General features: G+C 42.6%; 1 protein-coding gene across 2 annotated transcripts; it reads right to left on the bottom strand.

Annotated features, from left to right (window-relative positions):
- Window positions 1–67,574: 67,574 nt before the first annotated feature.
- Window positions 67,575–138,673, bottom strand: PLOD2 (procollagen-lysine,2-oxoglutarate 5-dioxygenase 2). 2 transcript variants are annotated; one of them, XM_035133113.2, is made up of 20 exons: window positions 138,168–138,673; window positions 119,378–119,469; window positions 116,505–116,641; window positions 103,083–103,246; window positions 101,214–101,326; window positions 100,057–100,120; window positions 99,251–99,348; window positions 98,877–98,978; window positions 97,226–97,351; window positions 93,439–93,560; window positions 91,014–91,118; window positions 88,816–88,941; window positions 85,981–86,122; window positions 84,783–84,845; window positions 74,738–74,851; window positions 74,303–74,368; window positions 73,058–73,162; window positions 71,860–72,006; window positions 70,919–71,044; window positions 67,576–69,448 (listed from the first exon to the last, which is right to left on the bottom strand). In XM_035133113.2, the coding sequence occupies exons 1-20, from the start codon at window positions 138,283–138,285 to the stop codon at window positions 69,293–69,295; spliced, it is 2,286 nt and encodes a 761-aa protein (XP_034989004.2). In that variant the 5' UTR covers window positions 138,286–138,673; the 3' UTR covers window positions 67,576–69,292. The 2 variants fall into 2 exon arrangements, with proteins under 2 accessions (XP_034989005.2, XP_034989004.2); XM_035133114.2 differs by lacking the exon at window positions 84,783–84,845 and having other exon boundaries at window positions 67,575–69,448.
- Window positions 138,674–144,179: the final 5,506 nt, after the last annotated feature.

The following is a 144,179-nucleotide window of genomic DNA, read 5'->3' as shown; positions in this document are numbered from 1 at the left end:
GAAGCAGTCCTTCAATGAATAAAAATGTGCAAAAAATACTATTAGGGTAAAGCATAAAATAATTTTGCTGTTTTGTTCTTTTTTTGTAAAGTGCTTTGAGGTTTTCTACAATCAAGCGGTATATTTTTTTTTATGAAATAAAACAATCAACTGCACATTCCCTCATTCCATACACAGATGTAGAAACTTTCTCCAATCCCTTTTATGCATGTGTGAATGCAGCGCTCCCTAGACCTCACTGCTGTTCACTCTCTTGCATGGACTTGCACTACTGGTCAGAAGTCCTGGGCAGGGGTTGACTGACACTGGTGGACAGCAGCTAGCTCAAAACTGGATGGAAATGGAAGGCAGCTTTCATTTTCATCACCTGGGAGACCTACAGTATTCTGAGGTACATCAAATTCTGAGTTTCCATTTCCATGCATCTCCCACGGTAAATCAGCATGCTGATCTCATTGAAAATGGCTGTTCATCTCACTGCAAATGCATTTCCCTTCAGAACTCGAATGCTAGGCTCTCTTGAATTCAAATGCATCACTAAGCAGTGATAAAAGGCTATTGCAAGGGGTGTCCCTTAAAAAAACAGTCCAGAAACTGCAGCTGGTTAAAAATAGGAGTGCAAAATGGTTAACTGGGACCAAGCATTTTGATCATATTGTGCCAGTGCTTCGCCAGATGAGCTGGCCCTCTGACAATATCCGGGCCAAACTTAAAATACTGTTTTTAGCCCATAAACCATTTTGAGACCAGACTACCTGAAAGATTGGTTATTCCCATATATTCCTCCCAGGACCTTAAGATTCTATTCTGTTCTGGGTGTCCCCACCAAGTGGAAAAAGGCATGAGAGGGCCTTTCCAGTCACTGCACCCCAACTTTAGAAGAACCTCCCCACAGAGACTAAACCAGAGTCTCCCTGGGAGAGGTTCACCTGGCACTTTCTTAATGGGCTTTTTGATATTTGCAGTTCTCCAACCAGACAATGTGCTCAAAGATGTGTATATTAGAGGAAAGAGTGCATACAAATGCATGTGTTAGTGCAGTGGTCCTCAACCTTGGGCCTCCAGGTGTTTTTGGCCTACAACTCCCATGATCCCTAGCTAGCAGGACCAGTGGTCAGGGATGATGGGAATTGTAGTCTCAAAACATCTGGAGGCCCAAGGTTGAGGACCACTGTGTTAGTGAAAAGGACATGCATATTTGCATACAAAAAAATGTGCATATTGGGTGAATTTTGCACCAAATTGCCAATGAATTTTCATGAAGACTTTAAAATAATAATAATAATAATAATAATAATAATAATAATAATAATTGCAAACTGATGCAGAACTATGGAGAATGGAACTTATGACTGGAAAAATGAGAAACTAAAAGGGACTGATTTATCCAACACTTCTCATAGCTCTATCCAAGTTACTATCCTCTGGAAATCACTTAGCACTGCCCCAGCCTAACAGATACAGATCTCTAATCATTTGTTCTTTATGTTTTGTTCTGCCAAGAAATTTACAGGAACAGAGTGCTCCTTGAGTTTTCCCTGAAGCTAAGCAGAAGAACTGAAGACAAGGAAGTAGGGAGCAATGACCCCAGGTCTATAGCCAGAAATGATGATAACTGCTTTTAAATTTGAGCCTGCTCCTGCTGAGATCACTACCAGCATGTCATAAGGATTCCAGTATCTCGCTCATAGATCTTTCCGGCAAAGTCTGCATGGATTTTCCATTCCAACGAAACCTTTTCCATATGTATTCCTCTGCAGGAATCGTTCCAAACCGCTTTCATTAGAGGGGAATATATTGTGTTAAAACAGCCCTTGTGTCAGTTTCCCCTGAAGCAGGATAGGCATTTGAGCCTCTTATATTGAGCCCACATCACAGGAATGTGGGACATACCACAAGCATCTCACATTGGCTACAGCAAGCTTTCTCCAGAGCTGCAGTAGGTGAATTGCAACAGTTGTGAACAGCGCCATTTTTTAAGCTTTCTGTTTTGTATCACCTACAACACATGACCACCTTTTAATCAATGCTTGGAGAACAAGTAATATGCTGCCAAGTAAAATCTTTTGTAAATTTTGCTTGAGAGGCAAATTGTAAAAACGTGAGCACTGCAAATTCCACATTTTACTCTTTTTTGTGGGGGTGGGGCCAGAAGGGTTTCCCCTGAGAGCCAGTGTGGTGTAATGGTTAAGAGTGGTGGACTCGTAATCTGGGAAACCGTGTTCGCTTCCCCGGTTTTCCACATGCAGCTGCTGGGTGACCTTGGGCTAGTCACACTTCTCTGAAGTCTCTCAGCCCCACCCACCTCACAGTGTGTTTGTTGTGGGGAAGGAAGGGAAAGGAGATTGTTAGCCGCTTTGAGACTCCTTCGGGTAGTGATAAAGCGGGGTATCAAATCCAAACTACTCTTCTTCTTCTTCTTCTTCTTCTTCTTCTTCTTCTTCTTCTTCTTCTTCTTCTTCTTCTTCTTCACAAACATCATGCACTCCACCAGCTCTTCTCTTGATAGACCACACATTAAATGCAGATGTCAGAAAGGGGAAATCTATATGCATAGAATGGCCCTGTGTGGAGATTTACATGGGATTGAGAAACCTATGTCATTGGGCTGCCCAATTGCATGGAAGCCTATGTATTATATAAGAGCTTTGCTGGATCAGGCCAAAGGCCCATCATAGGCCAGCATCCTGTTCTCACAGAGGCCAACCAGATGCCTATGGGGAGCCGACAAACAGAACTGAAGAATAGCAGCATTCTCCTCGCTTGCCATTCTCAGCAACTGGGACACAAAGATATACAGCCTTTGGCTGCGGCGGAGAATATAGTGATCCTTCATGCTGAAAAATCTCCATTTAGAGTGCACAGTTGGGTGTACCCTTGCTGGTTACATAAACCAGCCTCGCTAGTTGCATAAACCAAGGCAATGCATATAGACCTTAACCACATGTTGAATATTCTCAAAGGGGTTGAGCAAAAGGATGTCAAAACATGCAAAGTTACATACATGTCTGTTTATTACTGCCATCCTCTTTTCAATGTCAAACAATTATTTCATGCCACTCCATTCTACAAGGTTAATACCTCTTTTCCATGAAAATGCATTTGAGGGGGGGAAACAACAACAACCCACAAGGTAGACCGAAACACGGCCTCCCATTAATAAAGTGTGGTCTAGCTAGCAACTAACATAGCTTTGTATGCATAATTCTATATTACCATCTCTTACTATAGATCAAAGGAAGCTGTAATGCTTGGTTTCAAAGCAGTAGCCAATATGCTGAGGGCCACCCACTGTTTCCAATTAACTGATGAGAGACCTTAAGAGGAAACTGCCTCAGGGATGACCATATAATTTGCTGCTGGTGGTACCTTTTTGGATGAGCATACACATTATGCTTCTCCCCAAACTGAAATGTGATTAGGTTTATGTTACATCTGCCAAGGCTCAGTGATAAGAAGAGCTACTGTCAAACTGTGGCCTTTCATTTGTAGTCCTTTTCCTTTTAAAAATAAATGTAACATCAACTGTGCAAGATGTGTGAACGTACAAAGCAGAATAAGTTTACATCATCTTAGTGCTTGGTTATATACATATGTATACATGCAGGAGCTTTCTACATTTCTAGTGAGGGGCCTCTGTGAAACACAACCTTACACACTGAAGCAATAAAACCATCTGTTCAAGACTCCAAACTGATGAAGCTCTGGCCATATGGCTTGCTATGCCAGTACAATGTGGGCCAGGGTGTGGTACACCAGGGGGTACTAGGTTTGCCAGACTCAAGAGAGGACAGGACTTCTGTGCCTTTAATTGCCCTGCTCTCTTTTGAGTCTGGAAAGCTTAAAGAGAAACCAGCAGACCCTTTGCTTGGAAATTAAACAAAGGGTCTGCCGGTTTCTCTTTAAGCTTTCCAGACTCAAAAGAGAGCAGGGCAATTAAAGGCACAGAAGTCCTGTCCTCTATTGAGTCTGGCAACCCTAGGGGTACAGGTTTACAATGATGGAACATTCTAGATGTATGCTAACATGAATGATTCCAGTATCCTCAGCCTTACTATACCTAAAGTTTCATGTCTTTTAAATATTATTTTCTAGTTGTGCCCAACATTTCCCCTACAGCTGTGATACTGCTATCCACATCTGGCCAGTTTGTGCAAAAAAATTATCTCTAGGCATGCAGTTCTGATAATGCGGGTTCACCATCATGGTGAGCACGATTTGCGGTGGGGGCTTAACAAACCACTCCTGAGTTACAAAGGTGGGGGCATGAGTGGTCACTGTGGAATAGGTCCCTGGCTGTTGTTGGGCAAATCTGTATGTTGCAATGTTGATGGGTCAGCCCCTTGAGTATAAAAGCCAAGGAGAAAGGTTTCTCTTTCTCTTTGGCTGCGTTTTCGGATCCCCACCCTCCCTCCGCTGTTTTTAGGCCTCTGTGTTGACATTGCTGTGCCTCTCATGGCGTCGCCAGGCTGCTTTTTGTAGATTTCAGCTCGGCATTCAATACCATTCTACCGCGACGTCTGATAACTAAATTGGGAAATCTGGGGCTCCCGCTATCACTCTGTGGGTGGATACTGGACTTTCTCTCAGATCGCTCCCAGAGGGTCCGGTTGGGCCCTTATATGTCTAACATGCTTAGGACTAACACAGGAACACCACAAGGATGCGTGCTTAGTCCGCTCCTTTATTCTCTTTATACGTATGATTGTGTCGCTGCCCACCCTAGAAATAGGGTCGTCAAATTTGCAGATGACACAACCGTGATCGGGCTCATCTCTGATAAGGAGGGTGAAACTGAGTATAGAGATGAGGTGGAGCGGCTGACAGAGTGGTGCAGAGTCAACAACTTGCTCATAAATACAAAGAAAACTAAGGAGCTTGTGGTGGACTTTAGGAGACAGAAGAACGAGGTCCAGCCACTTTTGATTGATGGAATTTGTGTGGAGAGGGTAACAACGTTTAGATTTCTAGGCATTGAGTTACAGGAAGATCTGTCCTGGTGTGTTAATACAAGGGGGCTTGTGAAGAAGGCACAGCAGAGACTGTATTTTTTGAGAATTTTAAGGAAAAACCATCTTCCACAAAAGCTGCTGCTTGCCTTCTATCACTGTGCCATACAGAGCATGCTCACGTACGGTTTATGTGTGTGGTACGGAAGCTGTACTTCCCAGGACAGAGCAGGGCTGTGTAGAATTATTAAAACAGCAGAGAGCATTATTGGCTGCTCACTCACCACCTTAGAACAAATTTACACCACCAGGTGCCATAGAAAAGCACTAGATATATCAAGAGATCCAACGCACCCTGGTCACCATTTCTTTCAACTCCTGCCATCGGGACAGAGATATAGAACAATGCAGGCAAGAACGAGCCGTCTCAAGAACAGTTTCCTCTCTAGAGCGATTTTGGACTTAAATGGAAAGCCTGGACTTTGAAGTCATCTTATTTTACTTGTTATTTTGTATTATATTTACTGTTTTTAATTAGGTTTTTGTAATTTTGGATTATGCGGAATGCTTTATCGGAGTGGATGTAGCAACCGAGTAATTTCGTTGTTCCCGCAAGGGGACAATGACAATAAAGATATCTTATCTTATCTTATTCAGGGGCCTGGTGGAATTTTTCCATTTGGCTGATTGGCTGGTGCCATCTGGTTTTTGCCTGTTGTTGTTTAGTCGTTTAGTCGTGTCCGACTCTTTGTGACCCGATGGACCATAGCACGCCAGGCACTCCTGTCTTGCACTGCCTCCCGCAGTTTGGTCAAACTCATGTTCGTAGCTTTCGGAACACTGTCAAACCATCTCGTCCTCTGTCGTCCCCTTCTCCTAGTGCCCTCAATCTTTCCCAACATCAGAGTCTTTTCCAGGAAGTCTTCTCTTCTCATGAGGTGGCCAAAGTATTGGAGCCTCAGCTTGACGATCTGTCCTTCCAGTGAGCACTGAGGGCTGATTTCCTTCAGAATGGATAGGTTTGATCTTCTTGCAAACCATGGGACTCTCAAGAGTCTCCTCCAGCACCATAATTCAAAAGCGTCAATTCTTCGGCGATCAGCCTTCTTCATGGTCCAGCTCTCACTTCCATACATCACTACTGGGAAAACCATAGCTTTAACTATACGGACCTTTGTCAGCAAGGTGATGTCTCTGTTTTTTAAGATGCTGTCTAGGTTTGTCATTGCTTTTCTCCCAAGAAGCAGGCGTCTTTTAATTTCGTGACTGCTGTCACCATCTGCAGTGATCAAGGAGCCCAAGAAAGTAAAATCTCTCACTGCCTCCATTTCTTCCCCTTCTATTTGCCAGGAGGTGATGGGACCAGTGGCCATGATCTTGCTTTTTTGATGTTGAGCTTCAGACCACATTTTGCGCTCTCCTCTTTCACCCTCATTAAAAGGTTCTTTAATTCCTCCTCGCTTTCTGCCATCAAGGTTGTGTCATCTGCATATCTGAGGTTGTTGATATTTCTTCCGGCAATTCATGGATCAATGCCTTGTCATGGCGAAGGGGCTTGAATAACTCAGAGAAGCTATGAGCTATGCCATGCATTGCCACCCAAGGTGGACAGGTCATAGTGGAGACTTTTGACTAAACGGGATCCACCTGGAGAACTGGCAAGCCACTCCAGTATCCCTGCCAAGAAAACTCCATGGACAAAGACAACAGGCATATAAAAGTTATGACGCTGGTTTTTGCCTACTGCATAGCAAATAGTCACAACTTGTAAGGTTGGCGGTTAGGCATTGGTTATTGTGGTTGTATTAGGGGTCTTGTTGACTGTGTTGGCCCCAAAAGTTAATGCCTGAGTTGGGGAAATTCCAGTCAGGAATTCAGGGGCTCGATGCAAGTCTGTAATGCCCACGGGCAGGGGCCAGGGCCGCGCGAGAGCCCCTGTGAACCTGAGGGGAGAGGGGAGGGCTTATGAACTCAGCTCCCTGTCTCTCCCTGTAGGGTTTCCCCTGTTGACAAGGCTAGTTTAGTTCTGTCCTTAGGGGACAGCTGGAGAATCAATACCTGAGTTAGGGGAGATTCTGGTCAGGAATACAGGGGCTCTATGCAGTGTCCATAAGCCTGGTCGGGGGCCAGCAACACGCATGAGCCCCTGGAAGCCTGAGGGGAGAGCCTATTGCACCTGACTCCCTGTCTCTCCCTGTAGGGTTTCCCCTTGTTGACAAGGCGAGTTTATTTCTGTCCTTAGGTGACAGTTGGAGAACCAATGCCTACGCAACCACTCATTTATTTTATATTTGTATTTCAATAAAAGTTGTGGCCAAATTCATGCCAAAAACCATTAAACAAAAATTCTGTCTATGGTGTGAGTTATTTGAGGGGTGGTTTTGGGGACCTCCACACGCAATCCCAAGCGTGCCTTTTGATGGATACAATGTAATATGAATCAGGCAACAATAAATATATATTGGACTACTATCCTATGGTCCCAGTGGGTTGGAGATATGATTTTCTGAATCTCAGCCTCTCTCAGGGTGAAGAGAGGTGTCCAAACTTGCAAGCCTCTTCTCTGATTCCACAGAAGGGGCCATGGTCAGTGTTTCTAGCATTGAAGCTTCAATGTTGGAGAGGGCAGAAAAGAGATTTTCAGCAGTGCATTGGGTGAAGCTGTGAAACCACAGGATCGAAAACTCTCCTATTCCAAAATGCCCCCCGTAACTGAGGACAAGTTATGGAGCTGGTGTAGCTTATTGATGAATCAATGTCAGCGAAATTGTTTTTTTTATATATATATAAATAAAAGCTCCCAGATTAGGGCTTTCCACCCTGCTGGGTTTTAATAGCGTGGTTCCTCAACTTTCATCTCTTTCTTTCCCTTCCCCACAAAATAAAGCACCTTAAAGACCAACTAAGTTTTTATTTTGGTATGAGCTTTCGTGTGTATGCACACTTCATCAGATACACTGAAACAGAAGCCACCAGACCCTTATGTATATTCAGAGGGTGGGGGTGGGGGTGATGGGAATGGGTGATGGGCTGATAGGAGTGGTAAACCTGTTGATGACTGTTAACGACAGTTAATGACTGCAATTGGTCTTGCGGGGGGGGGGGAAGCAAGGGCTGAGATGCTAAGGAAAGCTTGATCATGTATAATGAGATAAGAATCCTATGTCTTTGTTCATTCCAGGTGGCTCCATGGTTTTAAGCTTGCTAATGAGTTGCAATTCAGCAACTTCTCTTTCCAGTCTGTTTCTGAATTTTTTCTATAATACAACAGCTGCTTTGAGATCTTGTATAGAATGTCCTGGGAGATTGAAGTGTTCTCCTACTGGTTTCTCTGTCTTGTGGTTCCTTTCCCCAGTAAATTGCCACTGAAGTCAGTCCATATTCCTCCTTGCTAAAGCTCTTTTTCTGAAAACACTATATTTGTCCAAATGAGCCCCAAAATAGTTAGGACAATTTGAGTGTATGAGTGCATGTGTTTATATCACCTTTAAAAGCTGGACTAAATCAGATAGCCCTATAACATTTATTGCTAGCCTATCTATGGTTAAATGTTATCCAAAGAGCATTATTTTAAGTACCCATAGAGGCACACCCCATCTGATGCTAACTGTTCCAGCTGATCAAATGTGTCAAAATCAGATGTGACAATTTTTTTTTCATCTTTCCACCTAGAAAATTAATTGGGCTGTGTGTCATCTATCACAGTCTCCACTAAGCTATGATACTTTGATCAACAGTCACGTGGTTCATTAGTGGAGAGAAGTCTAGATTGACTTGCTGTCATGGTTTTTTTATTTAAGGTACACATAATAAGGGGCTATTCTCGTAACAAAACTGCATTGAAGTCAGGAAAGCAGTTCAGCTTAGCCTTAGAAAATTGCTTATTAGCTCTCTCTAATTGGAATAACTCACAGCCTGAGAAGATTTATCTTTCTGGCCTACATTTCATCTTCGATGTGTGCATTTTATTATTTTATCAATCTTCATAAATTTATAATAGCCTGGTTAAAAGAAAAGTTTTCTAAACTAAACCCATTTCACTGACAACTCTTCAAAGACTTGTTCAGGTGTCATGAATGTGCTCCAGCTTTTTCTTTCTTAAAGCTAGCAAAATCTATATGAAACAGAGAAAATGTTTATATTTAAATTAATTATGCCTCCTCAGTCATATTATCACATTGGGGGAGGGGTTAATAACATTTTGTCATTACTGAATTTGAAGCAGTAATGGCTGGCAGGGCAGGCTGTGTTACTAATCTGCCTTCCCACCCAATGCCCATAGCTGCCAGGTACCCCATTTTCCCGGGAAAACCCCTTTTTTACTTACCTTTTCCCGGTGGTCCCCCGTATCACTTCATCTCCCGTTTTTCTCCGTTATTTTCTCCTGTCGGCGGCCATTTTTTTCTTTCCGATTTGCCCTTCTATGGGCACCCAAAATGGCCGCTGCCAGCTTCAAAAGTTGCATCTACGCATGTCCGGAAGTGCATAGACGCGACTTCCAGTGTTGGCGGCGGCCATTTTTGGTGCCCATAGATGGGCGGAGCGACACCGGCAGTTGCGTTGGCATACTTCCTGACATGCGTACAAGCGACTTTCGAAGCTGCTGGCGGCCATTTTTGGTGCCCATAGAAGGGCAAAGCGACACCGGAAGTTACGTTGACGCAACTTCTGGTGTCAAATGGCTGCCGGTCCCGGATTCTGCAGTCCGGAACTTGGAAGGTAAGCCAATGCCTTGCATCACTGCTTGCTTACCATGAGGAAGAGGAGAAGAGGAAAGGGGCTATGAACTGGGTGTGGAAGGAAGACTGATGCTAGCCAGTCATCTGAACTCGAGAAAAATGCAAGGAAAACAGCACTGAGGTAGACAGCCTGAGCTAGAATGCGGAGGGGATTCAATCACATATCAACAAATTTCTGTGCAATTAAAGTGCAAACAAATCAAGATGAATACTCAATAAATGCTCATCTAGAAGTGTTCAGGTATCACCGCCCAGTAGGGAAATTATGCAATTAAATATTTTTCTTTCCTTCCTCTTCCCCCTTCTCCTCCTTTGGTTTGTGAACCAAATTTCAGAATATGAAAGAGAGCTATTACAGAATAAGGAAAAACTGCTGTCTAAAATGTATAAATTATTACTGGAATGGGAAACAAAGGATGAGCTGGTTAAAGCTTCAATGAACCACTGGGCAATGGACATAGGGAATAATATAGAACTACACATCTGAGAGAAACTTTGGAAGAACGATTTGAAATTTACTGCTTTCTACACATTGAAAAAGAAACACATGGAAATCATTCATAGGTGGAACTTAACCATGAGAAGATTGGCTAAGATGTATAAAGTAGAATCAGATTTGTGTTGGAAATGTAAAGAAATGGAAGGAACATTTTTCATATGCGGTGGGCATGTAAAAAAGTTAAAGAATATCGGGAAATGATATATAATGAGATGAAAAAATGTTTAAAACAACCTTCTAAAAAAACCTGAGGCATTTTTGTTAGGAATTGTTCAGACAGAGGTCCCCAGGGGTCAGAAAAACATATTTATGTATGCAACAATGGCAGCTCAGATTTTGTTAGCCCAAAAATGGAAAGTGAGAGAGGTCCTAGGTATGGAGGATTGGCAATTTAAGATGATAGAATATGCGGAGTTACCTGGTCTAACAAATAGAATAAGAGAGCAAGAAGAACAGGTATTTAAAGAGTAGAGGAATTTCTTCGCTGAGTATATGGGAAATAATTGTGTACAGCTGAAAATGCTGGCAGTATTAAGGTGAATTCAACAGTATAATAAATATTGGAGTGATGTAAGAGAGGAGAACAAAACATGCAGAAATGGTAGATAAACTAAATGAACCATGGAAGGGGAAGGCGGGAAATCATTGAATGGTATATCGAATGATGTTTAATTTGAGATGTAAAACTGAAAACTTAATAACTTTATATCACACACACACACACACACACACACACACACACACACACACGAATTTTCCTTCATTCAGCTTGGCTCAGTTTATGAGTCGTAGCATTAAAAACAAAATTCTCTAGGTGACATATACTGTAAAACAGAGAAATTAAAACATACAATGCAACTCAATAAAGCCATAAATCAATAAAACCCCATTCAGCAGCAATAAAATCAGCCATAAAATCCAACAGACAGACACAAATCAAAACATCAGCCACCAATCCAACAAAACACAGCCCATCTACAAAAGCTATTAAAAAAAACACTGCCCAAATTGCCATTATGCTACAGATAATAAAATAGTAGCAATAATATTAAAGAAGTAGTAGAGAAGTTAAAAGACTAGGATGGCGGAGTCATCATCTGGTGCACAAACACACAAAACTCCTCAAAACATTAAAGTCTCTCTAGGAGAATGGGATGCTGAGATGAGAAATGTTGGTAGGTAATTTACAAAATGCAAGACTTGGGGGGGGGGGTGATAGCCAGGGTGACATGGTAGTGAATCCAGAGCTTGCTACATCATTAACAACTAGCTGTTATTGTTGCATTTTTATCGTTATGATGTACACTGCTTAGAACACATCGTTATATTAAGTAGTAAAAATTTAATAAATAAATGGCTTTTATACTTCTACAGGTAAGGTATAAAATTATTTAGAGAGAAAGATCTAGTACTAGGGAAAATCCCAAGTTAAGGTGGAAAAGCTGTGAGGAGTAACAAGTAACCAGCGCCGGGCGATAAGTAGTGGCTCCTAATTGAGTCATAAACAACTCAACGGAGCCCTATACCCGTCACAAAAGCCTTGGCTTAATGTAACTGCATTTCATTCTTCTCAACCATATGGTTCAGAAGGACCATAGCTCAATGGGCTCAATGGTAGAGCCTTGCATGGGGAAGGTCCAAACTTCAACCTCTGGTGCTGCCAGGTAAGGCTGGGAAAAGTTCCTGCATGACACTTTGGACAGCTGCTGACAGTCATAGAATCATAGCGTTGGAAGGGACTCTTGAGGATCATCTAGTCCAGCGTTTCCCAAACTTGGGTCTCCAGCTGTAGTTTTGGACTACAACTCCCATCATCCCTGACCCATTGGTCCTGCTAGCTAGTGATGATGGGAGTTTTAGTTCACAAATAGCTGGAGATCCAAGTTTGGGAAACACTGATCTAGTCCAACCCCCTACAATGAAGGAATACGCAGCTGTTCCTTATGGGGAGTGAACCTGCAACCTTGGCGTTATCAGCACCAGCTGAGCTATGCAGAGTAGGCAAAACTGAACTAGATGGACCAGTAAGAAAATAAGAAAAGGGTACTGGATAAGGCCAAAGATCTATCTAAACCAGCACTCTGTTCTCACAGTGGTCAAGTAGATTCCCGTGGAAGGTCCCATTGAGTTCAGTGGTGTTTACTCCTAGGTAAGTGGATAAAGGACTCCAGGTTTAAATGAACCCTTACATCTGATCTAGCTGTAAATGGCTAGATTATGTTTTTGTATTATGTGGAATACCTAGTATGGCCTCTTTTAGTTTAGTTTAGTTTAGTTTAGTTTTACTTTGAACTCACATTCCTATTTCTAAATCTTGAATGACAATTTGATATCCAAGAAGCATAAGGACATGAAACAAGCTCTGGTGCATCAGAACAAAGGTCCAACTTGTCCAGGATCCTATTCTCACCATGACTGACAAGGTGTCTGTAGGAAATCATAGGCAGGACCTGAGTGTTCCAGTCTTCGCCCTTCCCATGATCCCTAGCAAATGGTATTCAGAGACAAACTCTCCATATACAATTTTGAGACATGCTTCATTGCTTCACCATCATTAAGTGTAGCAGGGGTGATTCCTCATAATGAATATATTTCCAGATCTGAGTAGGACTGTAAATGCCTCGTTAAATAATAAAAATTATTTCTCTTCTAGTTCCAAATCTATGTTAATTTGAATCTTCATCTTATGTAGCCGTATTGCCTTCATTATTCTTCTTAGAAAGGAGAAATGGGAGTTGCAGTGGAATCTGATTCAGTCAGATTTGGTCACATGCATAATCCCCTGAGCTTGGTATGGATAAAGAAGTTGGGTAGGGGGAGAAGTTCACCTCCTTAAATTCTTCCTTTAACTTTGAAGCTATGCATAGCTGCCAAGTTTTCCCTTTTCTCGCGAGGAAGCCTATTCAGCATAAGGGAAAATCCCTGTAAAAAAGGGATAACTTGGCAGCTATGGCTATGCTTAGCCTTGAGAGCTTGTGTTTTGGCATTAAGACTAATAACCTTATATGGTAGAATGCAATTGGCTGGTACTTTACACATTTTTGGCAAGGTTAGCTGTTTTCCCTAAGCAAAGATTAGATCATTTATACTTACATCAGATCATTCTGAAATGTTGGATTTCAGAAGCATCAAGTGGGAAACATAGACCAGTTAGAGGGTTGACAGATGACATTCTTTAACCTCCCCTTGAGTGAAGTAAAAATACGTGTAGCCCATCAGTTTCCATGGTGCTCTTCCAGCTTAGGTACTGTAGGTAAAATGAGGGTCGAGCAGTTAAATTGGGAAACTTATCTTGAGAGCAGCTAAGGCCACAAGTTTCATTATAAACAGAAGGTTTGCTAGTCCCAAAGTCATTATCAAGTAACAACAAACATGCTATTCAACTGAGTTCCATATCTTCTCATTCTATTGCCAGAAGAAACACTCTCTCTAAAACTCCAGTATGAGCTCTCCCTCCCTCCCCCCTCTCTCTCACACACAGTGCAGTCTCACACATGTCTACTTAGAAGTGGACATGGGATGCGGGTGGCGCTGTGGTCTAAACCACTGAGCCTCTTGGGCTTGCTGATCAGAAGGTTGGTGGTTCGAATCCCCATGACGGGGTGAGCTCCCGTTGCTCTGTCCCAGCTCCTGCCAACCTAACAGTTTGAAAGCATGCCAGTGCAAGTAGATAAATAGGTACCGCTGCAGCGGGAAGGTAAATGGCATTTCTGTGCGCTCTGGCACTCATCACAGTGTTCCATTGCACCAGTGGCAATGTAGTCATGCTGGCCACATGGCCCGGAAAGCTGTCTGCGGACAAACACTGGTTCCCTTGGCCTGAAAGCGAGTTGAGCGCCACAACCCCACAGTCGCCTTTGAGTGGACTTAACCATCCAGGGGTCCTTTACCTTTACCTTTTTTACCTTAGAAGTAAATTTCATTGACCTCAGTGTGCAGCTCCTTCCTTAAATGAAGCTCATACTCTTTCAATTCTTTCAACTCATCTTAACATACACTTAAATGTGTGAGTTGAACACTGAATCATTAAGAACATAGGAAGAACCTAGTGGACCAGTTCAAATGACTCATTGAATCCAGCATCATGTTCTCACATTGGCCAAGTAAATGACTACAGGTAGACCACAAACCATAGCTGCCAAGTCTCCCGTTTTCCCTGGGAAATCCCTGTTTTTACTTACCTTTTCCCGGTGGTCCCCCATATCACTTCGTCTCCCGTTTTTCTCCGTTATTTTCTCCTGCCGGCGGCCATTTTTTCTGATTTGCCCTTCTATGGGCACAAAAATGGCCGCCGCCGGCTTCAAAAGTCGCATCTACGCATGACCGGAAGTTCGTAGATGCGACTTCCGGTGTCGGCGTTGGCCATTTTGGTGCCCATAGATGGGCGCGGCGACACCGGAAGTTGCGTCGACGCACTTCCGGTCATGCGTAGAAGCTACTTTTGAAGCCAGCAGTGGCCATTTTTGGTGCCTATAGAAGGGCAAAGCGACACCGGAAGTTACGTCGACACAACTTCCGGTGTTACACGGCTGCCGGTCCCGGATTCTGCAGTCCGGGACTTGGAAGGTAAGCCGCAGACATGGCCTGAGTGTAACAGCCCTCTCCTCATCTTGTGATTCCCAGCAACAGGCATTCAGAGGCAGACTGTCTCTGACAGTGGAGGCAGAGAATAGTCATCCCTGCTAGTAGTCACTGATACCCTTATCTTCCATGAACTTGTCTAATCCTTTTTTAAAGCCAGCCAAATGTGGACAATACATATTGCACACTGTAATATCTGAGCCAGCCCAGCTGTCCTTTCTCACTGAAAGCCCTGATGTTGTGATGTTGAGTTTGAAAGCATGAACTATTCATCTGAAATGGAAACGTCTTCTGCACTCTGGACAAAGATGGCATTTTGGGTGGAACAAGTTGCCACATACACATTTGTGGATCAAACGCTGCTGGAAGTCAGTAATCAGTGGGTGCCGCTTTTTGGATTGTACACTGACCTCAGAATTATTTCCTCTCTGGGTGAGTCACAAAATGTCATAGCTGAGGTAAGTTTTCTGACCAAGCTGAACACATCATGGAGTGCCCTCTGAATTATCTGTACTTAACTTACCAGCTACTGCCTCCAATCTTTTTATTTTCCTTCCAAATTGATATTCCGTCATATCCAAAAAAATGAACATAAGAAGGGCTTCCATGCCTCAAATGCATTCAAATGTAGAAAGGACAGCAAGATCTTCAGATCACTGGGTGACACGTGGTGGATATTGGTCCTTACAACCTTGTAGTAGAAGACTCTTAGCCTCCATAAGGTCTCACAGACTCACTTGTTCCCATACCACCAGAATATAATTTAAGAGTGTGGGAACATCAGCTTATATGAACAGAATTTGTGTGATGTGATTTGAAAAGGATATACTGCAATAAACTGAAGTGTCCAAACCTTTTGAAAAGATTCTCCTTAGAATCAAGTTATAATAGGTAGGGTTTTTTTTAAAAAAATAATAATCTCAGAAACCTTCCTCCTTGGACTAGATGATCCTCGTGGCCCTTCCCAGCTCAGCAATTCTAGGATGGAAAAGCAAGTTAGAAATAGACCTAAGGTGAGTCTAGAAATAGAACCAAAATAGGCTATTCTGTGGATTAGTAGATGCTCACTTGAAGTTCAGTCCTTAAATATAATGGCAGTATCAACTAGAACAGAAGAGTCCCGTGGCACCTTAAAGACTAACAAATTTATTATAGTATGAGCATTTATTGATTGCCTTCCCCTTCACCAGATGCATGAATCATTATCCTGAATTACCAGTATATACTGTACTGGTGAGCTTATTGACACTTGCAGTGTGTGGATAGAGATAGGTAGGTAGGTAGGTAGGTAGGTAGTTCAGATAACAGGAGATAGAACTGAACATACTGGTGAATTCTAATTCAGCTGTTTCCTGTGGCAGTCTCAATAAGTGTCAATAAATGCCATCCTCAAAGCAAAAGGGAAGAGATGGGATATTTCATATCTGCATGCAGTGGCTCTTTATAGTATATTTTCAGCTTAGTTGTTGCCCTACCGCTACTAAAACTTTATCCTGGAGAGACTGGGACAGAAAGAAAGATTGCAGAGATAAAGCAATAATATAACATGCCTATTTTTTCCATACTCCTGTATCTTGTAGCATGAGTTTGATCACTGACTGCAGATTTAGTCTCTTTTGTGCCAAAACAGCATGTTTGAAATCCTCTGGAGAAGCCCCAGGCGCCCGACTGCTGCATGATTGATCAAATTAGCCTTCTGATAAATAGCAAAGGGGAGGCCTGCCAATAGCTTTAGACATTCCATTGCCCACAAAATATGCTGCTACAGCTCTGTGCATCTTTATTTATGCTCTTGTAGCAATGGATGCAAGCCAAAATAGATAAGCGATGGGTAGAGAGAATATTTTTTCGGCTGTGTGGATCCAAATCAAAGTTCGCCTTATGCACATATTCTAAATACAGTGGTATCTTGGTAGTCAAATGGCTTAGTTGTTGAACAAATTGGCTCCTGGATGTTGCAAACCTGGAAGTGAGTGTTCTGGTTTGTGAACATTTTTTGGAAGCCCAACGTACGAAGTGGCTTCCGATTGAGTGCAGGAAGCTCTTGCAGCCAATCAGAAGCCATGCCTTGGTTTTTGAACTGTTCCGGGAGTCAAGCGAACTCCCAGTATGGATTAAATTCGAGAACCAAGGCACCACTGTACTACAAAATGGTCATCATTGCCTGATGAACAGAAAGTCTCTCTCCCCTCACAGTTCTTCCTCTGGAGCAGCTCTCTTATGAAGCCTCCCATGTCTCTGTGCAGGTTTTTGCAACACCAGCCCATCATGGTTAGAGGAGGGTCCATAAGGCAAGTGGTAGAGCACATTCCTTGCATGTAGAAAGGCATCTCCCGTCCAGCTTGAAAAGACCCCTGTCTGAAGCTTGGAGAGTCACTGCCAGTGTATGCAATATGAGCCAGATGAACCATTGTTCTGGGTATAATGCTTTCCCATCAGTGTTTTATGGGAAAGGTGATATATATTTTTTCTAACAGAGAAGAAGTTACAAGATATAATAATGCAAGAAGGTGGGGAAAGGAGCTGCAAGTTATTTCAACAGCCTCTGTGTTTAGTGGGTATATATCAACATATGGTGACATTTCCCATGATCAAAATGTAACCCTCAAAACCATCCAATACTTTTATACCTTTGACTAGCACACTTTTTGATCAATTCATCAAAGGGACTAAAATGATATTTGCACCTCTTTAAAGAATCACATAGCTCTCCATATGTCCGATCTCTACAGTTCTAACATGGTTGCAGATGAGCACCATAAGCGCTTTGCAAAAGGCTCTGTTCCACTACAAGTCCTTCAAATATGGCCTGTGCAGTAAAAGATTCAGGATTTCAAAGGTGCTAACGTATACAATACAATTTTTAGAAAAATAAAACCAGACAATAAACTTGTTAACATGAAACTCGCTTGATATATTGTCAAGCTCAAGGCTTTTCTAACAAAAGCTGTTAGGAAAGCAAAACAAAGGGAAAGAGCACCATAAATCCTCTATTTATAAAACTGTTTAGTGAAAGTGAATGGGACTCCAGTGATTTTGCAACAATGCCATCAGACACAACAACATCTTCTTTTATATTCAGCTGCACACTTTTTTTTCAATGGCATAAAAGTCACGTAGTTTGTTTAGAAGATGTGAGATGCCATTATACCTGTGCATTGGGGAGAATATCACCACTCTGGTTTATATAATTAAGAATTCCTTGTATTTGGATTAATTTATATAATTTCTCAAGGTATTGCTTGGCTTGTGGGTGGAAGATTGCTTCCGTAATGGTTTGTCTCATGGGTTATTTCAGTAATTCCACACATCCAAGCTGATGGACGGGTGATGTTTGCAACCACAAGCTCATGCTTCACCTGAAATATTGTCCCAGGTTCTCAAACGTAGTGATAGGCACAAATTCAGGAATGTCAGCATGTGAGGTCTTCCAGTTTGAAAAGCCTTGGGACAGACTTGTTCAAAGTAAGATTCCTCTCCCCCCGTCTACACTCTACACCACCTCTACAGACTCTCCTAGGTTGGAGCATGGTGCTGATAAAGCCAAGGTTGCAGGTTCAATCCCCTTATGGGAGATATTCCTGTATTGCAGGGGATTAGACTGTCAGGATGTCCTACTGCCGAGTAGAACCTTGGCAGAGACACATCTCCCTCCTGGTAGATCGTTCGGGAGCTTCACAAGCTTTCTCCAGCCCAAACATCACAGCGACTGATGCCTTGGAGACACCAGTACACTTAAGGATCCGCAGAGTTTGCGCAATTGCATAACAGACCTCAGCAACTCAGCATTTGGCTAATCTACTTTATTTACATATAAACACACACGGAGCACTGCAACATGGCTCCCTCTCTCTCTAGCATCAGGCAGCAAAGAGAAAGAGCAAAGGACAACAGTCCCACTTCAGGAACACACAGTAAGACAAACATCCTGTCTACGTCACATCCCATTTCCGTGGAAACAAAACACATACTGTGATAGACAACAAACCCATGACTTCACACGGGGAATGAATCTCCAACATGGACTACATGACCCTCAGGGTCCCTTCCAACTCTACAATTCTATGATTCTATGAGAAGAAGAAGAAGAAGAAGAAGAAGAAGAAGAAGAAGAAGAAGAAGAAGAAGAAGAAGAAGAAGAAGAAGAAGAAGAAGAAGAGCTTTGCTTTCGGAAAAGAAGTGGTGCTACGGGAAGATTACTACAGGCAAGTGAGACCTGTTTAAGGGCTTCATTCTTAGCTGGAGACAATAGTACTGAGTATACTACAGGAGCAGCTGGGGATTTGGGGGCTGTAGTTCCCTCCATCACTAAGCTCAATTCAGAACACAAAATAAAAATAAAAATCCATGGTATCTAGCTGAAAGCTACGACTACTGAGAATGCTCAGGACCATTAATTCCTGCAAACAAGAAAGCAGCAAGAAATCTCCTGACTCTAGCAGCCCCTTCCTGTTGCTGATGACAATCTCACACTTCTCAAGAGTAAAGTGTTTTTGTGTTGTTGTTGTTTTGTTGCTGGGGAAACTAGTCAGGTACTGGAAGAAAAGTGGAGCACATCACCCATTTGTCTTTCTCAGAAAAACCGGCAAAGGCCAGATATATTTTCTTCAAGCATTCTCTCTGAAATATCAGAGGAAATGGAATTTCAAAGTGAACAGGGGAAAAGCTCACTCATTACTACTCAAGGAAGTGTCAGGTTTGTGAGTATTCTGCCTGGCCCGTCCAAGAAACACTGTGGATGTGCCATTTTAAAAGCCATATTCTCAGACCCGGCTACCATCCATTTGAACCCTTACAGAAGTAGTAGCTCAAGAATGTGGTGGCCTCCATATATTTTTGGAGTCAGCAGCACAAACACGCTCTAGACCTCTTTCCACACTTACACTTTCTGGAGTCACAAGATTCAATATGGCACCATGCCACTCTGGAGCCATTCCGAAAGTGTGACTGGCTGCTTTCTTCCTGGAACTACACAGCAGTCTGAAGCCATTGAAGTGGAAGGAGGTGGGAAAGCCCATTGCGCTCATAGAGTGCAGTGGGGGTTGCGGACGAGCTCAAAAGAAATCTGGGAGGGGGTGGGCTGTAGTTAGGCTGAATCATGGGGCGTGCCATTGATTTTGATTGACAGTACTTTTCTATTTAAAGCCCATGTTACTTTCACTTTCCCTTACAATTGGAAAAAGCCTTCAAATCTCCCGCCCGCCCGCCGCTGCATTTAGGCTTAGTCGACACTGCTTGCCCGTTCGCGGGGGTCGCCTGTATTCAGGGGCCTAGTAGGAATTTTGCCACTTGGCTGATTGACTCTTGCCATTTGGTTTTTGCCTAATGTCAAGCAAATTGTCACAACTTGTTAGGTTGGCCGTTAGGCTTTGGTTAAAAATTGGTATAGGTGGGGCATGGCATAAAAATGCCTACCCCCCTTACTTGCTCCTTATAGAAGTATTCCATTAAAGGACACCTGGGGCTCAGGGTCTCTAGTCCATTCATCCTGCCATAGGCAAGGATGGTGCGGCCATTACAGAGCCGAGCCTTGGGGAACACTCCATGGGGGAAGAGAATGCCTGTGAACCGTACCTCCAATCCCTTGGGGTGTTCACTTGACTTACCTACCATTAGGTAAGTCGGAGCTGGTCCTGACCCAAAGGGGGTCAGATGGAATTGGTCCTGCCCAACCAGGGCAGATGGAATGGTCCTGACCCAACGGGGGTCAGATGGAAATGGTCCTGTCCCTTAGAGGGGACAGATGGATTAACCAAAGCCTAAGCCAACACTCAGAATTAATATGTATTTTTTAATAAAGTTGTGGCCAAAATAATGCCAAAAACCCAAACCTAAAATATCGTGTCAGTTGTGAGTTATTTTGGGATTTCTGGGAGCTTTGTCACACAACAGAGGGGCTTGTGCCACTGTAAGCAGCAGGAACCCTTGACTTTAAAGTTTTTTTAAAAGAGCAAAATGAAACTCAGCCACCTCAGAAAATCAGCACCAACCCCCACCTAGAGAGGGGGGGCAGCATGCCCAAACTTCAATAAATGTTAGAAAATGGGGAAATATCCTTCTTCACTGTCTGGTAAGAATGAGGGGAGGGTGTCCTTTCCCCCCCTTTTTTATGATGAGCTAAAGAAACGGGGCCTGCAGAAAGCTGTGGGTGAGGCGGGGGAGAGAGAATTGATTTCTCTCTCCTTTATTCCTTACCAGAATGAAAAGGGGATTCATTCCCTTTCCCTTTTAACCAGGATCTGGACAGCATCTTGCCTGGTAGGGAGCTATTTTACATGATTAAACACATCGTTTATGTAAAATAACTTATTTCCGCAAACCCATATCAATAATGGTCCTGCATTTAATTTTCCAAGACAGAATGAATCAGCACTTCTGTAACTATGAAAAGAGCTAAGTTTATGAAAGTGATCCAAGAAGATACAGAAGATACTAGACTATTTTGTAATCTTTGTTGACATATGGGTTTCCCCCCCTGCTTATTGATAGCTGTTTAAAACTGTATAGCATAAATCTGTATCTTTTGTCTCCTGAATTGACTTGGTTACCAGGGGAAACTATTTGCTCCCTAGCTGGTAAGAAGTTCTGTTCCTTCCAGGTTGACAGTAATGTTCTGTATTTTTCAGGGATCAAAGTTTCATGGTTCAGGATAGACAAATCTCACCATTTCAGTTTCTTTCCATTTCTCATTTTTCCATTTGTAATTTTTAGAGTGAATTATCCTAATAAAAGGGACCCAGGTGGCGCTGTGGTTAAACCACTGAGCCTAGGGCTTGCTGATCAGAAGGTCGGCGGTTCGAATCCCTGTGACGGGGTGAGCTCCCGTTGCTTGGTCCCAGCTCCTGCCAACCTAGCAGTTCGAAAGCACGTCAAAATGCAAGTAGATAAATAGGAACCGCTACAGCGGGAAGGTAAACGGCGTTTCCATGTGCTGCTCTGGTTTGCCAGAAGCAGCTTTGTCATGCTGGCCACATGACCTGGAAGCTATACGCCGGCTCCCTCGGCCAATAATGCGAGATGTGCGCGCAACCCCAGAGTCGGTCACGACTGGACCTAATGGTCAGGGGTCCCTTTACCTTTACCTTTATCCTAATAAAAAGATCTGTTTGTGCAGCCTTGCCTAATTTTTAACACAATTTTCCCTGGCACAATTCATTTTTTCACCAATGAATGCTTTTTATCCTTAACTTCCCAAAATCTGTGCATTACTTGACTGGAGGATCTCATCACAAAATTTGGAGAACTGCGGATTTTGAAGGTTAGCTGTCTTTTGGATCACATATTGTTTAGAGCAATTAGTATTAGGTATATTCATATTAAAATGCAAATCAAACTGAATTTCTCCCCAATCCCCACTATTAACAAACTAAGACTGGTCCTTAATATGATAACAAACCTTTATGGGCTGGAAATAGAGATGCAGTCAGAGTTTCAGTTTTGTGACAAGTTACCGTAAATAAAACAAGGCAGAGCACACAATAATATGGTTTTCAGGGTTAAACACAGAAATCATGGGTTTACATGGAATACCCTAATTAGATCTTAGAATTCAGAAACACGCATTCATTTAATTGAGTTTCATCCCAGCATGCCTCAAAATAAATTGGGTTAAAAAAAAAAGCAAACTTGCTCATTTTCACAGGGGGGAAATGGTAGTTACGTTATTGCTCATTATACTGTATGTCAGCGGTTTGGAAGCTCATTCTGAGTGACTGAAAATAGAAATTACACTCTGCAACTTTACTTCATCAAGCATATTGGATTTGAAAACCATATGCTTCAAGCTTTGGAATACTGGTATTTTCTATTATTGTCAATCCATGAATAAGAGCTGAAGTTCTCCAAAATGAATAAATCAAAAGGGAGAAACAAGAAAATCAAGCAAGGCTCTCCTTTTACATCAACCATAGCATACGGAGGATTGAAGAGAATGAATTTTCTGAAGAACTGAAACTTTGATTGATAAAAGAAAAACAGAACTCACATTTTCTTTCTACATTTTCCTCATGCAAGTTGCTGTGTTATTTCACAGAGTTCTCCTACTGAAATTGTGTTTTAATGTTTTCTAATAATGTATAGAGGGAGAACACTTTACTATTCCACTACTGTAAATCATGGTACATGGGTGCATACATGTGATAGCCATATAACACAATCCTTTTCATATCTTCTCAGAGGTCCATTTAACTGAGATTTGTGTACAGAATTGCAGCCTAGGTTTGCTTGGGAATAAGTCCCATTGAATGGAAGACTTGGGCCCTAATTATGTTAACTTAAGGAAGTCTTAAGAAGGGAAGGTTTCCAGTCCCCTCATCTCCCTTGCAGCCCTGAAGTGCCTCTATGAAGGACATGGAAGGCTTTGGGGAAACTAGTAAACCAGCCAAAATTGGTCTTGAATCCTAAAATATGCTAAATTAAGAAAGTTAATGGAAGGAAAGTTTCCCATTCTCACCAGTTCAGTGTGCCCCATCTCACATTATTGAGAAGTACCCAAGTCTCCAGAGTTTCAGCGATCATGATAGGCTTCAGGGCAGAAGAGATGATGGGAGACCCTTTTTTGGTGAATTTTCTTAAATTAACCTATCTTAGGGTCCAAGGCATCATTGCTTGGTTCTAAGTCGAAATGTAGCATTGCACTGTTAAGAGGCCGGTGTGAATCTGCAATCATTTTCAAAAGATTCATCCATTGAAATCATGGTTGTTTTTTCCACTGATTAGACTAGAAGGCTACTGAGTCCTCTTTATATGAACAAAATATAAAACAGAATGGATCTTCAATTTTACAAGGGGCATACATATCTATGTCTAAAACATGGGAATGGCCAGGATTTATGTTAGGAGGGGGCAGAACCAAACTATCTGTGATGCAATTGGTCAGTTAGTTAACTGATTTTACTTGATTTGGTGGGGTCAACTGCGTCTAAACTACATTTAAAGATGCAACCTGGTCTGGAGAACTAACCTTCCAGGGTCATGATGAGGATGGTTTGCAAGCAGAGACTGCTGAAAGTCAAAGAATGTATATTTGTGGCAGAGTAAGACACAATGCTCTGCACAGCATATATCTTTTCAGTGTATGCTTTACCTATCTTTAATTGGAGAAAAAGAAAGAATTGTGTTTCTGTCAGTAGTTTCCTTTTTAAAAATCAATTTAGACGTCAGCTCTGTAGGATGAGCATTATGATCTATGTACTTCAAAAACCTCTGTTGCTTGCAGCTAGATAACAGCTAGCTGAAAAGAGATATTCTAGTAATGTTTATGATGTGTTATGCCCATTATATCAAAAGCACAAGCCCTCTAGCAATGAAATGCCATGCTCCTTCATTCTACAATGTTAGATCATTGTATCATTCCGATTCCTTCATTTTCCTTTGTGAAAATGCCATGGACTCCTTTACTGTCAATCCTCCATACTAATAGCAAACTCATTATCGGAGCACAGGCCCTTGTGTAGCCAAATGACGCCATCCATGCGTCACCATGTCTGCAAGAACTGCCAAAGTACAAAAAGATACCGAGGGGCTGGGGAGTCTAAGTGGAACACCCAAAAGAGAGTGAGAAAGCGCTTTATATCATCCAATATAAAGCGGATTGTGGTAGGGCTGTGAGGAAATTTACTTTAGGGTTTGGGTTATGGCCTAGGCCACAGGTCATGCTGAGTAATGGGGGCGTGGCTATGTAAATCCCTGTGTTATGATTGGCAGAAGGGCCCCCTTTTAAGGTCTAGCCCTCCATTTTCTAGGCACATTTTGCCTTGGCGTCCGAATCCCCTCCCACCCGCCCTTTTTTCTTGCAGGTTAGCACGACATTGCTATTGCCTTCGGGGCCTCCTGTATTCAGGGGCCAGTAGGAATTTTTCCAATTGGCTGATTGGCTTTGCCTCTTGGTTTTCGCCTACTGCCTTAGCAAATTGTCACAACTTGTTAGGTTGGCGGTTAGGCTTTTGGTTGGTTAATCGGTTGGTAGAGGGGTGTGGCACACAGATGCCTACCCCCACCTCCGTTTGCTCCATATAGTAGTATTCCGTTAAAGGAATCTCGGGGCTTACGCTCTTGTCCTTACCATCCCACCATTGGCGGGGATGGTGGGCCCAAATTATAAGAGTAAGAGCTTTGGGGAACATTCTTGGGCAAAGAGAGGAGGGAATGACTGGGCTCAGCCACCTCCTCTCCCCCAGGTATGTTTACTTGACTTCCCTTCAGGAAGTCGGAGCAGGAACTGACCAAGCAGACAGTGGTGAGTCCTGTCCTATGGTGACAGCTGATGTGAGTCCTGCCCCAACTGGGCAGATGAGGTGAGTCCTGTCTGAAGGGGACAGCTGATTGAGTCCTGTCCTAAATGGACAGATGGTGATAGTCCTTCTTTAGGAAGGATGAGTGGATAACCAAAAGCCTAAGCCAACACTCGGATTAAAATTGGTGTATTTAATAAAGTTGTGGCCCTAAATTATTTGCCAAAAACCAAACCATAATTATGTTGTCAGTTGTGAGTTATTTTAAGGTAATTTCTGGTAAGCCTCGACACACAAAGAATGTACCACCTTCAGTATCGGGTGATGAATACCTATTTTGCTAGTTTGCACAAGCGAGGAGTGTGCAAATGGTCAGGGATAATGAGAGTTGAAGCCCAGCAACTTTTGGGTGGCTGCAGGTCCTGCTCAACAAGATACATATAGGGAATATGACTATGTTCTACCGCCACAGTCAGAGGTAGCATGCCTTTGAATGCCACTTGCAGGGAATATCAGGTAGAGACAGTACTGTAGTGCTCAGGGCTAGATGGGCTCTTGATCTGATCCAGTAGGACTCGTCTTGTCTATTAAGAACATAAGAAATGCCCAACCAGAAGAGGTTCTTGTGCCACTTTTTCCTAGCTTCTGGCTGACTGCGAAAGGAAATTCCAGGAACAGCAGAAACTCCTGAATATATCAGCTGCAGTTCAGATTGTAGGTAAAGCAGATGTCAAATACAATATGAAAGCCAATTTGTAAATGATGTTAAATAAGTGTGAGCTAAGCAAATAACTTAACATCACTTTGTATAGAGCAAGGTTCAGAGAGGGTTCAAATTCAAATATTTGCTTTGGGAGCTGAAGAACTGTGTTTTTTGTGTGAATCATTTTAGTTATATTCCACACCCCATCCATCAACTCTTTAGCTAACACGTATTTACCAAACCCCAACTGTAAACTGACCCTGTTCTTTTACTCTGGCTTTCACATGGAAGTGATTTGGGGTGAGGGGGTAGGATGACCTTCAGCTTGTTCAACAAGCTTACTTACCCATACATTGAATGCAAACACACGATTCTGCAGCAATTTTTCATGGAAAAAGTAAGGTTCTTCAGATGAAAAGATGGTTGCCTAGTGGTAATAACAACTGTGAGAGCCAGGTATTCTGAATCTACAAAATACTGGAGTTGGGTTGTGAGCATAGCTGCCAAGTTATCCCCCTTTTTAAGGGAAATTCCCTTATGCTGAATAGGCTTCCTCGTGAGAAAAGGGAAAACTTGGCAGCTATGGTTGTGAGGATAGCTTCATATGTAATAAGCAGCAGCAACTATAAACAAGAGTCACCATGGTGTTATATTTACCCACTTTAACAGGCTAGAAACTGACCCATAAAACCCCGGGATCCTTTATTTATTAGGCACCTCCCTAGTCAGATGAACCCCACCCACCATACCTCCATCATACCAGTAGCAAGCTTCCATTTATTGGCTCTCATCCAGTCCTTTCTGACCACATCAACAAGTTAGTTAATCACAGCTAAGAAGTGAAGACTAGATGGCTTATCTCCAGGAGAGATGTTTGCTCTCTGTAAAGGGCTGTGCAACAAAAGACTGAATGACTAAAGTGATGGCAACACCATACATTGAAAGCACATTTAAACCACTGTAGTTGCCATGGTTTCCCTTAAGGAATTCTGGGAACTGTAGTTTGCCCCTCGCAGAGCTACAATTTCCAGTAACCTTAACAAACTGCAATTCCAATAATTCTTTGGAGAAGCCATGTGCTGCGAATTTATGGTGTGTGGCTGTAACCTAAGTCTGGGCAGTTCACTGACTTTAGGAGGGAACAATTGGAAGAAAATGGAGACTAGGTTTCTAGTATACACAAAAATCAAGGAAAGAGTCTAACCTCAAACAGAAGTCACAACAGAAATAACTGAAGTGAAGTTTACAGCTTAATACACATCAAACCAGAGGGTTGTTGTAACTTGGGCAGCACCCAGTGTAAGTAGCAGAAAGGGGTTATTACAACCCAGAGAAAGAAATCCTAAATATATGTTGGGCTTCTTCTCTCAGCATAAATGGTGCCTAGCATGCCCTGAACCATCAGTTTGTGTGTCAAACCTATGATTGAAATGTGGATAATCTCATCTGATAAAATGTGTTGGGCTCTTCAGACAGAATGTACAGTTGGAATTGTAGGAAGCTGTGGCCCACGTAGCTCAGTATTTCTCTATATCACAGATGGCGAACTTTTCCAACCCAAACTTTTCCAACTGATTTCCCCTCTGGGAAAATTTCTGAGGGCCACATGCCAGGTACTCCGTCCTGAGACTTCTCTTATCAGTCTGCATAGTATTCAACAAAACTCCAAAAAGCTCTCATACATACGGTAGATTTATTGAAGATAATCAAGGCACATGTAGAAATATTACTGACATTCCAATAGGCTGTTCTTTGGCACAAAAGTGGGTGGGGCAACAAATGAAATGTTTATATTTGCCCACTTGGCTGCTTTCTGCACACACAGAGAGAGACCCATTTTTCTCTATCCAGACATTCAAGAGGCTTGATCAGAGCTGAAGGAGACAGTCCAGCCAGGCAAAAACACTCAGAATGCAAAGCAGCACTAGTGAGGAGAGTTCTGAGGGCCAGGTGGAAAGACCCGAGGGCCACATTCCTCACCTCTGGTTTATATCAACTGCCTGGAGATGCAAGGGATGGAACTTGTAACCTTCTGCATACAAAACACTTGCTCCACCACAGAGCTATGGCCTTACAGTTTCAAACTGCATCAAATAATAAAATGCCTGGTATCGAAGAAGTTCCATCAAATTGTATAAGCAGGAAGAAGCTGTGGGGGAAATCAATTTATTATTGGGAGTCATACTGGTAATGAACTAGCCTGGTGAAATGAAAAAGTTAAAATGTCTCCGGGATTCTGTTTAGATTCTTTCTGCCTTTCAGGGCACAAGATATTTATTTCAAAGTAAACATGCTGGTGTTTTTTGGCTAACAACAGCCAAGTTACAAAGGATAATACCGGAAATTCTTCTGGCTGAAGTGAACAAAATCTGGAAAAACTGGGTGGTAACGATTATAACAAATTTATCTATTTAAAATAAAAAGCTTGCTTGGGTTATTCCTTGCCTATTGCCATGGTCACCCTGACCCTGCAAAATTGGTAATATTTATCCTGAGATGACCTGGAGACTACATGAGGATGTGATCCTAAATGCTTCTAATATGACACAATGTTAACTTGGTAGAGAAAAGCCCATTGTTATGAGAATGGTGAGAGTGAACATATTTTAGTCCCACTGTAACCAAGGCCAGATTTAGGTTTGATGAGGCCCTAAGCTACTGAAGGTAATGGGGCCCTTTATATGTCCAGCTGTCCTTTGTCAATAACAAATTGTTGCTGTTTTTGTGTTGAATATATGCTATATGGTAATTTATGGACCTAATAGGTATCTAAAGCCATTTGCACATAACAAAATATGTATTTTATCAAATGTGTTTGTTTCTTTATCTTATATTTTGGAAATGTACATCCAGGGTTTTTTCCTTTACATTTTTTGAGGGGCCCCAAGAGAGTGGGGCCCTAAGCTATAGCTTGTTTAGCTTATACGTAAATCCGGCACTGACTGTAACATTGACTTTACTGGTATTGAACTTTATTTCCTTTTATTTTTCTATAGATGTGGGAAACAGCCAAACATGACGAATGAAAGGGATCCACTCAAGTGGCAGTACTGATGTCGAGCCAAACTTGCTATCCTATGATGAAAACTACATATTTATGTTGAAACTCTGTTAATAATTGTGTGCGCTAATTCTCCTGGCCCCCATTGGTGGCACACATTCTCCTCCTTTTAAGGAAGCAATCTGAATAAGGGCTTCAGCATGGAGGGAAAGTCTTACACATTCTTCAACTCTAGCCTTCTTCCTAATTTCTTGGACGGGGATCCTATATAAACTTTGAGGTCAGGTCAGCTTTATCCTGGCTAGAATTTCCTTTCCAGTTCCAGTTGCACAGCTGTGTCTTGATTTGTAAATCTCCAAATTTCTACTTGCTATTTGTCGCTTTAGACTGGCTACATTCAGTTGTCCCACCCACCCCCCTACGATGCCATTCACAGGAGGGGGCAGTGTGGGAGTGCACTGACTGGTCCCACCTCTTTTGCTGTGCTCCCAAAGGCCTAAACTTCAGCCACAATCTTTTGGAGCCAAAATTCTGCAGCAGGGCAGCCTGCTCTGGATGTTTTGGTTCCCAATACAATTTAGAACCCTGCCACGTTCTGGATTAGTTGCAGTTTCTGAGTCACGTAGAGCAGGGGCAAACGAAGGTGTCATGACACCCGGGGCGGGGCATCGCTACGAAGGGTGCGTGTGCAGCGTCGCTACATACGACACATGCGCTGTATGTAGCAACGCCACACATGCGCTGTACATAGCGGTTTGACGACGACGACGCTCCAGCGCTGTACGGACGGTGCCGGGATCCCTCCATTGCCGCTACAGCAGCATACAGCGGCAACAGAGGGGTCCCACTGCCGTCCGTACGGCACATGAGCAGCGCCTGCGGCAAACCTCTATGTACAGTGCAAGTGTGGCGTCGCTACGTGCAGCGCATGCGTACATACAAAGCTGTTTGCCGCCGGTGCCGGGATCCTCTGCTCATGCTGCAGCTGTGAACAGAGGAGCCTCCCCATGTGGCTGCGGCGGTGCAATTGCTGCTCGTGCCGCCACGAGGCCCTGCAGAGTGCCTTCTTGTCAACCCCCCCCCCAGACATGGCACCTGGGGTGAATCACCCCTGCCCCCCCCCCGTTGTGACACCACTGACGTAGAGCACATTGCAGTAGTTCAAGCGGGAGATAGTCCAGAGCATGTACCACTCTGGCGAGACAGTGCACAGGCAGGTAGAGTCTCAGCCTGGAGCTGGTAAGCAGCCGCCCTCGGGGTGCAGATATTGGGTACACCCAGTGGTGTCTGTTGCCCATTTGGACTGCAGGGGTGGAAATCAGGGAGACCGACAGTAGATGGAACCAGAGTCAACTCATTCTGGTTTTCAACCCATCCTCCTTCTCTCTGTTGAGTTCTACTCAGGCAATACTGAGACTAAGGAGGATACAGCTGGCAACTGCCTGGACTGCTTGTAAGTAAGAAATCACGTGGGTGGGGGAGATTGAGGGCAATCTGTGACTGTTGGCTAGTGCTTTATTTATTATAATGGACCAGCCTCTGCTGATTACTCCCCTGATCTCCTACCTCATGGACTCACATGAGGGAGAATAGCTGAATAGGGTTAATGGCCTCTCCAGATACTGAGCACTGCATTTTTTTGTGCATAGTGGTTTATTTTTATGACTTTGTTCTCCATTTTCAGATTGAAAATATTTAATGAGCAGCAAGCTATAAATATTGTGAATATATAAATACTGCTTGGATACTAGACAATATTAAATAATGACAAAATGCACCTGGTCTCAGAGATCTGGCTATGATACCTGACATTGTCTTATGAAATTTGCCCTAAATTTCATGTGTAGAAAAGTTCCAGGGTTGTGTAAAAGTTTTGCAAGTAAATAAATAAAAATATGACCCTACCTAAAACACCAAGCTCTTCTCAAATATTCACAGAATCATGGATAAAATGTTTAGGGCCATATGGGTGATAAGTTCCTTGAAGACATCTGTTGTATACTAAAGGAAAAAAGTGCAGCTGCAGAAATGCTGAAAAATGAATGTCTTTCTGGTAATGTATACATTGCAATTCAAACATTTGCATGTTGTTAAAATATTTTGAATCTTTCTGCTTGTGGAATAATTACTGTGTACGCCAGAAAACTTAGCCCAAGCACAGACTTTAACAAACTGTATATTGCATTTGAAATACCAGCCCAGCCATTTGCTTATGCAAAACAGCTAGAGTTGCAAGCTTCAAAGAGCTTATGAAAGGATAGCCTCATTGAAATCAATTGCACTGTGATTAGCAGATTACTAGTTACGTTTCTCACATCTGCAGATAAACTTTTGAAAGCATACAGTGGTAGAAGGTTGCTGCATTATATACTTCATACTTTTGAAGTAAGAAGACAAAACATAATTTAGTCCAAGGTTCAAGCCAATGCCAACACTGGTAGCCACAGGAGTTTCATTCCGATCATCCATTTGCTCATTTTTTGCACTTTATTTTAAAGAAGACTTTTTGTTTCATTGTGTGTGTGTGTGTGTGTGTGTGTGTGTGTGTGTGTGTGTGTGTTCCACTGATGCATAAAATATCAGTTTTGCAAAGTCTCCCCCAATAAATATCAGACATACATTGTTTCTTCTATTTCATTGTTGGAGATATATATATATATCATTCATCATTCAAATTGAAAACAAACTTTATGCGTAGCTATAAAAGAAACCCCACTTCAAAGGCTTGGCCTTAATCCTCTTGGCTCTTTGGATGTTGCTATTGTATTCCATCCATGCAGGAGGATGAGTCACAAACTCTACCCTATGCATGGACGCTTTTTCTCTCTTGCCGCCTTGCCCAGCGCACATGGAAAATGGATCAGCGGAGTCATTCATTATAAAAACAAACCGTCGTTTCTGCATGCCAGAATAGACCTTCCTAAAGCAGGCACACTGGTGCTTGGAACTTCATTTGTAGCGAACAATCCAGATGGCCTGGTTCACTACCAGCATGGGATAAACCAGGCTACGAAGAAAGTTGTTGGAGTGGTACTGGGCTAGTTTCAGAGATTGGCCTCACTGGGCCCAGACCTCAGCAGGGAGCCCAATGCTCAACACTCTCCCCATGGCTCTCTGTGTTTCAGCTCTTTCTCCTTGTTTGTGTCCATTCACCTGATGTCTCCAAGGAGTGACAAGAGCAAGGAGAAGGGTGACAGCCTCCACTTGCTTTGTTGTCTCTTTCTGGTCCATGGGGTGCATTGTGCACAAAGGAAGAACACAGGAAGCTGCCTTATATTGATTCAGACCATTAGTTTGTCCACCTCAGTATTTTCTATGCTGACTTGATAGTGGCTCTCCAGGATTTCAGATGGGGATATCACCAACCCTACTGAGCTATTTCAGGGATTGAACCTGGGACCTTATGTATGCAAGGCAGGTACTACAACTGAGCTATGTTTTTTTTCTACATAGCAAGCAACTTGAAAGTCATGAGAAGAAGAGATGGATTCACTGAAGACTGATGTACAGGAATTGGACAGGGAGCAGGAGCCGCCATCACTCAGATCATAAAAGCCTGAGCTGGGTCTGCTGTCATTGTCATAGCAAGCAACTTGAAAGAGTCAGAAGTTTCAAGGAGCTATTTAGGAAGATGGCAGCATCTTAAAACCTCCAAAATCAGGAGCAGTACTGTGAACTGATATTTGAGCTTTGAGTTTATGATCGCTTCTGTTTCAACACATCAACTGTACGTAATTCAAGATCAAGGCACTCCAGATCACTTCTGTATGGTTTGGCACACATTTATTGTTTGCATATGCCAGGGAAACTTTTCAAAATATACTTCTAAGTACTACTATCAAATCTTGCTATGGATCTCAGATTTCATAGAATCATAGAATTATAGAGTTGGAAGGAATCACAAGGGTCATCTACTCCAACCCCCTACAATGCAGGAATCTCAACTGAAGCATCCATGACAGATGGCCATCTAACCTCGGCTTAAAAGCTTCCAGTGAAAGAGAGTCCAGCATCTCCCAAGGGAGTCTATTCCACTGTCAAACAGTTCTTACTATCAGAAAGTTCTTCCAGATGTTTGCATGTCATTGGGCAGGGACAAAAAAGTTCATTAACCTAACAGATTGCTAATCTTAGAATTGTGGAATAGAGAAAAGAGAACATCTAGTATCACATATACCCAATAAGTATGTTTTATTCTAATATATTTCTGTATATTTCTTTGTTACCTGTACTGCACTTTTTAAAAAGCACTTAAAAAGCAGAGAGAGAGAAAATCAGAATTTCAGAAGATTGTGATAAATGCTTGAACTTCCAGAACATAGAAACATTTCAGCAGTTGTCACGTCATAAAGGTGTTTTTCTTTTATGCATTATTTTCTCCAGTTGTATTCTGAAGTTCTACAAGCTCATCCATGTTTCATGCAGCTACTGCTACACATAATTAATTGAATTGAGCCCCAACAACCCAGCCTTTTAAAATGGCTTCCAGAGTCCCTGGCTGCATTGTGTGGGCTTGCTATTAAATAAAATTCAACTATTGTAATTCATTAGAATTCTTTCCCTTCTATCCTAGTATCTGTTCACAGCATCTGTCTTCATCGCTCATTTTATCAGTGAGAAAAGTAAGGCCCAATGTCATTAACTGAACTTTGTGATTATTTGGATAGTTCTGAGTGAGTATCCTGCAGCCAAAAAGCCAACCCTCTTATCTCCTTCAGTCAACAAACAATCAATCTGGTCAATGTAAAAGGGAAACCTTTTTTCTTTTTTTTCTTTCAAAGAAAACATTCTGCTTCAAGATACTGTTAAGCTGCAAAGTGCATGAGAAAGTCCAGCTTGTGCAAGGCTGAACTTACACATCACCTTCCCCAAAGGAAATGCATCACCAACAAGGAGATGAAAATATTACGCAAATCTTCATAATAATTGACTGGACTGAAGGGAACGAAGTTGAGGAGGAATGGTGGAGATCGCCACCCTCCCCCCCCTTCTCTTGAAGCTTCCAGAAAAGAGGAAGGCAGTATTGAATTACAGCAGTGGTTTGAGGAAGGTCACAGCTCAGAGATAGGCAAACAGAACTTAGTTGGTCTCTAAGGTGCTACTGGAAGGATTTTTTTTATTTTGTTTTGACTACGTCAGACCAACACGGCTACCTACCTGTAACTAGGACTAAGAGACAATTAGCCATTGGCAGCCACCGTATGGGGAAGTGATGTTGCTAGGAAGAGAGAAGGGAGGAGCTCAGTTGGAGCAACGCCATTAATGGGAGGCAGACTGCATTCCTTTGTCCCTCGCTGTGATAATTGAATAAACTCATTAGTATGAACTCTTCCTTGTTTTTCTCTGCTCCTTGCTGCCACCGGGGGAGGGATAGAATTCCCCGAAGCCTGATATTGCCTATATACATCTGTACAAATTTCAAAATAGTGTCCATAATTTAAATGGTAACACATTGCCTTCATGCGAATTTTCACCCACAAATGGTTTCTTGTGGGTTTAAATGCAGAATTACAATTCCAGGACAATCCAAGCTAAAAACAGCTGGAGAATAAGGGAGTGGTGACACACCCATAGGGAAATATTTCGGTTTAGTTCACATTTAAAGGCAAAACCTACCTAATTCACATGTTCTAGAACAATGCAGAAACTGAAACACAGCAATCCTTTAAAAGCTGCACTTCTCTGGATTTTGCAGTGCAGTTCACCGGCCATATAAAGTGTACAAAAATGCATATCCTGAGGCAATGTGTACAAAAAAAACCCCAACATAATTAGTGAAAACAGCATACAAAAATGTATTCTGTTCGGGGAATTGCATTACAATGCAAAAACATGTACATATGTTAAGAAAAATCACATGGAGACATGTATCTTTTTCTTTCTTTCTTTCTTTCTTTCTTTATTAAAGGTTTTCTTGGTTTACAAATATATGTGCAATGTCTCTCATAATATTTTTTACAAATCGGTTTCATTTGTTGAGACATTGGGAAGAAAAGGGGAAGAGAGGTAGATGGGGGGAGGGTGGGGTCGGGTGACGATGTTTCTATTTTGCTTAATGTGTAAAAACCTGGGAAACCAAAGGCTTATATCGCATAATAAACTTTTATAAAAATAACAAACCTTTGTCAACACAAAAAATACAGGATAAACTAGAAGACATCCAAATATCCTGGTGAAGGGAGGGGTTTGCCAATTGTGTTATTGAGCTAAATCTGATCATATAGTTGCATTGTATAATTCTGATTGTATGGCTTAGTCCCCCCCCCCAATATCCTGGGATGTCTTGCTTAAAATGCTTTTTTCTTTGCCTCTCTCTGTGTGCCAAATTGTAATGTAAGCAAAAGGAACAGGATGCCCAGCTTGCTATCAAGGCCGGGTGGCTGGCCTTGTCTGACGCTATCAGTCTGACGCACAGAACAGGCAAGATAGTCAGGGACTCAAGCCCCCCACTCAAGGCTGCTTGAGGATGCTACCGGGGTAGCATGAGTCAGCATGTGTTTACAAGAAGAACCGGACACAGGAAGATCCTTATATGTACTTGTGACCCCCTTGTGTTATGAGAAGGACAGGATACGGATTTTCCTTATACGGACTTGTAACCTGTGACCCCCTTGTGTGCGCACATTTACAGAGGAGGGGGAAAGGAGCCCAAGAAGTGTATAAGAATCTTTGCAAATTTGTGTTTCTTTACTCTTGTCGTGAGCTGATCACCAAGAGTCTCTTAAATTTAAGAATTAAATTCTTTCTCTGGATTCAACCCTTGGTGTCATTATTGACTGTCCCTGTCCCTGCCTGGGCACAACTTAAGGACCCTTATCAGCTAATAAGGCTACACTGGTTAGCACAACACCAACTACATGCCCTCTTAAACAATCCAGCAGTAAAATCAGCAGCAACCAGACCCCTGACAACCTTTGAAAACCTCCTCCTAATGACAAAGGGACACGGCAAAGGGATGGTATCAGCAATATATAAAATACTACTCCAAAATCCCATGGAGACATGTATATTAAGAGAAACTGGCACTAAAATGCTGATGAATTTTCATGAGGTCTTAAAGAATGATGTGGAAGTGTGAGCTGAACTTTCCTAACAGAAACTGAAATTGACAGGTTTGCCCATTTCTATGGCAGCGCACACATTTTTTGGTTATGATGTATAATTCCTCCGCACTCTTAACAGTAAAAAAAGGTCCAGCCCTGGGTATAATATATTAAGTGGCACATGCCATATTGGAAAAATTACCTGAGGGGGGGAAACTGAGCATTTAAACAGTTGCGGCCACCAAAGATAATGGCTTGCATCTGTTTTTTCTGGGCTTTCGTTCCTGCAACTTGGCTTCAGAACATAGATGTTACACCCGTCGGAGGGAAAAGCCATCTGGCCTAGTCTGACCACCCACTGAGTTGCACTGGTTCAACCACAAGGCAGAACTGTGATGCAGCCTCACCCTGTCACTCAAGAAAGAGGACCAAAATCCATGCAGGGGTAGGAAAAGCGGAACATTTTCCACTGTTTGCGTGTTCAGACCCAGAGACTTCTCACCTAAATAAACAGACAGTTGACTCAAATTTTAGTTTTCGTTTTTGGCAGAATTTAGGCTACAACTTTATTGATTTTCACACACACACACACACCCAGATGTCCCCCTGGACTCAGGCACGGGCACAACCTCCTCTCGGGGGTTGACTAAACCAAGTTGAGTCCCTGGATTCCTTTTACAGAATACTCTTCATATAGGGATGGCGAGAGCGTTTTCCCATCCCTATCACCTAAACCAGTGCCTATCCGCAACCTTACAAGTTGTGGTGATTTGCTTCATGGCAGGAGAAACCCAAATGGCAACAACCAATCAGCCAAGTGGGGAAAATTCCTGACGTGCCCCTGTCCCAACGACAGACGACACACGACAGCATAGCAAGGTCAATCGCAAAATGCTCTAAAATCAGGGAGAGGTGGGCAGGTGTTCCGATGCACGAGTCGAAAGAGGAAGCTTTGGGTCACGTGCACAGGTATATATAGGTCCGTCGATATGTCTAGACTGCACCCCATTGACCAGAATAAACCCAGTAACGAGGGACCTACCAATTGGGTGTTGTGGCTGTCCAACAACAGACCCACCCACAACCCGAAGGTCAGTATCCAGGTCTCACTGCAACATGTGCCCTCTTTTAAGGAAGACACTCTTTGTCGTGCACTAATTCAGGAAGGAACAGCTTGCTTAGCGCATAGGGTGATACTGACAACTTACTGTGACTTGCGGCAGCCGTGATTTGTTTAGCAGTAATTCACCTCATTGTATTAATATGTGCAAAAGGGGGAGAGGAAAGACATGACAACCCGATGAGCTGCCCCTTTTGTCCATGATACAGCATGCACAATCTTGTTTTCAAAGCAAAACCAAAAGCCATGCTGAAAAAGGCCAGCCCTGTATTCCAAAAACCCCACAAAGCACCCACTCCGGGAAATGGTGCTATTGCCAGGACATTGCCAATCCTGAATGTATTGGATTTGTGACCATTCTGTTCATTTGCCTTCAGTAGCAGTAAAGCTCTGCTGGATGAAATATTAATTGCCTCTGGTCTTGTTTTTGGGGAATTCTGCAACGTGTTTAAGTTGTTACTCTGCTAACTATAGAATCTGCTCTGGATCAATATTGAGTAGAATTTCATGACAATAAGTTAATTAGAATGGAATACATCTTACTTTAAATGGAGAAGGCTGTGACAAGGTGACCTGTGCTCCTGCTCAGTTTGCAGAGCCACTCCGAAGAGTCCTGCTGTTCCTTCATTTGGCACTTTATCCTTATACTTGGGATTGTCCCCTGACAGCCCTATAAACAAAAGAATGTCCTCTGCAAAGTAGGGCACATGACCACCCGACTCTTGGCGGAACTCCCTGCCCACTAACCTTTCCCTCAAGCCCCCCCCCCCCCCGAGCAAGGCAAATGTAACAAATGTATTTTCCATTCAAGGGTTGTTTTCAATTATCAATTTAAATAATTAAAAACAATCAAAATGTTGCAAATATATGGAAGGGATGAGAAAGGTGGGCTTGTTCCTGCAGGCACATCCTGTGACCAAGAAGAGCAACAAATGACCAGACAGGACAGCAAGTGTTGGGTTGTTGTTGATGTTTAGTCGTTTAGTCGTGTCCAACTCTTCGTGACCCCATGGACCATAGCACGCCAGCACTCGTGTCTTCCACTTTGTCTTTGTCCATGGAGTTTTCTTGGCAGGGATACTGTAGTGGCTTGCCAGTTCCTTCTACAGGTGGATCACGTTTAGTCAAAACTCTCCACTATGACCTGTCCATCTTGGGTGGCCCTGCATGGCATAGCTCATAGCTTCTCTGAGTTATTCAAGCCCTTTCGCCACGACAAGGCATTGATCCATGAAGGGGCAATGAAATCAGGGATGAAATCAGGCCAAATCTTTATCGTTGGCAACAGGCAGGATAAGAACTGGCCTAGCAGTAGGACCAGAACCAGTTCATCATTCCGCTCATCCCATGCTGGTGGAATGTGATCCACCAGCATAGGATGAGCGGAATGATGAACTGGTTCTGGTCCTACTGCTAGGGCCTAGACAGTGCCAAACCTGTTCCATGGGTGTTGGCCACTGTCCAACCCTGTCAAGGTGCAATCCAAGCTGGCAAGGTCTCAGTGGACAACCAGGGTGAGGATTCCAGACAGACAGAGACACCCAACCCAAGTTTCCTTGCATCTGTCTCTCCAGCCACAGCAGTTGCTGCAACCTTCCAAGAGGCGCACTTCTCCATTGTCTCCTGAGACAGGCAGATGCCAGCAACAAAAAGGCTGCAAATCCTAATCCCACTTATTTGGGAGTAAATTCCATTAAATTCAATAGGACTTACTTCTGAACTGACATGGTTCAGCTTGCACTGTAAGCCAGTGAAATCATACATGTGCAAAGGGGCCTATATCTTATTCCTAATTTTTCAGGAATGTGTGTGTGCCATTTAACCTGCTTTTGTTAAATTCAGTCTATTAGGAGTCTAAAATCATTGTCAACAATAACCACAATAGCATATGTTAATTGATTAGTAAAAAAAAATAGTCTCAAAGCAAAGATAAAATACAAATTGGTTAAATCAATTAAAAGCCAGAAGACTTAAAAGAAACAAACAATTCAAAATTCCAAAAACGCTCATCCAACAACACAAGAAGAACAGGTTGCACCCCACCCCAATGAAAGCAGAACACTGTAGTAGAGGCTTACTTAACCAACAGAGGTAAATTAATAAAATGGTTTTGCCTGGCACCTAAAAACTGACAATGACGACACCTGGTGTATTTCTCTGGGGAGAGCATTGCACAAACAATAGGCTGCTGCTGAAAATTACACATTAGTCTATGGTAATATCCAGAGTAAAAAGTATATACTTTATAAGCTTTTGTTTTCAGGTTACATATTAATTACTGGTTTTAAAACATCTGCACACTTGCTTAGAGGGGATCTGGAACCACTGGGTGATTTTCGCATGGAAAATGTGCTTTCAGAAAGGGTTTACTTTGTACAGCCTTAAGCCAAGCAGTTACACTACTAAAAATAAAAGCTAAAGTCTCCGGCTGTCATATGTGAAAAACAGATTGAGGGATGAGTGACTCACTTTCATACAGACTGTAACTTCCCACCTTAACTGTCAACCCATCATGTCATTGGTAAACTTGCCAGATACCACCAACTTTATACCACCAACCTGTGCTCTCTCTGTATAAGAAGATAAACATGAGAACACAAGAACCCTGCTGGAAAAGCCCGGAGGCTATTCTGATCCAGTAATGTGTTCTCACAGTGGCAAACCAAATGTCTAGGGAAGCTCGCAAGCAGGCTGAGTGAACCAGAAATAAACGCAAACCTATTTGAACAGTGTACCAGTCTCACTTCAGCAACATCTTAACATTTATGTATGTGCAAATATACACCTTATTTGAAATTTACAGGTCTAATTTGCCTTCACTGGTCTCTGTAAGATGAGTGAGTCATGAAAGCAGTTGAGAATATGCCAGGCTGGATTTGAGACATAAGACCTTTTTGCACCTTCACTTGAACATGTGAAAGGGAGCAGAGTACTGACCTCAGCCTCAGTCTCTGTGCATTCACCAGAAAGTGTGCAAGAAGGGGTGGCTTCTACATGGCATGTGATTCTTTTTTCCTGGCATACATTCAATACAGTATAAGCTACAGTTTTCACATTTTCATAAATTTTGTGTTAGCCGTGTGCCTGAAGGAATAGGGTTGTGCATGTGGTAGAGATAGCATCAGAGGTTAGGCTGCAATCCTAGACACACTGGACTGGGATCTGGTTCCATTGAAGTTAGCATTGCTTAATTGTGAGCAGACACACACAGGGTTGTGTTGCCAGCGCCACCTCTCCACCTCTGCAATGTTAAGTATCGGTATAAGGAACCTGTCACCTATTTCACTGCCATTGTACAGAAGAGCATAAGATACAGCCGCAAGTCTCCCAGATTCAATCCTGATACTTCCATCTGATCAGCTAGACTATGAATACAGGCATCTGCACAGTTACAGCATTATGATTATTGTGCAGAACAGTCGGAAATAAAGAGCAGCAAAAGAAAAAGTCATTTTCTTGGGAAAGCAGCAAGTGAGTTGCAAAGAATTAAAGCTTAGTGTCTTATCACATGATCTCCAGAGACAGATATTGAAGAGAGTCATTTAAAAGAAATTCCCATTGACTTTCATTCTCCACCCTCCCCAATGCCATACCCTCCAACCTGCCACGATGAAAAACTGGGGACCCCATCTTCTGGGGTCCACACTCCCGTGAGAGGCATATGACCCGTGTGAGATGATAGCCCCAAAAAGGTGTTTTATAAGGCCCAAAATTGCAGCGCTCAATTGTGCTCTCGTGAGAAAAAAATGGGATGTCCTGTTTGTTTTGGGACCATTGAGGGGTATGCAATGCTGCACCCACATTGTACTGAGCTTCCCCACTGCCTTCCCCTCCCTTTTGCTCTCTCAGTAAACCTAATAATAATAATAATAATAATAATAATAATAATAATAATAATAATAATATACCATTTATACCACTCTGGGCAGCCCCCAACAAAGACCAAAATACAATAGTCCGTCAAACATTAAAAGCTTCCCTAAACAAGGCTGCCTTCAGATGTCTTCTAAAAGTTCGGTAGTTGTTTTTCTCTTTACTGAGAAGGCCCTCTGTTTTCTCATTACCGAGAAGGCCCTCTGCCTGGTTCCCTGTAACTTGGTTTCTCGCAGTGAGGGAACTGCCAGAAGGCCCTTGGTGCTGGACCTCAGTGTCCGGGCAGAACAATGGGAGATGCTCCTTCAGGTATACTGGACCGGGGCCATTTAGGGCTTTAAAGGTCAGCACCAACACTTTGAATTGTGCTCAGAAACGTACTGGGAGCCAATGTAGGTCTTTCAAGACCAGTGTTATGTGGTCTTGGCAGCCGCTCCCAGTTACTTGTCTAGCTGCCACATTCTGGATTAGTTGTAGTTTCTGGGTCACCTTCAAAGGTAGCCCCAACATAGAGCGCATTGCAGTAGTCCAAGCGAGAGATAACTAGAGCATACACTACTCAGTCTTCGGGCAGGTAGGGTCTCAGCCTGCTTACCAGATTGAGCTGTTAAACAGCTGCCCTGGACACAGAATTGACCTGCACCTCCATGGACAGCTGTGAGTCCAAAATAACTCCCAGGCTGTCTCCTGGTCCTTCAAGGGCACAGTAACCATATTCAGCATCAGCCCACCTCCTGTCCCCCCAAAACAGTACTTCTGTCTTGTCAGGATTCAACCTCAATCTGTTAGCTGCCATCCAACCTCCAACCGCCTCCACACACTCACACAGGACCTTCACCGCATTTACTGGTTCTAATCTGAAAGAGAGTGTCATCTGCTTACTGATGGACACCCAGCCCAAACCCCCTGATGATCTCTCCCAGCGGCTGCATGTAGATGTTAAAAAGCATGGGGGAGAGGACAGAACCCTGAGACACCCCACAAGTGAGAGCCCAGGGGTCTGAACACTCATCCCCCACCACCACTTTCTGAACACGGCCCAGGAGGAAGGAGCAGAACCACTGTATAACAGTGCCCCCAGCTCCCAGCCCTTCTAGACAGTCCAGAAGGATGTTATGGTATCAAAAGCCACTGAGAGATGCAACAGAACTAGGAAACAGCTCTCACCTTTGTCCCTAGCCCGCTGGAGATCATCAACCAGTGTGACCAAGGCAGTTTCAGTCCCATGATGAGGCCTGAATCCCGACTGGAAAGGATCCAAATCGTCCGCTTCTTCCAGGCATGCCTGGAGTTGTTCAGCAACCACTCGCTCAATCACCTTGCCCAGGAATGGAAGATTTGAGACTGGGAGATAGTTGACCATATTGGCCGCATCTAAAGATGGTTTTTTAAGAAGCGGTTTGATAACCTCCTCTTTCAGCGGGTCTCGGAAGGCTCCCTCACAGAGAGAAGAATTCACCACCCCATGAAGCCCATCGCCTCTGTAATTGTAGATTGTTTTTAACTCTTTTTATCTATGTGTTTTAATACTGTGTTTTGAAGTTGTAACCCGCCCTGGGACCTTAGGGTGAAGGGTGAGTAATTCATAATAATAATAATAATCCCCGTCATCTCCAGCTAGGGCTAGAAAAGTCTGGAGAGCTGCTGCCAGTCAGTGTAGATAATACTAAGCTAGATGACATGAGCCATTTATAAATGACATCTCCAACTCCTCGAAAGATTCCACCAACTGTGTCTCCAAAATTTTTTACACATCACTTGGGAAGGCAGGCGAACTAATATCAGTGTACTGATATCAGTGTACTGGAAGAAGCAAAGATCACCAGTGTTGAAGCAATGATTCTTCAACATCAACTTCGTTGGACTGGTCATGTTGTGCGGATACCTGATGATCGTCTTCCAAAGCAACTACTCTATTCCGAACTTAAAAATGGAAAGCGTACCGTAATGCTGGTGGTCAACAAAAGAGGTTTAAAGACTGTATCAAGGCAAATCTTAACAAATGTAGTATAAACACTGACAACTGGGAAACACTGGCCTGCGAGCGCTCCAGTTGGAGAACAGCCTTTACTAAAGGTGTCATGGGCTTTGAAGACACTCAAACTCAGGATGCAAGGGAGAAACATGCTAAGAGGAAGGCACGCTTGGCAAATCCACACCGTGATCAACTCCCGCCCAGAAACCAATGTCCCCACTGTGGAAGGACGTGTGGATCCAGAATTGGCCTCCACAGTCACTTACAGACTCATTGTTAAAACTGTGTTTATGGAAGACAATCTTACTCGGCTACGAGTGATCACCAAAGAAGAAGCTAGATGAACCAAAACTTTGTTCAAGGCAGCTTCTTATGGTTGCATCAGTGCACTAGACTTGCAAAACAGTATTTATATTAAAAGTACCATTTAACATGAGCCAGTGAGGAGCTGCTGAACCTCAGCAATCTGGTTCATTTTAAAAGCCACAGATAGCAGCATCTTGACATAAGTTCTTCAAGAGAAGTTATGCAGAGTTAACCAAGTATGGCTAAACATTCATTCCAAGACAATGCAAGATCAGCAGAGAATGCTGTGAGACTGGCCTTTTACTGATTAGCTTCCTAATATATAAAAAAGAGATTTTTAATTAAAGCTAGAGGCTTTGATGGCCAAAGATCACAAACATGAGGTCCCTTTAGTGCAAAAACCAAAGTCCTTTAAAAGAAAAGGGAAACACTATATCTAGCGTAGAGAGAAAACAAGGAGTTTTGAAGTCAGTTCCCTTTTGACACTGAAAAAAGAAAGATAAAAAAACAACAATCAAAAGCTCTGATGTAGGAGGATTTCTGGCTGGGGCACCCAAACCTAGCTGGTTAACAAATTGAAGGAAATTAAGGGTTTTTCCTGTTTGGATGTGGTGGGTAACTCACGCTAGTTTGCTTTTAAAAGGAAGTGAACATTGCTGAATTCCTCCACATGACCAAATTGGAGAAGAGGGAAGGGAGGATCAGATGATGCTTTCTCTTGCTCATCCAGGTAACAATAAAGTATGGCTATTGTCATATCCAAAATGGGCCACTGCATTCCAGCCGTCAAATTCATAACAGCTTGCTACTAGTCCTCCTTTTGAAGGGCAATCTGGTCCAAGTCCAGTTTGATGATGAAGACCATAAGAAGGGAGAGTAGGAGACTTGAAGCTTCCCATCAATAGTTCTCACCTGGACAGCAATCTGAGTAGACACACAGGTTGTCTGCCCATGGTCTTCTCCATTTTGATACGACAGGCATGTCCAACTCCCAAGAGACTGTGATATACTCCCAATATAAAAGAACTGGCAGTGATCTACCCATTGGATTGACCAAAGTTGTTGAGCTTTTTTTTAGGCAGCAAAAGTTGTTGAGCTTGTGGGATAGGAAAGGCTTTGTGTGTTGTTGCCCAGAAATGCTAAGGAGGTCATGCTATATTTCAAAGAAGCTGCTGGATCCTTGTCTGCAGGCCTATATGTTAAAATTATTTGTCTCCTGCTCCATTTATGAGTCCTTTTCCGGTAATAACATTTTATTTTTTAATAAAAGGAAGAAGAGCGCTTGTCCTCGCTTCCTTGTTAACAGTCTGGTTTCTCAGAAAATGAGCCTGCTCTGCATTTCATTCTGTGTTAAAGGAAATTTAACCTGAATCTTTTTTATTATGTGCTTGCAACTATGTTAATATTTTAACCAGAAAATATTCCACTTCATAATTGCCCATTTAGTGGAGCTATTTAGAAGAGGTTTCTGAAAGCATCTGAATCATTATAATTTCAGAAATTCATTATCTTTCTTTTATTCGTGCAGCCTTTTATACTGGAGACAATCTGTCCCTAAATCTGCAATCTAGCCTGGATGAGAGCTGAAAGAAGGTAAAATGAAATCTATGAATCTTTATTCTAATCTCAATATTTTATTAGAACAGATTCTTTCCTCGCCGGGATGCGGTCATCATTGCCATAGCTTTGCCAATACATTGCTGTGTTTTCTGTCTCCACCGCTTTTAGGATAATGGTACCTATGGTAAGTACATAAGCAAAGACAAGAAGGAGATAGTGGAATTTAATGCCAAGCTTTAAGAACTTCAAAAACTCAACATAATTAAGAACTGCTGATCTTTTAGGAAGCTGGGTAGAGTGCTGCATTTCTGGCCTCTAACTTTAGTTGCAGAAAATTCATAGATTCCATAGAAATGTACAGAAAAGAAACTGCCTAGGAAGCTGTCTTACAGTGGATCAGACCATACTTCCATCTACCTTCCATCTGTACTGATAGCAGTAGCTCTCCAGCATTTCAAACTGGGGATATTTGCAACCCCATCTGGAGAATGTCAGGAATTGAACCCAAGACCTTCTGCATGCAAAGGCGATGCACTACCACTGCCTTAGAAGCATAGAATTGTAGAATTGGAAAGGACCCAAGGATCATCTAGTCCAACCCCCTGCAATGCAGGAATCTTTTGCCCAACATGGGGCTCAAACCCATGACCCTGAGATCATGAGTCTCATGCTGTGCCAACTGAGCTATCCCACCTTACAGCTACCTTACTGGCTGACCATTCTAGGGAGTCTCACTTTCTTGACTCCTGACTTTCTGCACATACAGAAATTCTCAATGAATTCTATACATATCTATTCCATGGCGGTCAGCTGATCCCCAGGGCCACATTCACGGCATACATTTAAGGGACGATGCTGCTGCTTTAAACAGTAATGGCTTCTCCCTAAGATTTTTTAGGAGCTGTAGTTTGTTAAAGGATTTGAGAGTTGTTAGAAGAACCCTATTCTGCTGCCAGAGCTGCAATTCCTAAAACAGTTTAACAAGGCACCTCCCAGCACAGGGAGAACTGGAAATACTAGCCCTGGGAGGTGAATAGGGAGTCTCCTAACAACTTTCAGCTCCCTTAACAAGCTAAAGCTCTGAGAATTTTTTGGAGGAAGCCACAACTGTTTAAAGCAGTTTTATGCTACATACTGCTGCTCTATGGATGTGTACATATGGAGCAACACACACAGTTGCCTGCAATTTGAACTCTCCATGGTGGGGCAGCAAGGAGCTCCAACAGTTCGAAATTTGCCATTAAACTACTTCCTATTTCATCTACTTGCCCATACTTTGCTATTCAAGCAGTTGCTCACGGATGGTGACAACTGAACCCTGCATGTAACAACAGATGCCCACAGCTGGTTTGTCAGAGGTTGAGAGCCAGCTTCTACCAGCTTGCTTCTCCACGCTGCTATGCACCCAATAGCTGTATGAAATGACACTTAGAAAACATTTGTGGAAAGTGTTTCTCCAACTACTCAATTCCTACCTGTGGGACTAGCAGTGTTGCATGTTGTCCAAACTTAAAAGGATGGGAAAGAAACTAACTATACTAAGGTGTTTTTTCAATCTGTTGTGGCTCGTTTCCCTTCAGAGGTGTGTATGGCCTCTTCTGCAGAGATTTTTGGAAGGGTTTTTTTATCCATCTTTCCCAAAAGGTTTTTTTCCACAGAGCTGTGTTACAATATACAGCTAATGTGGCTGCCTTATTCAATTTTGATTATTTTGGGACATTATTGCACTTCTATAATTTTGTGAGCCACCTTGGATCTGCCATGCATAAGAAGGCAGCTTATAAATAATGTTTAAATGAATAAAATATAACAAATAAGATTTGTCGCATAAATTAAGCAATAGCAATCTCCTTTTTTTGCTGTTTATGTTTTATTCAGCATCTCTCCCTGCAAAATATATTTCGTCCCCACCCCTTCCAATGAAATAATTGAACTTTTGCTAGACATTTAGCTTTATTTGACTCTCTACATCGTGCAATTTGCTATTTCTTATTGACAAAGGTAATTTGGAATAATTGAGATATTAAGTCTAAATAGATACCAACACAGGAAGTCGGCCTGGATGCCGATTGGCATGGTATTAAATATCTATAATGAAAGTGAAATGTTTTATATTCAACTCTTTTGTTTCCAATCATTAATTTTTCAATTAATCAGTGTACACCTAACTCGACAAAGGCTTTGTCAGCTTTCAACTGTAGTTCAATGTTGCCCTCTTCTGGATTGACAGAAGGAATAACTAGAATGTTCAAACCCTTTTAAACCGTAATTTAAATTGTAAATATGTGAGCTTGTAATTTGTGTTTGTGACACAATAGCTTCAGAGATACTGTGATTACAGTAATCAAATTACTTTAATCCATTTGTTCAAATCTATTATTTCTTTTAATTCCATTACATATTCAATACAGAGGAGCTTCTTGTATTTGTGGGTTGCTTTAAAAAAACATTTTCTGTAGTGGCTAATGGCACGTAATTGGAAGCACATAACATTCTGTAGTGATTGCGAATTCAGCTACATTTGAAGGAACTAATGGGGAGACCCAGCCATATGGATGGGGTATAAAGAAATAAGAATTTATTATTATTATTATTATTATTATTATTATTATTAATGAAGCCAATTTAAACTTAGATGTTGTGGTGGTGGTCAAACTCAAGGATTCATACCTCACAATTGCTCACAATTTCCAGCAATCATGGCCCTAAAATAACTTAAGAGCAAGGAACTGTACCTTGGATGGTAAAATGTAACAGCCATAACAATATAATTAATAGGTAAGATAGAAACATAGTTGAAGGAGTGCCCTTCATGAAATCCACCCTCTCCTCAAGCTGAGAAATTGTTGGTGAAAATGTTTTCCATTTAGCCTACAGGCAAGAATATTGCTCCCATGCTGGACCTAGACACATCAAAGAAGTGTTTCAGTTTAAAGCATTGTAAATTTAAACAGGGAAAACAGGTAGAGGAAAAACAGGACTCCATGTCACCATCTGGTGGCACAATGTTATATCACACATACAAAACATATCAATCGCTTTTTTTAAAAAAAAAACCCAGTCTAGCTGAGTCCTGGTTTCTGACATCATCACATGGTCCAATCTGGTTGATTTTGTGGAGACATCAAGAATGATTTGTTTTGTTTTGGCTTTATGGCACTATGTAGCCAAATTTTACTGGTTCTGTAATATTGTGACATCATCACGGTGATCCATAATTGTTTGAGATAATCTTAGAAGGAAGTCCTTGTTTCAAATAAGTATTGATTGGAGAAAGAAGCAGCTGTGAAAAGTTGGTGTCCAGTTTTGGTGTCCATGGTATCAAAATAAAAAACAAGGCTGTATGTAAAATTTTCTACAGACAGCCACCTTTAAACCCCCAGATTTCATAGGTGATATTCTGTGAAAGACCTGCATTTAATTAAATTAGTTGATATGCTAAAGGAAGCTCTGAGTAAGGATGATGTCAAATTACTTCTGGTCTTTGTCAAGTTCACATGAATTCACCTATAAATCCATTTTATTTCTGCCTAATCTGGGTTTATAATTTTTTTAAAAAGATTCTACATGAAAATACATATTTAAATAGCACAATAATATTTTGAATGCTATATAACTCCCCCATCCCATCAGTGCAAGGATTTCTGCTTGTGCAGCAGGAACTCCCCTCTTCTCCACCTGTGTCCACCCTGCACCTTCCCCAAATTTGCCCCAGAAGATTAGAATTATACCCAAAGGATAATCTAGTCTAAGCCCCGGCAATGCAGGAATCACAGCTAAAGAATTCCTGACAGATGGCCATTCTTTGTTTAAAAACCTCCCATGAAGGAGAATCAACACTCTCGAGGTAGTCTGTTCCACTGGTGTTTTTTTGTGGGGTTTTTTTTAAAATAACCTGAATTTTCTTCCTAATGTTTACTTGGAATCTCCTTCAATGGAATTTTAATCAATTGGTTCAGGTCCTACCATTGAATTGGCATAAAAAAGCTACATCTTCTTTGTGACAGTCTTTCAGCTATTTGAAGATAGCTATCATGTTACCTTTCAGACTTCTCTTCTGCAGGCTAAAAGATGCAGCTCCCTCAACCATTCCTCACAAGGCTTGGTTTCCAGACCATTGATTATCTTGGTTGTCATTCTCTGCACTCGTTCTAGCTTGACAATATCCATCTTAAATTGTGGTGCTCAGAATTGGATACAGTATTCCAGGTGTGGTCTGACCAAGGCAGAATAGAGTGGTACTACGAGTTCCCTTGATGCAGCCAAGAATAGCATTAACCTTTCTTTCTTTCTTTCTTTCTTTCTTTCTTTCTTTCTTTCTTTCTTTCTTTCTTTCTTTCTTTCTTTCTTTCTTTCTTTTGCAGCTGCATCACACAGTTGACTCATGGTAAGTGTGTGGTTTAAGTAAGACCTCCTAGATCCTTTTCACGTGTACTACTGGCAATCTAGGGGTCCCCATTTTATATTTATGCTGCTGGCTCTTCCTGCTTAACTGCAGAACCTTACAATTGCCCCTATTGAAATTCATTTTGTTAGTTTTGGCCCAGTCCCCCAGTCTATTAAGGTCATTCTGAATCCTCTTTCTATCTTCTAAGGTTGGTAGAACCCCCAGAACAGACTTGGGAATGGGGTCAGGAGAATAGGGACAAAGGAAGTTAGCATTACATTGGATTCCACACTTTATCTCAAGCTATGCATTTCAAAGCATATTTTATCCCACTATATTTTGATACTTTTCTGAGCACCAAACAGTATTACAAAATTCAGAAAAGTGCAAAATCCCATTATCACATTACTCCAGGAGGTTCAGATCAGGGAACTTAAAATTGGAACTGACAAAAATTGAATTCGTCAAGAATCCCTAATATGTTAATTTCATGTTGTTGTTGTTTAGTCATTTAGTCGTGTCCGACTCTTTGTGACCCCATGGACCAGAGCACGCCAGGCACTCCTGTCTTCCACTGCCTCCCGCAGTTTGGTCAAACTCATGTTGGTAGCTTCGAGAACACTGTCCAACCATCTCATCCTCTGTCGTCCCCTTCTCCTTGTGCCCTCAATCTTTCCCAGCATCAGGGTCTTTTCCAGGGAGTCTTCCCTTCTCATGATGTGGCCAAAGTATTGGAGCCTCAGCTTCAGGATCTGTCCTTCCAGTGAGCACTCGGGGCTGATTTCCTTAAGAATGGTTAGGTTTGGTCTTCTTGCAGTCCATGGGATAACTTGTGTGTGCCATAATCAGGCACCCTCATGTTAAGCTAAAGTAGTGTAAAAAAACTTCAAAAATAGGCATTTGAACCAACCCTGAATGCTGACAGTCATCTTGTTATATGTAAAAAATTCACACCGTGTTTCACTGAGCACCATGTTCCAAATGCAAATTCTTAGGCATTTGAGAACTTGAGAACATCTGCAGATCAGTCCACACACTCATTAAGAGAATAATTATGCTCTCCCTTCCAGTGACAATGAACAATTTGGTATGAAGGAATGTCAATGAGAACAAAAATAGAGCTGAAAGCTCTAACCCCCGATTGTGGAAAAGAGAGAACAAAAATGCTAAACCAAGAGTGTGAATCGCTTTGAGCATTGTTGAACTTCACATCTGCATCCACATCCAAATTTTACCACAATATGTAAAGCCAAAACCTCATTCCCGTCAATTTTAAATTTTGGGAGCAACATAGATATGAAATTAAGGACTTGGAAATGTGTTTTCTAAAAGCTTTCCTTTGAGGAAGATGGGTGTTAATAATCAAGCGATTGGCCCAGTGCAAACAGGGTCATGGGGGAATCATCCAGAGGAAACATCTGGAAGTAGTAAGGAATGACACTGAGAAGAAAATCACAAGACAAGGCCAAGTGCTCGGTTGCCAAGGATGAAAACAATGTTAACAGTAAGAGAATTTCCTCGTTCCATCACAAAAGGAAGATTTTGTAACTAAAACAGTTGTGTCGCCAAAGAAAGACAGCCCTCTCCCAGCAAATGTGTGCACAGCTGCTTTTAAACAGGGCATTGGAAAAGAACTAGTGGGAGTGGGAGATGCAGTGCCAGATTTATGTATAAGCTAAAGAAGCTATAGCTTAGGGCCCTACTCTCTTGGGGCCCCCCAAAAAATTAAAAGTATTTCACAGTTAATATACTTCTTCTTAATTGTATTTTGTCAGGAGTCTGGGCAGGAGTCAGGCTCTGGGGCCTGTGGTGCTTTGCAGGACTGGGGCCTGCCTCAGTTTGTGCTGGAGAAGCAAGGAGTGGTCACTCAGGTGAGGCCTCAGCTTGTGCTGGAGAGGCAAGGAGTGGTCACTCAGGTGAGGCCACTTGATACCTCACTGCACCTGCTGGCAGGAGCTGGGAGGGATAAAAGCTCAGAATTTCCCTTCAGCTCTTTGCCACAGCAATGCTATCCCTGCCTGGTTGCCTCTGGCCTCTTGCTCCTTGGACCCTTGCCTTGCCGACGCCTTGCTCCTTGGACCTTCGCCTTGCCGACGCCTTGATCCTCAACCCTTGGACCTTTGCCTTGCCTCCGCCTTGCTCCTTGACTCCCAGACCTTCGCCTCTGCCTTGCTCCTTGACTCCGACCTTTGCCTCCGCCTTGCTCCTTGACTCCCAGACCTTCACCTCCGCCTTGCTCCTTGACCCTGCGACTGCCTGCTGCTGGACCCTCAGCCCTGCACCTGTTCCTGCTTCTACACCACCATCTTGCCTCTGGTCCTGACGTCCTCAGCCAGGGCTTCAACCGCCCGCCAACCGGACCGTGACATATTTCAGTTCAACAATTACTTTGATAAAATACATATTGTGTTATTTGCAAATGGCTTTAGATACCTATTAGGTCCATAAATATAGCATATATTCAACACAAAAAACAGTGACAATTTGTTGTTGACAAAGGACATGTTGACAAAGGACAGCTGGACATATAAAGGCCCCCATTACCTTCAGCAGCTTAGGTCTTCCTCAAACCTAAATCCGGCCCTGGGGCGATGCATCTTTTAGGCTGCAGTTTGTCTGGGACAGGCTGTCTTAATTAAATATAAGAATCATCATACGGAAGCACCTGTACCTCTCTCTCAAAAGATGGGTCTCTGTTTCCTAGAAAGCAGCATGAAAAGCCCACAATCGTAAGTGCCGTCTATTGGCAAACTTTCCCTCCCCTTGAGGGGTGTGTGAGCTGTGATGCTGCAACAAACATGTTGAAAAAGCTCCTGAGCACAATTGCAGAACCGTCTCAAAGTCACCAGAGTAGCATATTTGGCACACAGAGGAAGCTCTTAAAATTCCGTAGTGGGTGGAGCGAAACCCTTTTTAGTCCATACAGAAGGTTTAAAAAACGAGATGCGACGAAAGAGACAAATGACTTCTATAACCGGCATCTTGAGTCTGATGATCTTCCTTCACAATTTGTTCATGTGCCAGTATTCTTAAGCTTTGTAGGGAACAGATGATATATCGGTTTGCACAAAAGAGGCCAGCTGTAGATTCTGAAGTCAAAGGCGCAATTATGTATACTTCAAATGCACCAGGGATCATTACTATACGCTTCACGAGAGGCCCCTTGTATAACATTTTCAAGAAATTTGGTAATTTAGAAGTTCTGTATACGTCAAGGGGGGGGGGATAGATAGCAGCAGAGTTTAGTTGAAAAAGTAGTTCCATTCTTTTCTTTTTTCACATCTGTTGAGAAAGGCTTGCTTCATCTTTATCAGGTTGGCCAAAGCTAGTAATTATTACCTTACCATTTTTTCTTCCTTTTCTCTCCCTTCTTGAACTGGCATAAATTTTAAATGAAATTCACTGTAGAATATTTTTTTTGAAGCTATAAATATTTTCTGAGAGCAATTCTATGGAGGTGATGGCATAAATGTGAAGCACCAGTTATATTTATGATTCTCAGGGCAGGGTGCCATTTTCTGATTCGCCTCAGGTGGCAAAAATGTCTTGGGCTGGCCCTGGGTGCAACCACCCTTCCTGACCATTGTCCATGCTTGCTGGGGTCTGATTCCTGGGGGGGGGGGGGGTGAAGCTCAGAACATCTTGGGATCAAAGGGTGGGGAAAGCTGGTGTAGACAGACACATCACAAAGAAAAGAAAAAGATGATGATGATGATGATGATGGTGATGATGGTGATGATGATGATGTTATTTATACCCTGGCCATCTGGTTGGGTGTCTCCAGCCACTCTGAAAAGACAAGATTGTCCATTTTATCCAAACATTGGGGGTGGAAGATGAGTAACAGAGAACTGGCAAAAAAATGAGAAGAAACACACAACCAGACAGTGTGTATTTGTTTATAGTTGTTCCTTTTTGCCAGGGCTTAGTGTCAAAACTAGTGCTTCACTTTCACTGAAAATGTATCTGTTGGCTCATTCCTCACCAGGCTTTGTTTAGATTTGTTACATAAGACATGATAAATCAATTCTCTGTCATCAGATACATTAATCTGCTGGATGCGTCTAACCTGCCGTTTTAAGAAGGGCATGTAAACCAGCTAATCGCCATCCAGGAGCTAATGACTATGTTGAATCCTGCTTTCCATTAGCATGGATTCCAAAGCAGCTTTTCGTTGTTGTTGTCGTCACCAAAAAGTGGTTTCTCCCACAGCTACAAAATTGCTGAACGGCAAAAGGCTGCATTTTCTGTCCTCTTATGACATTGTCAGAAGGATCAGCCATGCCGGTTTCATTTTGCATTTTCAGAAATGGAAATGCTAGCTCAGCTCCCCACAGGAAAACCTTTCCAATCCTTGCTGGTAAAACTGCTTCTATTCAAATTTACAACTAAAGCAAGATTTTCAACATGCAGCCTAAATCTCTCTCCCCCTGCCCCCGCCACAGCCACACACACACCCGCCACTCTGTTGGAAAAACAATCTCAGCTGATTCCCTTTACTATCGATAACAAGAAGCACAGGATACCTTCACGGCAGAAATGTTGTTCTTTGTTCACATGTAGTCTGAGACTTTTTAAAAAATAAAAAATACATTTTAGAAATACTGAAAATTGGGTATTAACACTGTTGCTGTCTTTGCTTTTTATGTGATTGGTGACTAAACCAATCCTAAACCAATTCAGCTTGGTCACATAACCTTGCAACCAGGTGTAAGTTAAGCTAGAAAAAGGGACAATGTGTATCTCAAACTTTATTTTAAAACCTTATTTCCCCCTCCCAGGCTTAGTCTGGCTCAGCCTGAACTGGTGTATTTTACACTAGCTTAATATAAAGCAGCATAATTTATGCTGGTTTCCCATTCTTAGGATGGCTCCCTTAGTGTGTACCCATAATGATGCACATTGAAATCAATGGGCATTACTAACAATTAATTTGAACAAATCTACTATGAATACAACTTAGTTGAATACTAACCCCATACCTGAAAAGGCTAATGTGCAAATAACTCTGTTCTGCCAAGGAGAGCTGTCCTTATGGGTCTGGAGGTAATAAGCACACTTCGCGGCAAAGTTTTACAAGTTCTATTAGCTACACAGCAAATATTGGACATAAGATGTTCATACACAATAACTAAGGCAAACTACTAAACATTTATTGGACCATAACCCTTCCCAGACTATTTCATTCGTAGGTTCCATCTCCTGTCAAAAGTTCTATCACTCTCCATCACAAGATTGTGCCACGACCCCCATCTATGATGAAATCTTCACATGTCTCTGGTCTCTGATCGCTTCGGTGCTCCAATCTCCTGAATATACGGTACATTATTTGGGCATGAGAATTTGGCAGGCAGCCATCTCCCTGTGGTCAGCCAGGGCAGGTACCAATGGAATCATCCCAGGTACATCAAAGGCTTGGCAAGCTGCCCTCCCCACTATCAGCATGGAAATCACTGGCTCTTGTCATTCCCGTGGGCTTGATTCTGCAAACCCATGAATTAATCATCAGTCTTGGCATTCATCCCAGATTGACCTCATGTACTAATAATTCAGGTTATGCCACCACTTATCTCTAAAAATAAGCTCACTTTCCATTATACGGCACTTTATACACTGTTATAATTAACCCCTTAAAGGATGCAGCCTAAAAGGTCCAACGTGACTATTACTGGTAAGCAGAGTCAAGGTCTTTCACAGCCCCTAAATAAAGCCTCAAAGAGATAATTGTTGGATGTCACATTATCACAATATCCTTCTGCTTATTTCCATACACACTCTTGCATCATTCAGAAGATGTTTGGGAATTGACTCTGTGAACACACTCATAGTATAGGGCAGACATAGGCAACCTTGGCTCGCCAGATGTTTTGGAACTACAACTCCCATGATCCCTGACCACTGGCCCTGTTAGCTAGGGATCATGGGAGTTGTAGTTCCAAAACATCTGGAGAGCCAAGGTTGCCTATGCCTGGTATAGGGTGACGTTATGTTATTGTGGTAGTGGTGGTGATACTAAGCCTTATCAGGAACCGTAGTTCTGTTCCTAAACTTATTATAATACTAGAGGTGTCTTCAGTTAGTTGCCTTAAGATAGGAGATTTCTGACTTCACTTGTATTCTAGACAAATAACAAGTTCTTTTAAACAGGGACAGCATTAGACTCTTTAATAAGGTTAAGTATACTGCATCTCATACCAAGGGAATAGCAAAAGAAAGTGTGGAAGAACTCTGAATAACAAGATGCACAAAACTGACCACCTGAGATTTCCTTTTCGTTTTTGGCTTGAATGTAAACAGAAAAATCTTTGGGGGCCTCCAGCCTGTGGAACAAATTTCACACAGCAGACAGAGCTAATGACTCAGAAGCAGAACTGGGAAGCTCCAGCACAACTCCAAGTTTCAAAATTCATACCAGTTTTCCAGAAACATTGTGATGCCGGTAAACCAAGTGTCTGTATACGCATAATTTGCACCTGAGGGTAGCCTTGCCATAATTTACAGCCAGCAGTGCAGCCACATCTGGCAGCCCAACGATGCCTATAAACAAAATGTTCTTAGCCAATTTTGCACAGAATCAGTATTTCACACAGAGGAATGTGTATACCCCACAGGAACATAATCAAATGGCGTGGAGACACTGGCTTATTCCAATTGCACCACGAACCACAGAAATTGGTTTCCAGCACTGGATCCAATCTATCCCTCAAATATCTAAAAATCTTATTTTTTTAAAAAAAGATTATGCTATAGTTTCAGATTGAAACGGTGGCATCAGTAACAATTCCAGATATTCAGTCCCACCCTGCCTCCCTTGTAATTAGAATTGCATGAGGGAGAGAAAGGACAGGCTGGCTGTTTTGGTGCTCATGTCCACATATGGTTTTAAATTGCATGGGGAACTGCCATACCCAATGGAGGCCAGAGATGACAATGTAATGGGAAGGGGGTCCAGCTGCCCTCTTCTTCTCTGATCTCTCTCTATCACGTAAAAAGAATGCTTGAATCTCTCTGAAGTGTCTTAGGCACTTTAACAACAACAACAACAACAGCAGCAGCAGCAGCAACCACCTTGTGGTCTCTTCCAACCCTTGTGGTCTCTTCCAACTCTATGATTCTATGATTCTAACAACAACAACAACAACAACAACAACAACAACAACAACAACAACCATTTTTATTTATATGCCGCCCTCCCCAGCCAGGGCTGGGGTGAGAGTGGCTAACATCAAAATATAGGTAAAGATAAAGGGACCCCATAATACATTAAAACATAAAGTCAAACATTTGATTAAAATTCAGCTTAAAATCAAGATACGATCAGAATGAAATCAGATGGCAACCCACGAATTATAACTATAGGGTTTGGGGACATTAAGTGCTCACCAGCACTTTTAGAGAATGGGGTTGAACTAAATGACCCTTTCAGTCCCTTCCAACTCTACAATTCTGTGACTGACTGACTCACACACACACACACACACACACACACACACAGAGAGAGAGAGAGAGAGAGAGAGAGAGAGAGAGAGAGAGAGAGAGAGAGAGAGAGAGAGAATGCAGGAAAATGTAATGGAGAAACTACTCTAACCTTAAAAAACTAATAGATATCAACATTGTTAAGTCCCTCTCTGTAAGTAAGACTCTCCTTGACCCAACATTTCAGTTGGGCAATGTACTTGTCAGGAGAAAGAGAACTGATGAGTACAATAGATCGAAAAACCAGATCTAGCCTATGACCTCCATCTCTCCTGCTGATACAAAATAGCCAGGGATTGTATGGTATGGAGTAAAATACAAAACACTCCAGTTTTGTTTTATAAGGAACCTTCTCTGCACTCTTTCAAATATATATATTGTGGCAGCACTACTCACTGAATTCCTGACTCTTTTTTCTTTTAAAAAGTTCAGCAGGGATGATTTGGGAAACATGCCAGAAACAATCCCAATAAAACAGACATTCTGTTTGAGCAACAGTTCAATTGATGCAGGCATGTACAATGAAATGAGCAACAGCCTCCAACTGAATATTCTCCAGTTGACTGGTGAAATTTCTGGAGAAAAACTCTTTATATCAGCCAGGTTGTAATTTGCAAAAGTGTCACTGACAAGAAGACATGGCCATGATGGTTTATTCCCCTGTTGCTGATATATTGCGAAAACTGTGGCACCTCCTAAAACGAGAAAGCCCAGCCCTGGACAGACGATGTGCAATGTCTACTGAGGCAGTCTTCTCAATATATCAAGGCTTCTGTTATTTTCCAAAGCTAAATGTGGGCCAAAGACATGAATTTTATTCGTGTTGTTCAGCCTTCCATGGACAAGAGAGATGAAGGGAGGGTGAACCTTTTGCCCCGAGTCAAAACTGGGGCCCTCTGTGCCTTCTATGGGTTAAGGAAGGGAAGAAGGCTCCCATTGGTACAATCCACTTACTGAGAAGAACAGTTGCATGGAGTCTCTGACAATGGCAGGAGCAAAGAGTTCAAGATTCCATCCTTCGTGTCATGATCTTGAACTGGGAGGCATCTTCTCTAGATATTTGTTGAAAATGAAAACATCAGCCACGCATGGCCAATAGGGATAAAATCACACCTAGTTTGGCCCAGAACTGATGGTCTGTTTGCCTCTTCTTCCATCACCACCTCTTCTTCTCCTTCTCCTTCTCCTTCTCCTTCTCCTCCTCCTCCCTCTTCCTCCTACTCAAAGAAGGCTGTAGTTTGGTGGTAGAGTACCAGTTTTCCATGCAAAAGATCCTGGGTTCAGTCCCTGGCATCTCCAGGTAAGGCTATGAGAGAACTCCAGTATTCTGTTCTCGCTGTGGCCAATGAGATGCCTGTGGGAAGATTGAAAGTGGGACATGAGTGCAACAGTGAATGCAATTTCTAAATACGTGGAAGTAATAAAATAAACAATAAAAATACAATTAAAAACCATACAGCATCTAGCATAGGGTATAGAAACTGTGATGATGATGATGATGACAATAACAACAACAAAAACAGCAACAATAAATTTTATTATTTGTACCCCACCCATCTGATTTGTGACTATTACGCTTATTTAGCTTAAGTAAATAATACCGGACAAAGCTGATTGCTTCTGAATTATTTTTTGGAACCCTGCATCATGTTTATTCTGCTAACTAAGCATTGTGACTTGCTCTGGATTGTTATGGAGCTAAACCACAATAGCATCAGCCACTCTGGGCAGCTTCCAACAAGTATAAATGTATAGTAAAACATCAAACATTAAAAACTACTTTTCTTTTCTTTCTTTTTTACAACAGACAGAAAAATCATTAAGAGATCCACCAAGACCCCCAAGAATTTCCAAGTGGTCTGTGGGGGCCTTTGGGAACCACAGGACTACATGATCTTTGAGGTCCTTTCCCATTTTGTAATTGTAAGCATCTGGAATCCCAATCTCAGAATTTAGCTTGATGGGGTGCCTCTGCCAACAGAAGCTTTTTTAAAAAAAATAATAAATAAATAGCTTGCCAATTGCAGTTATCAAGATGAAGAAAAGAGCGTTCTAATGTGCTGTTTTTAAAACTATGTGTTATGGCTCCAGTCAAATAATTTTAAATAGGTAATGGAAATCAGATGATCCACTGTTACACAGCAATTTCCAGGCATGACACCAAAACTGATACTATCATTTGTTTTACATTGAGCACATTATCTTTGTTGTGCACAGGCTACAATTACTAGGTGTTTATTTTACACTTAACAGAGCCTTTCAATGCTTGACATGGTAATTTTTTAGCAACCACTAAATGAATTAAATTAAGACTATTATTGTGGCATGTTTTGCTTGACGGATATACCCAGTTTGCATTCTTGCTGGCAAGAGCAAGCTAACCCAAAGGGGTACCAACATTTATTTTATTACACAGCTCAGTTTGATAAAAAGAACTTTGATGTATTTCTTCCCATTGTTAAAGTGATTCACATTAACAGCAGCCACAATAAAAACAAACAAACTTTTGGCATGTCCAAGGGCTTAGTGAGCATAATTTTGACTATAAAATCCAGAACAGCTGCAGAGGGGAATTTTTCAAGAAAAAAAATCAGTTGAACAGAATATTAATGTGCACTTCTTTGCATTTGTGCTTAAAAAGACGAATATACAATGTTGGAAAGTCACTGTAAGATATTCACTGAAGAAAGACCCAGGCATTTTCTTTGAAAAATTAGATGGACTTTCCCTATGGAACACTGGTTAGGTCAAGAAGACAATCGTAACATACATGTCCAGTGATGAGGAAGCTCTCTTCTTTCCCTCAGACCAGGCATCCCCAAACTGCGGCCCTCCAGATGTTTTGGCCTAAAACTCCCATGATCCCTAGCTAACAGGACCAGTGGTCGGGGAAGATGGGAATTGTAGTCCAAAACATCTGGAGGGCCGAAGTTTGAGGATGCCTGCCTCAGACTCTGGTCTCATCTACACTATACATTTAAAGCACTCTTATATCACTTTAACAGCCAAAATTTCTCCCAAAGAATCCTGTAGTTTGTTAAGGGTGCTGAGTTGCTGGGAGATATTCCACAAACTACAGTTGCCAGGGTTTGGAGTTATTTCAGTTTTTACCTGTGCTGGACATACACGTGATATCATACAACTATTTGGTCATTATTTGTTTTATGTTCTGTTTAGAAGAAAGTTCTATGAGTAAAGTTTCTGAAACATATTTATGGGACAATTTTTATTCCAAGAGGATGTTGGGATCCACAGAATGCTGTGTGAAATAGTAAGTCTGCAGGCCTGAGTGTACTAGTAAAGTGAAACTGGCTGATGCAATACTTTCTGTAGAAGTGCTGGGTCAGAATGACTCAGCAGTAATGTGCTGTCAGTTGATTGGTTGTCAGTGGTTTAAAAGGAAAACCTTTCCAGCAATGAGAGTGGTGGTGTTGTAGAAGGGTGTGGTCAGTGAGAGGTTTAGAGAGTGTATGAACTGCTCATGTATGAACTGCCTGTAGATATTTGTATATAGCTCACAATAAATATACTGCACCAAAGAACCTGGAACTCTTAACATTTCTGCTAAAGTGCCGTGAAGGAATTTGCGACAGACAGAGGAGTCAGTTTTTATTCATCCAAATGCTTCAAGCTACACAATATCTGCAATAGTTTTATCCTCATGGAATAAGACCTTCTCCTGTTTTAATTTGATGCTTTTGAATTATGGTGCTGGAGGAGACTCTTGAGAATCCCATGGACTGCAAGAAGATCAAACCTATCCATTCTTAAGGAAATCAGCCCTGAGTGCTCACTGGAAGGACAGATCCTGAAGCTGAGGCTCCAATACTTTGGCCACCTCATGAGAAGAGAAGACTCCCTGGAATAGACCCTGATGTTGGGAAAGATGGAGGGCACTAGGAGAAGGGGACGACAGAGGACAAGATGGTTGAACAGAGTTCTCGAAGCTACCAACATGAGTCTGACCAAACTGCAGGAGGCAGTGGAAGACAGGAGTGCCTGGCGTGCTCTGGTCCATAGGGTCACAAAGAGTCGGACACAACTAAACGACTAAAGAACAACAACTTTTAATCCAGAAGCTACCATTTCATTTATTTGATAATCTCCAGGCACATGCCTTAAATAAAAATTCATTATTATAAGTCAAAGCTTTCATATCCTAAAGGTTGTTAAATAGCCAGCTGCCCTAAACTGGTGAATGTAGAGTTTCTCTTTTGGAGGTGTTTCACAAAGAGTAGTTGCAAAAAGATTTGCTGGGGTCATACAGAATGCTGTGCTTTGAAGCAGATGGTTAGACAAGATGGTCTATTGGGCAAAGATCTGGGTTAAAGGAACAACCCATCACCAAATGTTAAAAGAAAAAACCCCTGACAATTATCTGCAGATCTGAAGTGGACAGAGGGTTACTCTTGTCAACCCAACATGCACAGCAATTGAAAGCAGCAGGGCTAACGTATAAAAAAGACTAATGCTTGTTAAATACTGCAGTCAATGAAATAAGATTATCAAAGAGAAAGCAAATGAAAGAGAAATTCCAGTGGAGTTGATTTTAAGCATCAATGACAAATCCGAAGAAGTGTGCTCAAGCCTGGGGAGAAGTAGCTGCTGGCAATAAGCCTGGGAAAATGAGATTAACAAAGAAATTTCTCAAACGGTTGTTAACAAATTTAGCAAGTGAACCGAAATGCAACTAGACTGGAAATACAGTGTGTTGTATTCAGAATGGAGCAGTTAGTTAGTTCTAAATGGAACCCTAGCCAGGAATCTGGCTGCTGCAATTTGGACCAGTTGATGTTTCTGAGCTGTCTTCAAGGTCAGCCCTTTATAGAGTGTGTCGCTATAATGCAGTGTGGAGCACAAAGAGTACAGTGGGCAAGTCATCTCTGTCCAAAGGGGACTTTAGCTGGTGAACCAGGCATGGCTGAAAATAGGCACTCCCAACTACTTAGGACACTTTAGTCTCCAGGACTGTGCTGGATCCAAGAGTACCCACAAGCTACAGACCTGCACATTCAATGATGGTACTACACTATCCAAAACAGACTTGTGTTCCCATCTCATAGATCTGAGAATTTGCAACACTTAGCACCTCTGCTTTTCAGGATTCAGCTTCAGTTAATTGACCCACTGTCAGCCCTTCACTGCCCCCAAACCCTGGTCTAGCACCTCACTTGCTTCAGATGGAACAGAAAGATTGTTGAACCTGCGTCCCCCAATTGTCATTTAAGGTTACATTCATGATATAGTCATGTTCTTGCTAATGCTCCAGTTACATTTAGCATTCATGTTTATATTTAGTGCTTGGCTTGTTAAAATAGTTTGTCATACATTTTGCACTGATCTGTTTGCAAACTGAACATGTTTGTGTAACTTTTCCTACATTCCTAGAGAGGGTTACCGAGCTGCCTCCTCCACAGAAACAGCACCAGGAAGGAAAGTTCCACTCCTACTAATAGATTCAGCAAAATGAATAAGAATCATGCATTTAATTATTTGGTTCTCTAGATCTATCCTCTGTAATAATGAGCTGAAAAAATTCTCATTACACTGAGCACCGCATTTTACTACAGGATTTTAATTACTGCAAATCAACATGCAGAGAAACCCTTTAAATATGTAGAAAAAATTGATTGCAATTTCAATATTGTGTTTTCCCCCTCCAGGCTTAGGAAGCCATGCCAAGTCTCAATTGAATTTTAATATATTCTCTCCACTAAAATCATTTGCACGGTTAATTATTGGAAGGAAATCTTTTCAGATGTCTACAAACTTTGCCCAATCACCCTATCCAGCAAGAGTGATCAATACATGTAGACTGGGTTCTCGCTGAATGCAGTTCCATAAATGGGAAAGTTGCTGAGTGAAAGAAGAAAGAAGAAAGAAACTTCCACTAACCACACCTCCCTAATTGTGTCCTCTCAGTGCAGTTTCATGACGGTCTGGTCAAATCTGCTTTCTGGACATGCTGTGAACCTGTCACTGTCCCTGGAGCCAATTTCTTGCACAGAGAGGCATCTTGTTGGCAAGGCTTGGTGAAGACCTGGAGAAAAGTTTGGCGCTCCTGGTCGGTAGCGATTATAGGCTAAGGCCCAGACTTTACCCAGTGTGCAGAAACATGGGAAGGGCACTTCACAGCTATCTTGCTGAAGAAACAAAGAGGTCAGTGTTAGTTCTGACAATATCAACAGGAATATGAGCAACCTCAAGAACATTTTCCTTCTCCTCAGCACATGGCCAGCAGCATGGGAAGATCTTATGATGGAAGATCATGCAATGGACAGCCTGTTCAGTTATTTTAGAAGAGGACAGCTTATTTCATGGGTGTTTTCAAAATTGAGATGCCTTTGTTCAATAATTGCACTGCCTCACTTGGATAGGGACAGGCAGTGTCGTACAGAGGTCTGCAGAGACCTCGATTCAAATATACGGTACACTCAGCCATAAAGCTCACAGAGTCACCTGCTACCCATTAATTCACTTCAAAAGGATGAGTTTGTTTTTTTTAAAGGGAAAATAACTTTTCTCGCATAACTTCCCTTGAAGAAGTGTAGGATATACAAATATGATCAACAATTGTTTTCTTTAGAGCCAGAAAATGCAGAAATTTAAACTGGAGGCCAGGGTTGTGCCTCCAGAAATTTGAGTAACATATACTCATTACTCTCCTGTGGAAAAACTGGCAAACATTTTCAATACAAATGTGTCCTATATAAATAATCTTGCTCTTGGAAAGCTCTCTCAAGAAAAAGTCTAATATAGGAAAGAGGTCAATGGAACTTTGTGGTGGCAAAATTCTGCAGCCCATGAAGAAACTCTATGCCCAAGAAATATATATTGAGGAAAAGATAAAGGCTGGCTGACAAGACTCGATTTACATGTATCTCTTATTCTAGATGTCAAAGCCATTCATTTATGTTTGATATTTGCAGTCAGTTTCATACAGTTGACATTTTAAAAAGCACACACACCAACAAGGAAGTTTGTTGCTTATTGTGTGAGCTGCATGCCAAAACAGAACACCCCATTGGTCAACTTTTTGGATTTCACAGCCAACTTCCAACACAGAAGATCCCGGGCCTCGGCTAATCCTTATTTGGGGATTTTGTTTTTGTTGATCATCAGTAAACTGAAGGTCAGTCGGTTTTCATCTCCTCCTGTACTTGCATTTTACAACATTGTATTTGCATTGCTAGACAATTTCCTTAAAAAGAAAGTTTGATTTAGTTGGAGGAAGTGAAGTCTGACCCTGGTTGTTCAAAGAAAAAAAGGCATGTGAATGATTTTCAGCAAGAGGAAAGCCGAGCTGTTTGTGGTATACAATACTTTGAAATAATAATAATAAAAGTTTTGCTTGTTGTAGTGATGCTTATTGTGCTGGAAACAATTAAAAGGCAAGTCTTAGCCCAAGTGGGATGTGCTGTGTGTGTAAGTAAAACTAAATCCTTGTGCAGACATTAAGGTTTAATCTGTAGCAGAGTTGTGTTCCTTCTTGCAAATGTGATCTACTTTACCTTCACATCACGTCTGACATTTCTTAACCCTGCTGAAAATGAAGGATACTTCCAAACCCCTTTTCAAAAATGACATTTTAAAGACAGGACAGTAAAGCTATGAAATGTAACAAAAATATGAAGAAATTGTTTGGAAAAGCTTTTTTTGTAGTTATTGGGTTGAACACCTGACTCCTTGCTATTAAGTTTAATCTTGTTTACTGAGAAAACTTCACCACAATGCAGGCAAAGGTACACACTTTTAAATACTATTGATTTTATGAGAGAGTTAAGTGTGTATTTAACTTTCTCAGACAGAAAAACCAATGGAGCTGAAAACTCCCTTACTGTGGGTGGATCTTGCCCTTGAATTTGTTCAAAATAAACCAAGCAGGAATAGACAGGTAGCAAAAATAAACCTTGCAAAATTGATGTGGTTCTTCAACTATATTCCTTCCGTACCTTTTCTGGGCATTTGGTCATGCAATAGTTCCATTCATCTGTTCCTGTGGAAACTATGAAACTTTCACATTGGGTCAGAAAATAGCTTCTTTGAAGTTACAGGAAGATTCCGATTTTCTTCTCCTCAGGAGCCCTAAATAGAAATGAATTCTGCCCCACCTCCCCAATGCTGTGGCTTGGTTCCTTTTAGATTTAAAATAAATACAGAGGAATGATTTGCTCTTAGTTCAGAAAAAAAATCAAGAATTTGTTTTGTGCACCCAATTCCTAAAGCTCAGATAAACCAACATTGTGTAAACTCAACCTCTATATTTTTAAAACTCTGTATAGGTGTAATGTCTGCATATTTTTTTATACATACACATATTTAAATATAAATGAAATGTACCAAACATAAATATGTACTAGGAATATAACTCCAGTCATTAAAGTGAATGTTTTCACATAAGTTATGGGGAACCTGTGACCCTCCAGATGTTGTTGAACTACAATTTCCATCATCCCTGACCACTGTTTTCCTCCTGTCTTTCCTCATGTCTGGAAAAAGTACAGAAGCAAAGGCTGATCTAGGGAGCACAACCAGTTTGGTCGCATCAGGCGCAGAGCTTCTGGGGTGCGGCAGTGAGTGCTGCAACTATGGAGTCCGAGGGACGGCGAGAGGCAAGGGGCAATGGATTTTGGTGTTGCACAGGACACGGCTGAAATTTGAGATGCCAAGGTCCACCACTGACAAAAGTCTTGAGTTTAGAGGGTGGAGGCCTCCATGATTCTTACATCTGGAACCTTTCTGGAGCATGGTTTTGGTGCAGTTGCACAGACTTGAAGGGACTGGAAACCAGCAAGGAGGTCAGCTTAGCCATTGCCCACCCTCCCTGCCCCTCTTTTTTTCCATTTGCTACTTACCTAGAAGCTGTGCAACAGATTAGACCAGATAAAGATGTTTTCTAAGGCGCTTGCTACAGAATGACATCATGTTTCTTACTATTCTTGGGATAAGTTTGACTTGAGGACCGCAGGTTAAAATGCCATATGTGGTGACCATGGAATTACAACTTCGTTGTTGTTGTTGTTGTTGTTAGAACCTTAAATTAGTTTCACAGCATCCATTTGGAATCAAGGCCAGAAAAGTGACAGACCTAAGGCATCTGTGCCAGGAAAACATGTAAAATAAAAAAATTCCTTCAGTAGCACCTTAAAGACCAACTAAGTTTTTATTTTGGTATGAGCTTTCGTGTGCATGCACACTTCTTCAGATACAGTGAAATGGAAGTTTCCAGGCACTTATGTAGAGAAGGGGTGGGGATGGGGAGGGGAGGGGGGATCACTCAGAAGGGTGGTGGAAATGGGTGATTGACTGACTGATAGCTGTTGATGACCGCAAACGACTGCAAATGGTTTTGCATGAAAAAGCAAGGGTTGAGATGGCTGAAGATCGCTTATCATGTATAATGAGATAAGAACCCGATATCTCTGTTCAAACCAGGTCCCTCCATGGTTTTGAGCTTGGTGATAAGTTGCAATTCAGCAACTTCTCTTTCCAGTCTATTTCTGAAATTCTTTTGTAGTAAGACAGCTACTTTGAGATCTTGTATAGAATGTCCTGGGAGATTGAAGTGTTCTCCTACTGGTTTTTCTGTCTTCTGGTTCCTGATGTCAGATTTATGTCCATTTATGGATAAATGGACATAAATCTGACATCAGGAACCAGAAGACAGAAAAACCAGTAGGAGAACACTTCAATCTCCCAGGACATTCTATACAAGATCTCAAAGTAGCTGTCTTACTACAAAAGAATTTCAGAAATAGACTGGAAAGAGAAGTTGCTGAATTGCAACTTATCACCAAGCTCAAAACCATGGAGGGACCTGGTTTGAACAGAGATATCGGGTTCTTATCTCATTATACATGATAAGCGATCTTCAGCCATCTCAACCCTTGCTTTTTCATGCAAAACCATTTGCAGTCGTTTGCGGTCATCAACAGCTATCAGTCAGTCAATCACCCATTTCCACCACCCTTCTGAGTGATCCCCCCTCCCCTCCCCATCCCCACCCCTTCTCTACATAAGTGCCTGGAAACTTCCATTTCACTGTATCTGAAGAAGTGTGCATGCACACGAAAGCTCATACCAAAATAAAAACTTAGTTGGTCTTTAAGGTGCTACTGAAGGAATTTTTTTATTTTACTTCGATCCAGACCAACACGGCTACCTACCTGTAACCAGGAAAACATGTGCCAGACTTTTCCTGCTCCTCACCTTCCATCCTAAGGCAGTGCAAGCAGCAGGGATCTGGATGTGGCAGCAGATCAGCCATTCTTCCAAGCTTTTCTCCTCCCCAAGTATTAGGATTGCGCTCTCCAAGTCATTTGTGAGGACAGTACATAGTTAAACCCAGGAATTTGGTCCCACAGGAGGCAGTCATGGACACCAACTTGGATGGCTTTGAAAGAGGACTGGGCAAATTCATGGAGGATAAGCCTATCAATCGATACTTGCCATGACGGCTATGCTCTGCCACCGTGGTCAGAGGCAGTAATGCTTCTGAATTCCAGTAATGCTGGAAACCACAGGAGGGGAGAGTATTCTTGTACTGTACTTGAGTCCTTCTTGGGGGTTCCTCACAGGAATCTGAGTGGTCACTGCGAGTACAGGATGTTGGCTTGGATAGGCCACTGACCTTATTATTATTTATTAAATTTGTACACCACCCAGCATCCGAACTTCACAGGGTGGATTACAGCATAAAAATACAAAATGAGAACACAAAATACATGATAAAAATAGATGATAAAACAAAGCAAAATCAATAAACCCTCCTCTCACAAACACATTTAGCATGTCATCTGAAGAAGTGTGCATGTACACGAAAGCTCATACCAAAATAAAAACTTAGTTGGTCTTTAAGGTGCTACTGAAGGAATTTTTTTATGTCATAGAATGTTAATCAGCCAAAGAACTGGTTATAGACAAACATTTTCACATGGTCACTAAAGGTATCTAAGCTGATCCAGCAAGTTATGTTATAGTGTTCATTTATTTTTTCTTGAGCAAAAAAACAAAAAACACTTGTGGAACATAATATATTGGAGCCCTGCCTGGAATGGTGATTGGCGATGGTGACTGAGTCCCTGTCAGGGAAAAAGGTAGGGAATAAAATATTAAATGATAATAATAAGATCAGTCACCAAAACTGACTAATTGGCTATTTGGTCACCATGCAGACCATCATAGCCCACAGGGCTCTGAACTTTGGAACCATTGTTGTAAAAAGAAATGACTAAATGCAGAAGCAAAAGTATACATCATAAATCATTCATACTGGGGGGGATCGGGATGTAAATAAAATTGTTCATTTAATTTGGGAGCTCCAACAGTTAATCATTAGGGCCTGCCAAAACAGTCTGAAGCACTTAGTTTGGAGTTCAGTAGAGATTGTTTTAATAAATACAGTTCTTTTACGGTAACTCAGCTAGGTGGGCCACCACAGGGCGCTGTGCTACCCCAACAGATCACAGTTTAATGCCAAAAATAACCTCATGAAAACAAATATCACTTTCACGATCACACAGAGATGTTTGAGTTTCATAGCTTGCAGCATGAATCTTATTAAAAGAGGCCAGTCATTTGCTAGAGTTCACATTTAAAGGAATCTGGCCAGAGCTGAGAATCCACTAAACCAGTGCTCTTTTGCAGTCTGCAAACTAGGAAATGGTAAACTAGGAAACAGCCAAGCTGCCCTGAAAAGTAGGTTAGGTTTCTTCTTACTATAGTTTTCAGCAAGCTAGACTGCTGCATCTTTTCCACAGTTGTGGCTGCTGATGTGAGGGATGCAAGACAAATAGCTTTTCTGAAAAGTAAAACATTTGTTAAGCTGCAAAACATTTGTCATATTACTGAACACAATCCAAAATGTAGTAAAAGCTATCATACTCTGCTTATAGAGAAACCAAACACTGCATATTTTTAAAAACAGACACACCAAAAACTTTTCTTAATTTTAGACTTCTTTATTTTCCATAAAACTTAGAAAACATGAGCATTTTAGCACCTCAGGTTTCATGCTTCAACATTCTTTTTTTCAAGTGTAACCTTTAAATTACAAACAGTAGGCACAGCAGGAATTATTTTAAACTGATCCCTTAAAAAACAAAGGCAAGTCAAAACCCTGCACATTTTATAAAAGAGCAACTTCAACTTCTTGATCTCCTGATACAAAATTCAAGTAGTGTTAAATAAGAGTAGACAAATTTTGTGTCCAAGACATTTTGGTATTAGAAAGTTTGCAGAAAGAGAGCTTGGATTTCCAGCACTGAACTGATGCAAAATTAAAAAAAAAAAGTTGCAGAATAGTTCCCAGCCTGATCAAAGGACACTTGGTGAGAAGAAAAGATTTCCAAGTTGAGGATTTCTTCTTTTAAAAGCTTTTTTTTTAAAAAAAAGTACCCATATGTGTATTTTTGCCAATGCTTTGCATTTATCTATCATGCACTTCTTTCTTAGAAGAATATTCATAGATAACTGGATATGCAAATATTTCTTTCTTTAATCAAGATATGTACAAAATACATATTCATAACGTTATTGTAATGGATGGAAAACCCATGTGAAAAGTTTTATAGATCATTGGCATCAATTATTTTTCCCTTCCCTTTTAGACTCTTATAATTCTTTAACTTTGCAACTCAGGGCTCAGATCAGATGCTTGAAGGTTTCGTTATCTATATATATAATTTTTTTAAGAGTTTGGGTTTCTTTTCCTGCTCATTCTTTTAGCCCAAAGCAAAGCAGCAGTCTAGAAGAAGTTTCTTTTGTCACCATCTTCTGGGAGTAGAACTATAAATAAGAGTTTGTCATAGATTGCCAAACGTTGTCTGTAACAGGCCAGGGAAATAAGATTAAGGGTCAATAAATGATACTGCGATGTATCTTGTTCCGTTCAAAATGGGAAGTCCTTCATGTAAATGGGTAAGTCTTCCTGGATGCATAAAACTCCATCCTTTCCTGGGTGATTCTATGGAGCAGTTGTACCTCAGAAATTTGCATCCACCTCCCTATAAAAAAATCAGAAACCAAAGCCTTTAAATCACCATCTGGCAGAAATCAATAGAAACTGGGGGGGGGGGTTTTTGGTATAAAGCCAAATACAATAAGTAGAAGTGCAATCAATCCCGAGTGCATTAATTTGGACCAACAATATACTGCATTTGAACAATAACACACCTTAACATTTCCCCATTCTAATTCATATGTAGGGCAACATCATTGTGGAAGTGGCATGATAGATGATACTGGCCCTGTTTGCATCAAACACGAAGTCAAACCATGCCTTAACATGTGTGTCCCGGGAGTTAAGGTTGCAGCTACTACTACTCACCTGATCCTGCAGTTGTTCCACCCAGGCATAAGCCATGGTTTGGCTTAGTGTTGTATTCAAACCTGGGTGTGTGGTTTATCTACCCCAGACAACCCACAAGCAGTTAACCAAGAACGAACTTTGGTTACAACTCATGGTTTGTCCAGAATGAAACAAATCATGAGCCTGGCGTTGGATGTAGCACTAACACAAACTATGACTTAGTGCTGGATAGCAAAGCAACAGCAGCAGCTGTGATCTGCATGCCAAGAATCCACACATGTGCTCGTTTCTGCTAAGCCATTATTTGGTTTAGCGTTACATGCCAACCAGGTCAATAGCTTTTCTAGTCTAGGCATCAGTAGGAGGAGGTTGCTAGGCCTACTCCATCCCTTCAAATGCACTATCTGAAATCTGGTAACAACCTAGAGGAAAAAGATTGGAGGGGGTGGTTTCCGAGGCAACAAGTCATTCCACTTGGAGAGACAAGGGAACTTTGCCTCTATTCCTTACACCAGCCTGTGCAAACCTGAAGGATGTGGTATCTACAATGGTACCTCCAGTTGCGAATGGGATCCATTCCGGAGGTCCAGCCACATCCTGAGGAATTCGCAACCAGAGGACTGCTGCGCATGTATGTGGTGCGTACATGTTCTGCGCATGTGCACAGCACATAGAGCGCTTCTGCGCAAGTGTGCACGGCAAAACCCGGAAAAATACTTCCGGGTTTTCCACGTCCGTATCCTGAAGTTTACATATCCAGAGGGATACGTAAGCGGAGGTACGACTGTGCTTTGTTTTTAGTGCTACCATGTGCCAGTTACTGCAAATCATTCTGCAACCTACCTTCTGCTGGCCACTGTCTTAAACTATTTGTAACATGATCCTTCAAAAAAGCAATTTTTTGGTGAGGGATCTGCGCCCTCTCCTTCTCCATACAAAATAATCCTATCACTGATTTCAACACTGAATACAGCTGTCTGCTTAAACTGCCATGTCACAGCAGCATGATGCAATTAGACTGTCACTGTTCTAATACTTTAAAAGAACCAATAATTATTATTGTGGTGTCGTTTTCTTATTTAGGACTTCTCAGCAAGCTTAGTGGGAAATGAGTCAGAGAAGTCGAAAGCCATTGCTGGAAGAAACTGATTTGCTCCAAACGTACTTCAAAATCTCTTCCCACTTTGTTGAGGGCTATGTTGATAGTAAATGTTGAGGAGTCGTGATGAGGTCTGAGCGAACGTTGTCTCTCAGTAGTGTATTTCACAACAAAATTCAGCAAGGCATGGCCCTATAAAGAAATAACAGGGCAGTTAAGAAAGGAGAGCTCATGGGAATCCCTCACGCCTTCTCCCTGCGATGATAAATATCTATGATTTACTGTCATGGATCTCCTCCCACCCACTTTTTATAATAGCTCCTTCACTTCCAGATGTCCTCAGCTTTTGTCTCTCTCTTCCTTTTTTTAAAGACTCTGAGCCTGCAGACACAGAGTTCACCTAGCACATACTTCATGGGAAACTACTGATAAATGAAATAAATAATATTTAGCATCTCTGTGGCACAACGGGTCAGTGCATCTGGCTGCTAAGCAGAAGGTTGGTGGTTCAAACCCCAACCAGGTACAGCTGTTCGCAGGATTTCTCCATTGCAGGGGGTTGGACTTGATGATCCTTGGGGTCCCTTCCAACTCTACAGTTCTGTGGTTCTAATTTTGGCTCCTGAGCGTGAGAACATAAGAAGAGCCTACTGGATCGGGCCAACAGCTCATCTTTGTCCAGCATCCTTTTTTCACAGCCGCTAACCTGACGCCTGTGGGAAACTTGCACACAGGACTCAAGCAAAAGAGTACTCTCCTCTCCCGGGATTCTCAGAAATTAAGTAATTTTCATGGTGCAGAAGCTGAAGTAGGGATAGGGGAGGCATGAATAGCTCTCCTAGTCTCTGCAATGCCCCCTCATGTTGCTTGCATGTTGTTGGGTCACCCACATGGGCAGAAGGACCTGTGAGTGGATGTACTGGGTCTGTCATGACTACTCTGTGTTTGGGTACTGCACCTGTGCTTGAGACTTTAAGTCTTAGTTTTTAATAACCATTTTAACCTACCTTTGTATAGTAGCCAGCAAACACTTTTAGTGTTACAGGCGCTATGTATTCTCTAATGAAATGTAGCCACACGCTTTCCAGCCCAACTTGTTTCATGTGAATGTCATCAGTTGGAACGTTTTCATATCCTCCAGAAATGCGGCTGTCCTAAAACAAGACATCACAGAGATGTTCAGAGACATAGGGCATAAGCTTATGGTTTTCAAATCATATGGGGCACTTTGTAAAGTAGCACATGCCTGTCCAATTCTAAAGCTTTCATACTCTGGTACCTTGAGAAACATCCCAGTGAATAAATATACTTGTTGCATGGCTTAGTTTATGGGACCAAAATGGCAATCCCTTCTTCTATCAAATGTATTGTGTAAGGAATTGGTACAACAATACATTGTTTTGTTCACCAGATAATTCAGTAGTGGCTGAATGCATCAATAGATGTTTCATTTAAAAAAAACCCCACTGAAAATATAAGCTTATTATTAAAACCATCTTAGATGAATGAAAACGAGCTTTTCAATATACTGAAAGTGTAAACTGCCTTACAATGTTGAAGAAAATAGTAAAGATGGCCTTTATTTTATCATTCATGAAGCTTAGGACTCATTTTAATCAGTGATATTAAATTGGGCTACCTTATAAAAAACACTTTGGCTTTTATGTGTCACTATTTTTATTTATGAAAAAAATCAAGTACAATGCAATAATGACAGTATTATAGAAAAAATGGAGACACAGTGTTATTTTTGTTACAGGTTTTTGCTACATAATAGATCTACCTCAAAGTACACAATTAGTTTTAGATTCAAATCCATATGACATTTTGACTTTGTAAATTTGATAAAGGGTTAGATTGTGATTTATTTGTTTTTAATTTATTAGGTTTCTTACTCACTCTTCAGCATGAGGTCCCAGGGTGGGTACAGTTATGTTACTATAACAAATTGCCAATCTAAAATTAAATTTTGCAGTCCTGATTGAAACGTCGGACACAATCCTGCCCCAATGAACTTGCCTTGTATGGGTGTATGTGTGCACCTGCAATGACGGTCCCATGGGTGCCTCACACAGGGACATCTGCATGCATAGGGGAGGGGGGGTCGGATTGTGGCTCACCTTTTGTCAGCAATACATACTTTATTTTCAAAAACAACACCCATATAAAAACAAATTAAAAGAAGTTTCCAACTATTATGCTTACATGGTGTTTTCCACCTGACCAACGTCCATAATGTTCCATCTCCTGGACCAGTTCATCACAGGCTGTCTCAGAAAATATGGGGAACCAAAACACATCTGGGCATGGCTATAGGTGGGAAACATAAACCTGTGATTAGCATTTTGTACTCCTTTGTGTAGCAGATAAGGCTGTTGTGTAGCTTATGCTTTACATCTCTGAATTTAAGGTGGAGGAGGACTGCAGGAATCTGTGGTCCATCACTACAGCAACTAGTCTGACCCCTTTGGTTTTGTTTTGTTTCTTAAATGTCATTTCTTGTCTTTTAACTTGTGGATACAAGAGTTATGCAGCAGTTGCTCTGCATCATACACTTGGCCAGCTACGTAAGAGAAAACACAGCGAAATCTCTAATTATCTGAAAGGAGAAACCATTTCAGTGGCTGCTTGGGTCAGTCACTGTAGAGCAGTTTCCTCTCATGTGCCCACAAATATCCACAGCAGAAGGTCACATTCATACTGATCTACCCAGTGTTCCCATATTTGAGGAAAGGAACGTTTTCGGCTGTGGTAATTTGGTTTCCCCTAGCAGGACTGGCACTACAATGTGGTGAAGAACTCAAACAGCTGCCCAGGCTTCCAGCAACTCCATTCCTCCAAGCTTATGGGACTCTTGATGCTAACCTGCTGGTTCCTCCCACATGCACATGAGAGAGAGAGGGAGCACAAGTTAGCATGGCATGGAAAGCCAGGTCTGTTGAAGAAGAAATGTTTTTTCAGTGTCAAAGCACAGAAGTATTGGGCCACCCCCAACCCAGGTGGTTTCCCTTATTAGTGGTGCTCCTGCCAAGTTTCGGGTGGGTGCGGGAGTTACAGAAACACATACAGTGGTGCCTCGACTTACGAATTTAATCCGTTCCGAAGGCACCTTCGTAGGTCGACAAATTCGTAAGTCAAAAAACGCCATTGGAAACGCGATTTCCCATAGGAATGCATTGGAAACGAAAAAATTCGTAAGTCTAAAAATCCCTACCTAAAACTGCCGCAGTTTCCTTTCGGATATCGAGACATTCGTAAGCGTGCGGCCATTACCCCATTCGTAAGTCAAAAAATTCGGTTTTCGAGTCGTTCGTAAGTCGAGGTACCACTGTACAGAGCCCATGAATAATTAGCTAACTCCAATCCAAGTTAAAACCCATTTGTATTTTAGCTTGGCTCATAAATGAAGTTCAGTCCCTTTGTGAGTCCCCAAATAGAGGTTTTCCTTACCTGTTCCACTATGTGCTCAGTGAAAATTTTCGAATAGTTGGGGTTTATGTAGGTTTCCTTCCAATCCTGAGAACAAAGATTTGTTTGTTAGATTAAGAAGAGAGAGAGAGAGAAAACAACCTACACACAGAAGTGCTTAGAATGTAGGGTTTCAGCAAAGGATAGTCCTACTCAAAGCAGACTCACTAAAACTGATGAACATGACGAACTTGGTTCCATTTCAGTGGGTCAGGTCTGAGTAGGGCTTAGTTGGATACAACCCATAGAATTTTTTTTTCTTTCAAATTGAGCAATGAAGGTTAATGTTGGAAAATTTAATGGATTAAGATCCCCATGATAAGAAAACATTTTGTGATTTGTTTGCTCACAAAAAGGGGTTACTCAGGGGTTTTTAAAAGAGATGGAAATAATTATATTGCATTCTTTGATACATACCACTGGATTTTCAAAGATCTGCCAAAGATCATTGTTGTAGTGAGATATATTGTAGTTGGCGGTTGATATAAGTCTTCCGAATTCGTCTCTGTTAGTGATGTACATAAAGACACCCTACCACCAGACAAAAAACATCTTTATGTTAGTTTGCATTTAATATTTAGAAATACAGAAGAAACTATACCATCCAGTCTATATGAATACTCATCACCCAAACTCACTACCATCCCCATTCTGAATATATAAACTACAGTCCTCTTTATCTGAAATTCTAACTATGTATGTTGCACTCTTTGGGGGATTTAAAGAATCTGTATTGCCAGCTGTCACAGTGGCCGGAGTGGACTACTTCAGAGTAACGACGCTACGCAGCTCTGCATTTTATTCTTTTATTGGTGCTGCGTATTTACAGTGCTCAAGTCATTGCTATTTACACGGAGCGATGTTGTCAGTCGGTTTCAGAACCTCCTAATGGCTTTTGGCGCGTCTTTCTCCAACACAAAAGCTTTGGCAGACCCATCCTCTTGCCCCTCCTCTTCCTGCGTAATTCTGGAGTTGGGGGGATGGGTCTTCCCCCCTTACTTGCCCCTTCCTGTCCCACCTGGGACCCTGGCTCCTTTACCTTGCCTGAGCCTCGGACACGACTTCCTGCTTCCCCACTGGAATCGGAGCTCTCCCTGCTTTCCCCTTTGCTCGGGGACGGGCTTGAACTCAGGAGGGGAGGGACTTCGCGATATCCCTTGTCCCTCACATCCACCCCCCTCCCAAGCTCTCCTTCACCCCTCCCCAGGCCCCCCCCATGTGTCGGTGACGACTGGAAGCCCAAAAACTCGGTGCTCTCCGAGCCCGTTGGTGTGAACACCTCCCCCCAGTCCTGCGAGCCCCCCCCTTCCGCCTGGGAGGACGGGAATCCCAAAAAGTCCGTGGCGTCTGAGCTGGTGGGGGTAAAAATGTTTTGCCAATCTGCTCCTTCCTCTGACTGGGTGGATCTTGGCGACACCCATACCTCATCCTCTGGTTCCTCAAACTCCGCTTCCCAGCGCCATGGTGAGCTGTTCTCCCGTGCCTCCTCCTCCTCCCCCTCCCTTTCCATGTGCCAGGGCTTGGGTCTGTGGGGAAAGAGGGCGTGAAATTCTTCCACCAAGAATTCCTCCTGTATCTGATTGGCGGGAACCCATTCATTCTGGGACGGTGGAGCATCCTCCCATGCCATGAGGTACTCCAGGCCCCCCACCCCCCACCTTGAATCCAGGATGGCCGTGGCCTCATTGAGTTGCTCCCTGCTTTCCCTCTCCCCCCCTCCCTCGGGGGTTTGTTCGCTGTCTCTGAGCCTGCTGCTTTCCCTGTACGGCGACAGCAGCGATCTATGAAACACTGGATGCACCCTCATGTCCTCTGGCAGTGCCAGCCTGTATGCCACCGGGTTGACCTGTTGCGTGACCGTGAAGGGGCCCAGCCATTTGGGTGCCAGCTTTTTGCACCTCCCTCTGGTGGGAAGGCCCTCCGAGGACAACCACACCTTGTCCCCCACCCTGATGACCTCCCCTTGTCGCCTGTGGCGATCTGCCCCCTTTTTGTACGCTTCCTTGGCCCTCTCCAAGTGTTCTCTGAGCTGCTGGTGCACCGTCTCCAGTTCCGCTGCCCAATCCTCAGCCTGTGGGCCCTCCTCCTCCTCCTCCTCCCTCTCCCTCTCTGGGAAAGATCTGAGGTCGCGCCCGTAATTGGCCTTAAAAGGCGACACCCCTGTGGAGACGTGCACTGCATTGTTGTAGGCAAATTCTGCTAGTGGCAAGCGATCCACCCAGTCCGTTTGCCGCTGGCTGACGTAGCATCTCAGGTACTGCTGCAGAATGGCGTTGACCCTCTCCGCTTGTCCGTTGGTCTGCGGGTGTCTAGCCGTCGACAAGCTGACCTCCACCTGCAGGAGGTTCATGAGCCGCCGCCAGAACCTGGAAACAAATTGGCGGCCACGATCCGAAATAACCCTTAAAGGTAATCCATGCAGTCTGAAAATGTGATCAACAAACAGTTTGGCTGTCTCTTCTGCCGAGACTGCCCTGGCACACGGTATAAAGTGACACATTTTGGACATGAGGTCCACCACCACCAACACTGCAGTCTTACCCCTGGACGAAGGCAGATCTGTGATGAAGTCCATGGACACCACTTCCCACGGCCTGTGTGGTGTGGCTAAGGGCTCCAGCAACCCTGGTGGCGCTGCTCTGACCACCTTCGCCCGCTGGCAGGTGGTACAGCCCCTTACATAGTCTCTAACATCTTCCCGCACCCCTGGCCACCAGAAGTGTCTCATGACTAGGTGAGTGGTCTTGTCCCTTCCAAAATGCCCCGCTGTAGGGTTGTCGTGCATCTGCTTGAGGACCGTACGTCGAAGCTGGGTGGTGGGTAGGTACAGCGCACCCTTGTAGAAAAGCAGCCCTCTGCGTTCTGCAAAGTCTTTTGCCTGCTCCCTCCCCCCTCTCAGTTCTCTGAAGATGCGGTTGGCAAATTCATCCGCTGCCGTCAGTGCTGTGAGTTCTGCCTCGCTCACCACTGCTGCTCCGCAGGACCATGCCGACGGGGGGAAAATGTGCCTTGGGGCTGGTGGCGCCTCCTCCTCCATGTACTCTGGCTTGCGGGAGAGGGCATCCGCCCTGACATTCTGCTCCCCCGGGATGTAGTGGATGGAGAAGTTGAAGTTCGAGAAGAACTCTGCCCACCGTATCTGCCGCTGGTTGAGTACCCTGGCAGTTCTCCAGAACTCCAGGTTCTTGTGGTCTGTGCACACCTGGATGGGGTGCTTTGCGCCCACCAGGAAGTGTCGCCAGTGCTGGAACGCAGCGTAGATCGCGAGAAGTTCCCTATCAAACACTGTGTAGTTGCGTTCAGGCTGTGTCAGCTTCCTGGAGAAGAAGGCACAGGGTCTCCACTCCCTGTTGGCGTCCAGTTGCAGCAAAATCGCGCCCACAGCTTTTTCCGAAGCATCTGTCTCAATGCGTAGGGGCGCGTCCTGCACCACATGGAACAGGTTTTGGTCTGAGGCGAACACTCTCTTGAGGCTTTCGAACGCTGCTTGCGCCTCTGGTGTCCACTTGAACTTCTGCTTGCCTCTCAGGCAGTCCGTGATGGGAGCCGTAACGCGAGAGAAGTTCTTGATGAACTTCCTGTAGAAGTTAGCGAAGCCTAGTAGGCGTTGGGCATCTTTGCGCGTCCTGGGGCTGTGCCAGTCCAGGATGGCCTGCACCTTGTCCTTGTCCATCGCCAGCCCCTTGTCTGACAGCTTGTAGCCCAGGAAGTCCACCTCTTTGGTGTGAAACTTGCACTTCTCCAGCTTCACATACAGGTGGTTCTCCTTCAGGCGTTGCAACACCTCTCTGACATCTTTCACATGCTGCACTGGGTCATTCGAGTAGATAAGGATGTCATCTAGGAAGACCAAGCATTTCCTGAAGAGGAGGGACCCCAGGACGTGGTGCATGAAGGCCTGGAAGCATGCTGAGCCCCCTTGCAAACCGAAGGGCATCACCAGATATTCAAAAGAGCCCAGAGGCGTGAACATCGTGGTTTTCCATTCATCTCCTTCCCGGATCCTGATCAAGTTGTACGCCCCCCTTAGGTCCAGCTTGGTGAAAATCTTGCCTCTGCGTGCCGCTGTCAGGAGATCATCCACTCTGGGCATGGGGAAAGCCACTGGCTCTGTCACCGAATTCAGCCGTCTAAAGTCCACCACAAGACGGCGCTGTTGCGTGTCTTTCTTGTCCACCCAGAAGACCGGGCTGCCCCCTGCTGCCTTGCTTTCTCTGATGAACCCCCGCTTGAGGTTCTTGTCGATGAAAGCGCGCAGATCCTCCAGCTCCTGGTCTGACATGGCGTACAGCTTGGCTGGGGGTATCGTCGCCCCTGGCACCAGGTTGATCTGGCAGTCAAAAGGCCTGTGCGGGGGTAGGTGGTCGGACTCAGCTTCGCTGAAGACCTCCTGCAGGTCCCAGTACTGCTTGGGTATTGCCTCACCCCCTTTGATATGCATGGTGGCCACCGTGGCTATCGGAGGCCCCTCCCCTGGTTGGTGCTGCATGCAATGTTCCAGACAAAAGTCTGACCCAAACGTGATGCACCTCTGGTGCCAACTGATGGAGGGGTCGTGGCGCGCCAGCCAGCTCATGCCCAAGACGATGGGGGGGTCTGAGATGGTGGTGACGTTGAACGCCAGTGTCTCTGAGTGCCTTCCCACCGTCATTCTCATGGGGGGGGTTTGATGTGTGATGGCCCCTCCCAGCAGCTCCCTGCCGTCAATGGTTGCCACGTGCAGAGGAAAATCCAACTGCAAAAGCTGGATTTGGTGCTCTTCTGCAAAGCTTCTCGAGAAGAAGTTGGCGGACGCCCCACTGTCAATTAAGGCGAGGACCGTCAGGGGATAGCCATTTGGGAGCGTGAGCGTCACTTCTAGAACCACTCCTGCTCTGGGAGGGGTGGGCTGGCTCTGCACCTCTCTGTGCGGGTGGGCGGGCTGGGGCTGTTGTCTGCTGACTGTGCCTGGCTGCTGCCCCTTGTCTCCTGCAGCCAGGCTTTCCCGTTTCCCTGCTGTGGTGCTGCGTCAGTGGGGGAGGGCACCACCGTTCCCGCCTTTCCTTGCCACTCCCTGCGATGTGGGCAGTCCCTGACGAGATGCTGGGGTGAGTTGCAGAGAAAGCAATTCCCGCCCCTTCCCTCCTTGCGTCTTGGCGCCGCTGGGGTTTGAAAAGCCCGCGCGCGCGCGCTATCAATCTGCATGGGCTCCTGGTCCTGGCTGGCTCCAGGCGTGGCTTGAAAGGGTTGTTGAGGGAGTGGCTTCTCCTGCGACCGTGGGAACCAAGCCCGCTTTGCGCGCGTCGCTTGCTTGTCGTTCCACCGGGATTCCTGCCTCACCCCCACCGCCAGAGCTGCTTTGCTCAGCTGATCCATAGTACTGGGCTTTGGACCTCTCGAGAGTTCATCCTTCACCTCCTCGCTCAAACCCAAGTAAAACGCAGCTTGCATGGGAGGCGAATCCAAAACCCACCCCAGTCTGTGCACCAGCATGGTGAATTTCGCCCAATATGCGCGAACTGTCATATTTCCTTGGCGTAAATTATGCAGTTCCTCCTTAGTCTGGTCCAAATGACTATCGGACGAATACATCGTCCTCAAACCTTCTAGAAATTGTTGGACATTTTTCATGCAAGGATTCTTGGTTGCGATTAATGGTCTTAGCCACTCCCTGGCTGCTCCGGTGAGATGTTCCACAATAAACGCTACTCTGTGCTCATCATCGGGGAACTCATTCTGGTGCAGCTCAAGAGCATACACGATCTCAGTCTCAAAGCCCTGAAACTCCTTCGGGTCTCCATTGAACTTGCTTACAAGGGTCCCTGCTCTCCTTCCTGGCAGCACTTGGACTTGGGGAGCCCCTCCCGCCTTGTTTTTCTCTGCATCCAGCTTGTTTTGGAGGTCTACCGCCACCGCCCTTAAATGCTGCTCTTTTTCCTGGAGCTCTCTCACCTGTTCCGCAAGTTGTAGCCGGTCGTCCTGGACCTTCTTAGTCTCCTCTTTAGCTGCCTTCAATTCTCCCTGCGCCTGCAGCGACAGCTGTTGCAGTTCTAGCTGGGCTTGCTCAGCGATCTGCCGCCACTTCTCCGCCTCGGACACGCTCATCCCGGCAACTCCAAAGTAGCCCAAAAATGATTAGGAGGTTGCTGTCACAGTGGCCGGAGTGGACTACTTCAGAGTAACGACGCTACGCAGCTCTGCATTTTATTCTTTTATTGGTGCTGCGTATTTACAGTGCTCAAGTCATTGCTATTTACACGGAGCGATGTTGTCAGTCGGTTTCAGAACCTCCTAATGGCTTTTGGCGCGTCTTTCTCCAACACAAAAGCTTTGGCAGACCCATCCTCTTGCCCCTCCTCTTCCTGCGTAATTCTGGAGTTGGGGGGATGGGTCTTCCCCCCTTACTTGCCCCTTCCTGTCCCACCTGGGACCCTGGCTCCTTTACCTTGCCTGAGCCTCGGACACGACTTCCTGCTTCCCCACTGGAATCGGAGCTCTCCCTGCTTTCCCCTTTGCTCGGGGACGGGCTTGAACTCAGGAGGGGAGGGACTTCGCGATATCCCTTGTCCCTCACACCAACTGACCAGATATAGTCAGTAAACAAAGAATGGATTGTGATATGGGCTGAGGCTATTTGTTTCTTTTCTACATGTAATCCATGCATACAAAGCATTCCCAATTCATGAAAGTGTAGGAAGCAGAAGCCCTGAACATAAGGCAATTCATGCCTGTATCAGAGACCCACACACAGGAATATCAGTTATGTTCTAATATTTATACATTTATATAACTGATGATGAGTGACGAGGTTAATTTATGAAGGGAAAGTTGGTATATTTCCTTCTATACATTTTTATGTAGTTGTCTTACGTCCTAAATATTTAACTAATAGTTATCTGTTGAATTCAGGTAAAAACATGAATAGAGAAGCAAGTGTCGGAGTTCTATAGAGTGTCAATTTCAGCCCATTTCCTACCAGATCCTTTGGTGAGTTGACCTGTAATGAAAATGTTCCCCTTCAAATAGTTAATTTTATGAATATAATGAAAACAACAAACCACTGTGCAATGCTTGAAGAAGGATGAAAAGCAAATTGAACTGGAACAGTAGCAAAAGCCACACGATCCTTGTAGGACTGATTAACTTCATATTAAACTGAACAAATCAAATTAAGTAAATTGGGAAGGTATGTTGTTTTCCTTTTCAATATAAACAGGCCTACATTTTCAAACTGATCAAAGATACTGTTGCATTTGTCACAGCCCAATCGCTTGCCATTCTGAATAATGGTGCTTCAAGACATTTGCTTTTTCTGACACTTGTGGTTTTGTGAATGGCCAGCATGCTGGTCACCTTCAAGCCAGACATCAGCCACACCAATCCTCATGTTGATGATGATCTCTGTCCAAGCAGGCTAGTAGGACCAGCCAGGGGCAGCACCAATTGAACAAAATATGTGATAGTGACTTCAAACCTACATGGCAATACAGGCCTATCCTATAATGAGGTATGTACTTCCTGGTTTGCTTCTGGGTCTGTGACTACTGTCTCTAAGGAAGCAGATATCTATGAGTTTCCTCAGTGATCAGGATAGGGCAGTCTTTCCAACCTGGAGCTGCTGGGATTGGCAATCCAAAACATCTGAAGGCTACCAGGTAGGCATAACAAATTGTCGCAGACCATGTTGCTCAAGTTGTGAGGCAGATACACTATCTCAAGTACATAAGGGTTGGGTTTAAGTCTTTTGGGGGGATATTTTTTTAAAAAAAAATGTTGTAATGTTCTTTATTTTAAAAAAGAACATAATAAACATGTACTCAACCCATGGCTCTTATTAAACAATAAATACGAAAAGCTGAATCAAAAAAGCTCTGCCAAAAACAGTTAAGTGATGATTATGTAACACTTCCCTCTGCTACAAAAAAATACACCACACCACTGTCCAGTTTTATGCTCCATTACTTCCAATGGAGTTGCGTCAGCATAGAACTGGCGAAATACAGTGGTAAAGCATGCTTTTGACAGTGGGTGTATTGAAAACCATGTCATTGCATTAGAGACATAATTTCTCATGAGAAGTGTAGGGAAGCCACAGTATGTTCTGTTTTTACAGCACAAGGGAGCTTCAGCTTTAATCATAACCAGATATTGAAAAAAATGTGCATTAGGGGAACAGGGAACAGCAAGCAACTCTTATTAAGCAACAGATTTTCTGGTTCCTACAACAATGGATAACAGAGTGTGGGTAACTTTGTCTCAGCAACAAAAAGCCATTGAATTACATCCAGTTTTAGAATAGAATAGAATAGAATAGAATAGAATAGATCTTTATTGTCATTGTCCCCTTGCGGGAACAACAAAATTTCTCGGTTGCTGTATCAACTCAATTAAAACACTCCACATGAATTAAAATACTAATAAGCACAATACAATACAGAACAGTAAACAAATGAAAATGAAAATAAAATGACTTCAAAGTCCAGAATTTCCATTTAAGGCCAAAATTGCTCTAGGAAAGAAACTGTTCTTGAGACGGCTCGTTCTCGCCATCTCTTTCACTATAAAGAGCCCATTAAATTGTATTTAACTTTATGCAATTCACTAATGACTGTTTGGTTCTTGGCTTAAAGACTATTTTGGCATTATATTTCATTATTTTTTCCACCCTTCCATAAAAAAATCCATTGTGAAATTTGACGCTATTATGCTGCTAACAGCTGTGGCTTCTTTTATTTGCTAATGGTGGGACTACCTCTCGAATGATGTGGAGTGGCCCCATTCATAGATTCATTCATTTATTAACAGGGTCACATAATCTGGGTTCTATCAGCTGATCGTAAGGCTTCAGGGAATGAATGAGTTTCCCACAATTCCTCCCACCACCACCCCCTGCAGCCTCTCTTCCCCTCTAAATCTGGGTTAAGAGTCCCTCTGGGGTTTTAGGAAAGTAGGAGCATATGGGAGGGAGGGAAATTTCCAAAAATCCATTCCCTCTGCATTCTGCTAGCAGGAGCTTTACTGTCAGCTGAGTGAAACCCATTGGATACAGCCTTTTTAACTTCCAAAACAAGTGAAAGTGATATAGCTAAATGAAAGACAAAGAAAGTTCAAAGATAAAATCCTCAAATCTCCATTAGTCTCAATGGAACATGAGCTCGCAATGAAATTAATGGAGACAGAATCTTAGAAGCAATAGTCAATGCTAAAATGAGTTGCTACTTAGACGATACCACAAAATTTGTGATTCTCACATGTATATAACTAGGAAGCAGGGCCTTGTAGCACAAGAATGATTTACATTAAAAGAATGAGGAAAGGTTGCTTTTTGGCGATTATGCCACATCAGAATTTTGGGTACAGTATATGTTTAAGTACACTAGCATACTGGCTTACACACTCAAAAATGTGGAAAATGTGCTACTGTTGGGCTGAAACGTGCCCTCCTGCATGCAGAAGGAGGTACGTTTCCGAGCACAGTTCAAAGTGTTGGTGCTGACCTTTAAAGCCCTAAATGGCCTCAGTCCAGTATACCTGAAGGAGTGTCTCCACCCCCATCGTTCTGCACGGACACTGAGGTCCAGTACTGAGGGCCTCCTGGCGGTTCCCTCGTTGCGAGAAGCCAAGTTGCAGGGAACCAGGCAGAGGGCCTTCTCGGTGGTGGCACCTGCCCTGTGGAACGCCCTCCCAACAGATGTCAAAGAGAAAAACAGCTACCAGATTTTTAGAAGACATCTGAAGGCAGCCCTGTTTAGAGAGGCTTTGAATGTTTAATTGTTTTATTTCATTTTCTGTTGTAAGCCGCCCAGAGTGGCTGGGGAAACCCAGCCAGATGGGCGGGGTATAAATAATAAATTATTATTATTATTCTGCTCACATCCTGTGAAAACACAGAAGAAACAAAAAGTATGTCCTTCCATTTGGACAAAAGGCTTCACAAGACCTTGGGCAACCCAAACAAGCATAATCATGAAAACTGCCGATCAGAAGGGTCGCTGAAGTGGTGGCACTTACCTAACCTCCTGACACCCCCGTTGTTGGGACATGCCACAGAGTAGGGACAAGGCAGAGCTGAAGTTGGTTTGGTGCACACCCACCAGCTTGGCTTTGCCAGTATGTCAGCATCACAGCGGCCTTTCCTTTCCTAATACACTGTAGCGATGTGGGTGACAGGAGGTCAGGTAAATGCCAGCAGCCAATTGACCGCTATCTATAGAACCTACTCGACATATCCCTGTGTGAATTATTGTACAAATGTTTGTATGGGGCAGCACTGACAGCTGTTTCCCTTCTATTCGTGATTTAATGGCCACAGGGGGGGGGGAACAGATTGGTTTTGCAAAAGTTGTATCCATGGGGCTAAAAGCTCAAGACAAAACAATGCCCAGTTATCACTGGGGTACAGGGAACGGAAGGAGATACCTCCCTCTAGGAGAGTAAAGCCGCATTGTAATAAATGAGTAAAAAAATGAAAAGAAAGAAAAACCTTTGGGGGTCTGAGCATATGGAATGTTTCCGCAGAAGGGGAGCCTTTTTCCCTTTGTAAGGTCTAAAACGAAGGAGGAGAAGGACCACGTCAGTTGACCTTTCATTGCTCTCTTTTGCACTGTTAGAGCTGCATTCGCTTTCTGCTGCCATGTTAGATAAACAAGATCCTTTAATCAAAAGCTGTACCTTTTACGGACATCATGCAGCTCTAAGCAAAGCTTAAAACGTACGGGTTAAAAGCTTGAACTCTCAGCCTCTTATCTGCTGCAACATATATATACAGATATATGTATATGTATTTTTTAAAAAACATACACACAGAGACAAGCTCGTACCAGGCTGCTTCACAGCATAAGAATGAGAAAAAGAAGACTTTTTCTGACGAGCCACAAAGTCAGATTAGTTGAACGTGAGCACGTTGTAAGCACAGATTGCAATAACCGATGCAAGAAAGGTTGAGAACAAGAGAATGCTGATTGGACTCTTCTGCAGAACGAGTACAAACAAAAGAAAATCATGCCTTGGAGGGAATAAACTTCAATACTTGCCAACTTTTCTTGTTCAATTCAGCAAAATTATTTTTCAATGCTACATTGCCTGGAAATAGCTGTCATTTGATTCTGCTCTGGAACTAGTGTAGATATCAGTACAGATACAGATTTACATTTGTATTGCAATGATATTCATATATGTTCTCATAATGCTAGCATCCATTAAACGCTAATAGCGACAAGGAACATTGTTCCTGTTTAGCAAAATTTAATCTGCCTTGAAATAACAAGATCAATCATTCCTGCCCTTGAAAAAGACAATTCTAAAATGCAATAATGTGATATCAGTTCTATTGTATCCTTCATACAACATATAGCATTTGCGATGGTTTACTAACTCAACAACAAAATTTAGAAAAAATGGAAAATCAGCGCTGAGCTACAATTACCATATGAAGTAGGTATTGATTAAGTTCACAAGTAATTTTGCATTCAGAAACAGGCAGCACACAATATTTATGAGTGGTAACTATACTCAAAGCCAAAAAGTTGTGATGTGAATTGGTTTAACTGCTGCCGTTGTGAAGAGGTAACAAAGAGTCAGAAAAGTGATTGTAACTCACAAAAAAATTGGCTAGTACTTTAAATTGGAAAGAAAGAACAACCAAAGTGTAGCGAGACATTTTCAAAGCTCATGCAACTCACCATTTCTCTGGCATTCCTGCAGAGGGCCATATCAGGATCCAACCTGTCCCTTGCAAAATAATTTCTCTCTTTCATCTCAGATCTGAGTGTTTGTCCTTTGATCAGATATATGTTAGCCACATAAGGGATGTTCCAGACACCCCTGGAGGAAAATGGTAAATTGAGTTGCGTGTAATATACACTTGGGTGAATTTCATTTAAGTTTCATCATTTTTCATCATTTGTTTCCTATGGTGAGAATTTTGCACTCCTCAAACAGGATGGAAATACTATGCGAGTGTAATTTTTTTTAAAATCATCTGTACCCTTGTTGCGGAGAAGCTCCACAGAGCTCCACTATACAGAACTACAGAACTGAGAGAACATTATCCATTTGTAAACAAGAGTAAGGAGACCAATAAGTTACTGTGGAATATTTGGTAATGCAACCACATAGAGAAAGGCACAAACTGAACCATTCTAAAATTATATTTAACACCCGGCTGTAGAACCACATGTCCCACAATGCTACTTGACCCTGTGGCAGGTTTCTAAAGCTGGACAAACAATAAACAAGCAAAATCAATCATTTTTTGCTTGTTTTTCAGGTCAGGTTCCTCGCTCACAGAGAAATAAACAAGAATAAAATCAGAAAATAGCTGAATTGAGAACATTCACTTTTAAATCTCCCTTCCATTTTTTATTCAATTAAAGCTATTGACAGAGCACATACTCTTCAAAATCAGCTTATAAATTAAAATACATGGCAATTACAAGGAAACAGAATTAAAAGTAGCCTTTCCAAGAACCAACATCTTTATATGTCACTTCTTTTATGGTTTTTTTTTCTTCAAATAAATTTTTATTAGTTTTCCAATAGGTAGAGGTAAAGGGACCCCTGACCATTAGGTCCAGTCGTGACCGACTCTGGGGTTGCGGCGCTCATCTCGCGTTATTGGCTGAGGGAGCCGGCGTACAGCTTCCAGGTCATGTGGCCAGCATGACAAAGCCGCTTCTGGCGAACCAGAGCAGCACACGGAAATGCCATTTACCTTCCCGCCAGAGCGGTACCTATTTATCTACTTGCACATTGATGTGCTTTCAAAATGATAGGTTGGCAGGAGCTGGGACCGAGCAACGGGAGCTCACCCTGTCGCAGGGATTCGAACTGCTGACCTTCTGATCAGCAAGCCCTAGGCTCAGTGGTTTAACCCACAGTGCCACCTGCGTCCCAGTTTTCCAATATTCCCCCAATAATAGCCAGCTTATAACAATATCAATTAATTCCTTCTTTAATGGCTTCTGGCTGAGGAAAAAGCCAGAACAGAAACTCGTGGGAAATATGGGGAAAGCAAATTGTTTGGGATATGCTGAAGGAATTTAATACACAGTCAATGCAAGCAGTTCAAAGTAAGTGGGTCACACTATCAAGAGCCCCCCCCCTTTTACAACCCCGGGTTATGCAGAAATTTACAAGTGTTAAATAAAGTCCTCCTTACCAGATTCTTCTTTGGTTTTTATTTTTTACTTTGACTGTGGGGCATGCATGGAGATGGGTTTTGAGGATATCCACAGGATATTTCAACACGTTACAAGGATGAAAGGTAAAGGGACCCCTGACCATTAGGTCCAGTCGTGACCGACTCTGGGGTTGTGACGCTCATCTTGCTTTACTGGCCATGGGAGCCGGCGTACAGCTTCCAGGTCATGTGGCTAGCATGACAAAGCCGCTTCTGGCGAACCAAAGCAGCGCACGGAAACGCCGTTTACCTTCCCACTGTAGCAGTACCTATTTATCTACTTGCACTTTGACGTGCTTTTGAACTGCTAGGTTGGCAGGAACTGGGACCGAGCAACAGGAGCTCACCCAATTGCAGGGATTCGAACCGCCGACCTTCTGATGAGCAAGCCCTGGGCTCTGTGGTTTGTCCCACAGCAGGGATTAGTTAACCGAAAAAGGGCTGAAAACTACTCACAGCTGACTGTTTCTTAGAAATACTTCACTTTAATGTTCACTGAAGCAATAGTCAATACAGCCACCACAATAGTGCCCTCCCCCGAACCAACTTGTTTAACACATATGTTGATGTGGCATGTCATGTATGTTCTATACCCCATCTTTCCTCCAAAAAACTCCAGGTGGCATTCATGGTTCTTTTCCTCCCCATTTCATCCTCAACAACAACCATGTGAGGTAGGTTTGGTTGACCAGCCCAAGGTTACCCAGTGAGTTCTTTGCTCAACCACGAAGCCAGCTCCTTGGAGCAAAGCTGGAATATGATCAATACATACATACGTGCCAAATCAAAAGAAGTATGAGCAAGGTGGTTTTTCAACAACTACTACTACAGTGGTACCTCAGGCTACAAACCCTTCAGGTTACAAACTCTGCTAACCCAGAAATAGTACCTCAGGTTAAGAACTCTGCATCAGGATGAGAACAGAAATCGTGCTCCTGTGGTGCGGCAGCAGCAGGAGGCCCCATTAGCTAAAGTGGTGCTTCAGGTTAAGAACAGTTTCAGGTTAAGAAAGGACCTCCAGAATGAATTAAGTTCTTAACCAGAGGTACCACTGTATTGGGATAGCTGTTGGGTGTCTGTATGTGGAATTACATGTGCCGGGGTGTGCTCATGTGCAGCGCTGGCACACTCGCAGTGTGCCAATGTCAACTCCTGTACGTCACAGGGGTGTGTTGATGTGACATCAAAGTGCGCCACAGTGTGCGCACGCCACCAAGTGGAATCTGGGGTGTGTGTGTGTAGCAGCCCCTTCATTTAAAATTTGTGGGTACCCAGGCACCCAGGGCCCCACATAGTTGGCACCTATGCAAAAGAGCAAACAGTTATGGTAACTTACACTCTGTTTCCTTGGACAATATCCACGTAGTCTTCAGACCGAGCATAATATCCATCAGGGCTCAGCGCCCCCCAAAAGTTTGACCAAAGTTTCCCATGGCGCAGTACAAGAGGGGCAATCATCTTTCTGTTTCAAAAACATGATTGCATTGAAAGTTAACAAAAAGATTGAAATGTGAGGCAATCACAAGGAGGAGCTCCATAACTGGGGAAGAGACGGATGTTAATAGCTGTCACTTATTCTAAATAGGCCTCTTTGCTTCTAGTCACTGCCTCTGGGATAGTGAGAAAACCAGTCTTTCTGAATTCTGAATTTGTAAAGCAACAACTGCAACGTGAAATTTCAAGGGCCATAGCTCAGCGAAGAGTATATGTTATGCATGCATGCATAAAGTCTTATATTCCATCATTCGCATTCCCACTGAAAGGCTTCTGGTAGAACAGCGATGAAAGATATCTGCCTGATGTCTAGGAAAGAGGCTGCCAATCAGGATAATGGATTAACGGTGTGAATGATAAAATAGCTCTTTAAAGCCTTAACTGACACATAGTGAAACCCAGTCTCTCTTGTAGACACATTGTCCTCAAAGTCAAGAAAGTTGATGTGATCAAAAAGCAAATACGCCGAAGGAAGTGCCTTTACTCCAAGATGCGCAGAGAAGCATTGGGGGGGGGGGTCGTCTATCCCCACAGAACATATCCACCAACAGAGCATTCAAATGATTAAGAAGAGCCCCCTAAATCAGAATTTTAAAAAGACTGGGAACCTTTTCCCTTGTATTTACAGAAATACTGTAAAGATATGGAATTACTGGCAGGGTTTGATCATTAAACACTTACAAGTAAGAAAATAAGATCAACGGTTAAGAACAACATGGAATGAAAACGACTGTAGGATGTAATTGTTATATAGAACTTGAAATTCTTTTATTATATCCTTATTTAATTCTGTATATCCTTTCAGCTATTTTACCTTTTAGTTGTAAATCAAATTGTGCGCGTTTCTGTTCTTGTTTTATTATGTCTATGAGCTTAAAGCTGAAATGAAGTGATTTGGATTTGGACTGTAGGATGTAATCATGAAGGAAAATTTGGTATAAAACTGATAAGAAAATAAGAGTATTAAGGTATAAGATTATAAAAATAAGATAATAATTAAGCAGAAGTTTAAGGAACCAGAAGGGGAAGTTGAGGGAAGTCAAGGGGAGGTTTTTTCCTTTTTCTATAATAATAATAAATAATAATAATAATAATAATAATAATAATAATAATAATAATAATAATAATAATAATATATTATTTATACCCCGTCCATCTGGCTGGGTTTCTCCTGCCACTCTGGGCGGCTTCCAGCAAACATTAAAATACATCAAATATCACAGATTAAAAACTTCCCTAAACAGAGCTGCCTTTAGGTATTTTCTAAATGTCAGGTAGTTGTTTATCTCTCTGACCTCTGATGGGAGGGTATTCCACAGGGTGGGTGCCACTACCGAGAAGGCACTCTACCTGGTTCCTTGTAGCTTTGCTTCTCACAGCGAGGGAACCGCCAGAAGGCCCTCGGCGCTGGACCTCAATGTCCGGGCAGAACGATGGGGGTGGAGACGCTCCTTCAGGTATACTGGACCGAGGCCATTTAGGGCTTTAAAGGTCAGCACCAACACTTTGAATTGTGCTCGGAAACGTACTGGGAGCCAATGTAGGTCTTTCAAGACCAGTGTTATATGGTCTCGGTGGCTGCTCCCAGTCACTAGTCTAGCTGCCGCATTCTGGATTAGTTGGATTTATATGACAAGTGTTATATTGTGTTGTTTTATTGGATATAAAACTGTGTGTGTGTGTGTGTGTGTGTGTGTGTGTGTGAGCCCCCTAAATCATAGTGGAAGGCTAGTTTTCACATAAAGGAGTGCATTAATATTCTCATAATGGCGCTATCCAGTGATGCAGAAGTAATTTTGCTCTCCTCCCCCACCGCAGCTCTCCGCAGTTTTTAGGTACAGAGATAGGAATGGGAAACACCACTGCACAAATGGAAATCTACTCTACTGGCAGATGAAAACCACTGGATGCCACCCGGTATATCTTCTTTCATGAGAAATCTGTTTCAAGGAATTACTAAACAAACCTGTAGTAGTCACTGAAACCAATAAAAGAACCTAGAATTGATAAGTTTCCCAACCCCTCCTGCCATAAACGTACCGATTCTGTTCTATCAATAGTTTTAAAGTACTGGGGTTCGTTAAAACAACATCCGCATCTATGCTGAAATAATAGTTGCATTCTTCATTCTGCCGACAGATGTCCCTTGAAAAGGAAGAGACACACAAGGCATTAGCATTGTAAACATGTTCCATTCCAAAGAGATGATAATAGTTTTAAGCATATGACTGCAGTGTGCATTTAAGAAGTTCCTTTGCTTAATAGCTACCTGAATTGGCAACTCGACTTCTAAAACAAGTCTACTTAAAGCAAGTGTTAGTAGTTGAAAGTAATAGATTTTATGACTAATAATACAATCTGGGTTTCACTTGATTTATCTATCCACCAGAAGGAAGTTTTTCAAAATACCAGTCTCACTCTTCTGCAAAGATGTCTTGGATTTTTGAAGGTGATGTTACTACCAATTAGGGGAAATTCGTCCATCTTCTGGAAGATTTGCATAGTGAAATTCCTCTATTTCCCCCAGATTTGGAGAGCTGTATTCCCAATATTTTCAAAACCCCAAATCTTTCCTAAATTCACACTGTAATTAACTTTTCCCTTCCCAGTAAATGAAAAAAATAATTCTTAATAACAATGTCATTAATTAAGACAACTTTACACCTATTTGTTGAAAATTAATCTGGCAATACAATAGCAATTTATGGATACCTGCCATACCTATTTCATACCTATTCCTGAATACATGAATGCAAATATGAATTACATATTAATACAACCATTGTCCTCTATGTACAACTCTAATTTCTGATCACAATAGTATCCCCCAGGTGACAGACAGGTAGGTAAGTGGGAAACATAACTCTAGTTTACTGTTTTACTATTGGACCGGAGCCTCACCCAATAGCTCAGTTGGGAGAGCATGAGACTCTTAATCCCACGGTCATGGGCTCAAGCCCCACTTTGGGCAAAACGATTCCTGCATTGTAGGGGATTAGACCAGATGACCCTATTGCAGTTAAGGTATGGATGTTAGCAAAATACTGACATAGATAGTTGGCTGGTTTAATACCAGGGAATTCTGTTGGAAAATAAAATGTGATGTTAAACTGTTGTGCTGCACTGTTAAAGTAAATGGCACATGTATGTGCGCGAGAGAAAAGAGACAAAGATGATACTGGGATCTGATTATAAAAGCTATTGAACATAGATCATTTTGAAAGCTATGAACATTCTCGTTCCCAGAACTTTCATAATTTATAACAGCTGGATATATTTTTTTCCTGTGGTGCAACCTTTCAATGAAAGAGGAAACAGCTGTATGTTATCACCCCAAACATATGTTGCAGGTCATCCAATGGGGGAGCTATTCTGTTCATTGGAAAGGTTGTTTGAGAGCCACATGGATTCTTTTTTTCCAGGACGCAGCCCCACTCCAGAGGAAAAAGACACGTTGTTGAGACCTGGCAACATCCACATCTGCTAGAATCGCAACCAGCTTCTCACATCCCAGAGGCAAGTGTCTGGGCCTTGGGAGAGGCAGCGAGAATTCACAGGATCAAGGTGTGCAGGCAAGTAAATGCTCGGAAAGAAGAAAACCACAGCTCACAAGCATGATAACAGGTGCCTTACTTGTGAATATTTGAGCAGGGCAGCTCAAATATGACCCTATTAGAGATGGGTAGAGATTGGAGAGAGTAGTTTGGGGAGGGGGGGGGTTGGTGGTACAGACCAGTTCTGGACCAGTTTCCCTAGAGCAGGCATCCCCAAACTCGACCCTCCAGCTGTTTGGGGATTACAACTCCCATCAGCCCTAGCTAACAGGTCCAGTGGTCAGGGATGATGGGAATTGTAGTCCCAAAACAGCTGGGGGGCGAGTTTGGGGATGCCTCCCCTAGAGGCACACAGCTGGTGCCTATGTTGTTAGCTTCCTGGTGCCAGATCAAGACAGTTTTATCATCCTGAACTTCTAATGGATGATTTATTTTATAACTGCTGTTTCCCTATTTTTATCGCTAGTCTTTCTGCTTTTTAAATGGCTTTTACAATTGCTTTATTACTATTTTACATTACTTGAATGTTAATGCTAGATGCTGAATTTTAAAAGAAGTTAGCCATCCTTCTTAAAAAAAAACACTGAAAAATAAAATAATGATCTTAACAGAGAGGCTGATGAATAATCTACAACATCTGCTGTGTTTCAACATGAACTATTATTCTCAGCACTCTAAAAACGTGTGTTGGAAGTCTCAACGGTGGATCATTAAATCCTTGCCAACAAGCAAAGGCCCTACAAGCAAGCAGCAGGAATTGCTCCTAAACACAATACATTGTTGGGGCCACTACATCAAGGATTTGGATGTTGTGTGTTCATTTTAATTAGACATCTTCCCATCTAAACCTACACATTTTGTTCCTGTTCATATATAGATCTGAGGAGATAAATCGTTAAAAATAAAATTACATTCCCATGTTCCTAGCATCGGCTTGACTCAGATATTCTTCAGGCCCCACAATTTGTATCGTTTTGAACATGTGCTTGGCTTTTTCCCAAAACTTCTTGATATGTCTTTCATGGTGAACTTCCTGGAAAAGAAATGAAATAATAAATGAGAAATCAGTAATACCGTATAAAAATTAAACATGCAACAGAGCCGTCCAGTACTAGCCTGTGGCATAAGATCTCCGTAGAGGTGTAGCAGGTACCTTCACTATACCTCCTGCAGAAGGGCATCCTTGACCTACAGACATTTGTTTCAAGGTCCAAAGTAAGGCTAGTTGCATAGACCTGCTTCAGACACTGAAATAGATGCACACAGATTGCTGGTGGTGTTGGGTTTTCCTGATATTAATGTGGTCAATGATGCTACTCAGAGGTGTGTAACCTGCATGGCAGCACATCTGTGAGCTCTTGACAATCCAGCACACCTGTGGTATCTTAGCAATTTAACTAATTAGCAGGGGAGAGTTTACCTGCTGCACCAAATGCATCGATGTGATAGGGTAATTGATTATTTTGAAAACTGTGTTTAAGTTGATCAAATGGTGTAGTGTGTGTACTGTTATAGAATGCTGTTAAGGAATGCTGTTGAGTACTGTTGAAGAAAGGCTGGTGAGAAGGGATGTTTTGCAGCTGTTTGTTATTTAAAAATAAAGTTAAACAAAGATATGGTGGGCAAACTTTTATTCCATCGCCCCAGTCGCTTCACAAACTCGGTTGGAGAAGAAGGTCCAACAGGTGCATAGCTGTCAAGTTCTCCCTTTTTAAAGGGAAATTCCCTTATGCTGAATAGGCTTCCTTGCGAGAAAAGGAAAAACTTGACAGCTATGCACAGGTGGAGCCCCATGGGAATGCCTCTCCTCCCCATACATACACATGCTTGTTTCACCAGGAGCACCAGAAATCAGGAATAGTAAGAGAAAGATCCAGAGGAGAGGAAGATTTTGTCTAGCAAGCAAGCAAGCAAAAAAAAAAAATAAAAAAAAAATCGGAAAAACACAGAAACCAGTGACAGGAATATACAGAAAATAAGGTGCTAGAGGAAATAACATTTTAAAATACTTTTGTTTTTGGTGCAACAGGCTTATAACACAGCTAAATCTCTTACAAGTGAATTTATATAGTTACTCATTTTTATGATGAGATGGTGAAAAATAAGAAGAGCAATAAACATTCTAAAAACTCTTTAAATATTATTTAGCCTCAAATAACTTCCACTTTGAACTTGGATGTTAGCACTTACTAAAAATATCATGATAATCAGCAGGAACCATCACAGTAAAAAATAACACTGGAAATTCAGCAGCAGAATAAACAAGCCCAAGATCAACTACTATTTTAGGTCACTCCTGCTATTTTACAGATGTGTTAACTCCTTAGGCTGCAATCCTATAACAGCTCAACCTGGGTGTATGCCCCATTGAACACAATGGGACTTAATTCTGAATAGACATGCATAACATTAAGCTGTTAATATGTTGAATTTTCTTATTCTTAAAAGAAGGTGGGTGGAAATGGAAGGTTGCAGCCAGTTTTGGTTAATTAATTTGGTTAATTAATATATGGTTGTGATGCCTGTTGTCTTTGTCCATGGGACAAGAAGATACAGTTGGAACTGGATATGGAACAACTGATTGGTTCAAAATTGGGAAAGGAGTACAACAAGGCTGTATATTGTCTCCCTGCTTATTTAACTTATATGCAGAATTCATCATGCGAAAGGTTGGACTGGATGAATGCCAAGCCGGAATTAAGACTGCCAGAAGAAATATCAACAACCTCAGATATGCTGATGACACAACCTTGATGGCAGAAAGTGAGGAGGAATTAAAGAACCTTTTAATGAGGGTGAAAGAGGAGAGCGCAAAATATGGTCTGAAGCTCAACATCAAAAAAACCAAGATCATGGCCACTGGTCCCATCACCTCCTGGCAAATAGAAGGGGGAAAAATGGAGGCAGTGAGAGATTTTACTTTCTTGGGTTCCATGATCACTGCAGATGGTGACAGCAGTCACAAAATTAAAAGACACCTGCTTCTTAGGAGAAAAGCAATGATAAACCTAGACACCATCTTAAAAGGCAGAGACATCACCTTGCCGACAAAGGTCCGTATAGTTAAAGCTATGGTTTTCCCAGTAGTAATGTATGAAAGTGAGAGCTGGACCATAAAGAAGGCTAATCACCATAAAGAAGGCTAATCAAAAAAGAATTGATGCTTTTGAATTATGGTGCTGGAGGAGACTCTTGAGAGTCCCATGGACTGCAAGAAGATCAAACCTATCCATTCTGAAGGAAATCAGCCCTGAGTGCTCACTGGAAGGACAGATCCTGAAGCTGAGGCTCCAGTACTTTGGCCACCTCATGAGAAGAGAGGACTCCCTGGAAAAGACCCTGATGTTGGGAAAGATTGAGGGCACTAGGAGAAGGGGATGACAGAGGACGAGATGGTTGGACAGTGTTCTCGAAGCTACGAACATGAGTCTGACCAAACTGTGGGAGGCAGTGCAGGACAGGAGTGCCTGGCGTGCTCTGGTCCATGGGGTCACGAAGAGTTGGACATGACTAAACAACAACAACATATGGTTGTGATCTTTTGCCCATGGCATTACCTTCTATACTATAGTGTGACACTACATATTAAAGATCCCCTAACCTTGATTTATTACTCCCAGATAGTTGTTCTTTTTTACACTTATCAATCAGAGTAGTTAAAAAGGGGTAAAGGGATTGACCCATTGCTTGTGAAAATTCAGCTTCATTGGATAAGCTCTAAAATCTAGGGTGTGTGTGGGTGTGGGTGGGTGTGTGGGTGTGTAACTATTTCAGTACCTTCCCTGAACCACTAAATCCAAACTAGTTAGCCAATAAAAATATGTGAAATTGTGCCAGGCATAAATTTATCAAGTTGTTTGTTTTCAGTTTTGTGACTCTATTTGAGTTGCAAGCCTCAGTATATATAGAATTGTTTGCATTTGTAAAAATGAATAGCAAGGATTCTCCCTAATTCATTTATTTGCTCTTGAACAAATTGGGGTGTAACCTAAGCAAGGTCTTTCATTGGACCAACCTTTTTTTAGGCATGGCAGCATGCAAACATCAATTCCACAGAACTAACTGCTCATCAGGGAATGGTGCTGGACATTGGTGCGGTCAACCCTATGTAAGTGTGCTGTTGCCAGGTGGATAAACTGCCCCAAGGGTGGGTGCAGGTGCCTGAAGTCATCAGGTGTGAGTATCCAGCCATGCACTTGAATGGTGTGGCTGCGGCAACCCATTTCTCTACTTATATTTCTCTACAATTATAAAGTTAAGAGAATTCTTCTCCCTCCCTCTCTATTGCCATGCAGTTGCCACCAGATATCACATTGTGAACTGCCTCACCAGCCGTTGCTTGCTCCCCTTTCAATATTGACTACCCTAAACGTATTGACAAAATAAGCAAAAAATGTAAGATGTGCCTGTTGGATCAGGCCAATGGCCCATCTAGTCCGGCACCGCGTCGTATGCCTCCTGTGTGCGCATGCGTCATGACGTGTGACGCATGTGTGCAACAGACACCCCGCCCCCCGGTGGGATGCCTTCGGGTTTGCCACCCCGGGCAGCCAGGCAGCTAGCTACGCCGCTGTGTTCATATATGTACACACACATTATTTTTCTGTAATAAGAGATCCACTTAAATGTTTAAGAACTTAACTTTGTTGTCAATCTACATAACTAGACCAACATTCAATTACCACCTAAAGTACTTACATTATTGTGAATGAAGAGGGTAATTTTTTCCTTTGCATAGTCCAGAGTCAACAATCTGTCTAGAAACTTAGGCAGGAAGGGAGTTGGTTGTTCAATGAAAACACCAATTGTTACTGTTGGAGTCTCCTGAAAAAAAAGTGCACAAAAATAAAAGAAAACCATGAAAAGCTTTTACTTTAAAGTTTAAAATAGTATGAACAATCTTACATTTAACCAAAATGATCCATATTATATATCTTGGGAAATAACATCCAGTTTTACACAAGTTATAACTGAATACACTTTTAATAAGAATCCATGAAATTCCTCCTGAAAGAAATGAGCAAAATGCTGTCTGAGAAATTAGTAAATTTTATGCTGCATTCCTATACCCATATTCCTGAAAACAAGCAGGTGTTCTACCACTGAGCTATGACCCTTCTCATGCTGTATATAAGTGTATTAATGATGTATTCAGAATATATAATATAATAACTAAGGGGTAGAGTGTGAAGGATGGGGTGGGAAAACTCACTGAGAATTTTGAACAATGAAAGTAGTTTCCTAGAATTCTAAAGTTCTTATGGGATCAGGTTTTTTTCCTGAAGACTATGGTAGCCTGCCAAAGTAGCTCAACCAGATGGCATTCAGGAGTTATCTTACACCTGTCACTGATGGAAGAACTGCTGCCAGAAATTACAGTGGACTGCAAACACAGAGCCAAGAAGCCAAGAAGAGCCAGTGTGGTGTAGTGGTTAAGAGCGGTGGACTCATAATCTGGTGAACCGGGTTGACATCTCCGCTCCTCCACATGCAGCTGCTGGGTGACCTTGAGCTAGTCACACTTCTCTGAAATCTCTCAGCCCTACTCACCTCACAGAGTGTTTGTTGTGGGGGGAGGAAGGGAAAGGAGAATGTTAGCTGCTTTGAGACTCCTTAGGATAGTGATAAAGCGGAATATCAAATCCAAACTAGATGATCCTCAGGGTCCCTTCCAACTCTAGAATTCTATGAAACTCCCTTCTTCTTCTTCTTCTTCTTCTTCTTCTTCTTCTTCTTCTTCTTCTTCTTCTTCTTCTTCTTCTTCTTCTTCTTCTTCTTCTTCTTCTTCTTCTTCTTCTTCTTCTTCTTCTTCACAATCTAGTTAGCCAGTAAAAATTCTGACAGCTGCATATGTAAAGTGTATGATTGGATGATGTCTATGAAATGTCAACTAGCTGTTGCTTCTCTTTGAGTGAGTGCAAAAAAGCTTTGTCGGCTATTTTCTCCAGAAAATGATACTTTGAATCATGACTTAGCTGTCAGTGCCAGGAAAAGCATTTTGTGTATTATCTGAATCAATGAAGACCAAGAATGTACTGTAATAACCTGCACAAATATGTGCCAAAAAGACAAAAAAAATATGTTTCTACCGCTGTACCAGACACTTTCTATAAACATCTGGAAACTGCAAAGCATTAAGTGATTCAGACCAAAACTAAATATGGGCATGGAGGGCTTGGAAGAAAACTGTGAAGGTGAGGAAAAGCTAGCAGGATGGGAAGGAGTTGATAAAAGCAAGGAGGGAGAAGCTGGAGCAGCAGTCCAAGTGCACAAGGAGGTAGACACTGCCATGACAATCAATATGTAGCTCAGCATTGAAATAATTCAGCCGCATGCAACAGATACTTACATCAAGTGTGGCCAAGTCTAATAAATCTGTGTCACAGGCACCACATCCAGTTTCACGGGTCCAGCCATTAGGGATATAATTTCCAAAGTAATTGAGATTAAGCTGCAATTGGGAGGTGGGGGGGGGAAACAAACCAGCCCTAATTAATTCAGCAGTATAATAAAATCTTGTTTCTGTACCTTTCAATTAAAGGCCAGTTCCACAAGGCTCTGTTGTAGTGCTCACTCAACTTAAATGAGTGGAAACCAGGGATGAAACAGAATGCGATACATTCTGCCCTACTGCCACTGTCAACTAATCCTCAGCAGGCTGCTAGTATCCCAGTATCATTGGATTAATAAAAACTTAGCTGAAACAAAGTCACCGTCACTCACTTTGGTTGGGCCGTTTCCATGGAGAGTGACTGGCAAAGTGTCATACAGTGAATTTCTCACTCTGGCTCGTCCATCTTCAAATTTCAGGAGCACTTCATCTGCAGCCCACCAGGAAGTCAAAAATACATCATCTGTAGTTTACTCAAACAAGACTATCACAGCATTCTTCGCATTTCCCTGAGCATCCACTTTTTTACAAAGATTTCCATATTTCCTGTCATTTCAGCCTACGACCCACAGGCTGTTAATTTCTACATTCACGAGGAACATTTCCAGTTGCCAAATAAGAACCACAATATTTTGTTTGTCCGCTTTAAATATTATTATTCCTATCCCAAGATCGTATTTATGACAATGGGACCCTCTGCTTCCTCAGAGGAACTGGGCCATTTCCCAACACTTCTTGTAAGTCAGGGCCTCTCCAGATAGAATCTTTCCCCCTCTGGAAAGAGTGGAGGCAGACTTTCTTCCTCTCACCTCTCTCCCTCTCCTTTGCCTGCTTCTATTGTGGGGAGAAAAAAGATATCGTGGGGGGAAATATATTGTGGGATATCTTTCTAGGTTTTATTTTTCTGGGATGAGGAGTGACCCAATGTTCAAATAACTGCATTATCTTCCAGTTGGTCAGTCCGTTCTCCCACTGGGGGCCTGTAACTGAACTCCACTTGATGTTAATTCCATATGAGGTATAAATGTACAGAAAGCCCCTTGGATGTATTGTATTATATAATAGGTAATGCAGAAATGGCAAGGAAGAAATCTGAGCCATATCCTTCACCACTCAATAGACACTTCAGAATACATACCAACAGCTCCATTTAGAGTCTGGAAAATGTTGCACTTGTGATCCAATGTGATGTTAATGCGTTCCTAAAATGTAAGTACAGAAAATATGCTAAATGATGATAAAATCAAGGGCAGTACAAACTGAATTCTAACCATCTTGACAAATGTAAACTATCTGAAAATATGACTGCATGTTTTCACTGACAATTCTTTTTAATCTCCTTAATTCTTATGCCAGATGTTTCCCGATCTCTCATATATCTTCATAGTTCAGCGTGTCATACAGATCTGTCCCTCGTCGAGAACATACGATTCATTTAGCCAACGGTTTCTATCATCCTACAAACAAAGACTTGCTTTCTGTTTTGCAAGCCAAGCAAATAAAGTTCATGACTTCTCAAAGAATGATGATTCAGCGGTATAGGAGAGGAGCTGCCAAATGCCACTAATACATTAACAGCTTGAAATACAGAAAAATGGGAAATATACCATGATATATACAGAACAATTTGGGTGACTTCAGTGTAGATGTTGCTGGTGTGTACATATTGACTTTCTTGTTTGTGCCTTGCTTTGAAAAAAGAGAAAGAGCAGCAAGCCATGTTCTTTGAAGGGACCACTGCAATAGAATTCCCATCCAAAGATCTGCTAAAATCTCCACCAAAATCAATGCAACACCCATGTAATACTGGAATTGTTCAGGAGTTTATTTCCTGGATGTCCAAAAGTACTTAGAGAGACTACCTCTAGTTTAGGAGGATGACAGCATGAAACTAGGCTTATCAAACCTAAGACAAAATGTTATAGTGAGGAATGTTCTTGGTCCAGGTTCCTATTGACCAGGTCATTTTCCAGAATACTCCCACATGCAAAAACCCCACACATAATCTGCCAGCATTCTACCTGGCCACTAAACATGCACAGTCATCAGTGGAAAAAAGAATTCCAGCCCAATGAAAAATCTTGAAATGTTGGGGTTCCAAAATTTTCCAAAACCCTGCATCCAAACCCTCTTGTTAGTAGATGCCATTTGAGCTAATATAGGATATTTATAGAAGATAGAATCATTCTTTCAAGTTACCTAAACATAGCCAGAATTTCAGCTTGGTTCATCACTCATTTTTCACAATTGTACTCTGGGAGTCATAAGAATGATTCGTGAAATGGTTCAACATACCCTCTTTAATTGGTCGATATAGATTTTAGTATAAAAAAGCTGATCGTCATCATTATCTTGGAGGTTCCATTGTTGCACAATACTGTTTACAGCTGGAGAATATCCAATAAATCCTGAAAGAGATCATAGATTGAACTAAATAAAGACATCACTGTTTCCACTTGAAAATGAGCAGCCTGCACCCAACATCTAACTTCAGGAAGTCCCAGTAGATGAAACTACGCAAAGTTTCCCCATTCATTTATGACCAGAGACTTGCCTTGGTACAAATTCCCTGAATCTCTGTGATTTCTTTTGATTTCTTCCTTATGCCTAGGGGGGAAAAGAGCTATTCCAGGTGTGGATCTGATTTATTAATTTCTTCTGAGTGACAATTCAGACTAGGGGGGAGAATGTGTGGATTCTTCCATCTGTCATTGCATTTAAGATTTGGCTTTCATTTTGCAACAGATGCAATGCTATGCAACTTCACTCGGGGCACCTCCTTTGTTGCTGCTAAGGCCTTCTAAGAAGTGCTGTGGATGCGCAAGTAAAATCCTCAATGATACACTGGGCAATAGATATCGGTCGTAATATAGACATGGAAGCATGGGAACAATTGTGGAATATGGATATAAAATTTACAGCATGTAAATGATATGAAAATGATATATCAGTGGTATCTAACACCGAGTAAACTAACAAAAATGTATACTGTAAATCTAAATCAAACAAGTGTTGGAAATGTAAAGAGAAAGGTGGTTCTTTTTATCAGATGTGGTGGTCTTGTAGTAAGGTTAAAGCTTGCTGGGAAATGATATATAATGAATTGAAAAGGGTGTTCAAAATAACCTTTGTAAAAAACAACACCAGAAGCTTTCCTTTTGGGAATTACAGACACAGAACTACCTAAATTGTATAGAAATTTATTTATGCATGCTACTACGGACAGCAAGAATGCTACTGGCCCCAAAATGGAAAGAAGCAGAAGTCCCAGCAAAGGAAGAATGGATGCAAAAACTTATGGAATACTGTATGCAGAAATGGCGCAACTTACCAAAGAATAAGAAATCAAGATAGCAATTTTTTTTTAATATAAAAGAATGGAAATGGTTTATTGAATATTTACAGATAAATTGCAAACAGATAAAAATATTGGCAGGATTATTGTAATAACCTGCAGTTTCATAAGAGTATATATTTAAGGTAGATAATCAAATGAGCAAATTAAATGAAGTTGGATATGCAGAAGATATTAAAGAATAAATTTAAGGAACAGCAGAAAGAGAGTGAAGGAAGTCAAACTTTGAAATGTTAAAATGATTGTAAAATCAATGAAATGTATAAATTTGAAAAGCACAAAAAAAGAAAGAAGTGGTGTGGAATCTGTGGTTTTCCAGATAATGTTAGGCTCCAACTCCCATCATCTCCAACCAGCATGTCCCATGGAGTCAGGAGTGATGTGAGTTCTAGTCCAACATGACATGGAGAGCTTTAAGAACAGCATCAAAGTGTGAGAGTATGTCAGAGTTCATTAGCTGCTGAATAAGTCCTGCCCTGGATAGTTAGAAAACATCTAATATTCAAAGTGGGTGGATATCTGGAATATAGAATCACAGAATTGTAAAGCTGGAAGGGACCACGAGGATCATCTAGTCCAACCTCCTGCAATGCAGGAATCTTTTCTCCCAATGTGGGACTCAAACCCATGGCTCTGAGTCTCATGCTCTACCAACTTAACTCTGGGCTGGGCAGCTGCCACAGGAGTCTCCAGAAGAAACAGTAGGAACACCCTCAGCACTAAGGAAGTTTTTTTTTTGAAGTTTCATTACGATCAAGCATTAAATATATATTGTGAAATAAATCAAACAGTTTTTACAAACTACCTACCTCCTGCATTAAGGAACCGTTTTCCACTGCGAACAACAGGGTACTTGTCTGCTAGTCGTTTATCAGGCCATATCAATCCATCTGCTGCAAACACTACCTTGTGATTAGCTTGCTGGAACTTCTTTAACAACTCTTCAGGTCCCCCAGCAAATATAACATCATAGCTGAAGTTCGGAGGGATAAAAAGATGAGCATTAAGGGCATTTCTAGGCTTAACATAAACATTCAAAACAGGAGTGAGTGAGTGTACACACACACACACACACACTTAGAATAGATCTCATTTTCAAAAAGATATTTCATGTGCATATTTTATTATTTAGAAAAGATGATGCATGCAACCCCAAAGAGATAAAGAGAAACATACAATTCGTTTACTCCTAAAATCTGGCTAATTGTCACCATACCATTCACATGGGCTGCATTCACACTGCAGTTTGTTCCATTTTCTTGACATGTTATTTTGTGCATTATATTTGAGCTTTCATACAACATACAATGTACTTCCAGAAAACTAATTCATAGAATCATAGAATTGGAAGAGACCACAAGGGCCATCCAGTCCAACCCCCTGCCAAGCAGAAAACACCATCAAAGCATTCCTGACAGATGGCTGTCAAGCCTCCACTTAAAGACCTCCTAAGAAGGAGACTCCACCACACTCCTTGGCAGCAAATTCCACTGTCGAACAGTTCTTACTGTCAGGAAGTTCTTCCTAATGTTTAGGTGGAAGCTTCTTTCTTGTAGCTTGAATCCATTGCTCCGTGTCTGCTTCTCTGGAGCAGCAGAAAACAACCTTTCTCCCTCTTCTATATGACATCCTTTTATATATTTGAACATGGCTGTCATATTGCCCCTTAACCTTCTCTTCTCCAGGCTAAACATACCCAGCTCCCTAAGCTGTTCCTCATAAGGCATCGTTTCCAGGCCTTTGACCATTTTGGTTGCCCCCCTCTGGACACGTTCCAGCTTGTCAGTATCCTTGAACTGTGGTGCCCAGAACTGGACACAGTATTCCAGGTGAGGTCTAACCAGAGCGGAATACAGTGGTACTATTACCACTAATTTTCTTGTCATGTATCATCTCCCAGAATACCCTTCCTGGATGCCCTTTTTCAGTTCTTCCTTTCACCACCACACAACAAAACCAGTTTGCTTCGACTTACACACGGCGCACTGGAGTATGCAAATCTAGTTTCCTGCAGTGAGCACAGATGAGACCCCACAAGAAGCAACATGTCAGGGTAAAAATAATAAAATTGTTGTTGTTGTTATTATTATTACCACCTATACCAGGCATCCCCAAACTTCGGCCCTCCAGATGTTTTGGACTACAGTTCCCATCATCCCTGACCACTGGTCCTGTTAGCTAGGGATCATGGGAGTTGTAGGCCAAAACATCTGGAGGGCCGCAGTTTGGGGATGCCTGACCTATACACTACACCAGGAATAGCCAATGTGGTGCTCTCCAGATGTTTGTTCATTTACATTTCTCATTAATCCTTGCCATCTTCACCAATAGTCAGGGTCCTTGGAAGTTGTAGCACAACAACATGTGGAGAACACCAGCTGTTTGTCTATGCCAGGCATCCCCAAACTTCGGCCCTCCAGATGTTTTGACCTACAACTCCCATGACCCCTAGCTAACAGGACCAGTGGTCAGGGATGATGGGAATTGTAGTCCAAAACATCTGGAGGGCCAAAGTTTGGGGGTGCCTGGTCTATGCCCTAAAAAGTAACAGCCAGCTATGACCTCAGTCCTCTAGATGAGGTTTAGGACAATCACAGGGACAACCAGAAAGAACCAATTAGAAGCCATTTTTCTTCTTCCAAGTTTGTTTTTAATTAAGTGAGCTTTGTACTCTAGAAACTGGTTTCTATTCAAAGGATATGGTGAAAGAAAAATAGGCCACACTATCTGTGTTCTCCACACCTGTACTTGACATAGTAGAAGTCCTGAGAAACATTTGTGGTCTTTCTTGTCTCAGAAATAGTAAGGTTTTTTATTATTATTATTTTAAAACATTCATTTTCTTGTAAGAATGCCTTGTACATCTAGAAGACGGCAATAGGCAGCTGCAACAAATTTAGGAGTACGTTCCCTGTGCGCCTCTTTCCAAATTTTATGAAGGAACTTTTAAGAGCCGATAAGCAAAATCATTCTAGCAGGATGTTCTTTCCCAACCATTTTAACCTCAGGAGTCAGCATAATGGTCACTGATGTGATTCAGCTTGGCCCCAAACTTTTCCATCCATTTAACGATATTGTTTTGTTTTCACATATTTGTCTTAAATGCAGGAGTGGGAAAGCATTATTTTCTGTTGAGGGCAGCATCTCCTTTCTGCTAAGGCAATGTGGCCCTCAACAGAAACGGCCAAAGCCAGTCTCCTTCTCTGCTCCCTGCCATTTCCCCCTATTTTCTTTCTAAGAGCCCCTTCTCTCCCTTCCTTGTCTCCATCCCTCCCACTCTTCCACCTTGCCTTTCAAGGAAAGGACAAATTATTCTGGTAAGAGGTTGGAACTAATCACTTGCCGAGAGCTATTGAAATCATGCAAAGGCTCAGGACTTCAGTTCCCCACCCTTGTCTTAAAGCAATAGCTGCTAGGTTGATTTTATTAATATTTATTTATCACTGAAGAGAAATGAATTTCACTCTTCGCCTTTGTAGGAAGAGGATCTCAACTTAATGAGAGTGCATACCCCCATAGTAATGGTTGTTGTTAAATAATCCAGGATCACTACATTCCACTAGTTCCATACATATTCATACTAACAGATTATAAACTCATTTTTGTTTTGCTTTTAATCTACTTCTTCCCCTGTCTAACTCCTTACTTGGCTGAGAGTAAAAATTATGGATTGGCAGGCATTAACAGGTCACTTCAACCACCCATGTGATCTCAAGGGAGCATCTTAAAATGATAAATAAAGGGGGGAAATGATTTAGCAGAATGTAAAAGAAGTGGTTTTCCCAGTAGTGATATATGGAAGTGAGAGCTGGACCATAAAGAAGGCTGATCGCCGAAGAATTGATGCTTTTGAATTGTGGTGCTGGAGGAGACTCTTGAGAGTCCCATGGACTGCAAGAAGATCAAACCTATCCATTCTGAAGGAAATCAGCCCTGAGTGCTCACTGGGAGGACAGATCCTGAAGCTGAGGCTCCAATACTTTGGCCACCTCGTGAGAAGAGAAGAATCCTTGGAAAAGACCCTGATGTTGGGAAAGATTGAGGGCACTAGGAGAAGGGGACGTCAGAGGACAAGATGGTTGGACAGTGTTCTCGAAGCTACGAACATGAGTTTGACCAAACTGCAGGAGGTAGTGGAAGACAGGAGTGCCTGGCGTGCTATGGTCCATGGGGTCATGAAGAGTCGGACACGACTAAACGACTAAACAACAACAACAAAAGAAGACACTGAAAAGGATTAGGATGAGTCTAGAGGGACAGTTCAGGTGTTCTGCCATAAACAGAAGATTAAGCCTCTTTGATCTTTCCCTTAACTTCTCACTTTCATCCATTTTCTTCTCCTTGCTTGTAACCGAGTAAGATTGTCTTCTGTAAACACGGTTTTAACAGTGAATCCGTAAGTGACTGTGGAGGCCAATTATGGATCCACACATCCTTCCACAATAGGGACATAGGTTTCCGGACGGGAGTTGATCATTGTGAAGATTTGCAAAACGTGCCTTCCTCTTAGCTCGTTTCACCCTTTCATCCTGAGTTTGAGTGTCTTCAAAGCCCATAACACCTTTGGTAAAGGCTGTTCTCCAGTTGGAGCACTCGCCGGGAGTGGGGCCAGTGGGCAGAATCCCACTCATTCATCCTAGTTGGATGACATTGTGAAGAGTCCTCACAGCTGTGTGTGTGTGTGTTTAATCTGTGCAAACTGTTATTATTCTGTTGCAATGTAAATGCAAATTCTGCAACATGCAAAACCAAATCTTGCAACCTATGCTTGGTTTGAGAAACCACAGTTTGAGAAGGATATCAACAATCTGGAACCTGGGGGAGGACAATGTATAAGAGGGCCCTTCATCCATTCATCCTCAAACTTCTGAATGGGGATGGTGATTAGAGTGGGTAGAAGTTTATCAGGCCTAATCCTGCTCTCATGTCAGTTTTGTACAAAAATGAGGTGTCTGGAAGGGGCTAGTGTTTGGGTTTTTAGATGCTTTTGTATCAGATTGTTTGCTCTTTAAATGCCTGCATAAAATACCACTGCCTTGTGAGTGATTGCAAATTCTCAAATCTGTCTGCTCTATCATGGTTGTACAGTTCCAAACATCAGCGATACTATTCACAGCTGGCAATACCAGTTCACAAACAGTTTTTCAGAGACTGAGGCTCACTGCTGATTCCTCTGCAGAAATAGTTTGTTTAGGATGTAACATGCTGAATATTGTACCACATGATATCACAAACCATGATATTTTTGCTGATGCTGCTGAGATTTTATAACAAACTGCAGACATATATTTGAGCAGCAATGTTTAAGCAGTGCAGCATTCAGTATATACAAAGCATTACTATGGTCCTTTGACAAGGACTGATACCAATACAAAAGGGCAGCAGAGTGCAAAATGGGCTGCTTTCATTAAGGTGGTTTATAACAATCACTTGTGTTATTCCTTTGCCAACACAAGTTCCCTGGAAGAAAACCGATATGTTGGCTTTGGCATGCCAACTTTCAGTAGAACAAGGTTATTATAGATGTTACTGCAGGTCTTAAGACACAGAGCTCTGTCACAACACACACGGTTTGCAAAAAGAAACCCCTGCTTTCTGTATAAAACCATGAAAAGGGCTAACAATGAATGAGCCCCTGTTGGAATCATTGCACTGCAAATTCATTAACTCAAGGAGGCTTTTGTCTAGGAACCGGAGCAATTATTGACTTAATTCCACTCAGGCAAATCTCTATTCTGCCATCACCATGCCCTTTTCATCCAATGTCTACCTTCTTTGCAAACACAGTTAATAAAACTCACTAGTCAATAAAACACAGAGACTACTTGCCTCTCTGAAAGTTACTGAGGGACCTGAGGGACCCAGGTGGCGCTGTGGTTAAACCACTGAGCCTAGGGCTTGCTGATCAGAAGATCGGCGGTTCGAATCCCTGTGACGGGGTGAGCTCCCGTTGCTTGGTCCCAGCTCCTGCCAACCTAGCAGTTCGAAAGCATGTCAAAATGCAAGTAGATAAATAGGAACCGCTACAGCGGGAAGGTAAACGGCGTTTCCATGTGCTGCTCTGGTTTGCCAGAAGCGGCTTTGTCATGCTGGCCACATGACCTGGAAGCTATACGCCGGCTCCCTCGGCCAATAATGCGAGATGAGCGCGCAACCCCAGAGTCGGTCACGACTGGACCTAATGGTCAGAGGTCCCTTTACCTTTACCTTTACTTGCCTCTCTGAAAGTTACTTAGCTCAGTCATTACATCCAATGCTACTGGATTAAATGTTCAGCTGCACCTATTTTAATGGCCTTTGGAAAGCTTAAGAGAACATAATTTGCTCTTCTGGATTTCAATAACACTGTTTTACAGCTTGGTGTTACATTGTGCATCTGCACTCTCTTATTACAGGGTCCTCCCCCCCCCCCAAAAAAAGTTTTGTTCCAGGTTGTCTCTAGTTCTCCCTATGCAGCACTTCAAATATTTTCTGGACACACGGATCCATTACCAGGGAATAAAAAAGACTTATGCCTCCTTTCATTTTCCTCTCCCCAACCACAAGCTTGCCAAATTGTATTCCCCTGCATCTGGTAATTCAGCAGTCCAAGATCTTGGCTGCCTCTATCCTTCCCCTCCTTGTCTCCCCAGTTCCCTTTCTCCTCCGGTCTCTCTCCAGAGAGCTACTACCACAAATGCATAAGCCGTAGAGGTCCTTGTCATTTGGCAGTTTTAAACCACATGAGAGAAAGAAAAAGAATGCCTTGTTCTTTTCGTTCTTTTTGTAATAATGGATATGCACTCAAACAGGTTTCCTCTCTACTAAACTTCCGAGGATGTGAAAATGTACAGTGGAACCTCGATTTTCAAACGTAATCCATTCTGGAAGACCGTTCGACTTCTGAAACGTTCGAAAACTGCGGCACAAAGGGCAGTCTGCAAATTTACAGAGAAAATTGAGAAAAATACAATGTCCATTTGACTTCCAATACATGTTCAAAAATGGAAGCATTTACTTCCGGGTTTTCGGCGTTCGAGTTCCGAAATGTTCATCAATGGAGACGTTCGAAAACAGAGGTACCACTGTATTCTTCATTTTATGTTCCGTCATCTGTTTGTCATCTTCTCCACAACCCTATATTTTCTTGCTGCTGCCACACCTTGGTTTCCTCCATCATCAGCCTGGTGCTTGCCAGATGTTTTCCACTGTAACTCCCATCAGCCCCAGTGAGCATGGTCACTGGTTACTGACTATGAGAGTTGGAAACCAAAACATCTGAAGGACACAATGTGTGCTTTCCTTTTTGGCTTTCTTCTCTAGAGACTTCCCAGACAGCTAGTCCAACAGAGGCAAGAGGAGGAAACCTCATTAGAATCCAAGGGGCCAACTCAGCCTGAGGAGAGACCTATCCTTTCTAGGACAACTAAAAGTGCTGGCAATATTTGTGGAATCCCCAACCAGCTCTGGTGGTAGAAAAGGAGCCATGAAACATTTCTCCAGGAAATGGGACATTCCAGACATCACAAAGGAGAACAAGACCTCTTCAATGAGGCTTTCCCAAGAACAGGAGTGGAGGACTGAGTAAGAAAAGGATTTGAAACGAGCATGTCACATTATGTTTAAAGACAGGTTATGTGAAAAACAGCTGGCACAGGATCATTCATGGTCTGGCTGCATTTCAGCAGCAGGAGCTTTACAGCAGAGCCAGGCTGACCTTTGGATTGCAAAATATTATTTTCCTTTTCTCCTCATACTACCAGACTGCTTTTTTAAATTATGAAGTCCTCTTACTTTTTGTTAACTCCTTTTGTGTTTAAGCTGGAAGCATTGCCCAGCTGCATAAAATGATGATGTCATTGTACCAAAGTAGGTAGGGTTACATTTCAGACATCTGTGAGCTACATATGCAAGTTATGTTGGTCCTTTGGCTGCAACTGCATCTAGCTCTGGCCAAGCTCACTCTCCTGGGGGTGGGGGGTGGGGACATTGAACTGCCACTAGAGGAATAGAAACACTCCAGCAGCACTTAGGAAAGACAAAAGGGCCCTACTTCTCCTTGGCAATGCTACAGCACCTGAGGGCCATTAACACAGTGCTGATCTAACAAGTCCAACAACATCTAAGTGAGCAGAGCATTCAAAGCGACGGAAACAATCCAAGGCAGCAAGGCCACTCCTCAAGGTGTGGGGCCCTTCCACCAGACATTATGCTTGGCTATCAATCTGCTTACTATGGAATCAGATGGTGATGGGTTCAAAAGAGGAGGCACCTTGGATCACAGAACAAGGGGCCTATGTCTGAACATCTGTGCCTTACATTTAAAGCACTACATTTATACCACTTTAACAGTCATGGCTCCCCCAAAAATCTAATGTGGCCTGAAAAGAACAAAGAAAAGCAACGTGATGTTGGTAGGGGTGTCAGACTAGACCCAAGGAAACCCTCATTTGAATGGCTACTCAACCACAAAGCCTAACTTGGGCAAATCACCATTTTTTATCCCAACCTGTTTAAGAAGGCAGTTTTGAAATCGGTGAAGGTACCCAAGCATGCAGCCTTCTGCTTTTGGAGAAAACTGGGATAAAAATCTGATGGACAGGTGCAGAATTGGGCCTGTAGGAACTGTATAATATGATCCTCCAGAAGGTTTACAACTGTTGAAGCAGATAAATGCTTAGCAAAGCACAGCAGACCTGTAAAAAAACGTCCCAAGGAGCATTAGCATTCTCTGAAGAGTTGAAAGATATAAAGAAATAGAATACAGTGGTACCTCTGGTTACGAACTTTGTGACGTGACCTACAGTACCCAGAATTCTTTGCAGGGGTGTACAGTGGTACCTCTAGTTACAAACTTAATTCGTTCCGGAGGTCCAGAATTTTCCTGCATTGGCAGGTTTCGCCTTTCCCGTAGCAATACATCACAACTTTGGCGGTGTCAGGCCTTGGGCAGAATTCTTTGGCGATTTTCCTAGAGGGAGGGACGTGAGGCAGAGACCTCACCCCCCTTTGCGGCAACAAGAGCGGGGTATTGGGGGAAGCCTTGACCATGCCAATAGGCGTCATCACTTTCCCCTTCCAGCGGTGGCGAACAGGGGGCGGGCTCTCTCTCCTTGAACATATGTTCTCCAGAGCCAGCCCCATGTAGATAACCCTGAAGCCTCCCAGAACCCCGACTGGGGACTGGGAAGGATAATGCCCATGACCAAGGTCTCCCTACATCTGAATCTTAATAAAGTTGTGGCCGATTTGAATCCCATGGGGGGGTTGGGGGGCTCCGCCTGTCCACGCAAACAAGAACAATGCCTTCTCTGAAGGAGAAGGTATGTTCAAGAGGGCACTGACTTTTCCACTGCATAGACACACATTGGATTGATCTTATGCAAGGTTTACCATGTGTATAGAATGCTGCTTTGAGGCACAAAGAGGACAATAAATTCAGCAAGGAATGGCATAACTTTATATAATATATTAAATATCATTACGAACACTTAAAAACGCTAGCAGGATTGATATAGCACTTGTAATTTAAAACGATAAAGGATAAAAATGGAAATGTAATAACTTAGATAAATGCGATTAGATGCAGCAAAAAAGGAAGGAAAATTTTGGAAGCCATGTGAGGGGTAGAGGGAAGTCCGGGGGTTCAGGGAATCCCATAAATGTATTGACAAGCATTATGCTTTTAATGTAAACAAGTGTCTCTGTGTGTAAAAAATGTGGTTTGAAAATTTGAAAAGAAAAAAGAAAAAGAAAAAAAAGAATGCTGATTTGAGATTTTGGGACACATACATATATATATGTATGTATATAAAAGGTAAAGGGACCCCTGCCCATTAGGTCCAGTCATTACCGACTCTGGGGTTGCGGATACATAAACAGAATTACATACAGTACATAATTCTATATATATAGAATTCAGAAGTGAAGTGTTATTTCTGGCTCCATAGCAAGGAAGCTGACATACCATCAATCAAGTATACAAGGCTATGTTGATTATATGCTTCAGAATCAAAGTCAGAGACTGAAGAAATAATTGATCCATTGATTTATTGAAATGTATACTCTGCCTTTGGTTGTTCCAAAAATATACTAAAAATAGCATCTCTTGCTTAAAAACAGAACAGAAAATAAAGCACAAGAAAGAATATAAATTGGCAGGTGGCTGCCAAGTGAGCCTCTCTGGAGAATATGTTCTAGAGCAGTGTTTCTCAACCAGTGTGCCTCCAGATGTTTTGGGACTACAACTCCCATCCTCCCTAGCTAGCAAGACCAGTGGTCAGGAATGATGGGAGTTGTAGTCCCAAAACATCTGGAGGCACACTGGTTGAGAAACACTGTTCTAGAGTAGAGGCACAATCAATGAAAAGGTCCTTTCCCTGGTAACTACTTCCCCCTCTCCCATATGATGGCAGGGGAAATGGTGAAGGGCCTCTCATGTAAGATCTCAGAAAGCTTAAATACATGGGAAAATAGGTTGCTGTTACACAGGTAAGGTTGACTCGCATGCTGTGTTTTTCGTAGAGGCAAATAATCTCGCTGCAAAAGAAAGCTAAAACAGAAAATTGCAGATTTACAAGAGGAAAGGGGGGGGGAGGCAAAAGCTCGTCTTTTTCTCCAAGCAGAACGGCAGGTATTTAGGAACTTTGCAGGGAAGGAAGCCTATTAAATAAGATGTATAATGTTACCCAGTGGGTTTATGAAGACTCCCACTGTTTTGCTTTCCCCCAAAGTTTGGCAGAAGAAATATGAAAAGTGTGCCTTGGAGTTTCTCCAGCTCTCAACAAAAAATATATAATGAATAAATGAAAATGGCTGGCTTGTGCTCCAGACAACCCTCCATTCAAGCTGGCTAACCCCAGAGTTGGACCTAAAGCACAGTGTGAAACAGGGGATGCTCTGAGAGGAGAAAGTGGTGGCTGGCTCAGAGCTGCATTTTCCCTTTTTGCAAAGTTGTAGCAGGAACGTTCAGTCAGTGACAGGAACCAGATGCTCTCTAGAGTATGATCTCCCAGACAACATTTTTCCACCACAAGACGGAATGACCTCATATTATTCCTTTGCTTTTCTCTGACCCAGAGTGGCAGCATATTAAGGCATTCAGATTACTTTTGAAGTGGTAACAGTAGCGGCCATATGACAGAGTGGAAAGGCTTAAACATTTAAAGTATGTTTACAAATTCCAATTCCAGATTTGTTATCGGTTATAAATAACTATATTAACCATGGGTTAATATAGCTTTGAAATTCTGCCTGTTCCAAAGTGGCCAAAGTGAGTATTTTTCCTATCATGAAAACATTTGTCTTATGGAAAAACACAATTTACCAGGCCATACTTTTTGTGTCGGGACCCAGGTGGCGCTGTGGTTAAACCACTGAGTCTAGGGCTTGCTGATCAGAAGGTCGGTGGTTCGAATCCCTGTGACGGGGTGAGCTCCCGTTGCTCAGTCCCAGCTCCTGCCAACCTAGCAGTTCGAAAGCATGTCAAAATGCAAGTAGATAAATAGGAACCGCTACAGCGGGAAGGTAAACGGCGTTTCCATGTGCTGCTCTGGTTTGCCAGAAGCGGCTTTGTCATGCTAGCCACATGACCTGGAAGCTATACGCCGGCTCCCTCGGCCAATAATGCGAGATGAGCGCGCAACGCCAGAGTCGGTCACGACTGGACCTAATGGTCAGGGGTCCCTTTACCTTTACCTTTACTTTTTGTGTCATGAGCTACTGGGAGAATCTGCAAGTTATTAAAGGGTTTTTCTACAAGCAAGGGGTATAAAAGTTTTATAAATAAATTATTATTGTTTTTATTATAATTAATTCATGTGTTGCCTTATACCCAAAGATCTCAAGGCAACATACATAGTAAACATTGAAAATATACAACGACGTCTAAAAATGATCACAGTAAACAGCCCCCACAAATTACACATTTCCTGCCATAAATCTCTCTCTCTCTCTCACACACACACACACACACACAAAGCAATAAAACAGGAAGCAGCTAAAAAACACCAGATAGCAACATTCAAATGCTTGAGGTTTATAAAAGGTCTTTAGCCTGAATGTACCTAACAATATAAGCAAGACTCGAATAGGTTTTTAAAAACGTAAGAATATGCATCTAATTCTTATGGACAGAAATTGAAACTCTAACAGCATGCAAGTTTCGGAAGAAATGTGTGGCTCGTTACATTACGCATCAAGTCTTCCACTTCATTATTATTTGGGTTTCTCGCCTTGAGAACGTTTAAAAGCCTGTTTTGAAGTCTTGGAGAAGCTGCTCTCCTAGCTAATCGTGGGAAGCAGAGAATGCTGTGCTGCGGTGTTAAGTTCAGCCAGAGGACCTGCCATTTCTTCCATAGGAAGGAAGTTAGATTGGCAAGCTTCCACAGGCCATGTGTAAGTGACTGAAGCCAAGTCCAGATAGTTATTCCCCATAGAGTTAGATATTCAGGGTGGGAAGGGCATTACCAACTAGGTTGGCTCATTCATGGTGCCCAACCTCCATGCTTTGGAGGCGATGTCACACACTTGAAAAATGAAGGTTACGCAAGGGGCTTTTTTGAAGAGGCAACTCACAGGAACTCATTTCCAGCACCTCTCAGGTGGGCACCATTGCCATTCTAAGAGAATGAGGGAGATGTTCATGGTGAATTCCTGCACCTCTTTTTCTAGAAAAATAGCACTGGATATTCATCATTAAAGAACCCACGCCTGCTGACATGTATATGCTTAGACACTTTTGTGCAAATGCCATCTTCAACGTGTGAAGGAGAGGTGCAATAAGTGAGCCAGCAGGCAGGATTCGGACCTTTCCCCTCCATACTCACCACTGTAGTACAAAGACCACCTGCAAAGGGTCTGAATCTTTATGCTAGTAAACCAAACAGAACAGACCAGGAACTGGCCGGCTGTCCCATGCTGTTAAGACTATTACTCCCATCATCCTTGACTATTGATTGTACTGGCTAGGGCTGATGGGAGTTGTAGTCCAACATCATATGGAGGGAATAGACTTCACTCTGATAGTCTTTATTGCAACTCTAATCCCATTAAACACTTCCTCTGGATTAATTGCCTCTGATTCTCTACTCACAAACTCCAAGATGGGTGAAATTCCCACTTTAGCTATAAACCTGTACAGAATGCAGGGGAAAATACACACACACACACACACACACACACACACACACACACGCTACAAAAGAATGTCTAAAATATTTTTGAAAGGTGACCAGGCAACACCAATTAATTATAAAACATGCACCCTAAGAGTTGTTGTTGTTTAGTCGTTTAGTTGTGTCCGACTCTTCGTGACCCCATGGACCATAGCACGCCAGGCACTCCTGTCTTGCACTGCCTCCCGCAGTTTGGTCAAACTCATGTTAAGAGTTAGGGCTCCAAAATAACAGCTTCTACTTCTGAGCCTCATGTGAATTATGGATCCCCAGGCTCAGCCCTGAATTTTTTTTCAGTAGGAGGGCCTGGAAAACATGGGGCTGGCGGAGAAGATCTAGGAGCATGTATGAAGGGCATCAATAAATAACTTCCGCCAGTTCCCACACAAAACATCTGAGGCTGGTGGGGGAAGTCTCCCACGTCAGAAAGAATTACAACATCGGGAAACCTTGCGTCCCAGCACTGGACCTCTGATTTTTAGAAATCAGACATTACTGTTAAATCAGGAGTAGTCCGTATGCTGCCTTCCAGATGTTGTTGGACTTCAGCTCCCATAAACCCCTGCCAGCATGGCCACTGGTCGGGGATAAGAGCTGCAGTCAGGAAAATCTGGAGGGCACCAGTTTGGAGGAATCTGCTGTAAGTTTAACATGAATTTGCTGCTACCGCTCACTGTGCATTCTTTATAAGAACACTTTCTTATTTAACTGCCAATTGTGCAGGTCATTTACCCATTTACTTCTGACAGGAATTTCTAACTCATAAAGCAGGAATGTTTATTTTAGGCTACGTGTCTCACAGCTTCTCGAAGCTAGATAACATCCACTCCCCCCCCCTCCCTTCAAGGAACACAACATGCCCTGGTGACAGTTTCTGCATCTGCAAATCTGTTAAACAAACAAAGCCTGCTTCTTATACAGCCTAAAATCTCTGGAAGTGGAAAGAAGCACTAGCTTTCCCCATTTAAAAACTAGGACACGGGGAAATATATGCATGCTAACCCACAGCATGTCATAACAAAACTGATTTTCCCCACAGATCAAAGTACAGGAGCCAAAATAAATAAGTTATCTTACCAGTCAACATACATAACCACCAAATCCTCTTGATCAGCATACGACTCCAATGCAGATTTCAACAGGCGTACTTTTTGACCTCCTCCGATGGAGTTTAGAATATCTCCTCCTTTCCACTCTTCGCCTTTACCCAGCACCTAAGATAAATAATGAAGGGTCTTGAGCAGGGTGCGCTGTCACAACTTGGACCATTATTGATAAGCGGTGAGACGGTATTTGGTCTTCATCCCATAACTTAGTGTCAGCTCCAGGGGGACTGGCTAATGTGTCCTCTGGCGGGCTTCTTCCTCTGCCGGTGGGTCTTGGTATCTCCTGATATTCTCCTGATGGGACAGCTGCTACAACTGCAGACATCTCCAAGCAAAAACACAAGCAATTGTCAATGGCAAGAGCCACTGACTAGGGCAGTCCATAACTCCAACTTGCTTGTTACAGGTACCAGAGAATACCTTCATTCACCCAGCGAACTGGCTGTTTGTCCATCAATGGATTTGACTTTGGCCAAAAAAAACCACAACCTCAATACCTGCTGCTGTCACTGGTTGCAGTAAAACATCATAAGCCCTACTGTCAGCAGAGGAGGCTGTTGGTGGTGTTGCCTCTGTCTCCTGCCTGTTTGGCCCTGTCCCGTGACAGAGCCTTCTCAGTGGTAGTTCACCATTGGTGGAATGCCTCCCTGGTGAGCTGTGTCTGTCTCCCACCTTATCAGCTTTCCAGAGAAATATAAAGATGTTCCTGTTTACCCGGGCATTTGATAGCTGATGGATACTGGCTATGGAACTTTAAAATTAGTAACTGTGAGGGTCCTATCTAGTGGATTAGAGAGGGGGGTAAATCCTCAATTCACTTCCAAAGAAGAAACACTGTTTGCCTATGACATTTTAATTCCCAGTATATTTTCTGTATGTCAGTGAGGAGCAAAGAAACCTATTTTGAAGTGAACATGTTTAGGCTGAAAACAAGTTACAACAAAGCTCAACACACACCTCCCAACAGTTTAGGCATATTAAAGCCAGGGATATTAAAGCCAGCATTTCACTGCCCATAAATTTTCCATGTCCCAAGCAGTCCTGAGCACCATGACATCACTCTAGAAATATGAGAGGCGATTCCTAACCAAATAGTAACCCAGCAATTACTTTCCACCAAAGAAGTCGCTCAGAGCACCAACTTGCTGAGAAAGGGGGGGGATTTTTATTCTTAAACTAGATAAGTAGAGTATTTCCAAGGTTAAATCACAACTGGACTAGGACACTGGGGACAATAGACACAAACACCACTAATCCACATGTTAAAGGAGTTTCATTGGGCAGTGGTAATTGTATAGCTTTGCCTCATTTGCAAAAAGGAATCCTGCACTGCTTGTGTTTCATTCCTGACCATCGCAGTGGGATAAACATTCATGCAATCACAGCTTGAGCACCTTTATAGTATTGAGGTGCCAGAACAGATGGTGCATTCAGGATGGAATAGTATTTTGTTTAGTTGGTTGGCCGGGATTTCTTTTTAATCTATTTTAGCTGAAGAAAAGCGATAAAGGCTCTGGGAACTGAATTAAGAGAATTGCATGTTGATATTGCCCTACAGCCTCTTCCTTCCATGCACAAAATAAATTGTGCATGTACACACAACCGGAAATTACATTTTCGGTGGTTGCTGAATCCTGATTGTGTTGCTGAATCCTTACATACACAAAAGTTCTTAGCCCTGTTCACAAACAGAATGTGGAGCCTGATTGTGATGGCAGGCATGACCCAGCTTCTCTGTCACATATTCAGTAGCAACCAAATACTGATGGTTTTAAAAGGGGCTTTTAAAAGGAGGCAGGGCCATAGCTCAGTGGTACAAAAAGTCCCAGGTTCAATCCCTGGTTGGGCTGAGTTCTAAAATCCTATACAGTAGCTGCTGCCAGTCAGTGTAGACTGCACTGGATTAGATGGACCATAGGACTGACACGGTGAAATGCAGTTTCCTAAATTTCCTATGTTCACTGGCAGAGTACAGGCATTGCATGCAGAAAGTTCAAAGTTCAGTCACCAATGTCTCCAAGCAGGAGTGAGAAAATCTCCTGTCCAAAACCCCCAAGAGCTGCTACTGGTCAGGGTAGCAATACTAAACTAGATTAGCCAGTAGTCTGACTCAGTATAAGTCATTTCTCTATGCCTTGCAGTCAGGCCCACGGGAATCTGCTAAGCAAAATGTTTTTTTTATTGACCTCCATTGCCCTGGACCTCTCTGATAGGAAAATCCCTTTAAAGTTGAAGTGCTAAGTCCTTTACAGACTATTTCAGTTTTCAGTGTTTTCCTACAGAACCAAGTGGAGGAGCACAAATTCCTTGCAGAAGTAACTTTTTTGAAACAGCAGTTGGGATAAGGCCAAAAATGAGGAGGAGATATAAATTCCAAGAAATTGATGCATTTTATTCTGAAGATGCAGAATATAAGGGGGATGCTTTCAGATGAAAATAGGATAAGCATAAGTTAACTGGAAAGGGAAAGAGATGATATTTACACAGACTGTGGATAAAACCTTGCCAACCCTTAAATCTATAAGCCTGTGGAATAGCCTCCTGAGCTAAGTAGAAAACTCCAACATCTGGAATATTATGAGTTAGACTAGGTGAAAGATTACTAAGCCTACAGTAGGGAATAATTCTGAATTGGCAAAGGTATGCAGCAAATGAACCAAGTGGTATTTTCCATGACTTCATTCTATAGTGATTTATTTTGTGTGTGTGTGTGTGTGTGTGTGTGTGTGTGTGTGTGAGAGAGAGAGAGAGAGAGAGAGAGAGAGAGAGAGAGAGAGAGAGAGAATTCACACACAGAGAGAAACTATTTTTCATATTCTGAAAGAGCAGGAGGGTACACAATACCTTTATAGTGTAGTTGAAATGCTTTGCTGATTGCATGAATCGGTGAAAGCCGTCTGTTTCCTTTGTTGCAACAGTTAGAATTAGTAGCTTATCTAGGAAAAGGGGGGGACAGAGAGAGAGGTGTGAGTTCTTCACAGATGAAACAACAACAACAACAATGAATGGATTTCTAGCCTGCCTTATTAGGATCTGACAAATTGGAAACATTGGACTGCCCGATTCAATATAAGGCAGCTTAATACATGGCATATGCATATGGCATGAATAAAAAAGCAGAGCTAATTCTCTACTGATTTACAAATAAATCTTCTTCCCTTCTCACCTGGGAGCAGTTGTTGCCATAGGCAATGAGCAAGGTAGCTACTGTATTTACAAGTGACTACCATCTTTCCATTTTGTGAGAAGGGCCGCCTCCCCATGGTAGAGCATCTGCTTTGCGGAAAGTACCATGTTCTATCCCTGGCATCCGCAGGTAGCGTTGAGAGTTCCCTGCCTGAAACTCTGGAAAGCTGCTGCCAGTCAGTATAGACAGCACTGAGCTATGTGAAGCAATGATCTGATTTGGGATAAGGTAGCTTTCCAAGTTAAACCTATCCAAAGCAGTCGAGAAAGCCAAGCTTGTGTCTTTCTTTTGCCCTGAAAAGTACCATATAAACACTAGGAATTATAGAGAGAAATTCACTGGGGAGCTCAGAGCAGTGAAGAAACCTAATCACTACCACCCTGTGTGGTAGATTAGGCTGACAGATAAACCCTTGGCCACTCAGGAAGCTCAGCTGAACAGGAATTTGAAATTGAATTGGCTACTAACCACCGCACCACATTGGCTCTGTGTTACACCATTTACTTTCTCTTTTATTCAAACGGGATGCAATAGAACTAAGCATTGCAACAGCTCACAAGAGAAAGTGCAGCCATTCAGCTCATGAACAACTTTCACTTTAAATACTGAAAAGCAAGTTGTCAAAACCACATGGCAAGAAGGGGCCTGAATGCTGGTTTGGGAGATAAAGTTGTCTAAACAAATGTCTGTGTCCTATTATTCAGGATGCAAGGAGTCACAAGCCCAGGCCAAAATCATAATTTGCTATCCCTAATGTGCCACTGCTGACATAAAGACTCGGAAATGACGCCATTTGGAAACCCTTCAAACTCATGGAAAATTATACATTTTCAATAAGCTAGATTTTACAGCGCAAACGAAAAAATCCAGTTTGTGCAATGAAAGTCTGTTGTTTCAAGCTATTATGTCACAGCTTGAACATTATTGGGGATTAGTTAGTTAAAAATGCATCTCTGTTTCCAAGCATTTTTTAAAATAGGATTGCTACTAATAGTGGGTATATTTCAGCAGCAGGAACAAATTAGGTTCACAACAGTATCCTATAAACATGATAAGAGAAATCAGTATTCTGTAACAGGTATGGTTGCAAATTACAAAGCAGCTATTGGCCGTTTCCCCATATCTTTCCCTTGTCCTCTTATAGGCTCTGAGAAGGCTGAGCAAAAAAAGTAGCAACTATGAGAAACAAACTTGCAACCAACCCACCCACCCCCCTTTGATTTATGGAGCTTTTGAAAAGAAAGCACCGGTAATAGAGTATATGTACTGGAAAATGTGATCCTAGAAGCCTAAGTAAGCCAAATGAATTCCTTATTACATTTTCCTGTGTGAACTATTTTGATTTGAGAGCAATTTCAGGTTTGGATTTGGGAAGATATATTTTACAGCTACACTTGCCAGCAAGTTGGAACAAATGTCAAGGAAATGATCAGAGGCATAGGAGCCAGCCAACACATAAACACTCAGTAGGCACCTCTTGTGACAGAGATGGGGAAACTGTGCAGTGAGTGATTATGCCCAAGTCATAGCTGCCAAGTTTTCCCTTTTCTTGCGAGGAAGCCTATTCAGCATAAGGGAAAATCCCTTTAAAAAAGGGATAACTTGGCAGCTATGGCCCAAGTTCAAGGGTCACTCCCATGACCTGCATTTTGAAGGCACTGCATGAACCAGACAATTTTAAAATATAAGATTTTAACAAATCTTCTTTCCGAGAGATCACTGGTGCTTAATGATAGAATTCATCTCTTCGTGGTGAAAGAAAACTCAGGAAACCCAAGGAATCTCACATCAGAAGGAAGGCATTTTGTACAAATTCATATTTGTGTGAAGGTTATTACCTCTCAGTAGGTTCATTTCAGCTTTAAAACTAATAAGATGTTTAAGTTACAGTACTTCAGCTGTCATCGGCCAGCTCTATTATGTAGCAGAGAATGTTCGTGAATACACAGTTCTAAACTTTGGAAGAAATTATTCTGAGGGTGCTTAAAAACTGAATGAGTTTACAGGAACTCTCTCCTTAGACAGATACAGAGCAGACAGAAAATGCCGTCATCCCGTCTATTATGTGTCTGGAATAACACTGTAATAAAGAATTGAGTTGCAGTTACATTCCCTCCCCCAGAGTGCATTACTAACCCTCTGAAACAGGGAACTGGTTCTCCAAATAAGCTGTAGAAAAACACTTTGCAAATTTCATGTTCATCGTCCATGGCCTTCCCTTACTTTCACACTGATTTTCCAGCACACAATTCTAACTGCAACTAATACCATTAAAGGCAGAGCAGAATATAGAGTGCACTTTTCTTTACAAATATGGAAGCAAGCTGATATTTGCAGTTTGCAGTTGCAAATTCCCAGCCTGGAATTTGATGAATCTCGATGGCATCCCTGTAGCGTTTTACAAACATTTACCATGTGTTTGTAGACAGGAACTATACCAAGCAGAAGAGCCGTATTTTAACAAATAACCAACCTTTTTGCCTGATTTGGGCACAGCAAAACTCTATACCTTTACTGAAAAAACTCTTGCTTCTACGCCTAACCAAAACAAGGTTCTTCCAACATTTGATTCTAATGTACCACCACACGGTCGTTGAGGCTAACAGAGCATTGCTCCATGTGCAACACTCTTCCATCACATAAGAGAGAGATGGGGAGACCTATGGTTGAAGGTTGCATGAGACCATTGGCCTAATTTCATGCAGGCACTGAGAACCCATAGAAAAAGGAGAGAAGAGAAGAGGAATATCAAGCAATCTCTCACATATTATGCATTTTTACGGCATATTTACTTAGGCCTTTCACGGGTGCTGTAAACTGGTATCAGTGGGCACCACATTGGGGGCCCCTGTAAGAGCTTCCCCCAATCACAGCCAAATCCTAAAGAAAACAGATTCTTCCCTAATAATTCATTTCTCGAGATGTTTAAATAAGTTTTGTGTGGATCTGTACATTGGCACCCCAAATCCTTTTTTTAAAATGATAATCTAAATGGGGAAAAAACAATGATAAAATCTGACTGATTTATTCCAATCTAATTTTCATTTTATTTAAGAAAGACAGACAACTGGCAACATTTCCCTTAATTATGGCTTGTTCAAAGGAAGACCTTTATCCTTCCCTTTGATGGCATTTCCATTGACATTGAAGCTGGAAGCAGAAGCAGCCCCTGAAAAAAATACAAGATGTGACTCATTTATTCTGTTTAGAACTGGCAATTTGTGTGTCCACAGAACTTCAAATTACAAAGCTCTCCCTGCTGTAGATTTAGGGATGGGAGAAGATTAGCCAGAGGCTTTGCTTCTGCATCCCTACCCACAACATACTCACTTTCTAGAAACAGGAAGACTGAAATTGTCATGGAAAAGCATCTCTCCCAGGGTAACACACTTGCACTCTGCGATGACACATGTCCTGTAATGGTTGTACTATATCCATATGTATTCACTGCTCATTTGAATTTACTGCTGCGGATTTCCATGCTTGAGGTGGGAAGGTACTGACAACCCCGAGGATTCATGTTCATTGTACTATTGATTTAATTTTCCTTTGCTCTTTGCCTTATTTGCTTGATTTATTTCACTGAGGTGCTGCTTGAATTTGAAAATTGTTCTGGTCTGTTGCATTCATTTCTGCCTAAAAGATCCTTTGAGCCTGGTGTGCCATTTGTATTTCAGTCCCACCCACAAAAGGGACGCAGGTGGCGCTATGGTCTAAACCACTGAGCCTCTTGGGCTTGCTGATCAGAAGGTCGGCAGTTCGAATCCGGGTGAGTCCCAGTTGCTCTTCCCCAGCTTCTGCCAACCTAGCAGTTCAAAAGTATACCTGTGCAAGTAAATAAATAGGTACCCCTGTGGCAGGAAGGTAAATGGCATTTCTGTGTGCTCTGGCTTCCGTCACGGTATTCCATGTGCCAGAAACAGTTTAGTCATGCTGGCCACATGCCCCGGAAAATTGTCTGCGGACAAACGCCAGCTCCCTCGGCCTGAAGGTGAGATGAGCACCACACCCCATAGTCATCTTTGACTGGACTTAACCATAATAATAATAACAACAACAACAACAATAATAATAATAAATTTATTATTTATACCCCGCCCATCTGGCTGGGTTTCCCCAGCCACTCTGGGCGGCTTCCAATACAAAAATAAAATACAGTAATCTATTAAACATTAAAAGCCTCCCTAAACATGGCTGCCTTCAGATGTCTTCTAAAAATCTGGTAGCTGTTATTCTCTTTGTCATCTGATGGGAGGGTGTTCCACAGGGCGAGCGCCACTACCGAGAATGCCCTCTGCCTGGTTCCCTGCAACTTGGCTTCTCGCAACAAGGGAACCGCCAGAAGGCCCTCGGCACTGGACCTCAGTGTCCGGGCAGAACGATGGGGGTGGAGACAGATGCTCCTTCAGGTGTACTGGACCAAGGCCATTTAGGGCTTTAAAGATCAGCACCAACACTTTGAATTGTGCTCGGAAATGTACTGGGAGCCAATCCAGGGGTCCATTAGCTTTACCCCATCCACAAAGCAGTATGATCACAGATTACACGACATCTATCTCAGCTCTGCACGTTCAATTGTACTTAGCTTGAACCTTGGATGCACCCTATCATTAAAATTTGGTTCATACAGATTAAGCCTGGTTGGCACATCACAACTGAACCAAACTATGGCTTAGCACGCCCTCACAAGCTCTGGAAGAAGAAATTGTTGCTGCCTTGCTACTCTCGGGTCATTCTGCTGCTGTGAGGTGCCAAACCATGGTTTGATTTAGCAAGCCTTCTGAACGCAGCTCTCCCAGACAAACCATGAACTGCAAACCATAGGTTCAGGCAGCATGCTAAGGTTGCTCCAGTTCAGGCAGCATGCTAAGTCAAGCTATGGTTTAGCGCAGGACAGTGTAATAGCAGAATGACCATATTTCAGAAAGCCATAGGTCTGGATTTTCCAGGTCATTTAAGCAATTTCTGCCCGGACGCTGCTCCTGAAGGCTGAATCCAGGGTATGTCTGGGAGATTCCAGATGTATGGCAACCCTACACACTAGGACATACAGGCTAAGCCATGTCGTGGCTTGGCATGACATGTGAACCAGGCCTAAAAGATGGCCAAACTCATCTGAAGCAGGATTTACGGTAGCAGCAACTGCATGGCCTGGCTTGCATAAAGTCTTTGTTTCATTCCCTGCCATTTCCAGTTAAAAGGCCCTCTGGTACCAGAGCTGCGAAAGATGTTTCTACATTCCTCTGTGGATGCAAAGAGAGGATTCTGCCTCAAGTCTGGTTCAGGATTTTAATTTTATGTGCCATTAAATCCGGAGCAATTCTGGCAGGCAACCAAGTACTGATTCTTGAATAGTGTAGCGGCTAAACTGAATTTAAAGTTCATAAGTTAGGATCACACTCCATATATCCATGCAATGTGAGGTCACTTTTTGGAACACAACCAGGAAAGCCAATATGCCTCACGGTATTTCATATATATCAAGCTAAATAATCAGGACTTTAATAAAGGACAGATTTAATATATCCTGGGTATTGCTTTTCTTACTATTTAAAGGGGGTGGGGAGTGAACATCTGCTTTTTCTTTAGCATGAATCCCATCTAAGTTCACCTTTTCATGGAATATCTGTTACATATTTGTACACCAAAATCTAAAGGGGAAAATCTAAAGCCATTCTTGTAATGTGCTTTGAAACAAAGGTAGAAAGGAAGTGTTCCAACATTTCTATAAAGCAGGAGTGGGGAACCTCAGGACCAGGGGCTGGATGCAACCCCAAGCCCCCTCCCTGGCTTCTCAATCCTTTCCCTGCCACTCTCCCCAGGCCATGGCACTCCCCAGGCCACAGCCCTCAATGGCCAGCTCAGTACCTTCCTTGAGTGCCTACATTGGCTCCCAGTACATTTCCGAGCACAATTCAAAGTGTTGGTGCTGACCTTTGAAGCCCTAAATGGCCTCAGCCCAGTATACCTGAAGGAGCGTCTCCATCCCCATCATTCTGCCCGGACACTGAGGTCCAGCGCCGAGGGCCTTCTGACTGTTCCTTCATTGCGAGATGTGAGGTTACAAGGAACCAGGCAGAGGGCCTTCTCGGTAGTGGCACCTGCCCTGTAGAACTTGCCCATCAGATGTCAAGAAAATAAGCAACTATCTGACTTTTAGAAGACATCTGAAGGCAACCCTGTTTAGGGAAGTTTTTAATGTTTGATGTTTTATCGTGTTTTTAATATTTTGTTGGAAGCTGCCCAGAGTGGCTGGGGAAACCCAGTCAGATGGGCAGGGTATGTATGTATATGTATTAATAATAATAATAATAATAATAATAATAATAATAATAATAATAATATTGCTTGGGTGGAATATGTCCTAGAGCTGTAATCATGCTTTTTGCTCACCTGTATGTAGGACTGGGGGGGGGAGTAGAGGTGTGTGTGTGTGTGTGTGTGTGTGCGTGAAAGCACCAGGCATTTGTATGGATGCAATGTAAAGGTAAAGGTAAAGGGACCCCTGACCATTAGGTCCAGTCGTGACCGACTCTGGGGTTGCGCGCTCATCTCACATTATTGGCCGAGGGAGCCGGCGTATAGCTTCCAGGTCATGTGGCCAGCATGACAAAGCCGCTTCTGGCAAACCAGAGCAGCACATGGAAACGCCGTTTACCTTCCCGCTGTAGCGGTTCCTATTTATCTACTTGCATTTTGACGTGCTTTCGAACTGCTAGGTTGGCAGGAGCTGGGACCAAGCAACGGGAGCTCACCCCGTCACAGGGATTCAAACCGCCGACCTTCTGATCAGCAAGCCCTAGGCTCAGTGGTTTAACCACAGCGCCATTGTAACCCACTGCAAAAATGTAGTCACTCTTTTTTTTTTACTCCACCCACTTTGTGCCTCTGGCATGAGGCGACACTGGAAGAGAATGAGGCCCCCGTTGAAAAGGGGTTCCAGCCACCGATACAGAGCAAGCCTAAATTTGGATAATTTTTGCAAATCACATACTGAGCCAGGTGTTTAAGGATTTGCCCAAAAGTGCACATGCCTATTAAGAACCAACAGACATGCCATGTCTTTTACTGGAGAAAATGGGAAGGAATGCAAAACAGACCTTACATGGTCATCCCACAGTCAGTACTACCATGGGTTTATGTGTTCATAAACATGCAAGTTGTTTATTCAGATCTGTCTACGCGTATACAGCAAGACTGACGAATGTGAGCTACTTCTGCACTGACTAACAAACGAAACAGAAAATGTTCAAATCAAATGCAGGGCTCATAAGGTTGAACATGGAAAACACTCTACCAGAACGTATTCTTTCCCTGGCAGGAATCTGAAGCCAATGGGGTATATATTTATGTTCCTTAGTGATCAACGACCATGTATGGTGCCTTCTTCCTTCTCTGTCCTGAAACCTGGCTAGAATCCTCTACTGCAGGCATGTCAAACTTGCGGCCCTCCAGATGTTTTGGCCTACAACTCCCATGATCCCTAGCTAGCAGGACCAGTGGTTGGGGAGGATGGGAATTGTAGTCCAAAACATCTGGAGGGCCGCAGGTTTGACATGCCTGCTACTGTAACTCATCCCACATATCTGGCATCAGCATGGAGTGGAGATAGCCTATTCAGGATTATACCTTTGGATATTAATACATGAGCAAGGAGATATGGCTGTTTATAATGCATTGGAATCCAATACTACTACTACTTCTTCTTCTTCCAGGCTTTTTCTATTCCACATGCCCTACAAGTCAGACTTCCTGCAGATCTCTCTTGGGCCACTCACCATCACTCAACCTAACCAAACTCCTAGGCTGGTTGTGAAGATAAAATGGAAAGGGGAGATCAGCTTCTTAGAGAGAAAAAATGAATGAATGAATGAATGAATGAATGTAAAAATGAATGAATGAAAAAATGAATGAATGAATGAAAAAATGAATGAATACTACATTACAATTCAAATTTGTTATAACATAAGATGTGGCCGTGTTTTCTTTTAGGACAAAATTATAGTGACCACCAGGTCTATCTCACATTTAAAGCAGCATTATACCACTCTGAACAATCGGAGCTTGCCACAAAATAATATTGGGATGTTCAGAGTGCTGAGAGTTGTTTGGAGATCCCTATCCCATTCACAGAGCTACGATTCCTGGTTTAACAATCAATTCCTCTTCCCAGGAAACTCTGGAAACAGTAGCTCCATGAGGAAAGTAGGGGTTTCCTAACAACTCTCAGCATCCTTAACAAGCTGCAGTTCCTTTTAATTTTTTGTGGGGAGCCATGACTGGTGCCATAGTGCTTTAAACGTACGGCACACAGATGGCCTTAGTCATGGGAGACCTCTAAGTTAGACATTCTTAGATTTACACAAGGAAGGCCACATCTCTGCAGTACAATGATTTAACTATTTTGTTTCGTGTTAAACATGTGGATCACGGATGTTAGACAAGCTTTAAATTTGTCAGGATTTTAAATCAAGCCAAGGGGCATATTATCTGAAAAATGTACATTTTAACAGCTTACTGGGTTGGAAATAAATTGCTGCCACACGGCTGCATTCCAATTACTAATATATGACCTTCAGTTTCCTACCCACTCCCATGTTTACAGAACCGTCTTGTGAAGAGTATGTCCCAAAAAGTGGGTAAGAAAATCATTAGGGTTTGTACCCAATGGGTTGTGTGCATGGGATACAGCTCACACAACTGATTTCTCTTTTCCTCATCTTCCCCTATCACCATGGCACTATCCCAAAATCTTCAGAGGGTTGGTGAGGGGTTCCCCCTGAGAATAAGGGGTTGTGTCACATGGAAGGGGACAATTGACTGGAGAGGTTTGCAGCAAAATCCTTTCAGCCATATTCAGGTGATTCCTCTCTCCCACCTCAGACTGGTTTTCTTTGGGGAAGGGGTACAGGAGGAAGAAAAAGATGGATTGAATGAGTTGGCTTCCAGTTGTACAACCAATGGATACAACCCTTGATAATTAATAATAAGTAACATACAGAATAAACACACTCCTACACAGTTCGTGTATTTTGCTGGGGCCCAGATCTAGGATAAGAATGGAAGGAACAGTTCCTTCACCCTTTTCAAAGCAAGCGAGATGTGATGCAGGGACCACAATCATAGACACCAGAGCCTATTTTGGGAGAAGCGGGGATTATATGAATTAGACCTAAGCAAATATAACAGGCAAGGCACATGCACACCCATACTTTTTCCATGGAATGCAGATCCTCGGTCAGAAATTGTCTAAAAGGCCATAGTATTGTGCATGTGAGCTGCAATCCAAGAGAGAAACAAGTCTGAAATGGCTTCTGTAGGGCATGCATTTACATCTGTAAAGCAATACTAAGAACTCATTCCACTTGCATACCTAGAGAACAATGAACGTTTCAAGCAACCGACTAAACAGCTTCTGCTCTACCCAGAGCCAATGCAGAGCCAGCATTACAAGCTATGCCTGGAATAAACCTCAGTTACATGTATGCTCAAGCACTAATTTTAATACTTCTAGGGTGCAACGTCTGAGGCAACAGATAATTTAAGGTAAGCATGTCATTTGCTGCTACTGCTTATTGCAGTTGCAACTCCACAGTGTATCAATGAAATATCTTCTGCAGGGTTGAGAATGTTCAATCCCGGGTGCTGAATGTGGCCCTCCAAAAATCATTATCTGGCCCTTGGAACTCTCCCCATGTCACAGCCTTTTCCAGCCTTGCTCTGTGCTCTATTTGAATACTTTTGCCTAGCTGGAATAAGACGTTGAACTGAGATCATGCCTCTTATTTGCCTGGATGCCTGAAAATTCAGTTTGTCTTTTGTGTGGCTGTAATGTAGCCTACTAGAAAAAGAAAAGAGGTAATGAGTCACATCTGTTGTGCCACCCACTTCTGCCTCTGGGTTTGCTGACCACTGTCATGCTACCACCGCCACCGCCGCAAAGGTTGCCACGAGGAAATGGAGACCTCCGGCTGAAAAAGGTTTCCCACCTTTTAGTTACAGTGCAAGTGGTGAACATCCTTGAAATGTGGGTTGATGTGATTAATGGTTATCCCTGATATAGCTTCCAAATCTAGCTCAAATACCACGCACACGCCAGCATTGGCACAATAGTTCTTTGTATTGGCTCTGCATTGATCAGAAGCATGACCGGAAACACCCAAAATGATCAGTGTCAGGCACTTAGCATCAATTATACTCTGCAAGAAATTGTGCAGCCAAATAGCTCCAAAAGGAGACAAATAGCTCCAAAAGGAGCGAGAGGCCTTGCCAAACCACGTTTTGCCTTCCCTTTCCCCGCTTAGGCATGCTGAAGTCACGGTGCGGAGTTAAAGTAAATAAGCTACAGTTCTCTGGTGAACACTGCAATTACACACTGGCAATTTAGAGCCCACATATATTGCATCATAAGCCTGGTACATACTACCCTGACAGGAAATTGAATAAATCCATGTATGCAATAGCGAAATGCGTGTTTTCATAACCTTTTGTGCTTTTGAAAGCTACATCTGTAAAATCGCAAAAATAACATACGAATGTAAGGCTATTATATGGAGTCAGACTACTGACCCATCTAGCCAGTGTTGTGTGCCCTGACTGGCAGCAGCTTTCCGAGGGCTAAGCTTTGTGAATAAGTGCCCCTTTTAACTGAAGATGCCAGGACTGGACCTGTGACCTTCTACATAAAGGTAAAGGGACCCCTGACCATTAGGTCCAGTCGTGACTGACTCTCGGGTTGCGGCACTCATCTCACGTTATTGGCCGAGGGAGCCGGCATACAGCTTCCGGGTCATGTAGCCAGCATGACAAAGCCGCTTCTGGCAAACCAGAGCAGCGCACGGAAACGCCGTTTACCTTCCTGGTTTTGACGTGCTTTCAAACTGCTAGGTTGGCAGGAGCTGGGACCGAGCAACGGTTCTTCTACATACAAGCCTTATGTTCTTACCTTGTGAGCTCCTGTAACTAAATCTGAAGCCAGATATTTCAGTAACATTTCCAAGCACAGAAAAATGGAAATTACTGGTTTGGCCCAAGTGTCTGTTTGGGTCTGGAGGGGGTGGATAAGACTGGAACTGTCAAACAACCGGTTCCAGTACCAACACATGGGTTTGTTTGGCCTAGTGAGATACAGAGACCTTGACTTCAATTTTATCGCCTTCTTCTGAAGTGGCTCAGAAGCCAACAGAGCAAGACTAACATCGCTGCTGTATTCTTAGTTTAACATACTGTTCTGTTTGTTTTTTAAACAATCAATACAACTACGTTTCAGTGCATGCTGAGCAACTGGCATCACTTTTACAAAGTGAGAAGAGTTTACTGGCACAGAAAGCTTTGTGCCCTCAAGGTATTTTTTTCTCTCCTTTTTACAAGGCCAGCTGTTTAAACAGCAGCTGTCAGGCGAGATACCCAGAACATTTCAAATTACTCTTTTGGCACCCAGTTTATTGACTTTTGACCGGGAGTATTTTTGCCTGCTTTCACATTGATACTGGATCACTCGCCCAGCCAGACTTTTTTTCCTTTTCACTGTCTTCTCCGTCTCGCTCACTTCACTCTAATGTCACACATATTGGGTAAATCATAGGAAAGGTGTGAATGGAGTGCTCACAGAATCATGCAGCAACCAGATGCGTAAGAAGCCACCTCACACCTTAGTCAGAACACTGATCCATCGAGCCCAGTATTGTCTACACGGACTGGCAGCACCCCTTCACAGTTTCAGGAGTCTTTCCCTTGGAGAACCCGGGACCTACCACTGAGTTATTATAGATGCATATCTATGGAAGCAGCAACTTTTGAAGAATACAAAAGCACTACAGTTCTCCTGTATATCAATGTGTCAGTGATGTATTAGAAGTGCAAAGGTTCTTTCTTCCTATAGTACAGGGGTGGCCAACTCCCAAGAGACTGTGATCTACTCACAGAATTAAAAACTGGCAGTGATCTACCCCCTTTTTGGGGGGTTCAGGTCAAGTTGTTGAGTTTTTTTCAGGGGGGAGGCAAAATGTTGAGCTTTTCTTAGGGGAGCCACAGTTGTTCAGCTTCTTTGGGGGGAGCCAGTGATCTACCAGTGATCTACCACAGACATCCAGTGATCTACTGGTAGATCACGATCTACCTGTTGGACATGCCTGCTATAGTAGATGACATAAGATCTCTTCTCACATGCTCCCAGCAGCTTGGAAACCACCTCCGAGCTCCAGGAATGTTATATATTAAGTCAATCTCAATTTCAAACCTTTATTGGCATATAGACAAAATTCCAAAAGGTTCAGTACGATAAAGTCACCCTGCAAAATCTGCATCTAACAATTAAAATACTGTGGTGTAACAATCACGGATGTGCATTAATAAAACACCTACGTAAGTGGGATTGGCAATGTGTCATGGCCCCATACATGCTCTTTGTACATGCTCTTGGACCAGAGTTCAAAACCCCACTCAGCTATGAAGCTTGGACCAATCAATGTCTATCAGCCAAACCTACCTCACAGAGTTGCAGTAAAGATAAAAGGGAGGGAGCCAACTTCTTGGAGTAAAGTCAAGATATGTATGTAAAATATAATAAAATCACAGTAACTGATTTGTCTGCCAACTACTGCCATCTGTAGGGCGATAGGCACTTCATATGACTTATTCATGCCAGGCATGTTTTCAAAGTTCTGGTGAATCTACATGGTTTAATTGTATGCTGTGCTGTTTGCTTATATTTTGGTCAATTGTCTCACTGTTGTTGAAACAAAATTTAAAAATTCCTTCCAGTAGCACCTTAGTTGGTCTCTAAGGTGCTACTGGGAGGAATTTTTTTGTTTCTTTGTTTGTTTCGACTACGGCAGACCAACACGCCTACCTACCTCACTGTTGTTGTTAGCCACCTTGAGTGCAGGAAAAGTAAGCCACAAAATATTTAAATTAATAAATAGTTGTCTGAATGAGAATGGGCTGTTTTGAATTACAAATTGCCACGTTACCCACAGTTGCAAAACAAAATAAGACATTCTTAGTCATATTAAATTGGCTCATGTTCTGCTGACTTTTAAAGTGTCCAGTATTAAACATATACCTAACAAATTCTACTTTTTAAAAAAGAGAGAGCTGCACACATATTCCATACTTGTTCCAACTCTATCATGAATATTCAAAGGCATTTAAAATGCAATGAACACCAAAACAAACAAACAAACAAAAACCCAGTGTAGGTATTTTATAGAAGCAGCAAATATAGTTTTCTGGAGGAAGAAGAAAAACTAACAGCCTCATGTGCATCTAGTCAAGGATTTAGAATCATAGAATCATAGAGTTGGAAGATACCACAAGGGCCATCCAGTCCAACCCCCTGCCAAGCAGGAAACACCATCAAAGAATTCTTGACATATGCCTGTCAAGCCTCTGCTTGTCAGAGTTTTCCAACCTAAGTCTCTGTAATATAATAGGACTGTTGATTTAGGTTCACATGCTTCAGCAAAACTTTTTGTGTCAGATTGGCACTTGTGCAAACAACTAGAACAGACGACTGAATTTTGTCATTTCAAAGTGGCAGAATGTAAATTTACTGAAGACACACCAGCTTTCAAGTTCCACTCAATTTTGATCATGTCGAGAGACAGGTATAATGGAGCAAGAGAGGAAGTGTAGCTATGCATACAATTGCGGTTTCATCAATAACCACAAATTATTCCATGTCAGAAATAGAAATGAAGTTTACAAAGGAGACTTTGTAACTCAGTTTTTGCTCTGTTTCTGGCTTTCAGGACCAATAAGGTATCTTCTAATAAACTCTAGCTTTCATGGACTCAATAGAACTTTTGTCACATAAATCAAAAGTTACACTCTAATCCCTGAATGTTACGTATCTCTTTTTAATAAACAACACACTTCCTGTAGGTTTTCCCATCAATCAAACAAGCTCATTTGTTTTAATTGCCAGCTTCCAGGTTTGGACAGAAACCTTTTTTTTTTTTTTTGGTTACGTCAACATTGAAGGACCTTGTCAATTTGGGATTTACCGCACAATGCATTTCTCCTGAACCATATAGTTAAGGGGGGGTGTATATGGAAAGTTCTTTGTAACTTAAACACTGCTCAAATCAGACTTAGAAGCATTTTATTAAGTATGCCTAGGATATAAATTATGCAGACTAAAACAGAACCTACATCAAGGTCAGTCTCATTAGATTTTAAAACATCTGATCGGTGGCAAAGAAGTGTGTGTATAACAACTCAGAAAATTCAACAACCAAAACTGGAGTCTGTTGTTAACAATGCCTGCAGTGTCTGGGGTCCAGGCAGAAGTGGAGTTTGCACATCAGGAGAGTCTGCTCTACATCAGTGAAGATTTTCTTACTGTTTATGTTAACCAGAATCCACTATTATTATTATTTTACTCTGTAACATGCATTTTATTAACACTGCTTTAGCATTCTAGAGATCATTGCCTCTTCCTTAAGATTGCTTGAACAGTGCTATTCCATAATACTTTACAAATAATAAACTTATTTGGGATTAAGTTATTCACTCCTGTTCTGTTTATTAGCCTGGGATGAACTCCAGGGAGTTATAAAACTACGTCCTCTTCACACAACAGTTCCTTCTGCCATGTTGGGGGGGGCATGTGTTTGTGAAGGGGGCGTGATTAACAAATCTCATGCACAGCTCCCCCCACATACGGAATCTGCCTGTATATGTGTACAGCCCTAAAATCTGTAAACTTCAGGAAAGGGAATGGGCAAATGATGCATCCATGAGACACCTGGATATCTGCAAATACAAGGCAGATTGTTGTACATCTCTGCCTACACAGATACCGTGTTTCTCATATTATAAGACATGTCTTATATTTATTTTTTTCCTCAAAAAAAACACACTATGGCTTATTTTCAAGGGATGTCTTATTTTTTCCTCCTCCTCCTGCCGCGGCCGGCATTGCTGCTGCGCCTATCACTATGTCTTATTTTCGGGGTATGGCTTATATTCCTTGAATGCTTAAAAATCCTGCTATGGCTTATTTTATGGGTATGTCTTAAAATATGAGAAACAGGGTAAGGAGATAGAAGCGGCACACAAGTCACTGTTCTGTATTGTCTTCCACAAAGGGGACTGTGTGAACCAAGAAGCTTTCACTAAGGGTCACATTTCGATTTAAAGAAGTGATGTGATGTGGCTTTTACAATATGTGGGTACTTATATAAACCCTTATACAAGTTACGTAGTTGAGCAGAGAAGTGATTGCCCTAAAAGTGTTTTAAAGAAGAAGAAGTGCAGTGGTATCTTGGTTCTCAAACTTAATCCATCCTAGAAGTCCATTCCAAAACCAAAGCGTTCCAAAACCAAGGCACACTTTCCCATAGAAAGTAATGCAAAATGGATTAATCCAGTCCAGACTTTTAAAAACAACCCCTAAAACAGCACATTTAACATGAATTTTACTATCTAACGAGACCATTGATCCATAAAATGAAAGCAATAAACAATGTACTGCAGTCACATAATCAATCAGTTGCTGAACTGGGTTCCACAGTGTCACGAAAACAAAACAAAAAAGCCGCAAAAAACAAAAACACAAAATAAATAGCAAGGACAGACTTCAGCGTAACACTCAAAACAGAAGTGTGGCACTCAAAACGGAGCATGCTCGGCTTCTGAAAAGAGTTCTCAAACCTGAACACTTACTTCCAGGTTTGCAGTGTTTGAGTTCCAAGTTGTTTAAGTACCAAGGCGTTTGAGAACCAAGGTACCACTGTAGAGCTTGCAAGTGCTATTATTCCTTATAAGGCACCAACAACAAGTGAGTAATCAGGCAAACTACATTACATGCAATCAGGCACCCCTATTCTATGGGGATGAGGCCTCTACAGCCCCCCCCCCGCACAGCATTGGTAGGCCCCATGCAGACCAGCACGGCCTTGAGTGCGAATGTCACATTGGGAAGAGGTTCTCCAACCAAGCAATGGGTACAAAAATGCATATGCTGAAGTAAAGTGTGCCTAAAAAGTCATATATTGGTGAAAATAAAATTTTAAAAATGCATCATATTAGGAGAAATTGTTTTGCAAAAATGTGTATATTAGGCAAAATTGCATATCAATATGTGTACTATAGATTAGGAGATAATGTGCACAAAAATACTGATGAATTTTCATGAAGACTTAAAAAAACAACACAAACTGATGTGGAAATGTGAAGTTAAGATGGGGGGGGGGGAGAAAAACTGAAAAAAGAAAGAAAGAAAGAAACTGCTTTCTTCTGTGTGGCAAAACAATCACAGCAGAGTTTTGAAGTGAGCCATTTACTACCTCAAAGGTGTGAATCAAAACTCTGAGCTCTTTTTATTACCATGTGAAAAATATAAATCGCAGATTATGGTTGATTTCCCAGGACTGATGCGAGTAAGAGCCGGGGACACAGTCAAAGGCCTGCTCAGGATCCAAACAAGAAGCAGTGTGTGGCAAACAACATGATGTGTATTTAAAACCAATTGTCTCTTTTGACAGGAAGCACGAGAACACATTATGGGCCCTTTTCTTTAAACAGATTTTGTGCATGTCTTTCCTCTTCTGTTTTGCACATTGAGGATTGAATTTCTTCCTGCCTTCCAGCTCCCTGGAACAAGCAGGTTACATGATCCAAGGAGCAGAATGGGAACAAGGCTGGGAAGGAAACTGGTTGAAAATGTGGCCAGAAAAAGGGAGGGCAGGGTCACAAAGTAACACCTTTCATGTTTGAGAGACTATCGAATGGAATAATCATGTCTTCCAGGTGCCAGGTCTCTTCCACCAAGGATCATGACTAACAGTGCAGTTGTATATTGTCTACTCAGGAGTAAGCCTTGCTGCATTTGATGAGGCAAGTAGGCAATGGTGTCCCTATGGCGCAAACTCCATTACACATGGTGGGATTTACTTCAGCCAAACATGCACAATATTTCACAGTAAAATATTGGAAATGAGAGAAGTTTCTTGTAGGGCAAAGAATCAGGATTGTATTTAAGGCTTAGCAGGGAAATAGAAGTTTTCCCAAGATGCCCAGCTCAGAATTTGCATTTCTATATTGCTTGCATTCTCAAATGCATCCTAAATATTGATCATCGCCAGTATGAAAGTCATGATTCAACTCTTCACCACAGACAGGAAAAAGCAGCTCATAAGGTTACAAGGTGCTTAGAAGTAAGGGCTCTTTTAAAGGATTGTTGATATATCACAAGAATCATTGAGAACAGGCTTTTCAAGCTTATCACCCACCCCACCCCCAGTAAATTAAGGGGGGTACCAGCTGGAATTCTGATGGCAACAGCATTGTGTGTGAATGCTGCAGGGAAAGAAATGAGGAGCGCCAACCTCACCTATCTGGAAGCAGCACCCTTTGCTAACTCTCTGTGCATTTTCCCATGTTAAGGAAATTGTCAACCTGCATAAGAATGCACACCTAGTGAAAATGGACCTAAGCATCTCGGAGAAACTGTTTTCCTCTTGAAACTTTGTTTTTGACATTATCCCAAACTGACTCGTTTTAAAAGGCTCGGCTTCCCAACGTGAAAGCCAGACGTTTATGTTCCACATGAATGTTACAAGGAAAGTGACAGGGAGAAGGGAAAGAAAGAAAGAAAGAAAGAAAGAAAGAGAGAGAGAGAGAGAGAGAGAGAGAGAAAGAAAGAGAGAGAGAGAGAGAGAGAGAGAGAGAGAGAGAAAGAAAGAAAGAAAGAAAGAAAGAAAGAAAGAAAGAAAGAAAGAAAGAAAGAAAGAAAGAAAGAAAGAAAGAAAGAAAGAAAGAAAGAGAAAGAAAGAAAGAAAGAAAGAAAGAAAGAAAAAGCATGTGCAACAAATTTAGCACTCAAGAGGCAAGCCAGACCCGCTTGAGAGCTGGGGAAATCAGCTGCAGTTTGAACAACAGGGCTTTTGTCTGAAGATCCCGAAGCGGGGTCTGAATGAAAAGGGGTTTTTTCGGGGGGGGGGTCTCACTCCCGGTCTCTCATAGAAAGTAACGAACTGGCCAAACTCGCCTTGCAGCAAAAGAAACTAATTTCCCCTAGGGATATTTCCTCTCGCTTTACGAACCCAAGCTAAAGAGAATCCACTTTCAGATTAAAGGGATGGGGGGAGCGTCACCTTTTAATTTTAATGTACGAAAATCAGGATTTTCACCAGCAATCCATTCATTTATTCGGCCTTAACGTGGACCTAATAAAATGTTAAAGTGGGGGGGCGGGTTTGCGGGAGGGGGGATTTCATAGATAAGTACCGGGGCGCAAATCCAAGCCCCAGCCCCTTTTTTCTAAAAGTGAATCCGTCTCAGATATCAGTGGTCTGTGCAACCACTCTGCACATGGCAAGGAACCCTTCTGCCCTGCCCACTGCACGCGCGCTAAGGTTAAGCTTCGCAAAGAAATGGGAGCCTGACTCAAATGAAAACGTGGGGGCGTCGGGGAAGCAGGAGCGGGATGCGTCAAGTTACCGGTGGGAACGGGCGATCTCTCGGCCTCGGGCTCGGCGGGGTGGGTCGGCTGCAGGAGGTGAACAGCGAAAGCCAAGAGGAGGGCGAGGGGTCCAGCGCTGCTGCTGCTGCTTGCCATCGTGGGCGCTCCAGCCAAGCCGGGAAACGAAGCAGAGCCAAGCAGAAGACCCGGAGAGGCTCTTTCCCTTCTTCCCTCCCTCGCCTGCTCTCCCACCCGCGACAAGAGTCCTGCGAGGCGCTCGGTAGGCCGGCTTCCCCGTTCCCTTGTTCGAAGCGCGTGGGGCCGCCCTGAACTCCAGAAGGGATTTGCTTCGCGGGGGTGGGGATCCTCCAGAAGGGTCGTGATGAAAAAGTGGCGGGAGGAAGGGGAAAGAAAGAAAGAAAGAAAAAGATCCGCTCGATCCACTCGCCGAAGGAGCAGCGAGGAAGCGTTCCGGAAGATGCGATCAAATGGAGGCAGCGCCGCGGATCCCGCCGCCGTCTAGCCCTCGCTTAAGAGCACCAGGCAAAGGGAGCCGTCGGTGCGCGCTGGAGCCTTTATAAGGGGGCGGGCGGGAGCGGGAGGGGTGGCCGTCGGGGAGCCCCCGGACGCGGCTAGAGGAGAGCTTCTGCCGGGTCCTCCCAGCTATTGGCCGGGGGTCTGGCCAGGGAGGGGGAGCAAGCCCGAGGGGTGGGTGGGGTGAGGAAAGGGGTGTCTCCCTCCTTGCGCGTCCCGGACCCTGCCGGTACGAGGACATCCTCTGGCGCCCTCGCAGCAGCAAATGGGAAGCCTTCGCACATGCTCGGTAGAGACGTGAAGCCCTTGCCCAGACCCGGGATTTCCTGGCGTTAATTGTTACTGTTGCCAATGCGTTTATTTATTTATTTATCTATCGGGTTTATACCCCACCCTTCCGCCAGAATTTAAAAACATTCCAAAACAGTTGAAACATTCCAAAAACATGTACAATTAAAACATTTAAAAGCAGTTACAGTTTGCCAAAGGCCTGCAAATCCAAACATTACGATATCTGTGCACAGCCCCCCCCTCAATTTCAGAAAATTCTTAAAGCCTAGCACTCCACAGAACAGCCACTTGCAGCATCAATCCCATTTTACAAGTGATGCTTAGGGCAGTTTCTGTTTTGCTTGTATACTATTTTAGATTTTCCATATTTGAAATTGGAATGCCAAACCTGTTGGATAGAACACAGATTCTCACAGCATGAATAGCAGTGTTTGAATTTGCAAGCCTTTGGCTAGTTTACTCAATAAAGCTGAACTGGGACTGTGGGGCATACTTGAGTTTTTTTGTGCAGTAAGTTTGTCTTGTGCATGAATTTGCTTCTTTGAGGGATCACTTTTCACTTTGCCCTTCAGTAAAATACCCAAGGTAGAGCCCAGATTCAATCATACCTGGATAAGACTGTACAAATGACTTCAAAATGGCTCACTCCTATTCTGTTCAGGACTGAATTGCATGTTTACTGTTATCACATGGCATGAGAAATCTATGACCACTTGAAGAACCAAATCCTGATTTGGATAGGAGACATAGATTCCCCCTCTGTTTTTGACATCTGTCTGTCTTGAGAGACAATGTATTAATAAACATATGTGAATTGAGCAAATGATCCAAGGGGAAAGAGTTAAACAGTCTCTCCTTGTGCCATGGCCCTAATAAAAATGACTTTTTGTGGAAGTGAAAGGTATTGAGAGACTGAACTGTGTGGATCTACATGTCGAGTGCAGTTTGGCCCTAAAAGTCCAGTTGAGTTGCTATTGAGGGAATGAATGGAGAAGTGAAACTGAGTGAGCATTACTGTCATAGAATCATATAATTGTAGAGTTGGAAGGAACCACCAAGGTCATCAAGTCCAGCCCCCTGCAATGCAGGAATCTTTTGCCCAGTGTGGGGCTCAAACCTATGACCCTGAGATTAAGAGTCTCATGCTCTACTGAGCATTTTTGTTATAAACTGAGCTAAAGACAAAACCATATAAGCATTCTCACACCTGCCATACATATAACAAGATAGGCTGCCCCATTGCTCATTTGTAAAACTGCTCATCTATAAAGCAGCACATTCCAGAATTTTTTGGGTTAATGTTACTTGTGAAAATGATATTAATTGCCCGTGTCTGCTTGCCACATCCCCATGATATACATTACTTTATGTTAAATATTTCATAGTGCAAAAATATTTACCAGAAAAGAACCATCTGTTTTACACCTTACAATATATAGTCTGAAATTTGCTTCGTGGCATCTTGGAAAATTTCATAAAAATCCAGCACAAACTAAGGCTGGAGATTGCTGTTGAGTTTTTGTATTGTTTTTGCAATGTAGGCTTTACATCTGAATGCAACTGCTTCTGTTTAGCTTCCATCTGCCTTTCATTGTGACATATAATTGTATTAATTTTGTGCTGCTGAATCATGTGATGATGACATTTACTTAACTGATTTCAGAATGCAGCCCAGAGTTTTATTTTGTTGTTCTTTTCTCTCAAAGCAAGCACTTATGTCCTAATAGGTTATGGCATGGTGCACAATGTCCAGAACCTTATTGTCTATTTTAAAAGAATAAACACATTGCATGCTTTTCTTTCACCTCCTCCTCCTGCTTTCCCACATCAGGAAGACTATTGCTCATCCAGAATATAAACCATTGCAGAATTTGGCTGGTGGGTATGAAAAGAAGCTCTGCTTGGCTTTCTGGCAGCATCTTTCGATATAAATGCTTATTTTGCATAATTGTATCGGATAAATACAAAACCATAACATGTGCACATGGCAGAGGTTTTTGGCTCTGTGCATCGTACTGGTCCAGGCACCATAGGGCCAAGATTGCTATGGCTCCCTGCCACATGATTACACAATGGCAGATATGTTGTCAAACATGGAATAGTTAATATAGCTGTCAGAATACGAAAACCTACAAAAAAACTATCAGCCTTGAAAACTAAATAGAACGTTCTTGTTCAGAGATGGTGGGCCTGTGAATACCAATTTCAGGCAAAGTGAACAGAAGCAAGGAGCCCTTCTCTTCATGCCCTGCTTATAGGTTTCCTGGAGGTCTCTAGCAGTTGGCAGAGCATGAGATTTAATCTCCGGGCCATGGGTTTGAGCCCCACATTAGGCAAAAGATTCCTGCATTGCAGGGGATTGAACTAGATGATCCTTGTGGTCCCTTTCCAACTCTATGGTTCCATGATCTACCATGTTATGTATCTTTGTGTTTTTATATTATAAGCCTCCCTGTGCTGCTTGGATGAAGGGTAGTATAGACAATCAATCAATCATTTGTACTTCAGATGTGTGTGCAGGGGATTGCAACCTTAGCCTTGTCCAGATGACAGCTCTAGCAAAAATTAAAACTAAAAACATGGCACTAGAATCAACTGTTCCTGGTTGAAACAGTCATAAAGGTGTTGTTGTTGTTGTTGTTGTTGTTGTTGTTGTTGTTGTTTGTTATTTAACATCTTTATTGAAAATTCAAAAAGTTCATAATTATATGTGCACTAAACATGGTGAGATGTAAATAAAAGAGAGAAACAGAAAAGAGAAACAGAACCTGTGTAGAAGGGAAAATATAAGGGGGATGGACCCAAAACTGTATATTTTGCAAAGTTGTTATTGTACGTCACCAGATCTTAACCTATTACAGTATTTGTAAGAATGGATTCCAAATATCATTGAATTTGTCCAAGGCAAGTCTGTGTTTATATGCAAGTTGTTCATATGTTGCAAGTTTGTATAAGTGTTCAATCCAATCGTAGAAGGTAGCCTCGTTTTTATTTTTCCAATTCATCAGTATCAATCTTTTTGCTGTGGTAAGGGCACCAAGAGTCCACTCATATTGTCCTTTTGTAAGGTTCCATGTGCTGGGTATACAATTCAAGAGGTTATTTTGCTCTGTGAATGTAAGGTATAAAGCTTTACCACAGTTGGTGGATGGGATGGGGGAGGGGGGGAGTCAACAGTGTTGCAGATAGTGACCTCCCTTTTGTCTCCTACCACCCTTACCATACCACCAGAGCTTTCTTCACCACCCTCACTTTCAGCTGATATAACTAGTGGAGACAGTCTGAGATATGTGCTGTGTGGAGGGAAGCTTAATTAAATTTCACAAATAATTGGCGCTGCCCTCAAGGAAGCTTGTTCCATATGGACATCTTTACGGTCTGATGATCCTAAGCCTGTTTACCCAAAAGTAAGCCTCACTGAATTAAATGGGACTTCCTTCCCAGGCAGTATGCCTAGAATTGCAGCGTTATATTAGTGGAAGCAAAGGCCGAGTCAGCCCTACAGAGATTTGAACCTGTGGTTCTGGGGAAGTGTGGAGAGGTTCCATAATTGAAGCTTAGGCCACCAAAGAAGCCTACAGGAAGTTGGCAGTTTAGATTAATCCTGGAAGATTAAGAGTTGTATATATAATACACTGCTGTGCTGCGGAACTCAGACATGACAATGCCAAGAGCAGTCTCTGCGCAGATCCCCTGAGAAATAAAATACTGGATGCAAACCTGTTTCTACGTCTTTTTCATTCAGTCAGAGGTTTTTATACCCCCTCAGACTCTCCAACACGAACCTTTCCATCCTCCAATCAGGCAATCAGGATCATTCCAGCTCAGCAAAAACATATGATGAGAATGAACGGCTGGTGTGGAGGCTAGGGGGCTTGGCCAGGGTTGAATCAGGTGGTCTGGGTAGAGTGGAATGGAGGGCCAAATTTGGGTCTGAGGCTCCCCACCACTGTTTAATGTTTCCCCCGTTAACTTAGCAAGAAAATCACACCTTCTTGATTCTTACCAGGCCGTCATAGCCAATATAATATCCGACCTTCCTTTCCAGTTTTTGTTATTTACGTTGTAAGCAGTAGGAAGTTAACCATTCACACTAGAGTTGCCAGCTGACCTGCATTTGAAAGAGTCGTGTCCTCTCCAGTTTCCTATGTACAGAAATAAACTGGACTGGCAGGTGACTCTCACTTCAGCACTGGCAACAGCAGCGCTTGCCACTACATCGGAGGGCATCAGGAGAAGCTGCATGGCTCAAACGGCTGCTTCCTCCAACAACTCACCCACTGCCACCCTCTGCCTGGCACCTGCTTGCTAACGAAACAAATTGGGTCCTCCCTAACAAGAGGGCACATGTTGCAGTGGGACATGGCAACCAGACCCTGTGTTGTGGGTGGGAACGTTTGGATAGCCACAGCGCCCTATCAGAGGTCCTTCAATGCTGGGAGGAATCAGGCCAATGGGATGCCAGCAAAAATACATCAAGGGACTTCTATTTAAGCCCATGCACGTGTCCCTGAGATTCTCTTTTGGGCTCAGTGCATCAGAACACCCACCCACCTTTCCCTATATTTAGGGCTTGCTCTTGACCTTGCTATGCCGTTGTGTGTCACCTGTCATTGGGACAGGGGCACGGCAGGAATTTCCCCCACTTGGCTGATTGGCTGGTGCCATTTGGGTTTTGCCTGCCGAGTAGCAAATTGTCACAACTTGTAAGGTTGCGGATAGGCTTTCGTTCACGTGATAGGGGTGGCAGAAGGGTCTTGCCAGACCTATGCAATGGGTATTCTGCTAAAGGAATCCACGGACTCATAGGTTGGTCTTCCCTGTGAGGGGTTGTGCTCTGAGCCTGAGTCCAGGGGACATCTGGGTGGAGGACTAGCATGGCTCCTGCTTTCAACTGTCCCAGGTGTTCACCCAAGGCTGACCTACGGTTGGTGCCCAGGGTCAGCGCTGCCTGCAAGGGTGCAGGGAGCTAGTCAAACCAGAGCCTATGCAACCACTCACTTGATTGTAATCAATAAAGTTGGGGCCTAAATTCTGCCAAAAAAAACAAACCAAAAATTTGAGTCTTGTCTGAATTTATTTCAGGGGTGGTTAAAAGGTCTCCACACGCAAATGGTGCAATAGCCCTAGTGCATGGACTGAGCTAGCTACCTCTCTTCCTATTTGCAATTGTGTGTGTCATTTTCAGTAATATATACATTTTTGTGCACACTCTGCCCCAGTGA

This window comes from Zootoca vivipara, chromosome 5 (genome assembly GCF_963506605.1).
Source record: "Zootoca vivipara chromosome 5, rZooViv1.1, whole genome shotgun sequence".
In the NCBI taxonomy this organism is placed as follows: domain Eukaryota; kingdom Metazoa; phylum Chordata; class Lepidosauria; order Squamata; family Lacertidae; genus Zootoca; species Zootoca vivipara.
Note: the sequence above shows the minus strand (reverse complement) of the source record. Positions and strands in the feature narration are given on the sequence as shown.

Bases quoted from the DNA above. Each gene is read 5' to 3' on its own strand.
- PLOD2 (XM_035133113.2), bottom strand. From the start codon at position 138,285: ATGGCAAGCAGCAGCAGCAGCGCTGGACCCCTCGCCCTCCTCTTGGCT. The intron at 74,852-84,782 runs GTTTTTCTTTCT...GTCTGGTGGTAG, and splicing joins ATATGCTCAGACCCCCAAAG to GGTGTCTTTATGTACATCAC. The intron at 69,449-70,918 runs GTACGTTTGGAG...ATTTTTTTATAG, and splicing joins AAGTGGGAAGAGATTTTGAA to GGAGGTGGATGCAAATTTCT.